This window comes from Melopsittacus undulatus, chromosome 12 (genome assembly GCF_012275295.1).
Source record: "Melopsittacus undulatus isolate bMelUnd1 chromosome 12, bMelUnd1.mat.Z, whole genome shotgun sequence".
In the NCBI taxonomy this organism is placed as follows: Eukaryota; Metazoa; Chordata; class Aves; order Psittaciformes; family Psittaculidae; genus Melopsittacus; species Melopsittacus undulatus.
Genome location: NC_047538.1, coordinates 20,255,200 through 20,393,858, shown reverse-complemented (window position 1 = coordinate 20,393,858; position 138,659 = coordinate 20,255,200). Strand labels below are relative to the sequence as shown.

The 138,659-nt window shown below is 48.1% G+C and overlaps 7 protein-coding genes across 8 annotated transcripts in view; 4 read left to right on the top strand and 3 right to left on the bottom strand.

Moving 5' to 3' along the window:
* Positions 1-6,520, bottom strand: part of MORN3 (MORN repeat containing 3) — an 8,446-nt gene extending 1,926 nt beyond the window's left edge. The window contains exons 1-4 of the mRNA XM_005145144.3: positions 6,376-6,520; positions 5,546-5,703; positions 3,789-3,948; positions 579-763 (exon numbers count right to left, since the gene is read on the bottom strand). Of these exons, the coding sequence (XP_005145201.1) occupies positions 579-763; positions 3,789-3,948; positions 5,546-5,703; positions 6,376-6,520 (648 nt within the window). The remainder of the gene's footprint in view (positions 1-578; positions 764-3,788; positions 3,949-5,545; positions 5,704-6,375) is intronic.
* Positions 6,521-15,610: 9,090 nt separating this feature from the next.
* Positions 15,611-27,878, top strand: TMEM120B (transmembrane protein 120B). Its single transcript, XM_034068118.1, has 12 exons — positions 15,611-15,772; positions 19,458-19,576; positions 20,554-20,670; positions 21,578-21,637; positions 22,208-22,303; positions 23,386-23,475; positions 24,134-24,199; positions 25,127-25,188; positions 25,438-25,530; positions 25,831-25,895; positions 26,070-26,138; positions 27,070-27,878. Exons 1-12 carry the CDS (start codon positions 15,614-15,616, stop codon positions 27,181-27,183), a joined length of 1,110 nt encoding a protein of 369 aa, XP_033924009.1. The 5' UTR covers positions 15,611-15,613; the 3' UTR covers positions 27,184-27,878.
* A 1,536-nt stretch (positions 27,879-29,414) lies between these two features.
* Positions 29,415-40,254, bottom strand: RHOF (ras homolog family member F, filopodia associated). Its single transcript, XM_005145191.4, has 5 exons — positions 40,096-40,254; positions 39,899-39,986; positions 33,343-33,452; positions 32,491-32,625; positions 29,415-30,395 (listed from the first exon to the last, which is right to left on the bottom strand). The coding sequence occupies exons 1-5, from the start codon at positions 40,252-40,254 to the stop codon at positions 30,231-30,233; spliced, it is 657 nt and encodes a 218-aa protein (XP_005145248.4). The 3' UTR covers positions 29,415-30,230.
* A 16,872-nt stretch (positions 40,255-57,126) lies between these two features.
* SETD1B (SET domain containing 1B, histone lysine methyltransferase) lies at positions 57,127-104,260 on the top strand. The gene is made up of 18 exons (XM_034068319.1): positions 57,127-57,325; positions 57,628-57,782; positions 58,207-58,305; positions 58,788-59,058; positions 62,246-62,358; positions 65,042-66,220; positions 87,976-88,752; positions 92,753-92,923; positions 93,489-93,576; positions 94,432-94,649; positions 94,880-95,018; positions 95,729-96,184; positions 97,996-99,552; positions 101,478-101,644; positions 101,939-102,070; positions 102,689-102,808; positions 103,156-103,293; positions 104,009-104,260. Exons 1-18 carry the CDS (start codon positions 57,253-57,255, stop codon positions 104,180-104,182), a joined length of 6,027 nt encoding a protein of 2,008 aa, XP_033924210.1. The 5' UTR covers positions 57,127-57,252; the 3' UTR covers positions 104,183-104,260.
* A 6,190-nt stretch (positions 104,261-110,450) lies between these two features.
* On the bottom strand, positions 110,451-115,290 carry HPD (4-hydroxyphenylpyruvate dioxygenase). The gene is made up of 14 exons (XM_034068400.1): positions 115,276-115,290; positions 115,032-115,058; positions 114,070-114,132; positions 113,450-113,554; positions 113,231-113,273; positions 113,066-113,148; positions 112,850-112,939; positions 112,657-112,760; positions 112,436-112,513; positions 112,140-112,302; positions 111,764-111,835; positions 111,219-111,341; positions 110,982-111,098; positions 110,451-110,823 (listed from the first exon to the last, which is right to left on the bottom strand). Exons 1-14 carry the CDS (start codon positions 115,276-115,278, stop codon positions 110,713-110,715), a joined length of 1,182 nt encoding a protein of 393 aa, XP_033924291.1. The 5' UTR covers positions 115,279-115,290; the 3' UTR covers positions 110,451-110,712.
* Positions 115,291-116,431: 1,141 nt separating this feature from the next.
* On the top strand, positions 116,432-119,902 carry PSMD9 (proteasome 26S subunit, non-ATPase 9). Of its 2 annotated transcripts, none has more exons than XM_034068334.1 (6): positions 116,432-116,581; positions 116,720-116,819; positions 117,462-117,655; positions 118,300-118,401; positions 118,909-118,997; positions 119,112-119,902. In XM_034068334.1, exons 1-6 carry the CDS (start codon positions 116,468-116,470, stop codon positions 119,137-119,139), a joined length of 627 nt encoding a protein of 208 aa, XP_033924225.1. In that variant the 5' UTR covers positions 116,432-116,467; the 3' UTR covers positions 119,140-119,902. The 2 variants fall into 2 exon arrangements, with proteins under 2 accessions (XP_033924225.1, XP_033924224.1); XM_034068333.1 differs by having other exon boundaries at positions 116,717-116,819.
* Positions 119,903-122,549: 2,647 nt separating this feature from the next.
* On the top strand, positions 122,550-137,970 carry CFAP251 (cilia and flagella associated protein 251). The gene is made up of 20 exons (XM_034068445.1): positions 122,550-122,735; positions 122,864-123,004; positions 123,189-123,298; positions 123,442-123,550; positions 123,966-124,046; positions 124,194-124,271; positions 124,410-124,454; positions 124,724-124,941; positions 125,426-125,605; positions 127,286-127,533; positions 127,618-127,766; positions 128,507-128,680; positions 128,958-129,142; positions 129,645-129,759; positions 129,882-130,045; positions 132,347-132,437; positions 132,643-132,786; positions 135,416-135,644; positions 136,830-136,922; positions 137,819-137,970. The coding sequence occupies exons 1-20, from the start codon at positions 122,550-122,552 to the stop codon at positions 137,968-137,970; spliced, it is 2,892 nt and encodes a 963-aa protein (XP_033924336.1).
* Positions 137,971-138,659: the final 689 nt, after the last annotated feature.

Genomic DNA, 138,659 nt, shown 5'->3' with positions numbered 1-138,659 from the left:
CCCTGTCAGCCTTAAGGGATACGGGGAGTGGAGGCTGTTGGTGCTCAGACACCCAGCTGAGATGTCACCTTGGGGTAAGGTGGGCAGCTACATGCACCCCTCTAGCCATGGGGCTGCTGGATGTGGGTGAGCCCCTGACTGGGTGCCCAGGTAAAGGAAATGTCTGACATTGGCATGGCTGACATTGGCATTGCAGCCACACAGGTTTCAGCTCGGTCTCTCGTTGGCTTTAGCACTTTGGCTTGCTGAAACCATCTGGTTTTGACGTAAATCCCACTATTGTCTCTGCCTCTATTGTCCTTATTTCCTTTGTGCTGCTCCAAGTCTCTAAGCAGTTCTGGTGCATGAGAGCTGCATTTTCTCAGATGTAGGTGAGTGGGAGGCTCCAGCAGTGGCTGGATGAGTTGTTGTCCCTACAGGGCAATTTAGGACATTGCTGGCCAAAAGGCAGCACACGCCCTGTGAGCTGGGAATCCCATGGGAGCGCTCACTTGAAGAGTGAAATGCTACCTGGAGAGCTGACCCAGGCACTCAGGAATGCAACATCACCAGCAAAACCATGATTTCCAAACAATTACCTTTGGGATTGGATATTGAGTAGGGGCAGGAGCTTCATCTCTGTTGAAGTCAATCACTAGTCCACATTTTGGTATATCTGATTTCCAGATACCTTCCAAGAGCTGCCCCTTATCCAAGTAGAAATACATCCCTGGGCCATGCTTTTTCCCATTTTTCCAGCCTCCTTCATATCGATTTTTATTGGCTGCAATTAAATACATGAACAGCCCATGAAATATGCACCATTTCATTAAAAGGCTACAAGCAAAATCAACCAACCCAGGCAATGGACAGAAGAGGAAATGTGCTTGGCTCCTCTTAGGAATATTAAGGGGGCTCTATTTGCTGGGCCACCAAGGGAGGAAAGGCTGTGGAAGGAGCCCACACTTGCCTGCTTGGCACACAAACTGTGTTCACTTGCTTTGTTCTTCTCACAGTGATATGATTTTTTTGCTGATATATGGAGCTCAGGGTAAGGGAGTAGTCACTGAGTCACTCTTTACACATGGGAAATTATAGGATGGAAGTTTTAGGTCTGTCACCGCAACAAATCACGCAGGATTTGTGGCTTGAAGAGGTTTGCTTGTCTGGGCATGGAACAGCAGCACTGTCTGACTGTTGCCCAGTCAAAATAATCTTGATTTCAAAGAACACTTGTAGCTATGTTTTTCCTCAATGAATTACAGGGCAAGCACTGCTGAGTGTCTGAATGGTTCAGGCCATCAGTTACAGGCTGTTTTTCCAGCTTTACTGTATTTCTTGGTGTTTTTCTGCAAGTTGAGAGAGGATTTTTTATGGCTCTGTGCTGCTCTCCAGGAATCCATCCATCACAAACAGGGAAAGCAGAACTGCAAGGGGAAGAGGGCAGCCTCATCCAGGGATGCTGGTTGAGAAGGGGCACCACAGCCATGGTAATGTTTCATTCAGCTGGGATACATCCAGGCCACCTTGTTGTCACTATAAGAGCCCTCTCCTTCTACATGCAGTGTTTCTAAGCCAAAATCCATGGGGATTTCTGACCGAGTTATTTAGTGGAAAGATCTTTGGGTCTCAGCTGAACTTGGCTGTTCTTTGTAGCAAGAGCTGACCAAAACACCAGGGCACCCCACACAGTGCCACAGAGTTAGCTGGGGACTGCCAGGCTCCTCAGGCAGGGGCTGGTTTACAGGCTGGAGCCATGGCAGTGGTTATCTTCAGTTTGGATCTGGTGGTGTGCTTATGTGCAACACCAACCTGCTCTGCCCACTGATGGGAACAACTTCTGCTCCCCACCCACTGAGCTCAAACACCACCAAAATCACAGACCTGGCTATAATGGAGGGACCACTGAATGCCCTGGCTGCACCATGGTACCTACCTACCCCCTCCACTCTCCTCCTAGAGCATCCAAGAGCTGTTGCTCGCTACTGAGATCCCTGCTGATGTGCAATGTTCTGGTTTAAAAGCCATTTGGCACTGGGCTGTAGCAGAGCAGTGCTCCCAGCCAAGCTCACCCTCGCCAGGCACACTGCCACTGTCAGCAATTCAATCTTGAGCTGCAGCTCATCGTGACCTCCACTGAAGGAACTCGGTTCCTTTCAGCATCTCAAAGCTGCCGGCACGTGGGCACACTTCCAGCAGCTGAGCTGAATACACTGAGGTTGTGGGTATGAAATAATTGCTCTGGCTAATTTTAACCAAAAGGAATCTAGCTTGTAAGTGGCTCCAGGCTATGCTGGAGGCAACCAGGCTCTGAAATGGTTCATCAGCTGCAGCTCAGCCTGCAGGGGTTTTAAGTTTATAGCAATGACTTTGATGGGAACAAAGCAGATCAGTGGAAGGAGTGACCCCTGGAAGTGGGTGCTGATTTCATTTGGATGAGCCATCAGTCCAAAGTGACTTTACAGTCAGCAGAGAACACAGTCATGCCTGTGATGTGCAGTCAAGGTCGTGCTCATTCCTCCCAGCTGCTTTGCTTAGATAATTACCAGCCTTGAGATCACTTTCAAGCAAAAAATAGTATAGATGAATAATAATACAAAGAGAATATTTATCCAAATGTCTCTGGAATGCTGAGCTTGGTATTATAGAGGATTGGGATTCTTGGCTTTCTTTGCAAGAAAAACGTGTTAAATTCCATGCAAAATAAGGGGAGGGGAAAAAATCCAAATTCCTAATTTTATGCTGAGATGGCCCCAACATTCCCAGTCTGTAATGTGCTCGGTGTTATTTCTGGGAAGGGATTGTGTACTCCTTGAGACAAGGAGGCACAAAAGCACAAAATCTAAGCAGTTCTAAGTCATCTTAAGTTTGATGGCTTTGTAATGGAAAATAACTGCAGTGCTTGAAGGTAGTTGACATAGTTTCAGGTCCTTAGGACCTTAGTACAAAAGGTGTAAGAAAAGCAGACTAGAAAAACAGGAGCTGGGGATGGGGAGTATCTGGGACTAGCAGATGTCCAGGATGGGAGCAGTTAAACTAACTGATAAGTAGGACAGGATGATTGCTATGTCTGTAATGTGAATTGAGCTGGTTATGAAGATTGTTGGAAGAAGTAAACGACCATTAAAGACCACCATCACATTTCTGTATGCATTCTGGAAGCTTTCTGGAAAATGATGCAATTCATGTGTAGCCTCACAAATATACGTCCAGTGACCATATAAGGATGGCCTGTATAGCAATACAGGGACACATGTTAGGAGGAGCTATCCCCCATGTCTCCCGGCTGCACAAGAAAGGATACCTGCTTGTCAGCTTGAACCTGTTGGCGAGTTTGTTCCTGGAGTTTTCTCCAAATCATCCTGAACCCTCTGAGACCACTCAACATGAGCCAGTGTTGGAAGTAAGAGAGGGGATGGAGTGAATTCAGAAAGAAAACCTCTTGTTTCTGTGCTGGAAACTGGACTCTTTGGTATGCGGCAGTTAGAAAGCATGTCTGGCAAAGTGCCTGGCTTGAAAAGAGAGATTTGCTCTTCTCTGCCCTAACAGTACATTATCTCTAACCCTAAGCATCCCAGTCATTTAAATGTAAATCACAGCAAAAACAAGCTTTCAGGCATGTAGGCTTGGGCCGTCCCTCAACCCAGGAGGGGAATACAACATGGAACAGCCACAACCCTGGTGTGAAGCTGCAGCAGGAAATGTGATGTAGCATACAGAAATCCAGATGGCAGAGATATCCAGAGAACTGCACCCAACACCTTGAAGGGAGCAGGCAGATACCTGGGGTGAGGACAATTGGTACTTACGCAGATGCAGTGTTCCCTGCCCGTGGGGCTTGTCCAACAGCCATTGTCCTTCATAGATGGATCCATTCAGGTAGTTCATCCGTCCCCAGCCGCTGCGCAGCTCAGCGCTCCACTCACCCTCATAGCGCTCCCCATTGGGGTAGATCATCAGCCCATAGCCCTGGAAATCAGCACAGATATAGCTATTAGGAGCCTCTGTACTGACAGTGGTTGGTGTTCAATTTTGGGATATCACTGTCTTGATACGCTGCTCCTGTGCTTATTGCTCTGTCACACGGCTGCTGGCAACCCAGCTGGGTGGCTGGTCTTGTGTTGAAGGAAACAAGAGGTGGTGGTATGGGGTTTTTGGGGCAAGTGATTCTATTCCCATGACAAAACCACAAGTTTATAGCTCATAGTGTTATTATTGGCACAATTGCCAATAATATTTAGCTACAAGCAGGTTTTGCTAGCATGTAAACTGGCCTGGGACAGGCAGCATTAAAAAGAATCTCAACATGGGCATTTCATGCCTTTCAACCCTGATTTCCTCCTGGGACTCACCAGACTTGCTACTGCCTGGTGTGTCCCAGGCCAGGCAACTCCTTCCCTTGGCGCTGGGCACACCAAAGGTCTCTTACCTTCTCCTCCATCTGTACCCCCCAAAGCAGTAATGTCCTAAAGAGCCCCTCAGTTTGCTTCCTTCCTCCTTCCCAAGGAACCAAGCCAGGCCTGAAGGCTGCCTGTGGTGTGATCAGCCAGCTCAGGCAGCACTGCCATGTGTGGCTCCCCCAAGCCAGGCCAGGCACCACCCCAGCAATGAATATACCCTGTGATATTAGAAGAGACCGGAGCCATAAAGCTGCATGCCAGTTTAGAAGTGTAAGAGGCCACGGATTTAAGAGCAGACACAAAGGTGAACACAAGAATTGTTCCCACAAGGATTTTGCACATGAGATTGCAGTCATTTTACCAGATGACTTCCTCGTTACTTTCCCTTTAGAAAAAACAGTGATTTATGTGACAAGCTTATTTTCCAAAAGAACTCATGTTATTTGTCTAATGTGCTGTAAAAAAATACATTTTCCTGCAGCACTTACAACACAGGTTCCTCCAACTGCTTCGAGGATGAGAGGAATTAAACGGATGGGTGGGGAGGGTTAAGATATGGAATATGAAACCTCTTACCCTGCTTGGCCAGGCTTCAGGAGAGCCTGAGCAGTGATCACTGCTCTTTGGCAGCTGCAGGGAGACTGGGGCTGTAGCCTGATCATCAAGGATGGGTGGGATGAGTCCCCCTCCAGTGAGGACACAGTGGATGGTGGTGTCCTGCCAGCTGCACTTGTCTGTTTATGAATGATGGATATTTACTCCTGAAGCTTCCTGAGCTTTCTGTAGGTTCAGACTAAGATTTAAAGACAACCCAAGCCTGGAGGAAAGGCTGTTCCCATAGCTTCTACCTGGAGACACGCTGCTGCTTCCCTATTGCCAGACATGGGACACAGTGCATCTCTGGCAGCAGCTGACATGGAGAAGTGAGTAACAGCAGGAGCAGTGAGTTGGGGAGAGCAGGGAGAGAAGGTTTACAGACCAGAGCTTTTACTTGTGCTTTCATTTCCATTTTTCCACCCATTTGTTCAGTCAAACCCCCTCAATTCAGCCTCAGTATTGACAAAAATAGTATTTTAAGTGATCTTTTTGAGCATGTGCACCTGCCTCTTCCCCATGTTTTGGAGGACGCTGCTTCAGCACTGGCTTACACAGGAAATATCACTTACACATTTTTGGTCGTTTTCCCACCAGCCTGTGTACACCCTCTTGTATTGCTTGGTTACAGGGTCAGGAATGCTGTATGAGCCATAACCATTGCGCTTCCCAAACTTCCAGTCACCACTGTAAATAGCTCCAGTGCTTTTCCATTTCTGGATGCCTTTGCCTGTTTAGCAAACAAGCAGAACGATGGGATTGTTAGGAGAAGGGATTACAGGGCTGCCTTCCTACAGCTCCATTCCAGGCGAAGCAGCACTCCCTGCACCCAGGCAGGTTTATGTCTGGGATTCAGTTTAGCTTCCCAAGTCGGAACCATCATTAATCTTGATCAGGAGCTTCCTGTGTGTCCTTTGCTGAATGCACTTCAATCTTTCCAAACCTGACTTTACTGCTTGTAAACAAGCCTGTCCTGCTCTGGTGCTCAGGGCTCAGTCAGGGTCTCCTTCCCCTTCTCTGTCTCCCGCAGAACCTGCCACAGTTTGAGGATAAATGAATATTCCTGAAGCCAAGTCAGGAGCCAGGAGAGCTCCAGGGACTGTGCAGCCAATGCACATCCCAGTGTGTGGAGCTGACTGCAGCTTGCTGTGTTTACAGAGGATTTTTAGACATTCTAACCTAGATATTTTGGGTGATTGCCCCTGAGTGCATGTAAAAGTTCTTCAAGTTACCATTTAGAGGTATTTCTGAGTACACTTTTGCCTGACATATATCAAAGACATATAGAGATACATGAATGAATGCCCTTCCAGAAGCATATACAACCCCTGATCACTCCCTGCCCCTAGGAACACCCTAGGACACCTAAATTGGTACTTTTCCTCAAAATGATCCATCTTACCATGTTTCAAGTTGTCCTGCCATTCTCCAGTGTACTTATCCCCGTTTACATCATAAACTGTGTGTCTTAATCCATGTTTCTGTGCTTTCCGGTCCCATTCATGCCAGAGAGGCTCTCTAGTTCTTGGTTTTTTTACAACAGGCATATTGCTCCTGCCTGGAGAGGAAAAGAAACTATTGTCAGAAATAAATTAGAGAGAAATTACTAAGACAGGTACGGGCAGAACAATCTATTTGTGAGCTCTGTTTCAATATTCACCCAAGACTGTAACTCATGTCTGGTTTTGGAGGGGTAAAACAGAGATAGAACAAACAGAAGGTATCTAAAGATACCGAAGTACAAACCAGCAGTGTCTGAAAATAGGCTCACAGCACAGCCTGGCCTGCTAGGAGATCTTAAATAAGTCTCAGCAGGTCTAGTCTGTGGTGGGTATCGATCTCTGTGCCTGCCAGACACCTTGGGAAGCACAGGGAAGGGCAGCCTCTTTTCTGTAGACCTGAAACCTTGCTGGGCTCCTTCCCATAGCTGCTCCTCCAATGGCTCTGAGTGAAGCAGAAGCAATCATTTAATCAAATTGGAAAATGATTCGTTTGCTAGGAAATATCTCAGGCCATTGGAAGGCATTAACGAGATGGAGCAGGTCAGAGAGTTGGTCAGTGTCCCTGGGGCCACCAGGAGCTGGGACACTCCAGATGTCCAGCAGCAATGTAGCTAAAGCTCTTTTACTGCTACAAATATCCTGCAGGTAGGTATCTGGTTAAGAGGGGTCAAAACCACAACGTTTCTATGTACCACGAGCTTGCCCAGGGCAGGATAAGCAAGCTGCCAGAGGTGGTCTCCTACAGACCATACATAAAACGCCAAAAAGTGGCTGTAGATACAAGTTTCTATGAAGGCAGACAACACTCAACAGCTTGGCCGGAGCTGCTGGGGTGGGATGCTCTCTGATTTCGTCTCCCGGGCTCCCCCTTCTGTCCTGAGCTTCTGGACTGAGCCACTGTCGTGGTTTAAGCCCAGCCGGTAACAGAACCACGCGGTCGCTTGCTCACTCCCCCCCAAACTTCTGCCTCCCCCTGCTCCCAGAGGGATGGGGAGGAGAATGGAAAGAGCGTAAGTCCCGCGGGTCGAGATAAGAACAGCCCGGTAACTCAGGTGTAATACAAAACTACTACTACCACCACCAATGATAACAATGGTAAGGGAAAATAACAAGGGGGGGAGAAGGCAAACTGCTCACCACGGATCAACACCCAACCGTACCCTAACGGCGATCTGGCACTTCCGGGTATCCCCCCCAGGTTATATAAGGGGCATGACGAACAGTGAGATGGACCCACTTTGGCTAGTTTGTGTCAGGTGGTCTCTGCTTCTTCCTGGCTTTCCCTCCTCCCCGGCAGAGCAGGAGACTGAGAAGGTGCTGGATTGGAGTAAACATTGCTTAGCAACAACTGAAAACATCGGTGTTGCCAGTGTTGTTCCAGACTAAAGTCGAAAACAGAGCATTGCACCAGCTACTAAGGAGAGAAATTACTGCTACTGCTGAACCCAGGACAGATCTATACAGTGATTTTGTGGTTTCTCTCCTTTCTCAGAGCAGAGCTCACACTCTTGCTGTGCTGTGGGTGCTGTGGAAAGCATGGGAGCTTAGGAGGAGAGGGGAAAGGAGGGTGTTTTGGGTCCTTGCTAGGCAATAAAAGCTAGAAGTTATAACTAAGAAAATATAGTTTGTGTTCATCCTCAGTTCTCTACATGGCTGTGGAAATGGTCATTCGACAGCTACTTGGAAGGAAATCATTGTTAAAAATGTACTTCTGTGTCCACAATGAGCCTTCCCCAGCTAAAACACAGCTGAGTTGGGTACTGTGTGTCCTACATGGCTCCTTCCTGTGGGGCTGGGGGAGTGCAGGCAGGGATGGGGGAGCACAGTCAGGGCTGGGGGACCTGTCCGAGTGATGCCTTGTCAGCTTGGACCCAGGGAGGTGTAAGGGTTCCTGTGGTCATTCCTCTTTCAGCTGTCCAACACAGGTATGTCCTCCACCAAGCTCTAGGAGAGGGGGGAAATTGAAGACCACCGTGTTGCCAGCCCTTGAAGCAGATGGTTTGAGGATGGCGTTGTCTGTGAGGGCAGAGGAGGATTTGGCAACTGAAGTCCTCTGGCCATGCCACCCATCTGATTATGATGGTTTGAGGACACTGAGGTCAGGATCTGTCCCTTGTAATGATGGAGTTGCAGCCTGCTGCAGAGGATGGTCTTTCTGCAGTGCAAACACAGGATACACCACAGCTGCTAAGTTCCTCCTTCACCTCTGTGTGCTGCAAGCCCTCGAGAAGGGGGCTCTTGCCAATATTTGTCAAGGGCCGGGGGTTTGCAGGACATAGAGCTGCATGTTTCCATCTCATTTCTGCCTTCCTCTTGCTGAGGGAGCAGAAGAGCCAAGCTACAGCTGCATGCACCCACCCCAACATGGGCTATTATACCCAAGCATCTCATAGTTGTGAAGAGAGACATCCTCACCACACCCGGATGGGAGCATCACCACCCCACCACTGCATCTGACCACTTCTTTAGCTCAAAGCTTAGGATTTAAAAACCCCAGGGATGATTCCCAGCTGCAGGGGCAGCCACAGCACCCCACTATGCCCTCCAAGGCACAGCCCACACTGAGCACCCAGGGTTTTGCAGGCTGGTGGGAGTCAACTTTGTTTGCTGAATCCCTTTCCAAGTTTATGACAGTGATACCAGGTTTGTGTAAGTGATAACATAACTGGTATTTGTCACCCTGGATGCTTTTAGCCACCCACTGCAAGGGTGTGGGGAAGCTGGCAGCTCGAACTGGCAGTGCAAGGTCGCTCCAACCTCCCAGCAGTGGCTGCAGCTCTCGATGCTGACGGCTAGAGGCTGCTGCTCCCATATGTCTCTGCAGCTGATGCTGCAGTGATCTTACAGAGCCCCGTGTCCTCCTCCAGACAATGCTCTGAGTTTTATCAGAGCTCTGTTAAATGCAGCTTCAGTTGGCACAGCCAGCAGGAAGCCTATTTTTCCCCTGTCTTTTCACAGAACGCCAGAGCAATGTGATTTATCTACAACTATACTTTTTTTCCATCATATCTTAAGAAGAGCAAGATGGACAATACACCTGGCTGCACCCTGCCTGCCACCGCACCACATCCCCTCCTGCAACCTCTGCACCAGCTCTGCCTGACCATTACCCAGGCCTGGGTGAGTTCACCCCATGCACTGACCCCCACACCACAGCATTGGCCTGTGCCAGAGTCCCTTTGCTGGCAGCCTCCGGCACAGCCGAGCCACCCCCAGCCACTCCTCGGCCTCATGGTGGTGCCTCTGTGTGGAAAGCTCAGGCTGCCGGAGCAGCAATGGGAGCAGACAATGGGGGAAGCCTTTGTGCTCAGTTTGCAAAGCACCTTCAAGTCTGGCCCACCCCAAAAGCCACCCTATGGACACCGACCTGCGCTGGGTTCAGGCTGGGCGCTGAGGCTGCATCGTCAGGGTCGTCATAGCAACTCTGCCAGGCTCCTGCGCGAAGGGTCATGGGAGCGGCTGGATTGCGGCTGCGGATGGAGACGGATGTGGTGGTACACGGGGAGCACGAGGGATGGAGCTGGAGACGGATGTGGTGGTACACGGGGAGCACGAGGGATGGAGCTGGAGACGGATGTGGTGGTACACGGGGAGCACGAGGGATGGAGCTGGAGACGGATGTGGTGGTACACGGGGAGCACGAGGGATGGAGCTGGAGACGGATGTGGTGGTACTCGGGGAGCTGGAGCCGTCAAGCACATGCCACTCCGTGGAACTGTGTGTTTGCGAGTTAAGGATTATCCAGCAGGATATGAAAAGCTGATAAGCACCAAGTGTTTCACGTCTGCTTGTTCTCTTTAGTAGGTGCAGCAGGAGAAGGCTGGAAATGAAAGCACTGATTACAGTACTGATGAGTAACAAAGGAATCAGCCTTGCAAATGTCGGAAGACAAAGGAGAACCCACCTGAAAATGCACATCAGAGTGCTTGAAAGAGAAATCTGAATAAATCTGACACTAATTCCCACATCCATTACATTTCTTCCACAGCCCCAGCCAGCAGGGATTGCTATTATGGTCTTGTGGGTGTCTGTAATAACCTTCCCTAACAGGTAATTAACAGTGCATATTTCAAATATAAACCAAAGTTCTTGTGTCACTCCCATGAGCCAAAGGTACTTGTTTATTCCCATCCTTTTACACATTTTTGGTACACAACATGGTGTACCAGGATGGATGGTTAGAAGCAGGCTGGATGGTAGACATTTTAAGATAGGTGGGGATATTGGAGCCTCTGCAGAGGTGGGATACAGCTTGGTATTCTCTGATGGGTACTCATTTGCCATCTTCAGTGTTTATAGCATTAAAAGTGGCTTAAACACTGTATCCACACTTGGGAAGTTGCACAGGAGGGGATGGTGAGTGCTGGGGTAATGTGCCATTTCAACTGGAAGCAGGGAAAGATCTTTCAGATTTGATGGAGTAACAGGGAATATGGGAAATAGTGAAGCTGTAAGGCTGTTTCATTCAGGACTGTCTCTGCTGCAGTCAGGATGGGCAGAGGATGTGCTGGTGCAGCTGTGTGACTGCATCTCCCTAATCCAGGGATGCAGATAGAAGTCAAAGACTTAAGCAGGAAAACCAGACAGAAAACTATGGAAGTTAGTGAAGTTTGGAAATACTTATACAAGAGAAAATATTTCCTGTTATTAAAAATGAAATGAAGATGCTCAGAAAGGATTTATTCCCACTCATCCACTTAAACACGCTCTGGTTTTGGGCAGAGCCTAAGAATTACCGAGGACAATCATTCCTGTGTTTTCCTGTGGCCAGTTGTATGGGGGAGAGTGGGGACAGGGGTTTGTGAAGGAAATGAGAGAAACCCATGTGGGAGGAGAAAAAATGCTTACTGCAGCCCAAAAACTACAGCCTTAAATTGCAACCAGAAATAGCCCCTTCAGGAAAAGTATGATTTTGAATATTTCAGCCCTATATTGCACTGCAGTAAACTCAGGGTTTGTCAGTTGAAATAATCAGCTCATTCAGCCCATTTCACTTGTTTATTTTTAAACAGCACGGGCTGCCCAAGGTTTTTGAACTGCAAGTCCAAGCTATGTGTCACCCAGGCACAGCTTTTGCTGACCAGAAGTTACAGACATGTTTGAAACTCAATATATATTTACTTGATCCATGACTTACAGAAATATGGACTGATAGTGGCAGAGAAAAAGGTTCAAACAAAACCACCTTGGCATTATTTAGGGTGGAAGTTATATGAATACCTGTGGACTTACGGTATGGTTATCAGAAACTGTTGTTCTGACTCAGCTGCATTGAACTCATATACTGGATCTGCCAAGTTTCCATCCTCTTTCCTGGTGGGATCCATCACCACCACTCAGCAATAATGATACTGATTGGATCAGGGAGTCTGGCTGGTGTTGGATGGTACCCAGTGAAATGACTCACATGAAATTAATACCTCATTTTATGTAACTGATTTGTTTCCCCTATGCCTAACAATTAGTAATGACACTGAGAACAGTTGTGTTCAAATGCAACCTCAAGAACACTTGGTTGCTCGAGAAGATCAGATTCATTGTTCGTATACACTTGTCACTATTCCAGGAATAAAAGGGGATGAATATCAATTTAATACAATATCCTGGGCCAGGCAAATTCCTGATCTCCTTCACTGTAGACTTCACAGATTAACATTTACCTCATTTATGACATGGAATGCGTGCCTGGGAAGGCATCCTAGAAATCAAACAGCAATGGGTGCAATGATCCATTGGGACCATTATGGACAATTATGGGATAGAGAACTAAATACCACAGTACCCTTTGGTAAACATACCCACAGTTTGGCATAGCCTAACGGGGGATCAGCAGGAGCTGTGTTGCAACTTTTTGAGTCTTTAAATGACACAGCATCAGCTTTGCAAACAAATATTTGGAGGTTGGGTTTTGCCTTTATGGAAAGGCAATTGGAAAACTTTTAGATAATGTCATAGCCAATGTAACAAAAGCAGCTAAGGACAGTGTTATTTGTACTACACATCCATATGTTTTTGCTTTGGCTAAAGATTTAATGATTGTTATGAAAAATCGCTCATATCATATGAATCTAACTCATGTAAGTTATCACATGTGTCTCTAACCATATGAGAAGTCAATCTTTTAAAAATCTGATTGTATTATGAAGATGATCTGAAATGTGGTTTCCTGTGAATTTAATGTGTCATTGGGAAGAAAGTGATGGGTTAAGTCATTTTACTAGGATATTGCAGGAAGAATTAGGTTCCCCTAGAAAAAGAGTAAAGTGTTTTCTAGAATGGTTAATATTTGTCATTGTATCTGCCATCATTGTTTTAACTGCCACAGTGGCAATAGGAGCCTTAACTGAGTCCGTTCAAATAGCAGAAAAGGTAAGAGAGGTATTGACTGATATCATATCAGAATTACAAACACAGGAAAATACTGATGAAGAGATATTGGCTCGATTACAAGCGTTAGAAACAGCTGTTGTGTGGACAGGAGATCGGCAGTCAGCCATGCAAACACAATTGGCTTTGCAATGTGATTGGAAACGTAGAGCAGGAGAAATGTGTGTTACATCCTTACCACGGAATGAATCAGAACATGACTGGGAAGTAGCTGAACAACACTTACATGGAACCTTTGACTTTTCCTTGCAAACAAATGTTCAATCGTTGCATGATTTTGAGGCCACTGTGAAAAGTCAGGTCAAAATCCAGGTTATGATGGGCTGGGAGGAGAACTTGGTTTTGCTTTGGTGCAATTTCCCTTGTTCCTGCTATTTCAGCCAGAACTACATCCCAGATCTCCTTCTTGCCTGGTTTTTACTTAGTATTTCTCAAAATGCTTTCTTGTTTCACTCTTATAGACCTTGACCACTGAGGAGCACCAGCACAGCTTCCTCCACCAGGGACTGATGTAGCTTCAGTTCTGTTGCTGTTCACACCATTGTCGCTTCAGTTGTCTGGCATTTGATTACACTCTACACATATTAAGACCAAAAAGAAGCTCTTAAAACTGTGTAAATCATACTTTAGCTTAGCCCATGAATCTGCCAATACAATTCATTGCAATAGACTTTCAGCTCTCAACTTTCTTCCAAGTTGGACACACTGAAAAGCAAACTGAGCAATGGGAGGATGTGTGGGGAAACTTGCCCAGAAGCACTTCATTTGTGGAGCAAGGTCCCACATGTGATGTTTAAAGAGGAAGGGCTTTTTTCAGTTAAATAAACCCAAAGGACCTCAGTATTCTGAAACCAATCATTTCTGCAGTGAAAGGAGGCAGCTGCTCCAAGCTAAGTTTGGTCTCACAAAGCTTGGGGAATCACCCAAGTGAAATGCCCAAACCAACTGAAAACTGTCAGAATCAATAACTGAAGTTTATTTGGGGAACTTTGTAGAATAAATAGAAGGAAAACGTTTAGAGGAACATATGTTGGAATTCTTTAAAGGTGAGAAATGTGACAACAACATACTGTGGAAGTAGGATGCTCAGATGTGTGTTTAATTGCTGCTATATTCCAAAGAAAAGCCAGAGGAAGAGGTGGGAGGGTCTTGGACACCACCCAAGTGTATGTCAGGTTTAGCTGGATCAGCACCGAGTGGGTGCAGCACTGAAGGCGTTACCCCACCACTCTGAGACTTATAATTAGCAGGATCGAGGAGGACTAGAAAGAAGTGGAAGGTTTGAGATGTAAATGTCTCTGGTTGACTTTGGCTTAAGAGGCAGCCTTGTGGGAAAGGGTTTCCTTCCAGCTCTTGCCTCCTTTCTGCTGGGAGCAGCAGGGTACAGACCACATTGGGCTGCAGTTTTCCACAGGCATCACTCAGAAAGCTTTCTGGATCAGTGATACCCTCTTCCCTTTTGCAGGCTCTGTGTTAAGGAGAGCCCTGATCTGAGAACTCGGTGCAAAGTTAAAGAATGAACGTTTCTTCAGGTTTTTGGGGTCTTTTTCTCCAAGAAATGTGGTTTTGGAGCATGTGTGAGTTGTAGGATGAAAAACTGCAAAAAGCCTCAAAACTGCAGAAGTTGGTAGTTAAATAAAACAAATGCTGAGAATGTGGATATGGGAATGTCACTCAGGACTATAGCCAGTGATTTATATATATATGATGTGATATTTTATTTAATAACTCCTAGCTCAGAAATTAGAGTCCTTTTAAAATTGATAAACCTAATTAAAATATGCAGTTTCTATTCCTGGCAAATCAAATGACATTCACCATAATAAACAAATTCTCTAGATCCAGATAAAAGAACTCACTGTTATTTTACCTTGTTTTGGTTTTATTCCCGAAGATGTGATTGAAATAATGAGATTATACAAACAGCTGTGATCTCTCAGGAGGTGGAAAGAGATTACGGGCTCAGCTGAGTGGGGTGATGGCTGAGGGGAACATGGCTGAGGGGAGCCATGGCTGAGGTGAGCGTTGCTTGAGGGGAGCCATGGCTGAGGTGAGTGTGGCTGAGGGGAGCAGTGGCTGAGGGGAGCAATGGCTGAGGGGAGCAATGGCTGAGGGGAGTGTGGCTGAGGGAAGCAATGGCTGAGGGGAGCGTGGCTGAGGTGAGTGTGGCTGAGGGGAGTGTGGCTGAGGGGAGCAATGGCTGAGGTGAGCGGTGGCTGAGGGGAACATGACTGAGGGGAACATGGCTGAGGGGAGCGATGGCTGAGGGGAGCACTCACTGAGGAGACCATGGCTGAGGGAATCGATGGCTGAGGTGAGTGTGGCTGAGGTGAGCGGTGGCTGAGGGGAGCAATGGCTGAGGGGAGCAATGGCTGAGGTGAGTGTGGCTGAGGGGAGCCATGGTTGAGGGGAGCAATGGCTGAGGTGAGTGTGGCTGAGGGGAGCCATGGCTGATGGGAGCGGTGGCTGAGGTGAGTGTGGCTGAGGGGAGCCATGGCTGATGGGAGCGGTGGCTGAGGTGAGTATGGCTGAGGGGAGCGTGGCTGAAGGGAACGTGACTGAATGGAACGTGCTCCCCGGTAACCGCTCGCTGCCGGCAGCCATGGCTGAGGGGGTCTGTGGCTGAGGGCAGCCATGGCTGCCAGGAGCCATCACCGCCGAGCCCGGTGCCCGCGGGTGGGCGGGGGACGGGGCGGGGCGGGTAGGGCGGGTCGGCGCGCGCCCCCGCGGCGCCGCGCCCAGCCCCGCGCCATGACGTCATGGGCGCACGTGGCCCTCCCCGCGGCCCCGGTGCGGGCTCACGCCGCTGCCGTCGCCGGGTGCGCGGCTCCGGGCAGCGCCATGAGGGTGCAGCTGGAGCGGTGCTGCCGGGAGTGGCGAGAGCTGGGCCAGGAGTTCCAGCAGCTGCAGGTGAGCTGGGACGGGCTCCGGGGCTCTGGGGCTCTGGGGCTCCGGGGCTCCAGGGACGGGCTCCGGGGCTCTGGGGCTCTGGGGCTCCGGGGCTCCGGGGCCGTGCGGCGATCGCGGTGTCTCCCCCGGCTCCGCGTCTGCGGCATCTTCTGCGCCGCCGTGTCCCGCGTCTGCCTCCTTGGCTTTGCTTTCGCATCGTTTTAGCGTGTGAGGTTCTTCCCTGCTGCAGGCTGGGAGGGAGCCTCGGTAGAGCGGGGTCCCGATGCCTCGGGAAGGCTCAGCCCCCGGCCCGGGTGGGCTGCACTCCGTAGGGGCACGCGTGTACGGAGCCTTCTCCCAGGCCCGAGTGCCTGCACTAAGCTGTGCATGGGATGAGCATCCTTGTGCGGCACCTCAAAGCCACGCTGTGCCCTGGTACCCCCAGCTGGGTGCTGCGTGTGCATGGGACATCCAGGACCAAACCATGGCCGGCCCCGGGTTCCTCTGATGAGGCATTGAGGGGACACGGTGCTACGGTTCCTTCAGCTGGAGCAAGGATGGAAAAGGGGGATCTGGTGGTTCTGTGCACCCATAGCACTGCACAATAGCAGCGCAAGTAGCTCCAATGCTGTGAACATCTGACCGGACTTTAATTTCCTGTGGTGGGATATAAAGGATTCAAATGATGTTTTCCATCTTGTAAAGTGCATTGAGGGACAGAAAGACTTCAGAGCAGGGGCTGAGAGCTGTTCTTGCAGAATGCTTTTACCTCCAGAAGCCTTCCCATCCACGTATGTCATCAATGCTGCACCTACACATGTGCTTTACATCTTCAAGGCAGTTTTAAAGCACCGGCTGTTGAGGCTCCCCGGGGCTGTTGTTGCCTCTTTTAGGCTGTTAAATAGAACGTGCACCACAGGAAAAAAAGAAGTGTGATTCCCAGATTTAGCTCCTTGTCTTCATTACAGTCAGTTCAGGTTGTAGGCTTGTTAGCAGAAGGAAAGGTGGTGGTTGGGTGTTGGGGGGAGCACCAGCTGGTGTGGGTTTGTTGATCACTTGTTTGCTGTGTATGCTCACTGGCCTTCTGGCCGAGCAGTTTGCTAAGGTCTGACCTAAACCACAGCAAAACGTTGATGACTTTTGCCTGCCTCAGTTTCCCCATCAGTAAGAGGTAAATAGAAGTGCTTTCTATGTGGTGGCAGCTGCTGGAGGTGTCACTGACGAGCAGTTAGTGCTGTAGAGGTGAAGAGCTGGAATAACATCCATTATCTGAGAGCTTCAGGGTGCACAAGTGGGTTTTGTGTCTGAACGCAGTGTTGTCACCTCCAGCTCTGTGAGATGCTGGTGGTGCTTAAATGTGCTTTTGGAGGACAGCTCTGTGCTTCTGAGCTGGATTCAAGTCAAACCATGATGTGTTGGCATAGAAAACCCAACTCTTAAGTAAGAAAGAACTTGTATGTGGGTGTCTGCTCATGCTTGCCCTTGCTGTGAGTGCATCCGAAAAGCCACGTGCATCTCTTGCTCTTGAGGATCCTGGTTTTCCTAGCAGCAGCTTTACCCCCTCCGTGCCTGCATCACCCCCCTTCAGCACTGTATTTGGCTGACCTGGTTTTCATCTTCAGCTGGAAATGCTGGTCTGGGTCTGTGCAGGAGCTGCCCAAAGAGCTCCATGGTGTTTTCCAAGGTACTTTGGTCACTCCCATTAAAAGGATCCCTTGTTCAATGCCAGAAGGGAAACAAACTGATGGTGGGCAGACTTTTGTGTTGAGAGCAGCCCTGACCCCATGGGGCAAAACAGTCTCAGTTTCATTGCACTCATACCTGGTTTCATTTTATAGTTGCAGTGTAAGTTCTGGGTCAGGGGCTGTGTTCTCCTTCTGCAGAGGAGCACCTTGGACTCTGGTCCTAGCTTCTGCCCCAGATGTGCTGGGTGGCTGGTAAGGAGAACTGGGATACACTTGTATATGGGGAGCTTTGACTTGAAGGGCTTCAAAGGTGCTGCTGCACTGAGCATCCCCTTGGGGCAGTCACGGTCCTGGTGTTGTAAATGTTGTCATTCAGGTATGGAGACAACCCCCACATCTTTGCTGGGAGCAATAGAACTCAGGGCAGAGATACTGCCCCCCTTGGTGCAATGGGTCTTTTGGCTTTCCATGCATATTGTTTCCTGTGTGGAGAGGGAGCTGGAGCAGAACCTGACCCCTGGGGCAAGTGTTTGGCCTGTGGGTTATAAGTGTTAGTGTAAAGGCAGTGCTGAGCTCCCTGTGCTGCCAGTAAGTCCCCTTTCTAAGTAGTTGCCTCTCTTGATGAACAAATAAGTGCACTACTAGCGAACGTTATGTCCTAAATACCAGTGTCATTTTGAAGTTATTATCCTGATGTTTTTGGCTAGCAGTGGAATTTACCAGCTCTCAACTTGCCTGTTTGTGCTTCCAGTAAATACTTGCCCACTCTTAGGGAAAGGAGCTTCTCACACCCTTTACACCAGTCTTCTAAAAGACTGTTGCGTGACATCTAGAGAAGCAGAACAAGTTACTGTGCAATCCATGGGGCCCTGAAGTCCTGCCTGTGCTAAGCAAAGCCAAGCCAGTCCTGAACTGATTGGAGCTGCAGTGTCTGGATGTGGTTAGTTTGGTTATTAGGGTTTTTAATTGGATACTAGAGCTGGTTTTGCATTGCTCTTGTAAATAATGAGCAGTTACCAACCTGGTTCTAATGAGGAGGAGAGCAAAGATTTGGTTTTTATGGTTTTACCACCATGTTTATGCATTGAGAAAACTAGTGGTAATTTTCTGTGGTCCTTGATGTGCTGGTAGATAGAGCAGCAAGTGCAAATATCTATTTAACCCACACCTTCTCTTGGCACTAACGCTGTAATCTCTTGTTTTCCAAGTTATTTTAGATCTTAACATTTGCCCAGAGGCCATTCCTTGGTGCCTGGTCAGCCTTTCCTGAGGTTTCCCTGTGCTTGGGAAAGTGCTGCCATCATTGTAAAGGGTGGAAAAGCAGAGGGGAGGGGTATGAGACCACAGGCACCTTTGGGTGGGCTTGCAGTTTTCCAGCACATCCTTGTTTTGCCCAGTCAAACACTGATTAGGGCTTCAGAGGATCAGAGAGCTGAGATCAAGTTCTTTTCAAGGAGCATCTAATGCCACCAGGAGCGGATGGGTTAAGCTCTTAAACCAGAAGATGGGATGGTTGGTTGCTTGAACATGCCTTGGGTGGAGATGGCAGTGGTGGCCAGAGGATACCTGAACCCCCAGGTGTGGATTTGTGTGGTTTTCTTTTCTGCTCTGGGTCCTCATCTTTCTTTTTTTCCCCCATAGATTTAATTTGGATGTGAAATCAGTTCTGCACTGTGACTTAGGCACTCATTTGATGGGGACAGATTGGGATTAAATGGAAGATGAGGGATTTTGTTACAGGGTGGGATGGGAATGAGGAGCTCCCAAGTGGAATGGTTCATTGAGAAGAGAAAATTAGTGTACAGAGGATGCTCTTCCTTTTGCAAGACTTTCATTAGTGTCCATTTCAGTTGTGTTGGATCTGGGCTGGTTTGGCATCGCCCCCTCCCTGCTTCTTTGCAGGGGTGTGTATTGACTGCCAGAAACAAAGGGTTTTACTTGCTTCCTTCAGAGGCAAGGACCAACTGCAGTGTGTAACCTAGGAGGGTTCTTCCTACTGATTGTCTCCTCTTCTCTTGCAGGAAACACACAAAGTTTACAGACAGAAACTGGAAGAAGTCACTGGCTTGCAGACAGCCTGCAGCAGCTCCATACACCGGCAGAAGAAGACACTAAGGGATCTGAAGCACAGCCTGCAACGGTAACGGGAGACCTGGAGGGTGGAGGAGGCAGGGATGGGATGTTTCCCCTTCCCAAAAGGCTGAAATGTTTGGATTTTTAGTGTTTTAATACACAATATGTGTTGCAGTGCTGATTTTGCTCCATATTATTCTTGATTCACCTCCATCTATCACAGCCAGGTCAATGTTCATAACCCCATGAGGGATGGAATCCTGTAAATAAAGATGATCTTTAAGGATCAAAGGACCAAAACCTGTGTGGATTTGCATCCTTGGGGTATGTGCTGTACACTGCAGGACTGTACAGGTTTTTGGTCCACTTGTCTTGCTAGTGAACAAAGCTTTGCTCTGTAAGCTATGATGGAAGGGCAGCATCAATCCCTGAATGTGAAGGTGTAACTTGCTGCTGGTGGATTTACAGGAGGGACCTTGTCTCTGGCTGCTGGCAGCCTGAACCCAGGCTAAATTCCTCGTGTGCAGCTCAGAAGCCACCACCTCCAACACCAGGGATTGCCAACACTGCTGTGCACTGCTCTCTGTTTCCATTAATTGATAAAACCCCAGTTTGTCAGTAAATCATCAGCTGTGTTTGCTACATCCTGAAATGTTTCATGCCTGAAGAGCTGCAGCCTCTGCAATGGCAGTGCCTGAAACCACACACAAAGTTCCCAAAGTGGAAGGAGTCCCTGCAACAAAGCACGATATTCCCTAAATGTTCTGCTAGGGAAGAAGTACAGGATTCTTTCACTGAGCTGAGATGAAGAGAGAAGCTGATCTGTAAACCAGCTGGTTAAAATAACCTACAACAACACAAACCAGGCAGTGAAATAAAGCCGCTAAGACAAATGGTGCTGCAGAAACACAGCAGCAAAGTGCACAATGGCATCAACTCACATGGTTTGTTTTTTAACAGCATGGGGTTTAAGACAATGTCATTTTCCTCTAAACAAGGAGGTAAAAACATGAGCAGGAATATCCTGTTTCTGTGTTCTTGCAGGTGCAAGGCCAGAGCGAGTCCTGAAGAGTTTGCTCTCATTCAGGAGATCAGCAGCCAGATCAAGGAGAGGCAAAATGCCTTCTTTGACATGGAAGCCTACTTGCCAAAGAAGAATGGGTACGTACTTTGCTGGAGAGGCACACGTGCTGCTTATCACAGCAGTGGTGTTCCCAAAGGATAATGTGCGTGTTGAAGAAATACATGTAAAACTGGATTAGTCATAAATCTCTTGCTGAGCTGCTGTGTCACTTGTGCACAGCTCATGAGCTGCAAGTGTATGTAAATGTACAGTGTGTAGGCAGTGCAGGTTTTCTTGTTCAGATAAAAGTGACCCTGCATTTAGGGGAGATGCTGCAATTCACTGTTCCACAATAATGTTGTCCTGTGCTCGTTTTATTTAAAAGACCAAATCAGCACAAGGATTATTCTCTCTGTGATGTTTAAAGTGTTTTCAGCCACTCTAGTATCTAGACTTTGCTTCAGGTGGGGTTGCCAGGACAGTTTTTTTTCTGTTATTAAGGGCTGTGTGATGCTGCAGCCTTTTGGGTCTGAGAGCAAGTCTAGACTAAGGCATGGGGTGATTTAGTGCAGTGATGAAAGAAAGGAAGGAAAGGAAGGAAAGAAAGGAAAGGAAAAGGAAAGAAAGGAAAGGAAAAGGAAAGAAAGGAAAGAAAGGAAGAAAGGAAGGAAGAAAGGAAGAAAGAAAGAAAGATTTGCAGCCTTTTGGAAGAAGTCTTTTCTTCCTATTTCTCTCTGTTATTACTTGTTTTGGACAGTGCACACTACAAACCTTGCCCTTAGGCTGTAGCACAGAAAAGGGACCAGGAAAATAAACCTTTTCTGTATTTTCTTGGAGACGCTGACCAATCTTTCCTGCTTAAATCCTGCTCTATAGGGTATTTTTCCAGTTTGCCTTAATTAAAACCCTACAGAGACACTGGTCTCATCTGCTTCAATCTAGGTCATCCTCTGGTGTTGAAATAAAAGGAATGACTTGGGTCTACTTTTGTTTTCTGTCTTCCAGCTTGTACTTAAATCTGGTCCTGGGAAATGTGAATGTAACTCTCCTGAGTAACCAAGCAAAGTGAGTGTTTCTGCACGTGTGCATTTGGGTTTCTCTGGGGCCAGCTGTGGATGTGGACTCCAGTCCAGAGATAGGAATAGATTTTTCTTGGGTCTGATAGATCAAATGTTGAAGGTGGGCAAGTTGGACTGTGACATGGGCCAAGCTAATGCTTCATATGACTCCGATGGACAATCACTTGCTTTTAAGCCCAGCTCAGCCTGTTGCCTTACTTGTATAAGGCAGGGGTTGCAATGAAAATGGCATTGTGACTTCTGGGCATATGGTGCTCCAGAAATTGGGATTTATGGGTTTAAATATTGTATTGTTTAAAAAAAATCTTAAATTTCAAAGTCTTCTTTTAAAATCTAAACCCCAGAAACCAGCTCTGATGGACTTTGCAGCATAATAAACCATGCAGCATAGTGGACCCTGCAGGCAGAGCATTGCCTTTCACTGCTGTCTGCTGGTTTTCTAAGTGTTTCAAGCACTGCCTTTCTCTGGGCTTGGCGTGGGGATTTGTATTTGGTTTGAAAGCAGTGAAGCCATGTTCGATAAAACACCCTTTTGAGTCCTTCTCTTCCCTTCCAGGTTTGCCTACAAAGATGAGTATGAGAAGTTCAAACTTTATCTGACAATAATCTTGTTACTCGGGGCCGTCACCTGCAGGTTTATTCTTCACTACAGGTAAGCTGCAAACTATTTCTAGTCAAGTATTTTGAATAGAAGTGTGCTGGGTTTGAACTAACTTATCTTCTGTTAAGGCAAGGTGGCGAGACAGGCTCTGGCAGTGATAAGGCTTTGAGCATTTGGACATCCTAACAGCTTCTGCACCTCTCCAGCAGTGGCAGGAGCTGTATTTTACCTACTTGCTTTCCCTTGATTAACTTTCCTTGGTCTGTCGTAGCTAAGAGAAGCCCAACATCAAGGTCCCTTCTGACCCAAACTGTTCTATGTTCATGTGTCCTGATCTGTTGTTTTTCTAGCATCACACTGTGCTTGGGAATGAGCAGTTGCTTTGCTCATGCATTGCCTAAGGCAGGGGCTGGCACCTTGCTGCAGCTCTGGGGTTGCAAAGGCAACAAGACAAGATTTGCATGGAATGATAACACCTGAAATGTTATCTCTAGGTTGTGATAAAATGAGCACAAACAAGCTTCCACTATTCAGTTTGGCTTAAAAAAACAGAAGGTGTTGGAGCTGGGCTCTCCCACTGAGGTCTCTGTGGGTCTGGGTGAATGGAAGATTGTACCAGGGAATGATGCTGCCCTATACAGCTGCTGCCCCGAACCCCATTGGCTGGAAGGGTTTGCAAATGGCAAAATCAAGTTGATTTGTTGAGGTTTTCCCCTCCCTAGAGTGTAGTGCACTTCTGCTCTTTTAGTTGATTGGATTTATATAGATCTCATGGAATCTCCTCATTAGTCTGGAAATGCCTCTCTAAATTGGATCATCTGCTGCTTTCATGGTGCTTTCTCTCCTTCAGAAGGAATTAATGTCATCTCTGCATACCTGCTTATCAGCTGAAGATCCGCAGTGCTGTATCACGAGGCACTTCCCAGAGGAAAGGGCTCAGAGCCTGGGGTGCTGCTGATGTGTGCAGTTCTGCATGTGGGTTGGGGACATTCAGGACTGGGGTTTTGTGTCTGTGGCCTCACTTGGGCAGGTTTCATTTGCCCAAGGGGAGGGAGGAAAAATAGGGGTTTTATTTGAATGTGTCCTTATAATTAACAGCATTTCTTTTACTGTGTGTGTTTTCTGCTTAACAGGGTGACAGATGAAGTGTTTAACTTTCTGCTAGTGTGGTATTACTGCACGCTGACGATACGGGAAAGCATCCTCATTAGCAATGGATCAAGGTACTGTGCCACCTGCAGACACTATTTAAAGCATGAAGTGTCCTCTAAAAGAAAACAAGCAACAAAAGAGGATTCAGCTTAGCACTGAAGCCCAGCAAAACCAAGATGCTGATGCCTCTCTGCATGGTCTCTTTTCTCCATCCCCCTTCCTGGTTGCTTCCCAACGCAGATGGGACCACCTGAGGTTTGGGGAGGGAGGAGAAGGTTCCTCCTCACTAGCACCCTGTACTTCACTATAATTTTCTGGCCTTTCTGCAGCATTCATGTCTGAAAGAAGCAGCCACCTCATAGGAAGGACTTGAAAATGTCACTTACTGGCTTGGAAAGAAAAAAGGCTGTGTGGGTTGCACATCATTAGTCACTGTGGTACCTCATGCTGCAGGGGCTGCTGCTTGCTGTGCTGGAGAGCTTGTGGGAGCATGCAGGATGTGTTCTGGTCCTGAGTCTCCCTCCAGCAGTTCTGGCTTCATGCCCCAAATGAAGCCATACTGCCAGGATGATGTTCCACAGCCCTTTTGCTTGAGTCGTGACATCGATTTTGTTTCCTGACATTCCCCCTCTCAAGTCAGAATCACTTTTTTGTCTGTAAATGTAAAGCCAGAGTTAACAGTGCCCAAATCCATGTTTCTGGTCTAACTGCCACGTTTTGTCTGTTCAGGATCAAAGGCTGGTGGGTCTCCCATCACTATGTTTCCACCTTCCTGTCTGGAGTAATGTTGACATGGTGAGTGTGCTCTCAACAGCTCGAGGTGCTTCAAGCCTGCTTCATGGTGTTTGCATTTAAATCCAAAGCTGTGGCCATAGGAGCACATGGTGAAGCTTCTGACTTAGTATTTGTCTGATGTTACATATGTTTTCAGTGATAAATACAGCACTTCAACTTTGTATTTACATTGCTGAGCTAAAAAAGACAGAAGCCAACACAAACCCTCAGCCTTAGTTACTCTGATGGTGGCAAAATCTCTACAAGTGTCTTGATTTCTGTCTCTGTGTAACTGAGCAAACAATCATCACTTTGCTTTAGAGGGAGGACACCACAAAATGAATCTGTTTGGTGCCTTCACTGAACCCAGATGACAAACAGAATATAAAGCCAAACATGCAAGTTACCTTCCAAGGGGTGGTGGTGTTGGTCAAACAGCGCAGTAGTACAGCAGGACAGGCCCCTGTATAACCTGTCTCGACTTTGGCATGAACTGATTAGTTAATAATTAAAGGTTGTTTTGAAACAACAAATGTTTCTAGTCCTGAACGTGTGAGGGGATGACGTAGTGGCAGGAGCAGAAGGTCCTTCGTCCTCTGACTGCCCTGACCTGCCCTTGGGATAAGGAGCACAACCATGCAGGTGCTGCTTAACAGCTTTGCTGCCTAGAGAAAGCTGTGATAGGCAAATGAATAAGAGGTAGCAGCATTTGGAGAGAGGAAACCTGATCAATGAGAGCATTTCCTACACACCAGAGTTGGGGTATGAGGTTGTAGCATCCTCTCAGGGCTGGGTGGAGCCAGCCACCCCATCCCAATGGGGTGGAGCGGGCTGGGTACCAGCTGCTTGCTTCATTTGCTAATGGGATCTGGCTTGGTGGTGAAGGGGAAGGGCACTGCATCATCTGCTTCTGATCAAACAAATAGACCCTTTGTATTTTGCTTTCAGGCCAGATGGACTCATGTATCAGATGTTTCGCAGTCAATTTTTAGCATTTTCAATATTTCAGAGTGAGTACCTCTTCCCTTGCTAATTCATGGGCTAAAAGAGCTTTGTGTCTTATGTGCTTAGAAGAAAACACTTCTGCTTGCTAAATACTGGAGTATTAAACTGTGAGAATATACAGATAACAAATATGCAGCGTGCAGAGAGAAACACTAATTTATATGCTCTTGGATTAAACATTATTAAAATGATTTGATACCTTCATTGTGCTTCTGAATAGCCAATGCAGTGATGTTTTCTCTCTCCTTCTCCAGGTTGTGTTCAGTTCTTACAGTATTATTACCAAAGGGGCTGCCTTTATCGTCTCCGTGCTTTGGGGGAGCGAAACCACTTGGACCTCACAGTAGGTGAGGTTTTCTGCAGTACTTTCTTTGTGATGATTTGCACAGGTTTTGGATGCAGTGATAGGGAGAGTGGCTGTGTGGCTTCCTGAGAGAGCTGCCACCCCCCTGCCCTGCCAAGTGTCCTAAGGCAGGAAGGGGAGTGAGGCATCCTCCCATTACCACATCTTTATATGTTTTAAATTGCTAGGTTATTGCAGAGCAGGACAGGAATAGCCCTTATGGGGTGTTCTGGGTGGGAGGGCTGCAGCTCTGGTCCTGGCTGTTACATGCTCACTCTCTGCCTTTTCTGTCAACCTCTTCCAGAAGGATTTCAGTCCTGGATGTGGCGGGGGCTGACGTTTCTCCTTCCCTTCTTGTTCTTTGGCCATGTAAGTTGGGCAATCCCATTTCTCCCTTTGCTATGCAGGGCCTGGGTGGCTGCAGCGCACCATAAAAAGGTGCTCTGGATCACATGCACCCTTAAGAAATGTTTCTAAGGGTTTGGTTGGTTGGTTTGGTTTTCCTAGTAATGAAATTGCTTTTCCTCTTTCTCTCCTTTGTAGTTCTGGCAGCTGTATAATGCAATCACACTTTTTGGATTGTCGAGGCATAAGGAGTGCAAAGAATGGCAGGTGCGTGTTGGTTCTGCTCAGAAATAGCCCAGAGCAAGGGGAGAGGGGGTGTATAACCACATCCTTAAGGATATTTGGGCATCTGACTCCATTGAAACATCTCAGGATGATGTGGCACAGAGCCTACACGAGGGAACCCAAATGTGTGTTACTGTAAGGAAGCTTGCCACCCATGGGTGACTGCACAGACTGAAAAGCAGAGCATGTACGGGCAGAAAACACATGTGGGTCAATATCACATTGTTGATGTATATGGGCATCTCATAGCAATGGCTGCTGAGTTGCTGGTGGTTCTTCATGGCTGAACCATGAGTCATATATACAGAAATATGATGACAAAAAAATGATGGCAATGAATCACTTAAAAACATATTGTCCCCATCACTGCCCCACTTTTAAGGATCCTTCCACTTGTTATCAGTTGCTGTCACCTATCAAACATGTCTTTCCAGCTGTACTATTGCTCCTGTAGATCTGGATTGGACTGCATCACATGTGCACATAATCTCATGGTCTTTACTTTGTTTGGATCTTGCAGTAACTTGTGTGCTCACCTGTATCAGGAGGAACACACCTTCCCACAGAAACATATTGTTCCTCATGCCTGTGTCACTGCTGTTGCATGGACATAATGTTAATCCATTAAATTTAACTTAATGATTTGGTTTTACTGTCTGATAGAGTCTGGCAGTGTTAAATATAATCCATTTTATAATATTGAAAGTAGTAAATGCTACTTAAATGATCATACTGTTAACCCACACAGCTGAATGTGTGGATATATATTGGACTATGATCTTTACTCCTTAGATCTCCATGCTAATGGATGCCTGGACTTGCCAACCAAAGCCCCATCAGAACTCATTTTATGTGGCCAAAGCAGTACCCTCAGCTCTCACCTTGGTTGGTTTTCCTCTCCTTTCTCTCCCAGGTTTCTGTGTTGGCTTTCACGTTTCTGCTGCTCTTCCTCGGGAACTTCCTCACTACCCTCAAAGTCGTGCACACTAAACTCCAGAAGAACAAAGACAAAATGAAGAAGCTGTGACCCCCCTCCCTGGGTGCTGGCTGCCATCCCACTGCCTGTGGCAGGCGCTGGGTTTGGGATGGATCCTACTAAACCCCAGCTACACGATGGACAGGCTCAGAAGGACTCATCGTCCCCATGTTTGGTGAAGGATGTGGACTCTGCCAGCACAGACTCAGTATTACCGCAAGCATGGCTCTCCAGTCTGCAGTCCTGCTATTTATGTCTATTTAATACAAACTATGTTTGCTTTTGGGGTTTTATTTCTGTATATAGAGCAGCATGCACCTGCCCAGCGAAGTGCCAGCATTGGGAGAATGTGGGATCTACTGTAATTCCAGTTCTGGAATGCTATTTAACACTTTTTCCTGATTTATTATTTAAATTCTGGGTACTGGATTTGCAAAGGCTTATGAATGCTCCAGGTTGGTCAGTAACACAGATCAAATGCTGTTTTAAAGGCATTTGTTGAAGGTGTATTCTCAGTGGCAATACCAACCTGTGTGTACTGTGAAAAAGAAGCCCATCTTTGTACCATATTGCTGCTATATATACACTTTTCAGAAGCTATTTAAAGAAGAGAAATCCTCTTTTGGAAACAAAACCAAGCAAGCAGAAGCAGTTTTTAATGGCAGGGAAGTCTGCTAGCCTTCTTCCAGGGAGACCAGGTCAGCTGGCCAGGCCTGGAACAGACCTAAAATAAACCATTCAATATACAGCTGCTTCAGCCCCTTTTTAATAATGCACTTTGCCCTTTGGGTTGGTTTTTCAGACACTGTTCTGGAAAGGTGGGGGACAGGCTCAGCAGAAATACTGAATACTGCCTTTAGATGCTGCACTTGTACCAGTAATTAAGAGAATGTGAAGACTCACTCAGGAGGATGGCATTAAGTACTGCCAGTACATTAAGTACTGGCATCCTGCTGAGCTCCTTGTGCTGCTTGAATTTACTCATCCAAATCAGCTCATTTTGGGGGCTGCAACATCTGTACCTCCTAAGGCCAGCTCAGTATTGCGAGTTGCTTTAGGCAGTGTTTTTCCCAACAGTAAATCCTGCCTCTGAGCTAGCACAAAGGCCAAACTGGGCACGTACTTTGGCAGAGTGTGATCCCAGAATGATGTCCTCCCAGCAAGTGTGCTCCTGAAGAAACATGTCCACACCACAGGTTTGAACTGGTTTCATCAGTTCTGTTGCTGCAGGGCAGCAAAATTACAGTGTCGCTGTCCTGTGGGCATGAACAATATTGAAATGAAATCATGAAATGCAATTTGCATACTTTGAACAACTGTCACCCTAGCTGGGTTGTATCTTGCTATGTTATCTTCTGACTTCTGCATACCCTGTGAGTCTGGGGTTTGTTTCATCCTTTGAACTCTCCATTTATGAACTGTAAATTGTTTTACTTTGCGAGTGATGCTGGAACCTGCTGGATTGGAGCAGTGGAGCTGCAGGGATGGGCAGCTCTGCTCGTGGTGAGTAATGAGTTCTGTAGCATGAGAAACTCAGATTAAAAGAGCAAGAAAGCTTCTCACCATGGAGCTGAGGGTAAACACGTTCACTTCCTGCATGTTCATGTTTCAGCTTCGAACTGGGTAAGGTGAGGAGTGGTTGTCTTTTACTGACAGATCTCTTCTAGTGGCTGTACTGCACAACTGTTCACGAGTTTTCTATAATCAAAGATGTCTGCAAACTTCTTAGTTTTTAATTTTCCATTTTAAGCTAATAGGGATTCATTAATTCAATGAATTAAGTGATCAAAAAGAAGCTGGAAAAGGAGAAGGAAGAAAAAAGAGAGTAAGATTTCACGGATCAAGATCTCTTTATCCTGCATGTAAAATACTAATGATGCCTCACTCCAAACCACTTTTTCACCAGCTGGTCCTGTACCCAGCAAAGGGTAAAGCAGCATGAGCTCTGATAGACAGTTACCAGGCTCTATGTGTAATGTTTAATAGTAGACTACTGGCATGCACCACTTGGAACCTTCTGCCAAAAGTTTTATCACCTTTCCATGAATCCTATGCATTTTCCCTTAGGATGGGATGTAGTTTACCTTATCTTTCAGCAACACCTGTACTGCAGAAACCCCCTTCCCCCTCACAGATGTGGTTTGTGGTGGTTACAAAATGATTGCTCCTGAAATCCTGAGATCAAACCACATGGGATGTGCAAAAGAACCAGGAGGTTTGAGGTACATACACGAGGTTGTGCAGTGGGAGCATCCCTCTTCCTTAACCAGAGAGCTGCCACCTTCATCAGAAAAGGGAAAAGCTTCATTTACAGCAGGAGAGAAGATTTAACCAGGTAACAAACATGAGTTAAGTATTTCCCCTAGAATGCACCAGTACTTCCATCTGTGATGTATTAAATCAGCTATGTCAATTTACTGTAAAGTTAACTTTACATTATAAAATAGCTGCTTGGACCAATACTAACTATAAATTAAGTATTTTCCATGATATTCCCATTTCTGAACTGGAGCAACCTATGTATCTCCACTGGTAAATGCCACTTTCCATTGCAGCAGCAGGCCTTGCAAGGAGACCTCTAAGGGTGCAGCTCTGCAAAGCTGGCCCAGCAGCACAGGTGAGCAGTGGATGCTCCATCAACAAGTTAAGACAGAACTTCATCTCTTTATCATCAGAGCTGCTCTAGCATCGCTTCTTCTAAAAGATGTGGCTTTTCTGCTTGGAAAAGGCAGTAAATTGTAGTTATAACATGGCACAATTATTCTGCAGAGTTAAAACCACCCCAATTAGCTCACACACTAGCAGTTGCTTTTCATTGCAATTTAAATAGTGAGTCCGAGACCTGACTGGTGGTTGGCTGCAGTCAGGAGCAAAAGCCAGGTGGACGAAGGCACGCTGCATCAGTAAAACCAGAGCTTCAAAAAGCTGGGGAGAGCAGTGCCACAAAAGTGCAGAAATAGTAAAAATAATGAAAATTGAATATAAAAATTGTTCTAGAAACAGAAACGTGCGATGAAAACCCCAGCCTTTAACGTCAGGCTGTTCCTAACCCTGACTGGCTCAGCTGTGGTGCAGTCAGTGCTCTCTTATGGTCCGGATCATAACACCGAGCACACTCGCTGGTTCTTTTGCCTCTTGGCTTTCTTCAGGGCGTTCAGGGCAATGGTGGTGGCTTCTTTAAAAACATTTTCAATGTTTTCCCGACACTTTGCTGAGCACTCCAGGTAAATTTCCGCATGGATCTGCTGACAGGCGGCTTCCCCCTGCAGAGGACAGAAGGTAAGAGAAGATGTAAAGCCAATGTATGAGAGAAGGAATATGTGGTGGGAAAAAAGGAAGTTATTTTGTACATCATACCATGAGCTTGGGAAGAAAGAAGCTGCCTCTAAGTATATTAGAGTGTAAGTGGCATTGTTGATAAACACTGTTAAATGAACCCTTTTTTTCCCTCTGTGTTGATCCAGAGCCTGGCCTAACAGTTCAGTGCATTAGAGACTAAGATATAGACTGCTGATAGTGTAAAAACCTTGTCAGTGTTAAATCTGTTTAACAGAAATGCTGAGGTAGATACTCGTGAGGATAAGGTGTCTACACAGCAATGTTTCTTCAGGCCTGACCTTAACTGTTACATGATGTCACCTTTGGTAATGAGTGTCACATGCAAGAGCTGAATCTATACCAATGTCTTGCCTTCTTTGCTGGTGCACATGCAAGAACCCCAACTTTGGCTTTGGAGCATCACAAGGGCTCAGCCAAAATCCTCATATACGTAAATGGGTGTCTTTAGAACATTTCTCAACCTCACCCCAGTGCATGCAATGGGAACAGGCCAGAATCTGAAACACTTGCATGCAATCCTGGAGTGTGAAATCACCACAGACGTAAGACAACGGCTTCTTACTTTGATTGTGATCCTTTTGTCATTGCAGTCGGCCCCCACTTTTGAATGCTTATGAACCTTAGAGTGGGAATTTCAGGTCTGTAAACCACAGCTCACAAACTCTGTTTAATTATAAGCCCTGGGAGCTGGGGTCACTTGAGCACTCAGGGTTCCATAGGGGAGTTTTTCTTCATCATATTTAAGTGAAGTTTGTCTCCTTCCAGTGATTTGCAAGCTGCAATGCTGGCAGATACTGTTCATCTCCTCTGGGCCTGGCACTGGAAGCATCACTTTGCATGACTCAAGATGCCACCAGCTGTAAAAGACTGAGGTGTAGTGTATATTTTAGGGGAGAAAAAACAAGTGGGAGGGTTCGCATAGGAGATAAAGTTTGCACATTGTGTGGGCCCTGGGATTTAACCGCATGAGGCCCCAGCAGACTTGCCTAAAGTGTCTGTTGCTTGTCCTCAACCTCACATGCGAGGGTGATGTGAGTTCATAATGCAGATGAGGGAGCAGCTGTTCACAAAGCAACAAGATGGGCATCTCATCTTGAGAGCAAGGAAGACAAGCTGAACATCCCCATGTGCTTTAGTGGTGATGCAATTGCAGTTTCTTTTCATGCTGCTTAGAAAAAGCAGTGATTCATTCAAGGTCCTGTTGCACTTAACCTTATTCCTTGGACTTGCGTCTCAAGCAGTTTGGAAGCTGCTGTTCTTGCTGAGATGAGAGGAGAAGATAGCTTTGTTGTTTAAACAAGGTAGGAGATGAGCTGAAAGGGCCCATGTGGCATGGAACAAGCTGTTCCATCACTGTTTCTCCTGTACCTAGGACAGCCATGTCAGTGATGTAACAGTGCTTCAGAATACTTAAATTGAAAACATTTGATAATATGTAGATATTTTTAGGATCACTTTAAAGAAAAGCCTCTTACATTAGAGAAGCCTTGCAGATGTTGTTGCTATTGTCCTTGAAATTACTTATTTTTAAATAGGGTTTGCAAAACTGTTTTTTCCAGAAGTTTTTTAATTCTGTAGCCTGTATCCTCACATCTTCAGCCTTTCTCACGATCCTGATCAAAGTACGAGCCATAGGAGCAATGTATGCTCATAAAAATCATGAAGGGAGTCCAACAAACTCATCAAGGCTTAAAAATCTGTAGCAGTAATAACCCAGCTGTGAAAGGAAACAAGGAGATGTGAAGAGCATAGAAGGAGTAGCCAGTAGTGTCCTTTCAGACACCCCAAGACATGCAAAACACTCTTCATCTTCTCTTAACTTTGGTACTAAAAATGAGTGGTGATTTGGCCACTTCCAGAAACCCTTCTTAGTGCTGTCAATGATTCCTTTATCTGGATGCTGTGAACACCTAATTCTGGAGTACCTGTGATTGTACTTGCGAGGAGCAATGCTATTGAAGTGTAAGTGTGCTTTATCTCTCGCAAAGAGGACACCATTTTAAGCATACTTGTACTTACCTGGTTGTAAGTAACGGGTTCCTGCTTGGAAGCCCTGAGCTTGCGCAGCAGTTCCTTGTCTTTGCGGAGGTCTGTCTTGCAGCCGATCAGCACGAGTGGGACACCGCGGCAGAAGTGATTCACTTCAGGGTACCACTGATGGTAGAAAGACAAAAGCTTTACATCTGTCTTCTTTCTTGTTTCAAATGAAAATAATAAAGCCAATGGGCATTTATTATAGGTTGCAATTTCAGCGTTTTGGAAGCTGTTCAGCTAGTGGTAGGGGCCCAACACATGCTATTTACATTATACGAACACATAAAAGTCCTACCCAAAATCAGTTGCTTTATGCAATATAGGTGGCATCTATCACTATATCGAAGTGCTTATTTAACACCTGTTTAAGTTTAGAAGAGCTCCTATTAGTTGTATTTAAGAGCAGAATTTGGGCCAAGTCTTGCTTTGTTTTGCTGGTGTGATGTACAGGGGCACTAACTTCTACATTACAGAAATCCTAGTACAGACAAGGGGTTTTTTTACATCTCTGTTCTGTAGCTAAGCATGCATGGGATGGAATCTAAACTGCTTGTGTGCAATGCTGGTTGTGTGGCATCAATACAGATAGAACAGATAAAGCTGTGATTTCACCACTGGTGTTTGATCTTGTTGGTGTACTGCAGAATCCCAGTTGTGAGCTCTTGGGAGCTGTGGAGAGGTGAGCTCTGTGACCTGCAGCTCAGTGTGTGGTGAGTGCATCCACACACCCAGGGTCCAGGATACTAAAAGCACTGTCTGTTTTAATCTGACATCTTGTCCTGTATCAGGCCTATACAATTCATTTAAAAGGTTGAAGCAATTACAAAAGCCTCTTGCCTTGGCTGCCACGTTATCATAGCTAGTGGGGTTCATGACATCGTAGCAAATCAACACGACGTTGGTGTTCTGGTAGGAAAGTGGTCGTAACCGATCGTAGTCCTCCTGCCCTGGAACACAGAGAATGTTTTGGATAGAAGGAATCTCTGTCCTTAACCAGCCATATGGGAACAGGTAAAGATACATACTTGAGATGAAGAACAATGGGACTGTAATTGCAGAGACTGCAGGTTTTCCATTCTTGTAAAACACCTTCCCTCAGCACGGGGTTGGACTACCTGATGTCCAGAGGTCCCTTCCAACCCTATTGATTCTGTGACATGCAGGAGATTCCTCTTTCCTGACAAAAGTGATGCTTTAGGAAATAAAGCATGTCCTTGGCAAGTTAGAATAAAAAGCCTGCTAAGTACTTCAAAGCAGGTCCAACACCTGAGTGCCAAGTGGCTGCTCACAAGCAGGATCAGCAAGAGGAATTTGACAGTTATCGACTAAAACATTTGCGATTTGGCAGTGGCTTTGTCCTCCCTAATATATCATTTGCACACATGATGCTGTGAGGAGAAGAAACACTGTGTTTGCTAGACACAAATGCTGAAGTAAAACCCTCAGTGGCAAACTTGCTTTACCCAGCCCAGTGAGCTGAGGGGAAGCAGCCCTCAGCATGCTCTGCCTTCAGCAGCACTGCTGCTCAACATGATGCCACAGGAGCCAGGCTTAACTGGTCTCTGAAGCCAGGATTACACAGCAGAGCTTAGGGATGCTCTGAATTCTGGAAAAGGAGAGGATTTGTCTGACTAGGGCTATTCTAGCACATGATCCATTGAGGAAGCTAATTTGCTTCAGACCCATACTCTTCCCCTTGCTGCACAGATGACTTAGCAGTAATCACCACACTGAGATCTGAAGGTATCTTGCTCTGAGGGATTAAGAAGGAAATAATTGCCAGATAAAGTTGCCAGCTCAGGAAAAAAAACCCAGTCTTTTACATCTGAATTTTGTTCAGAGACTTCAGGAAGACACCATGACTTAAGCAGTCTGTAGATATATTTGCCGTCTAAATGCTACCCTTGTAATCAGGTATGTCTCTGATGCACCAGATCTCCAAAACAAGAACTGGGAATGCTATTCCATCCCTCAACCACCACAGTGAACAGGCAGCCTAGAAACTGCCCTACAGGGAAGTTACACATCTCAAACCTTTGTATTGGTATTTCAAATGAAGGGATGCTGAAAATTTCAGCGTGCCCCCAACTTTATATCAGTTATTCCTGCCCTTGGCACCTCAGTCCCCAGTCACATACCTGTTACTTTGGCCAACATGCTTGTCCCCAGCTGCAAACTGAAGAACTGCAGATATCAGAAAGCCAGTAATTCTACAATACTTTGATCCCCTCCTTCATTTAAACGATGGATTGAGGTACAGGTTATTACAAGACAATCCCTACTGACCAAGCCATTACTCAGTCTGCCTGAAGGAATCTTAGGTTTGAACTACTTCATATTTGAGCCTCTGCAAGCGCAACATGTTCTGTGGGCAAGGTGCAGAACAAAGAAGGATTGATCCCTCGAGGTAATAATAGACAATTGACAATATTATCCATGTTGTAGAAACATTCAGAGCCAAGACTGTACTGCTCAGCCCTTCTTATTCTCAATCCACCTACTTGTTTGCAGCTGATTTACCATTTTGTTGCTGATAATCCTTTAAATGTATTAAACACAGTGGGTGCCACCAACTTCTTCTAGGGCTATGTGGTCTGTATGATTTTCCCTGTTCAAGTTCATGCCCCTCAGCTTCTACCAATGTACCTTGTAAAATCACAAGGACCTCCAAGTTATTGCTGGCCATTTGTGAGGCAGACAGGACTGTCCCCTTGGAAGAAACATGTTTGCTTGGAATCAGAACACACAGCTATGTTAATACTCTGGATAGGATTAACAGAAGAGGTGTCTTCAATGATGTGACACAAACATTCTGTATTGCAAGCCAAAACCTCTTAGCTATGCCCCAGTGAACAGCACCTTCATGTTCAAACCAGCTGTGCAGTTATCTTCTTCTTAAGCAAACTGAGAAGATACATGCATCAGGAAATGCTGGTGTGCAAAATGCAGCTCCATGTACATTTGGAATTTCAAATACAGAGCACAGAATAAGGTAGAGCACAGAGACTACAGGGGGAAGGTTAGGTGGTAATTGCTTAACTTGTATTATGGACAGATGATTGCAGTGCTCACTTGGAAGGAGAGGAAGCTATTTAAGCGCTCAGATGCAGTTCTTCAGCTGCTGAGGATGTAACAGGACCCAGATCAAGCTGTGTCTAAACATCGACATCCCTCTCACTGAAAACAATCCCTTTCACCCCCTGCCCTTAAGTGCTGCTGATGAAATGCAAAAATGGGCCCAGGAGACTTTTCCTCTGTAAAGCTGCTCAGTCTGTGGTCAGAACTAATTTGGCACAGATTTAGGTCTGCTGCTGGAACAGTTACAATGAAGGAACAGGGCTGAATCTAAGCAGTAACTGTGTGTGCAAAGCCCCCAAGTGTGCTTCCTCAAGCACAGGTAGCTGCTTTCTTTCCCCAATTAACAAAAAGCATGCTGTGGAAGAACTGGTTAAATGTATCCCTATGTGTGAGCATAGCTGTGACTCTGCTTTGCTTTCCTCAATTTACTGTAGCATCAGAGACCCTGTTTGGTGTTTTCTTTTAAAGAAAAAACGCCATCCAGCTGAATTAATCTACAATTGGTTAATTCTTTGCAGAGATCACACTCCTGCATGGCTCTGTGCATGCTGCACAACCCACATAAATGCAGTCACGCCGTGTGGTGAGGTGTGAGCTAAGGTGGTTGAAGTTGAATGGGAGAAGTGAAACCACAAGTCTCTATCTCATGTGCATCTCATGTTCACCTCCATCTGCTCTTCCTCACCTCTTCAGCAGTTTTATACCAAAGAAGTGCCAGGCTGTGTGTTGCTCAATCCATAAAGGAGCTCAGCACCTACTGACAGGAGAGGGTAAATGGTAGAGTCAAGACTTGCAAGCTTAGGAACCTACCAGTACATGCAAGAGTGCTGCACTTTGCCACCAACTGCCAGGGGGTAAGGAAGAATGTAATATCCTGCCACTCTGTCCCATACAGCTGACCACTTCCTACGTATGGCTGTGTGTTGTCTGTGACACTCCACACTCATGGTACAGGACTGACATGAAACTGTGCAATGTTGAGCTCTCAGAGGCACACAGAAATGCAATGCACCCAGTTCTCTTTGGATTGTTATTCTGCAGGCTCCATGGGAATACCATGGTTATAAGCTTGCCAGTTATGTATTTTTCACTACTCAGTTCAAAAAAGAAACAGGAAACTGTCAGTTCTGGCAAGAATAAAACCAGCAGAAGAGTGTATTTGGGGTGTGGAGCAAACACTTCAGTTAAGAAGTTGGGGTTATCTTCTTCAGGTACACTCTCAAAGTTAAGGAAAGTTATTCTTGCATATACTGGCTTCTAGAATGTCTTGTAAGGCCCCAGAGTGCTGTGCATCTGTCATTAGAGACCTGAAAAACCCCACTGGAGTGTGCTTCCTGGCTGTTGGAGTGAGCACCCACAATGATGAGGCATTGCTTCCTCCCCAGCTGAGCTCTTTTCTTTGGTCTGAGTAAGTCCTGTGCTGAACACCATCAGAAACTGAACCTTGTGACTGAACTGCAGCTAAAGCATCTCCCTTAGTAGTTAATTTGCCTTTCAATGCCTTTGCATCTATTGAGCACAGCAAGAAATTGAAACTTTTAACTGAATAAGCAGCTGCAAAGCCTGCCTGCAGATGAGACAAGTGATGTTACAAAGCCTTTACGCATTGCATATGTATGCCACCAACTTCCTGCAATAGCAAGAGGTGTCTGATGAGGAAGATAGAGCAGCATGGTACGAAAGTCTCACCAAAAAATGTTATTCCTGTATATTTTAGACTAACTTAACTTCATTTGTTGGTACTCTAGTGTATTTTAGACTAACCTATTAACTGCACCTGACCTTTACTTTCTCCTGATGCTGAAGTGCATGCAACTCTATTTGGTGTTGCTCCTAGCAAGATCCTAAAAATATCAGAGTCCTTTCTGCAGTGGGTGCTTCAAGAAGATGCAGTGACTTTATAGAAGAACAGCTTTGCCCTCTCCTCTGCACTGCTACATGGCACTTTGCTGAAGCCCTTCCCCTCAGAAAGGATTGTACATCCTTTTGATCCCATTTCAGTGGTTTTATAGTTGAATGATTTGGAACCCTTCAGACTGAGAAGCAAAACACAAGCATGTTTTAAAGAGCAAGACCAACTCAAACAGCTCAGTAAGTCAGAAGATGATTCACAAAATATGGGTGATATGCTGCAGTTAAACCACAGTACTTCCTGTAGTAAGTCGTATGTTTAGACTCCTCTTTAACCTGCAATTTGTGCTTTGCACCCACCCCAGAGCATCATCCCCCAGCTGAAAGAGGAATTTAATGAGCTGCTGGTGCATGATACAAAAGAAGCAAGACAACGTAGTGGAACACTGACTGCAAAACTGCATCTCCCATGCTGAATCCATGTGGCAGAGAGATAGGAGCTCTTGTCTCCTGAACTGGAAGCTCTCCTTGCTCTTCTCTTACTGCACTATTTAAAGTTGGAGGCCAGGACACAACTCTTGATCCTAGTCTAATCCCTAAGGAAATCAGCATCAGTTTTGTGTTATTAAAAACAGGATGGGATTAAAATGTGTGCTCAAGTGAGTTCTTCCTCTAGTCTGACAGCTTCAGAAAGAGGATGAAAAGCTGCTTGGATTAGAGTATGACAGATCTGTAACATAAAGCTATGTCACTTCATTTGCCTTTCAATGCCTTTGCCTTTATCAAGCACAGCAAGAAGTGGAAACTCTTAACTTTGAAACAGAAACAAAATCCAAGTCTCTTGGATCCCCAAGCAAATGCCTCGACCAAGGTGGCAACGTCCTCCCTTTCTTTGTACCCGATAATCTTGATGTGTCTCATGCAAAGCAAAAGGGACTTGACAGGAAGGGAGGAGACAAGTGTCAGCAGCCTCTAGCAACTTGTCACCTGGTGGCGATGACACTCTTGGGTGGTGAAACATGCTGGTTTCGGGGTTTCCACATGAGGGATGGGAAGCAGTTAAGTCTTGCAAAGGGCTAAACTCTGCCTGACACAGGAAGCTGGGCTCTTACCTCAGGCTTGCGAGAGGTCAGTGCAACAACACTGAACCTGCCCGAGCTACCACCACTTCTAGAGCCAGCCCCTGTTCCTTGGAGCCTGGAAGAGACTCCAAAGGCAAATGTCAAGCGGAAGCACAATGATTTTAAATGAGAGGCAGCCAAGTGTCAAGAACAGCGTGACAGGGAAAATTCCACACTGACAGAGAGTAAACATAAGAACTCAACAACGTCACTGTGGCAAGTCCTTTGTGCCAACATGCTGCATTAAGGAAATCCCTCTCTGGTTGCTCACAGTAGATTTCAGCCCTTCTCTTTTCCAACACAAAAGCCTTGCCATTCAGTAGAAGCTACATTATCCAAATCACTGGACACGAGAACAGCAACATTCACACAAGAAGATGCACTGGCAAAATGGGTGCTTAGGATCTTACTCTATTGCAATAAAGATCAGCAATAAAATTCCCTTTCAGATTCAAAACTGTTCTATTGAGATATATACAACATGCAAGAAGGTAAGTGTGCTTTACTGCTGTTAGAAATGGACTGCACTCAGTTTGTATTTGTCTTGGTGTAAATCTGTAACAACTCCACAGTGCTAACTGAGACAGATGACTTACACTCCACCCAAAGGGATGTCAGTTTTAGGGTTCATATAGGAGGGCAGCTGGATAGGAGCTTTGAATGAAGTTGAACACAAACCATTTCACAACTTTCTGACATGAACCCAACTGAATTAACCACCAGTTTCAAACGGCTTTTCCTGCTGCAGCCTTTTGAACACAAACCAGCCTTTTTCCTCCATCCCTGTTGGGTCACATGTGGCAGAAGATTAAAATACTTTCCTGGTTGATTGTATTATGCTTTGCAGCTGGGAGCTGGGGTTTAATGCCTTCAGATATGGTTGCTATTTGATTTTTCTTCATAAACAGGGTTGTTATGTTAATGAATGAGTCCCTGGCTAGAGCTGCCGTTAGACGAGCAACCCCTTCTTTCCTGGGAGGCACATTTATGCATGCAACAGGTAACGGTTGTTGTTTGGTTTGTACTTTACTCTCCAGCAGGTTTAACTGTGATATTATGCTAAAAGTATGCCCGTAGAAAAGCAAGCTGGAAACAGGTTCAGCTTTACAGCCTTCGCCTTCCAGCCTGGCTTAACAGACACCACAAGAACTGCTGGAACACAAACAGGAGCGCGTTCACAGGAACCAGGCTTTACACCGGTAAAAGCAGTTTCTGCTTATTTACCTGAAGGGCTGGGTTTGGGCTCGGTCCCAGGCCAATGCCCCAGCACTGCCCCTTCCCAGACACTGCCTCCCGATCCTGCTGGGATGGGGGAAAAGGGAAGCGCCATGTGAACCCCTTACCTGCGGTGTCGTACAAGTTCAGGGTGACCTCCTTCTTGCCCACCCTAACACTGGTAGTGTACTTCTCGAAGACGGACGGCGCGTACTGCTGCAAAGGGAGGAGAGGCTGTACCCAGGGACCAGCACTCGCCCCGGCCGGTCCCCATCCCCTCACCCCCCGTCCAGCCCAGGCCCGGCGGCGGGGCCTGCCCGCTCACCTCAGGGAAGGCGCCCTTGGCGTACACCATCAGCAGCGAAGTCTTCCCGCAGCCTCCGTCCCCCACGACCACAACCTTCACCTCCTTCCTGCCCGACGGGACGGCCGCGCTGCCCAGGGAGCCCCCGGCCGAGGGCAGGGCCCCGTTGGCCGCCTCCATGGAGAGGAGCGGGGCCGGGGCCGGGACGCGGCTCCCCCCCCTCAGCGCCCCGGGGCGGGCAGGCACCGCCCGCGGCCCGCTGGGGATTGGCCCTGCCCCGGGCGCCGGCGCCTCAGGGCCCCGCCTCAGCACCACAGGAGCCCTCAGCACCCTTCAGACCTGCTCCCTTCAGAGCTGCTCCCTTCAGACCTGCTCCCTTCAGAGCCTCGGGGCTGCTCACCCCATCCGCCTCTGAGGCCTCCACACACAGCTGGGCCATGGCCTCTCTGCGCTCCCCACCACCCGCCATGTTGCCCACACTTGGGTGCTCGTCCCCATGTATATAGCAACTGTGGCACCAGATCTCTGTCCTCATTTATTCCTCCATGGAGCCCTTTCGGACCTCAAGGACCACGTTGTTATGTCTCCAGTCCAGCCTCATCCTCTGCAGCGGTAGATCCCAGTCCTGACGCTGAGGGGTGCAGTGCCAGCTATGTTGGGAGCAGGTAAAGACTCCCTGAGGTGCCCCCTGAAACCCATCGTGTTGCTGGCACTGGAGGTGACCTGCTGCTTGTTTCTACAGCCTTTATGGCTCCAGTGGGAGCCAACAGCTCTGCTCATTGCTTCTCCACCCAGACCAAGGTGAGCGGGGATGAAAACAAACATTTTGCATTGTAATTGCAGACGTGGTGGCCCCTAACCCTAACGGTGTTCTGCACTGCGGGAGGCCAGGGACCACAACAGCCGGGGTCGGGACAGAGGTGGGGAGCGATGCTGTGTTTGTGCCACCCTGCTACCCCTCTGCACAAAACAGGGTGTTTCTGGCCTGTAGGGTTTACCGGTGGCTCCATCCCAAATACACGTTAAGAAATCCAAATTGGCACTTAAACGTTTTCAAACGCCACTTGTGGGAACGCTTCGAGTGGAGCAAGGTCACTGCATGCAGCTAAGGGGAAAGAGATGCCAACCCCAGCCGGTTTGCGTTGCCTGCTGCACGGTTGTGTCACTAGATGGCCTTCCAGGCCCAGTGCAAACGCTGCCGCATCTCTTCAAGGCAAGGCTGCTTTGTGCAGAGGGCAAACAAAAAGGGTATTTCCACGATGAGAAGTTGGAGGGACGTGGAAATAACCGACAAATAATCCGAATAACGACAGTAAAAAGCAGTCAGGTTCACCCCTATTCACAGTAATCCTTTTACTAAGGAAGACGTTGATTCAACCAGATAGAATACACACGCTGTCAAAAAGATGCTTCATGAACCACAGTCTTGTATCTGTTATCTAGAACACAGCAAAAGCTGCCAGCTGCCATAGACTGCAGTGGCTGAGGGCATTCAGGATCAGCCAGGAAGGAATACTTTTACCCTGAAACAACTTATTTGGAGCTGGCTCAAACCCAGCATCACGCTGTGTATGATAGGATCAGCAGATAGGTGTCATCCTGTAGCTGAGTGCTGTGATTCAGGTGGTTTCTTTCAAGTCAATTATTGCCATAAAAGCGTTGGGGGGGAGCTAAAAGTACTTTGTGGGCGTTGTTAGGTTGGTGGTGTTGCTTTTTGGGGTTTGATTTTCCTTTGCAAGTCCCACAAAACAATATTTACATCTCTCATAGTTTTGTCTCCTTTTACATTTTATAGTTCAGGAAACGTTTTAGATTCATACACCTTTAGGTTTGGGACACAACAATCGAAAATGAGTAGATTGTAAAATCAACACAAAACACTCCAAAGAGTGTTGTAAAGTAATGGATGGTTTATTTGTGGTGAGTCAATGTAGTAGTGAAGAAACACAGTGCTTCAGTGTCTCAGTTAATTAATGGGTAAGCAGAGCTTCAGGCATACAAAGTCCCATGCAAGAGCAAAGTGTATGTTGCTGACTGTGGAAAAGTAAAACCTGATCTGGAATTCTGCCACTGATTAAATGGAGGAAGATTCAACCTTCAATTAGTAAAATTCAAATCTAATCATTATTAATTACAAGTGTCCTTCTCCTGCTTCTGTTTTGGCCTCTGTATTGATTTTAGCACAAGTTGTTTCACTGAAAGCTTACACATCTGCAGGGCAAGAGTCTGTGCACGTAGAGATTTACAGTGAGCGTTACCAAAGTCAAGACTTTAATGGAGTATGGTAAATATCTGTGTTCCCACCCTGTTACCAATTGGTTGGTTCTCTATTGCCAAGGAAAATAATAGGAAAGAGTGAAAGGTTAGGAAAACTGCTGCAAGTGTATGCTTTTAAAAGATGCTTCAACACCTTTTAGGGACTGTAGTGACAGGACAAGGGGTAATGGGTTAAAACTTAAGCAGGGGGGGTTTAGATTGGATATAAGGAGGCAGTTCTTTACTGTTAGGGTGCTGAGGTACTGGAATGGGTTGTCCAAGGAGGCTGTGAATGCTCCATCCCTGGTGGTGTTCAAGGCCAGGTTGGACAAAGCCTTGGGTGATATGGTTTAGTGTGAGGTGTCCCTGCCCATGGCAGGGGGGTTGGAACTGAATGATCTTAAGGTCCTTTCCAACCCTAACTGTTCTATGATTCTATTAGATTTCATATTGGAGCTCTGACTTCTTTACAATACAGGGTGATGAAGTAAGTTGATGCTCTTATTTCTCAAAAACACAAAGAGTAAATATACAACAATTTTAGCTAACCAGCAAGTTCTCAGACTACTGATACGGATACAATTGTGTAGCCACAATGGCAAATGAGGAGTAACAGTACACGCCATCTGCTGTATACTCATATTATTAGTTCATATAGTAATATAAGCTAGACAAGAATGGGGACCTGTTCTTCCTAAATGTCTTGAGGACTATGCTTTTTAAATACCCTTCAGAATTTTCTTGTGATAATACAGACCCAGCTTTACAAAGACTTAAACTTAACAATAGTTTAGCCCTGTTTATGTAAAGGGAAATAGTCATAAACTTAGTTAAAAACACACATAACAAGGCAGAGCCTTAAATATTTATTTTTAACATTACCATGATATTATTTGTGTTTTCAGCCATGAATTCCCACTGCAGCATGTACATACAGAGCAAGAGATGATGCCCCGAAGAGTTCACAATAGGAAAGACAGACCCTCAAGAATGGGATTTATCAAGTAAGTAGTGATTTTCTGATAAATTTAAGATGTTACACAAGGGCAAAATTGTTTGTGATGTGCACAGACCCCACTGAAGAACAGCAGCTGCCCCACAGCATTTAGTGTGAACAGGCAGGGCAGATAAAGGGAAGCTGTCATGCAGGAGAGCTGAACTGACCTTGCACACACGTAGAAGTTGTGAGTGATGGTGTAAGAGGAGAAGCCTATGACAAACTCAAAGGTATATTTTCAAGGTAATTCAGTTTGTTTACAGAACAACTGTATAAAACTGTCCTTTCAGCTGTGTTTTGCTCATGGTGCCAATGCTCCTCTGGTCTTCCCTCAACACTAGGAATAGCTTTTGTCCAAAATCAAAGCTCTCGGTCTCCTTGACTTTCAGCTGCTTCTCAGTATCCATTGCTGTAGCGTTTCTTGCTGTTCCTCTTGCACATGCAGAGCTCTACCATCTGGTCCTCATAGTCTGGTATTTTACACACACGCCCCCACCCTGAAAAATCCCCTGGGCCACATGATTCACCATCTATTCAAACCTTGCCATGTGCCTGCTTTTTGTGTAGTAGCCCTGACTGATGTAAATCCCTTGTTTCATAAGGGCTCTCTCAATTGCCTTTTTCACTGAAGGCAAGGTGGCTGTGACACCTGCCAGTTTCTGAGACGTTTAACCCAACCTAAAACATGATGACATTGTTGTTTGGCAGAGTAGGAACCATATATTTTAGTCCCAGTGGGAAGTGCTGCCAGAAAGGTATTAACTTTCTAGACTATTAAGTAATGTGGAAAAAACTGTATTTCAAGAACATTTTCTTTCTGCCTTTTCATGCCTTAGGAACATAGTTCCTGTTTCACTTGGCTCAAGTGGCCCATGCACTAAATAAGTGCAAAAATCTTTCAATAAACTCTACATAAAACCTGTCCCAGTGCTAACACTGGGTTCAGAAGGCTATGAAAGAAACCAGGACAACGGTCTGCAGCAAAGGTGTTAGCCAAATTAGACACACAACTCAGCAAAATCAGGCACTTTGATGCAGTTTGGGCAGATTTGTTCATAAACCACACACCGACTACCAAGAGAGCAGCTATTTACAGGGAACACATACCACTTCTTGGGTTGTTTTCTCTGGTATGCTTTAAATCAGGGTGCCAACTATGTGGGCCAAACATGGCCTACCTGGTACATGTGTGGCCAGCATGCTGTATTTTGAACCTCACCTTTCATTAGAAACTGAGTTGTTTCTAATGAAACAACAGTTGTGGGGAGAAAAATAACCCCTTTATAAATGTGAAGAGTATGTATATCAATGTGGTAGCATCTCAGCCTGATACAGTAGGGGCTTAGGGGCAGTTTCAAGTTGCTGTTCGTCACTGAAGTGTAAATTCACAAGCCAAATTCTGTTGTAAAATATAGGTAGCACAAGGTTAAGATAAGCCAAGGATCCTGTGTTCTTCTGGAATATCAAACACAATGACTGATCTCTGGAAAGCATGAAATGAACAAGCAAGTGTCTGCCAACGGCACCATAACTCTGCCCCCACGGATCTGGGCGATGTGTGTGTCTCCCAGATGTGCTGGCACAGCTACACTGACTGATGGGGAAGAATTTGTCAACACAGGCTGGCAGAGCTATCACAGAGATGCTGGATCTCATCCTCCACCTCTGTGCTGAGAAATGAGGGGGATTCAAACTGCCTTGTTTCAGAAGAGCTCTGCAGGCTGTGTTGGCGTTGGGAGCTGCGCTTGGTTTTACCATGGGAACAGTCAGAAGAAGCAGGTTCGGGAGTGATGCATGGGCTTGCTCGTGGCTGAGTGTGAGCACAGGGCTCTGCTGCAGATCTGTGTGAAACTAAGCAGCACCAGATGCTCTCCTGCATCCAGATCTGCAGCAGAGAATAAATCCCATCAGGAAGTCATTTTGGGAAACGTAGGGAAAGGGGCTGTAAACAGCTTTCCTTGCAGTAGAATGTATTTTTACCCATTGCTTTAGTATACACCCCTAAAATCCCCCTGGCTTGTGCCTTCCTGTGCTTTCATTACCCAACGCTCCACCTGACCCAGCAAGCAGAGATGTTAGGTTTTCTCCAAAATCAGAGCATACTTTGCAGTATCTGCTTTCTTTAGATTACTTTTCCCTTCTTCTCCCATTCCTAAAGAAGGTAATTCCTGATAGAGAGATTTTGTGTTCGTGTACATGTGGTTTAGAGTCAAGGGAGGACTGAAACCAGTAGGAGTGCATGTTAATGAAGATGACTACAGCAGCAGAGCAGGAGCTACATTCAGCTACTTTAGTTTATGCAGCAGGGGTAACTGTGGAGTAGGTGATTCCACTGTGGATGGCCAAATCTGGGTTATGCTCCATGAAAATTGGTTGGTAGATTCCACTAAACCTGAAACGTATGGAGCTGTATGTTTTGGGGAGGCTTTTGAGAACCTCAGGCTTATATGATCCCAGATTTGGCTTCCTAAATGTGCTTTTCACTGTGTAAGCTACAATGCAACCTGAACATAAGTGTTTCAAAGCCATTTAGAGAGTCAGGCTTTGATCAGCATTTCCCTGCTGCATTGGCTATGCAATAGCCATCAGTCTTGCAACTGGGCCAGGAAGCTCTCGAACGTTTTGGACAAGAACATGGGGAAACTGGGAATATTCACAGGAGGAAAAAAATAGGAAGCAAACCAGCCCCTAAGAAAAAGGGCTGTGGATGGAGTAGGGGCAGGCTTTTGCTGAGTAGTGTATGGCACCAACATTAAAGAGCAGTTACTGTGTGAAGTTGGTGTCCTCCCATCTGGTATTTGTGCAAACTCCCTACAGACTGAAGAGAAGGTAAAACCCACTGTTTATATGCCTATAGGATACATTGTAATTTATGCTTGTTTCTTGTAGAGTGCTAGTTGTATGGGGAGAGCTAAATGGGAAGTTCTGTCATTGTCTGTCTGGAAGTCATAGATAGGGATGGAGGTTTGGCAGGAGCCAGAGAGGTCTGTAGCTTCTCAGAGCATCGCTAGGCAAATGACAGGCCCAGAGAGAGCCTATCTCAGACCTGAGAGTAACCATTAACCCATCCAGAGCAAACCCTGCAAAGAACCAGCGATGCTCAGAGCAGGCTAATTAATAACTGGCAATAAACCCAGCTGTAGTTGTGTGATGTTTGCTTTAGAGCTGTGATTTTTGGCCTGTGCTGCACTTAGGGCCCTGTTGTGAGCTGTGAGAGCAGGTTGGGGAGGTGTTTGAGCAATTGTGGTGGTGTGATCTGGTGTGCATAGGCACGTAGAGGGCAGCAACCTCTCAGCCCACAGGCCATCACCGAACACGGGCTGGCACGCTGCCTGCGGAGCTGACACCGCTGTCCTTGATGGCATGTTTCCTGTGCGTTTCTGCCTTCCTACACTCTCATTGTAACAACGTGTATCTCTTCCTGACTCTCATTGTAACAACAGGAACGGTGTCAAGTTCCCGGTTGCTTACCGGGATTAACACAGTAGCTCTGATTTCTTAAGGCGGGGAGATTTCCTGGTGAAAACCATTCTAATTAAACTTACATCTCTCATAAAGTTAAAAATGTCCCCATGTAAAAGGCAGCTGAATCTACTTGTTAAATGTCAGTGCCCCTATATCTTTAACAGCCTTAGGAGTCTATAGACAGTGCCTGCTCAAAGATACAGGATTGCAGACAAATGAGACAAATATAGCACCTTAGACAAAAATCTTCCACATATGTGTCTGTGTATTTGTCAGTTTTTCATTGGCTTGAATACACACAGAGAGCCCATAGCAAACCCTTTCCACTGCAGATCTGGGTGGGCACCTCCGTTTTCCTTTTAGGACTCAATCTTGGACCTTAGGAAACGAGTTCTCAGTTACAGGCCTCCAGGCAAGACAGGGCTGGCTGCAGAGCAGGGCAACAGCTGCACCAGCTTCCATTCCTCTCCCCACCCTCCTGCCCAAATGTGCCCCTCAATCCTGTGTCTGGATGAGCCAGGAAGAGGAACGTGCTGGCATTTCCTATTATGCAGCCAATTGCACGTTAGGCACTGTGACCATCAAGTGTTTTTTCATGTGGGCAGCTGAGCAGGGGGGGAATCAGAATCTCTTTTGGTCACAAAACCCGCAGACGTTTGTGACATTTCTACCCTTATGCAACATGTCAGGCGTCTGTGATAATTTGCTGCCACAGGGACCACTTCCTGCACGCTGTTAGCAGCGTCTTCCTGGCCTGCTGACAGGCATTGTGCAAGGAACAGGGAAGATAATGTGCAGAGGAAGGTGTCAGGAAGCAAAGGGAACCCTGTTCTCCATCAGCGGCTCCTGGAAGAGAGAGGAGGGGAGAAAAGCAGCGACAGCTTTGAGGATGTAGTGGGAATAACTTCAGTTAGGAATTAGCAGTGGCCTGCCCTCTGGAAGGTTAAACACTTAGATAAAAGGTATTTGAAGACTTACCTTGGAAAAAAGAAACACCCAAAAAAAGCTAAAGCAAGTGTGAAAATAAATTAGAAGCTAGCAAAGGTAAGAACAGAGCCTGCAGGAACCGAGTGTGAACAAAAGGCAGGGGCTGTGCAGTGAGAACACCACGAACGGCAAGGGTTGAAATGTAAAACCTACAGTTTACTGCCAAACATGAAAGATGCTGTTGTATTCCACACCTCCTCTTCCCGGGTGTAGCTGTCTCCACAAGGTGAAGGGCACTAATGAATCAAGTTCCTTCCCTCTCTTCCTGTACTTTCTATTCAATTATTTGCAGGCTGTGCAGGTTCTGCTTTCCTTCCCCTCTCCATATGCTGCACTCTCCTCCTGGGGTTTTTCTATTCCAAACTGTACATTTGGCCTCTCTCCCATTCTTTTCTCCCCGGTTTGTGCCCCCTGCTCTGCTCAGAGCTGCTGTCTTTGTAGCCTCTGCTGTGCACATATGCTGGCTCTGCCTCCCCTCGCTGCCACCCCCTGCTCCTGGGCCATCCAGTGTCCCTTTGCTTTGTGCCGGCATCTCTGCCGAGAGGCCCATCAGAAAAGAAAGGATTTTGCCATGGCTCCTGCTCCCGTTTCATGCTGCCGGCTCCTCTCCACCGCTCAAGGGGAACCCATGTTGCTCCCATAGCACAGCTGATTGGTAACGAAGGCAAGGTCGCCTCTGCAGCTGCTTAGCAACTGGGAGCTGCTGTTATGCAGCAATGGATGGCACAGCACTCACTAATCCGGCACATTCTGGCCCATCACTGAAACCCATGGCTTAGTGGAGCAGCTGGGGCACTCCCAGCCGTGCTGTCAGCAAATAAATCAAGATCAGGATCTTTAACTGCAGGTTTGAGAGCAATGGTGACAATGTCAAGGGCAAAACTGGCTTGGCCTTGTGTTGTACAATGTCTGCACCACACCAGTTAGAAGAAACTGTTCTAATTTGTAAGCTAAACTCATTCCAGTTATCTCTGTCATCGCTTTTCTGGCTCCAACATTTTATACCCCATCACTTAGAATGTTGCCTGAATGTGCTGTTAAAAAGGCTCCCTAGTCTCCAGCTACCATCACATCGAGACAGTTTAACAATAGGTGTCCAGATAGACAAGCATTTTAATGCATGAATATCCTTTTAGAATACTTACCTCTATCTTCATCTCCTTTTGACAGAAGCTCTGCGAATACCCAGATTTGTTAAATGGAACATTCTTTTCATTCCTTTTGCTAAAACTGTACTGGTTAGGCCAGGAGGCACTGAACTGAAGTGTTTAGTAATTGGATGGCTATAGAACGTTGATTACAATTGCCAACCTTCTTGATTTATGTCATTATTTTTATGAGCATTATGCTACAAAATAACCCGTTGTACATTCCGAGGGGATCATCGTGTTTCAGTAGCAGCTGCATAGCAATAGGAAAGAGGCACCACAAAACATTCTGCAAGTCAGGTGTTGAAACAGCTTCTTTATTCCTTTATAGCTCCCGAATGATTAGATCTCTGAAAGCTCTCACTACCTATCTTACAGAGGTGGCTTTGTCATAGCACTAAAATAACACAAACAGATACAGTCTAAAAAGAAGCCTAAAATAGCCACAGCCCTGGCAAATATCCAACATGTCCCATCAACATTCGTATGGATCTTAAACAGAATAAATGACTGTTCCAGTATTGGGTATCACCACACATCTCTGCACTGAGGCAGCCAAACAACACAGCAGACTTGTGACTCCCTGTCACTGTTCAATGCTTACTTACATCCCAAGCATCCTCAGAGCATGGTGGGAAACAGGTGAAACCTGTCAGGAGGTTGCTTATTTTGGCTGAGCAATTCTCCAGACAGATCATCTGCTGTTCTTAGGAAGAACTGAACAATTTAATGGCAAAAAAAGAACCCTGAACAAGCAAATACCCTGTCCATATTCCTACTCAATATTCCTCTGATATTCTTAGCCTGGTTTCCTAAAAATAAACCAGTCTAATGTGACTGTGTTGTTCTATGTGATTTTTCTGCTCCTTCCTCCAATCTCAGTCAAATCTGGCAGTGAGGAAGAAGTCCCAAATGTATTTAGGTATTGAATGAACAGCTGAGTAGAGTAGGAGTAGAGCCCCCACCTTGGTTTTGGGAAAAGGCTCATACCCAGGCGCCTGGCTGGGCCCTGTGGAGCTCCCAGCTGGAACATTACCCCCTGCTCTGCCAGGCAGGCCAAGCAGGGATGGGAAAGGGTTGGCAAATTTGTCAGAGGGTATTTATGGACACATGGGAGACAAAGCTTTGTGACTTTAGCTGCTGAGAGAGAAACTGGTTTATATTGCAAGGTTTGGTGGTAAATCGTAATAGCATTAAAAGGAGATTTCTGCAAGAGGGCTGATGTGCTGTGCTTCAACCTCTGTGAAGCATTTACGTGAGTAGGAGAATGAAAGACTAGGGTGGCATTATTCAATGGCTTAAAATCCTGTGAACAGGCAGGTCTCAAAACACAGCTGGCACCTTTTTTTCTGGGCCCTGTAACTACCTGGTTTAGGCCCTGCATTATTTAATGGCTATGTTATAGACACAGGGGAAGGCAAACCCTGCAGTGTGCTTCCTGGCGCCCTTCCAGCTCCTTAAACTGGGCTTTCTTCCATGAAACTGGGGTGTGGCAAGAGCATGGTGTACATCCCAACCTTCTCCTGACACAACATTGACTCAGCTGAGGTGTGCACACACCCAGAACCAGGAACTCCTAGCAGAGTCTGAAGCAGTTGTTTATCTGCAAGAAAATACAAAACTAGGTCTGTAGGGGACACTCAACGGCAGCAGGAGAGGATTCTACAAAACAAAAAGGGTGCTGCAAGCAACAGTTCCATATGAAGACTTGTCCTTTTCAAGATGGCCAAGTGTAAAGCCACAGAGGTAGGACAAAGAGCACAAAGCAACGGTATGGGGATGCCATCCCAAGAAGATCCGAGAGTATTTTAGCAGCCGTGCTGGGAACCAGCTGACCATGGGCTGGTGTAATCCCTGCATGCCTAACAGAGCCCTTCCAGCCACGGGGGTGGTGGTGCTGGTATCATTACCATTGATCGCTCGGGCCCTTTCTGCCCAGCTCAGAACAGTAAAGAACTGGAGTGTTCAAAGGGAACGGCGATAGGACGGATTATAGGATTAGTGAAGAAGGACCCAAGGGGGAGCTCTGCAAGTCTGCAAGGGGAGTGTTAAATGCTCAGTTGATCCGCCCGTACACAGCTACAACAGCCGCGGAAATCTGGCAAGGGAGCATTCCTCCGTCAAGCAGACTGAGATACAGCAACATCCAGAAACTGAAAGCAGAAACTAGACAAGTTTAAAAAGGTATTTTGATTTCCAGTCTGTCAGGCAGCTTTTGATGGAAACAATTTACTCTTATTTGACTCTCTCGCAGCCCATTTTAAAATGGAAGCCTGATGGTTTCCTAAGACACTGGTATGCTGTAGTTAAATCCTTTCAACTGAGAAAAAGCAACAAATTCACAAAGATCTTATGACCTGCATAATGCAGGAAGTCAGACCAGATGAACCTGGGTCTCTTTTGTCCTTTATAATCTAGAAATCTAGTTTCCCTGCACAAGCAGTGGATTGTGACATGAAAACCTTCGCTATAAAGGATTCTGTGTACAAGCCACTCTAAAAAGGCTATAAACAGTCAGGATCATTGTTTGGCAGAACAGCTGCATATTTCTGATTTCCCTTTGCCTCTCAATCTAATTTGTTCTCGTTGCAACACTTTGCCAAAGAAATTAAATCACTTCTTATTGATAACAGACAATGAAATCATTACCATAAAGTTTTCCACTCGACAATGCAGGGGAGGGCAAGAACAAACCCCTTTGCTTCAGGAATGTGCATAGAGTCACCGCAAGCTGTTCAGAGAGAAAAAAACCCTCGCTTTTTTCCCTTTGCTCCTGAAAGATCTCTTTCTTTCTCTGCAGAGTCTCATGCAGTAAACCAGGGTCAATCTAACCCAAGTATGAAAGTCTGGTTTGACCTTTCTGGGATCTAAACACGCTGTACCAGAACATTCAGCTTTTCAGATACAAGGTTCAGCCATGAAACCACCCACTCCAAGAGTGCAACCGGTCTCGACTGCCTCGGTGACTTTTAAACTACGCTGAACGTTACAGTCATTTAGAAACTGAAAAACGGAAAGAAATTGTTGTCTCAGACTCACAAACCCCATTTCCAGACGTGCTGAGGACCCACACAACTCACTGGGTCTGCACTCACTGCACGACGCCTGCTGCCCCGGCCATTGCTGGCCCTGGTCTGCACATACGCAGGCATCAGGACCTCTCCCAGCTGGAATTCATGGATTCTACCATCGGGAACGGCCGTCCCGAACAATGATTAACTGCAGACAAAGATCATAGTCCTGGAAAAATGCGCAGAGAGGTGCAAGTACAGACAAAGCTATCTGAGCTCCCACAGTATTATGGGCTGGCTGAATCGGTTCAAAGCCTGCGTCAGGCAAAGCTAGCTTGCTTCAGGGTTAACCCGACCAACATTAAGGTTTAAAAGAAGCATATTACTAATATTCAAGTATCTAGTTAAACACCAGTTTTAAATCCCAGGCAAGTTAATAGCCGATGACGCTGTTTAAATCTGCTTTTTAATGACTTCACGTGCTGGCTTAACTCACTGCGATGCAAGCTGCAGAGACCAGGTTTTGCTCCAGTTCAAAAACCCCCTGCAAAACCAAGAACAGATCCACGCTGTACTTTGATCCACACGTCGCCTGTTTCGGCCATTTCCAGGAAGCTAAACTGCTTTTCACCTCTATTGAGAAACAGCAGAGGAGCATTTTAATGGTGTTTAGCTAAGAGAAACGTCACCGCTTCGTCCCAGTTTACCAGCAGATTATTGTTTGGAGCCATTGTAAACCAGGCAGGCGGTTGCAGCCGTGGCAGGAGCGAGGGCCAGCGATCCCAGCCCGTCTGGCTGGTCACCGCACGCCTCGCAGGGACGGAGCAAAGGGTCCGCCATGGCTCCCAGCACCGCACAGCCCAGAGGCAGCGTTTTAAAGCCAACCTGACAGTGCGGAAACACATAGATCTCTATTTTCCCTTCCATGGAAAAGTGTTCTGTTTGTGCGGACGGTTTGTCGCTTGTTCTCGACACAGCCTGACCCGGTGAGGAACGAGAAGGGGGGGGGGGGGGGAAACAAGAGATGGAGAGATGAACATAAGCCCTCGCGTCGTTGCGAAACGGTGCCTACATCGCCGCAGCACCCTGCTCCATCCAGGAGAACAGCACACACCGCAGCACGGGTGTCACAGAGCCACGGGTCTGAGCCGCAGGAACAGGCGGGCAGGGCGCACCCTGCCCCGCACATGCCGCTCCCGCAGGCAGCCTCTGCCAAGCAGCCACTTACCTTCTCCCTCCCACAGGGTCCGCAGGACGGTCCTGCTCTAGCCTGACCGGGGAGGCCACCTCTCTCTAAGTGTTTGCTTTTCCTCCCTGTCCTGCCCTCTGCAGTGGTTGCTCAAGCCAGGCTTTTCCTAGCTCATCTAATTTGGGTTTGCAGTGGAGCACGAGGTGCGGCTCCTCACATAGAGCATAGCCAGGCTTGTGAAGCTCCGAAATAACCCCCACGCCTCCACCCAAAGCGAGCTGCAGGAAAATCTGCTCCAAGAAAAAAGAAAAAACACAAAAAAGGGGAAAAAAAACGAAGAAAAAAAGAGAAAGGGGAAAAAAAAAGATAGGCAAAGAGGCACATTGACACCTCGGGCGGCCATGGCGGCTCGCACTGCAGCCGGCTCCGCGCCAGCCCAGCCCGGCTGCGGGCCCGGGGAGCGCGGCGCTGCAGGCCGGGCCGGGCCACCCCACCCCGGCTGCGGGTGGAGGCAGGGCTGCCCCGACGGAGCGATGGCGAAGGAGGAGGGAGAGGGGGGGGAAAGCCCAAGAGGGGCACGGAGCTGGAAAACAACAAGGCAGCGTGTGAGGAGCGGCGGGGAGCGGGGCGCAGCCCGCTCCGGGCGGGGAGGATGGCGACGCCGCCCTGCTCCTCCCGTGGCCAGCGCGGCCGCCTCATTTGCCTGGAGCCCCCCCCGCCGTCCCCCGGCTTCATTTGGAGGGGGAGCCGTTTGTTCCTTCTGTTCTATTCTTCTTCTCGCTCCCCCCCACTCTGCATTAGGCTACTTGAATCCTTTGGTATTCACAAAAGCGAGCGGGAGGCTGCGGCTGGGGGAAGGGAGGAAAGCGAGGGGCGGGCGGCGTTATTTATAGGCACCCAGGGCTTCGCCTCCATTATGCGAGCTGCCTTTGTCCTCCCCGCTCAGCCTTACCCCCCCCGGCCGGGCTGGAGCGCCGCCAGCCCCGCCGCCTCTCGCTGCTGCAGGGCGCTTCCCGGCGCGGCCATGTTGTGCGCGGCCGCCGAGGGGGGAAAAAGCAGCCAAGCGCCCTGCTCCCTCCTCGGCTTCGCCTTCCACATCCCTCACAAAGCCATAGGGGAAGGGGGAGGGAAAGGGGAGAAAAGAGAGTGGAGGGGGGGGGGAAAAGAGACCATTTCCCTGCAGGGATCGGGACGCGAAGCGCCGCCAGGCAGTGGGGGAGAGCCCGCCTCGCCGCCGCCCCAGCGCTGAGGAGAACGCGGCGCTGAAGGAGAAGCCATGATGGCGGCTACTCTCAGCCAACATGGAGCGCACCCCGGAGCGCCCTGCCCGCCGCCAGCCGCCTCTCCCGGCGCCCGGGACACGGTCCTTCCGCAGGCTTTCACATAATAAACCCACCAGACTTCGGCGGGGAGGCCATGGCATGGGCTGGGTGGCTGCACTAAAGCACAACTGCTGTGAATATCAACTGCGTCACGGCTCTCCAACTGTAAAACTCAGGCTGCAAAGGGTCCCTCACTTGGAAGGAAACTCCCTCATTTCGGATTTACTTCCAGATCTCCTTCTTTTCCCCCCTCTCTCCAAGTCACTGCCTCTCGGTATGAAGGATTTTCACCGTGCTTTTTAGTGAGACAGCCGCCATTAAGACTCAACCGTCATGAAAAAGCACCCCCCAAACCCATTTTGTTGCCTTTTTTCTTGGTCAAGCTTCTGTAATGACACGGATAAAACACGTTAAGGGATCCCTACCACCACCACCGCCGTTCCGCCGGCTCAAAAACCAACTTCAGTAACACCTTCCTGTTCGCAGGCAGACTTTGACTGGGGTTTTGTGTGTTCAGTTCAACAGCCACATGAACGCCTGCAATGGATTCACCACAACAAACACCCCAGGGCTGCGGACGACCAGAAAAAGAAATCCCTCCCTGAAAATAGCCCTTTCAGAGACGCTTTTAGATGTATCTGAGGAGAAGGAGATCGCCAGCGCTCAGACAGACGACCATTAGGATCGTTCCGCTCAGGACAATAACGTTAGCTGCGCAGGCCTGGGCTCTATGTTCCTCTGCAAGGGCAAAAGGGTTTACTTACCCGCGCACCATAGTTGAAAGCAGCTCTGAAGGTGAAGTTGTTATGCTTTTTTAAAATAACGGCTATAAATATATATGATCTGTAGCACCACTTGTCCCGTACGTTTGCAAGTCAAAGCGGATCCTGTTCGGATAGTTACGGATCTTTGTGTGGCAGTGGGCTAGCATCAAAAACAGGAGAAAAAGGCAATAGAAAGAGTTGTCCAGCTCTGTTGACTGACCATACGCAGCGAGGACTCTTACTCGAGGCTTAAATCTACCTTCCTGTGGCAGATTGTACATAAAAAGGACGTTCAGTGTTTTTCCACAGAGCACGCAGACACTAAAAATATTCCCCTTCGTAGTTTTCAGCTGGACATGTTAAGTGTGAAAACACCTGGTTAAGGTTTGCTGCCTGTAAAGGACTTGTTAAGCAGCTCTTAGCTAGGTATTTTGCTTAAAATAGTTCAAAAAGCATAAATTGGTTTTAGATGAACAAACGGAGAACATAAGACATGCAAATGAAGGCTTAGCAATCAGGACCACTTCGGTAACATTAACATGAAAACTACACTTAGCAAGGACAGAATGGATTGGGTACTTACAACGTAAGAGGAAACAAAGAAAAAAAGCTTATCATAGCAAAATTGCCCCTTTTTTTTGCCAGAATTCACTATTCCTATGCCTGAATTTAAAACATTACCTTATAAGCACCAAAGGAGTTAATAAAAATGGCCAGGAACCGAGTGTTTAACATAGGAAATACTCTCTAGAATTGATTGCTCAGGCATTAGAGAGCTGTATAAAGCTTAACCCCCCTCCCAAAAACCAACAACAGAAAAAAACAAGAATGTATTTACTCTCATTTTGGCATTCGCAATTGCTAACTGCTGACATAGGGTGTGCCGTGACCTAGTTACACAAGACAAAGATGGATCCCGAACCATAAGGGAAAGAGGAAAGAAAAAAAATCCGCATTTGTTTTTTAAAGGGTTTTTGATTTGTGGTGTTTGTTTAAATCTTCCTTCTTCAGTGAGTCCTCTAGCATGGTGCCAGACATTACCACCGCTCGGTGTGCATTCACATGGCGGATCCCCCGTTTAGGAACAAAGGAAAAGCCCAGTTGGCCATTTCGCTCCACTGCAGAAAAATGGCTGCCGGGTGTCGCGGCCTCTCCTCAGCCGTCTGCTGAAGGATGGCGTTAACACCGCCGTCTAATAACTCAAGCCCCATGGAAGCTGCGAGCCCATTGGCTGCGGCCGCCCCGCTGCCTTTACACCAACCAATTACCCGGCTCCCGGCCCGGGCTGCTCGGCGCGGACCCCGCAGGACCGAGCGTGCATCCGCGCACCGCCCGTGCTCCGCGCCCCGGTGAGCGGCGGGGGGACCGCGCCGCCCGGCCTTTAATACCGAAAACAAAATGGAAGCTCCCCGCTGATTGGCTGCCGCCGGGCACGGACCTTTAATAAGCAAAACTGCTCCCCCTCCGTTCCCCCGTCCCCAGCCGTAGTGCGGCCGCACGGCAGCGCTCCCCCGCTCCGCCGCCACCCCCTCCTCCTCCCCGCCGCAGCGGGGCGGCCGCTCCGCTCGGCCCGGGGCTCGGTGAAGTCGTCCCCCTCCATAAAAAATCACTTGTCCCACCTATAGGTCCATCTTGTTTAGAAACAGTTTGCGCTAAGGTAAATGCAGCGGGCAGATTCCACTCGCCCCCCCGCACGTCCTTAACCCCGGGGCGGGGAGAGGGAAAAAATCAGCCCATCCCGTTGGCGGCCCATGCGGCGGTGCGCGGCGGCGGCGGGGCGGCGGGGAACGGCCGCGGGCCGGGGGCTGCGCGCCGCGGCCGCCGTGAATGTGCAGGCGGCGGAGGGCGGTTAGGCGTTCGCGGCGCTCGCAGCGGTGGATTGTGGGAGGCCGCCGCCGCCAGCAGCGAGCACACACAATATGTGGTGGCTCGCGAAAACGGGAGGCAGGAGCCTGGCGGCCAGCCCGCGCCGGTAACCGGCCCCATGTGAGACGGGAGCTCGCCTTTCGCCGCCCGGAGACGATCGGCCGCCGAGCGCGATGTCTTTCCGAGAGATCAAGGCGGGGGAAAAAGCCAAGCACCCTGAAGATCATGGCAAAAAGCAGAGTTCAAGTGAGATTGGGTCTTTTTTTTTTTCCTCCCCTCTCCTCCTCCTCTCTCCTCCTCCCTCTCTGCCTCTTGTCTGGCTGGGGTGGAGGGGGGACCCGGCTGGCAATTCCCCCATTTTAGGGCTCTCTTCGCGGTGGATTTCCTCCCTGCCTGGGTGTGTAGAGCGGGCGGCTCGTTTAAAAAAAACCCGACAACGAAGAGGTCTTTGTTGAATGTATATTTTTTTAACTTTATGTTTTTCCGTATGTTTTTTCTTCTCTCTTCCCCCTTCTTCCCCCCCCCCCCCCCCCCCCCCCCGCGGCCAGGTTGGATCAACGGAATGGAGAACAGCACGCAAGCCAGCACTTCTGTCGAGAAAAGAAATCACCATTGGAGAAGTTACAAGTTGATTATTGACCCGGCTCTGAAAAAAGGACAGCACAAACTCTACCGTTACGATGGGCAACATTTCAGCATGCCTGTGAGTGGGGGGGTCTTGGGTTTCCCCCATTGTGTTGTGCTCCCCCTCACCCTTCCTTTTCCTCTGTCTTACCGGTGTTTTGGGGGGCTGGGGGGGGGGTCCCTCCGGGTCGTGGTAACCCCCACTGTAGCTCTTGTGTATGGGAGGGGGGGTTTTGGGGGGACAGACGCAGCCACCGAAGTTACTGCCACCTGACACTGTGTATTCAACTGTCAGGAGCCCAAACCTGCGGCTTTATTGCCGTGTTTCCAATCTGTGTGCATTTCCCAGCAGTATTGCAATTTGACACGTGCGTGTATGTGTGTGAGTGTGCTTTCCCCTTCCCCCGAGACAGCCCGGGCTTCCTTGGGGTTTATTTTCTTCCTTGTATCTTCAGTTTCAAGCCCTGCTATTGCTGGTTTTGTGCTTTCTCTCCTCCTCCTAGAACTCGGGAATCGCTCCTGTGGATTGTGTCAGGGATCCCAGAATAGGGCGAATATGGACCAAAACTAAGGAGCTGGAGCTGTCTGTCCCCAAATTCAAGGTACAGCCCTGACTTTTGGGTTTAGCACTGTATTCCTGTTTTATCTGGGAGTGAAGCCTGGGTTCCAAATAGTTTAATGGACCATTTAAATGACAGTCATGCTCTTACTGACATTGTTATTTGGCAAACTGTTAAACAATAATCCTTTTCTATAAAGATAAGGAGGGATCAATGCAGCTGTCTGACGAGATCACTTCAAGGTGTTGGAGCTGTGTCTTGGGGGGCTCCTCGGGCTGGGGGCAGCGGAGGACGGCTCTCTGCTGACAGCACTGCTCAAAACACACATTTGTAGCCCCAAAAGGCACCGGTTTGAATGAATGGCTGCAGCAGCAGAGGCTCTGCTCAGCTCCTGCTTCATCCTAGACCCTTGGAGGCAGTTTTCTTTCCCTAAAGTTTGCAGGATACTTTAACCCTCTCCTTCCCATTAACTTCCCTCACGCCCATTGACGATATCACCCCCCCAACCTTGTGCCTGTTTCCAGATTGATGAGTTTTACGTGGGGCCAGTGCCCCCCAAGCAGGTCACCTTTGCCAAGCTGAACGACAACATCCGTGAAAACTTCCTGACTGACATGTGTAAGAAATACGGTGAAGTGGAGGAGGTGGAGATTCTCTACAACCCCAAAAACAAGAAGCACTTGGGCATTGCCAAAGTGATCTTTGCCACTGTCAAGGGAGCCCGGGAGGCTGTCCAGCACCTTCACAACACCTCTGTCATGGGCAACATCATCCACGTGGAGCTGGATACAAAAGGTAATTGCCCTCGTGTGTTTGTGGTTTGGGGTGTTGCTGCCTGTCCCCCTCCTAAAACGAGAGGTGATGAGGGTCTTGTGGTTACCAGTCCGAAGGGAGTGCTGCTGTCCCCCTGAGTGGGTCTGGTTTCTGGGGCCTTTGCAAGTCACGTGGAGCCAAATGTGTTGTCTGTTGCTAGGAGACAGCCCTGTAATTTGCAAAATGCTGCCAACCTGCCCGTCCCCTGCCCATCCCCTGCCTGTCCCCTGCCCATCCCCTGCCTGTCCCCTGCCCATCCCCTGCCTGTCCCTTGCCCTCGGAGGTCTCTCATGTGCCCCATCTCCATGTCCCAGCCTTACCCTGCTCAGCCACCTCCCAGGGCTGCTGGACTCCTTGGCACCTGCTTTTTGCAAACTTGGGATTTTTGGCCAAACCTTAGAGGTTCCTTGGACCTACATGTCTGGATTCTCTTGGCAGCAGCAGGGCTGGGTGCTGTCCTCTGCGTGCCTGGCATTTCATTGATACTTAGCAGCAAACTGGAGGCTGGCAGCAAAAGAGTGCACACGCAGCACTTGTCAGTGTGTTCGAGTGTGTAAGTGTGAGACTGTCTCTTAAAGCGACAGGAGCTCCCAGTCCCGGAGGTACCCAGCCCTCAGCCCCAGGGAGCCCAATAAAGTTTCTGGAAGCATTGCATTTCACTGCTTTGTCTTTTTCTCTCTTCTCCAAGCTTGTCAGTGAAAGGTTTAGCTAAAATGTGCCTAAATTTTAGTAAAATCCTGTATAAAAAGAGGTGTAAGGCAGTAACTGCTTATAATTCTTCATGCCAAACGCAGCATTTCTAGTCCAGAACTGACTAGTTGTACTTGTCCTTGCAAGGAGGAGGTTGTTAACACCGTTTTCTTAAAAATGCTGGTATTTTTGTTCTGACATTAAAAGGTTTCAGTGATTTAGTGCACAACCTACACAGCACTTGGTGTGCCACATGTAGTAAGAGGGTATAGTAGGATGTTTACTGACGTGACTGATCACCGTTAGAGAAGAACCACGGTAGTAGTACAATGTTTTCTGTTGTGAGTTAAGTTTGACCCTTGCATACATGTACTTTGAAATTCTAGTATCGTTAGTTTTTACAGACTGGCTCCTTCCCCTGCTTACTTTGAAGGTAAAAATTACCCTTAAGAACAAATTAACCATTTGTAGGTTTAATAACATAAGCTAAAGCAGGCTCATAAGTGGTGCACATCTTAGTGAGGGGCATTTTAAACAAGCTGATTGTACAACATTCCTACTTCTCCGTTGATAAACCCCTTTGCAAGCCTTGAGCAGGCAGCTGTTAAGGAAAGTTAGCTGCACGTCAGGCAAATGAGGGGCTTTTATGCTTCTGTTCCTTGGGAGAAGACACTGGAGTCTTAGTTTTGAATTGCATTTTTGCTTGCCAGCTCTATGCTTCTGATGTATGTTTTTTCCACTTGCATCTCTTTCATTCCAAAAGAGTAAGACTATCAGTGTGCTGTAATCTGTCAGAATAAGGTAAAAATGTTATTCCTAAAATAGCATTAGCAGGTTAGGACGTTCTTAAAATAGATAATGGGGAGTTTTCAATGTATCTTTCTAGGATTCAGCTTTCCAGGAGAACAAAAGGTTGGTTAAAAACTTGATTTTCATAGTCTAGCAAATAGATATTTGGAGTCAATGTTGTGTTTTATCTGTCTGGCCAGAACACAGGGCTGGGAATTCAGAAGCAGTAAATCCAGCCTCTTCATACGAGACAGGCTAGTTTAAAGCAACTTCTCTGCCTCAGTTTATTCATCTGTAAAATGGACACACTGAATAATTACCTGTCCTTAGAGAAACTGGTAGGAATCCTTTCACATTCATAATGAATTTGTAACTTCTGAAATGAAATTGTAACTTCTGTTGCATTATGTCCAGGATCCAGGAAGAAACTTTCTATCTATCTTTCTAACAATTACTTTGTGTTTATTTAGAAACAGGTTTTAGAGGAAGCTTAACACCTCCATATCCTTGCCATTGTAGTCGTACGTTGGGCTTGTGAGTGTTAATATTTAAAGCACAGTATTTCAAGCATCTCTTCAAGATATTGCAGTGAATACATTTGTTTTGTCATGACTAAAGTTTGCAGTTGAACTAAACAGTTTACATAATTGAGCATGTGGTTCAAGGCTTTGTGAAACGAGATTTGATACCCAAATAACCTCATCTGCAGCATTTAGTCCATAGAAATGATAAATGAGCCTCTTCCAGTCGGGAGAATCGTGCTAAAGGGTGCTGTGCTTTGAAACTGTACAGAGCGATTCACAGGCAGTTTGAGGTTTGATCCTGCAGGAATTCCTCATGAAAGTAGTCCTGTTTAAGGGCAGATCTTGCCTGAATTAATTTTCTGGGCTCAGGTGCTGGATCTGTCCATTTTTCTATGTATTCTCTAAGAGGTAAAATTCATACAGTTCCAGGGTCTGATTCTGTTGCTTTTGAAGCTGATGACAGATTTCTTGCAGAACTGCAAAATCAGTAAGATTGGGGTTTTGTAGGAATAAAAAATATCCAATATTAAGAAACTGGGTCTTCATAGAATTTAAAAATGAAAGGCTAATGCTCAGTAACAGTATGTGGGACAGTTTGCTTCTCTGGCTCTTACCCTTTGAATTATGCTGCCAAGCACACCTTGGGGGAAAAAAAGTATTAGTTGGTGTCTTTTTGGGAAAGCAGCATTAACGGTTTTGTCCTTGGCATTCTGAGGCATTGTGTTTGCATTAGTAACAGCCAGTTTCTACCAGCAAGGTGTGTTGGAAGAGCTTTCTGAAGTGGCTCTGGGTGTTGGCAGAGGCTTGTCCCTTGAGTGAGAGTTTCACTTCTCAAATCTGCAAGCTATTTCCATGGCACTTTGGAGAAGAGGGAAACTGCCGCTCTCCAGAAAGCATGGTAAAGAGCAGGGCTGCCAAGCAGGCTGAGAAGAGGAAAAGGGATTTAGAAACCTCCTTGCCTTGGCTGGGAAAGGAGTGTCTAACTTCACTTGCCCAGCAGACCATTTCAAACTGATCCCCATGAGCCTCAGAGGTGATACCTGCTCCTCTGTTGCATGGATGCAGCAGGCTGGGAGCAGTAGCAGAGTCTTAGGGGTGTCAAGAATCTTTTCGCTTGGGCTGTGTTATTTCTGATTGTAACCAACTCTTCATTGTGGTCTGTGCAGGTGAAACCCGCATGAGGTTCTATGAACTGCTTGTTAATGGGCTTTACACTCCTCAGACCCTCCCTGTGGGCACCGAACAGGATGTGTCGCCAACTGTGAATGAGACTCTCCAGGTATGTCTGCTTGTTTGGTTTTTAAGAATAAATGTCTAGAAAATTCCAAACATGCATCATTAATGTGGACATTTTGACACTTTTAATTTAGCTTCTCTTTGGGTTTTTTTGTCTTGCCATAGTTTCAATGGATGTTACTAATTAACTTTAAATATAACTTGCTTCTAATTGCCATAGCAAATGTAACTCTGTGAATATAGTGCATGTGGCTAATCTGTATGCTGGTGTCTGGATAGCATGGTAAGTGCTTTTTGTCTTTGAGTGAAAAATGCTTATAGAGCTGACAGTATGTGCCCTATTAACATTAGAAATTCCTGCAGTTATGACTGGATCGGGTCTGTCCCTGAGATGAGGTTATTCCCTTGAAGTCAGGGGGAATGATTTACAGTGGTACATTTGGCCAAGTATCTGCAGTGTGTAATCCTTAGCGTGTACATTCTTCAGCCTTGCTTAAAGGCTGAATGATAGAATGTGTCTGCTCTTGAACAGTGGCATCAATTTTCCAGAATCTTAATTAGTCACTGGAATCAGTTGCTAATAAAAGCGGTGGATGGAATTCCTGAGGGCTTCCAGGGGTCCCTTGGTATCTAGGGTACAATTCTCTAAATGGCATTTACAGTTACCTGCTCCCTGGCAAAATCCATTGGGATGAGAGGGCGAAGGGAAGCCTGTTTGTGTGAAGTCATTAGCGTTCTTGGCTTGTCTGAGTGTACCTTGGCTCCTGATTGTGGCTTAGGAATTCACTTTAAGGCATCAAATTTGAAAGAGATTTGGCAGAGGTTTCTCTTCCTCCCCCCCCCCTTCTTTCTAATTCTCTGCATTCTTAGGAGTTTTTAAAATGCCAGAATTTCATTAATTCCCTGATCAGATGTTTTCAGGACAGGGGAGAGCTGCACATTGAATGTGAAAATCCCATTGATCTGAAAACCAATAAAATTCTCTTCTCCCACCAACTACCCCACCAGCAACAAGGCAAAACACCAGTATCCTTTTAAGAGAATCATAAAGAGGCTGATCCTTCCTTACCTCCTAGCAAGGTGTTTTTAAAGGCAGGAGGGAGGCAAGTAATGATTTTCCTGGGAGCCCTGCTATGAGTAGAGCCTGGCTTTTCATTTCTGCTGGTTGCACATCTCAAATGAAAATGCACAGGTTTGTTCTTGCTCCTTTTTCAGGGTTAACAGCAAAAGATGATGGTATCCCTGAAAGCAGTCCCTGCTGTAATTGTCTTTAAGATTGTTTCTGTAGGTTTTGTGTTCATGTATTATATCATTATCCTCAATTGATCTTTTTTTTTCCCAATTACCATCAAAATTTATTGCTTTGTGGGGAACTTTAACTGTTTGCATCATGTTCTTGTCACTAGAATCTGCCAACAAACTTGTTTGCTATTGTAGTTTAGTTAAAATACTCCTGACATTTGCTTTCTCCCTCACGCAGAGCAACAAAGACCTGACAGTTCTATGAGCCCAAATCCCTGCCTGCAGACTATATCCAAACCCCACTGAAAACCATATCTACACCACAGGTGCAGAGATGTGGATTTTGGCAGGAAGCACGTGGCTGGTTCTTGACCCTTTCTGTGGGTTTTAGAACAGCTGAGGAAGAAACTAAGAAACTTCCCTGATGTCCATGTGGTCATGGTCTTGAGGGGGTCACACCAAGAGCAAGTCCACACTACTGAGTGGGTGAAATGTGGTGAGGGAAGCAGGCAGGGGAGAGAGCTCAGCTTTGGAGGTGCTGATGCATTAGAAGCAGATAGTTTTAAGGGTGTCTCCACCCACCTGTGTTCTGGGAGAGGAGCAGCCAGCCTGTAGTCTCTCCACTGTCCTTTTGGGGATTTGGAGCTCAGTCCTGCCTTTTGCTACCCGGTGGATTCTCAGTGATCTCTTGTTTTGCATTGTAGGACATTGATTGTGGTGCTGATCATTACAGTGGCACCGTTATGACTCAGCAGAGTCTTGAGTTGGAGCAGGGCTCCTCTTAGAAACCCCCTGAATGTGCCTACAAAGTGAGTTGCAGAGCTTGACTGCTCTGTAGCCTTGTAGGGTTTCAGTTTCAAATGCCATGGTCAGTAGGGCTCTACTTCTGCATTTGTCTTTGGGAGGGGGTTTAAAAAGGTATTTCTGGCTGTAGAGAACTTTCTGTGCCTTTTATACCTGTAACCTTCTCCCTTTGTAGAGATGAATGTTTGGTAGAGAGGTCTGTGGCTCAGCTCCCTCAGCTGGACCAGCACAAAGCCCTGCAGCATAGATTTGGTTGCAGTTTGCTGATTTTTAGGTTTTGATTTGTTAACATTAGAAAAGATAAATTGATAATTTGATAGTTCAGAATTTTCTGCTAATCTTTCCTATTTGCAATTTAGACAAGCCTTACAGTGCTGAAAATGGAACGTTTAGCTGAAAGCATTGTGCAAGTCCCCTGTTCACCCGATGCTCTTGGGTATAGCTCATAGGGAATACTATTGTATCTGCTTTCTTCTTCCTCTTACAGACAAGTTCCTCTTTGCTTGCCTTTCAGATCCAAGGGAGCTGTCAATAATGGGTAATGGTTTGTGTTTCCAGGGATGCTGTAACTTACTTTGTTTTGCCGTGGAAATCAGTGCAGAGGTGCTCAACCCCTTTGAAAACCAAATGGATTTTTCAAAGTGTGTGTTTAGGTGCTTTTCTCTCTTCTGCTTTTGTAGTTGACGGATTCCCTGAAGCGCCTGAAAGACAGTAACCTGTCCTCTGCGGGATCCTCTGTCACCCCCAACAGCAGCACCCCGTTTTCCCATGACACAGCCTATTCCAGCTGTCGGCAAGACACCCCGAACTCCTACAGCCAGTTTACCCCCCAATCCCAAGGAACACCTCACACCCCACGGTTAGGGACACCGTTTTCCCAGGACTCCACCTATTCTAGTCGTCAGACAACACCCGTGTACCACTTTGGGCAGGACAGTGGGTACAAACCCAGGAGACATGAAACTAAATTTACAGATGCCTACAACCGTCGGCCGGGACATCACTATGTCCATAACTCAGTGGGTGTTTTCCGAGGGACGGAGCATCAGTTTAGTACTTACAAATCCCATCAGCCGGAGCCAGTTCAGTTCTCTCACACTCCTCCCCTGAGCCACTCTAGTTCTTCGAGCTACAAATCTGCCTTCTCTCCCTACCAAGCACCAGCTGTATTTCCCCAAGCCGATGAGCAGCCATTTCCCCAAACTTCCAGGGAAGCAGAGTATCGAAGACCTGCACCACCTCCCACTGAGATGGTTGTGGAAAGCAGCACTGCCCCTAACATCGATTTTGTCCCAGTGAAGGAGAAACAGGAGGAGCCTCCTCCACCCTTGCCCGAATCGAACTCTGCTCCTGAACCGAGCACAGCATCCTTCTCTCAGACCCCAGAGAGAAGCGAGACCCCTGGCACCCCCACCATGGAGTCTGAAATGCAGCATAACAGTTTAGACTCAAGGATTGAGATGCTCTTAAAAGAGCAGAGAACAAAGTTACCCTTTCTGAATGAGCACGACTCGGATAATGAGATCCGAATGGAAGGCAGCCCCATTTCCTCCTCTTCTTCCCAGCTCTCTCCCATCCCGATGTACGGTTCAAACTCCCAGCCCGGTTACAGAGCTCAGACACCTTCCTCGCGCCCTTCCAGCACAGGCCTGGAGGACATCAGCCCCACACCGTTACCTGACTCCGATGATGATGAGCCTATCCCTGGGACAGCTTCGTTGAGTCAGAATTCCCGGGGTACATCGGAGGCCAGCATGACTCCCATTGATCAGCTGAGCAGGACCTCCAAACTCGAGACTTCAGAGGCTAAAGAAATGGTGCCTGGTGACCAGACTCCAACGTCAGAAAAAATGGACGAGGTAAGTGAGCTGGAGCCGAGTTCTGAAGCTCCATCTGTATCCCTAGAGCTGGACAGGGCTGGGAATTGCACTCTAGGTGTTAGAGCATAAGGTTTCTGGAGCCTTTTTCTTAAAGGCAGCTGGAAACAAGCGACACAAAGTGATGGTCTTAACTTGCCAGTCTCCAGCTTCCCTTGTTCCTGATAGCAGCCTGCTGCAATTTATAGCTCCGGGAGAGTTCAAGGACTGCCCAAGCCACAGAACTTTGGCCAGTGCTTGTGCTGTGTGAATGTCCTGAGTGTCGACAGACACTTAAGCCACTAGAGGAGTTAATGGAGCACTTTCTGCCATTGCTTTGGTCCCTGAGCACGGGTGTGTGAGTGTGCACACACTTGCTAAACGGGGCTTTCATGTCACAGCGAAGTATTGAATGTGTACTTCGTTTGATAGCTCTCCAGCTATTTATGCCGTCTGGTTTGAATGGGAGACAGTTGCTGGGTTTTAATACTCACTTTGCTCAGTTGAAAGGGGGAGGTAGTTGCCTTGTGGGGGATGTGCTCCATGAAGTCTTCCAATAATAGAGCAGAACTTGCTGCCTCTGCTGGGGCATTTGTGGCTGAAGGGACAGCTAGAGCTTAACAGTGTGGAAAGCTGCCAGCAGACAGAGAAATTACCTTGCAGGGCCTGTCTGTTCGGGAGGTCTGTTGCAACAAATGTGAGTATCACTGCAGTAGATGTGTCAGTGCTATTCTGCTGTGTCAAAGACCAGTCAAAATACAGATCTTTGCAACTGCCAGACTGTTTCTCCTCAGTGTTTGTAATAGCCATGCAGGGAAACAGAACTGCTGTACCTGGTGTGCAGGAACTCTGCAGTAAGGGGACCTCAACCATCCGAGCGGGCTGGTCTTATGTAAATGACCCGAGTGGGGCAGATCAATTGAACTTACTCGTGCAAGTTTGCTGGGGTTAAGCTGGCAGAATGGGTTTCCCTCCAGTGGTCTGCAGTGGTGAGGTTTTCACTGGAGAAGTGGCTGCATTTCAGGAGAGGAGGAGCTGCTCCTGTAGCTATGGGCTTTGCAGAGTGAACTGAAGGGAAAGCGCTGCAGCAGTAACAGAGTGCAGGGCTCGGAGCTAAAGACAACAAAACCCAGTAACTGTAGTGCTTATTTTGTTGTTTTTACATGCCTTTCCAAGCCTGCTTGTCCTTGCAGTTGCCAGTTTAGCCTTTGAAACAATTCAGCTGCTTGAGGTCTCATTCATCATCTAGGCTGGCCCAGGATCTCCTCCTGGGAGGCAAGTCCCTGGCTGATGGGACCTGATGATGTGTTAATTAGGAATGGAGTTTTGATTCCTTGAGCTTGGGCTGGCAGGCTTCAGAGGAATACTCGGAGTTTGCCTAAAACAAGTGAGGAAGGCATCTCCCATCTCCTTGCCACTCTGGGTTTGTCTCTGCTGTCCTTTACTCTCATGCAAGACAATGCTAAGCATGTTTAGGATGGTGTGTGGGGTCAGGCACTTTCCATCAGCACTGGGGGACTGGCTGGGCTGTTACATTTGTAGGTTGTGATGTGGGGCAGCAGCAAGATCACATTGAAGCCCATGTGCAGTCTTTGTATCCCCTTAATGAGATGCTGGTGTCGGAAGCTCACAGTGATGGTTCTGTGATACAAAATGATGCAAATGCCTCGATTCTCTGCAGAAGTCAGCAAGGTGGTAGCAGGGTCTCCAGGCAGGTGACTGTTGCCTTAATTGTCTTCTCCCCACAGAAAGTTGGATGTTTGTTGTTGGAGCTGTTTATTCAACCTTCTCTTGGTTACAAGTCACATTGAGCTATTCTGGCATGTTTGAAAAGTTGCCTGTGCCTTTCATTGCTCCTTCTAATGCACAAAAAACCATCTCCATGTGTTTTGCTTCCTTCCTCCACCCTTCTCCCCCCACTCCCTGTTTTTTGCTTTAGAAAAAGGCTCTCCTGGCTTCCTTCTCTTTTGCTGGAGGAGCAGAGCTGAACAGTGACTTAACATAGGCTGAAATTTGAGCTGCAGCTTTCCAACTGAGTTAGAGAGAGGCATTGAGTCTGTCTAAGGGCTGGAAAGCTGAACCTCTGCCTTCAGCCTATTGTGGTACCACTATTCAACTTTCAGTCCTTCAGAGAATCCTCCAGTAAAAGAGGGAAGGCAGACCTGAATATTTCTAGTGACTGTGTGGTGTGGGGAGTGGAGCAGAGATGATGTATTAGTGCAGGGAGGGCTCACTTAGTATCATAAGGAAGCAATAAGGGGCAGAGAGATCGAACTTCTTACTTACTTCATGTTTGGCTGTTCAAGGCTTGGAGCAGCCTCAGGCCAGCTCTCTTTGGGCAGGTGATCCAGCTGGGACAATCTCAGGATGCAGAAGGATGCCAGCAAAGTTGCAGGGAGGTTTTTCCATGAGACAGTAGGTGCTTTTCAAGGACTTGCTTCAGTTTCCCATCAAAACAAGCACAATTTTTGTCAATTGTTATTAATATGGTAACATTTGTACTATAGGTGAAGTGCTGCCAAACCATCAATTTGCCATAGGTAAAGGAGGTACAGCCAAGCCCCAGCAATTGCTCTGATTTATCATGCAAGACCCTGAGTTTGATTTCAAGATCCGGCCTGATACTCCTAAGCCAGAGTTTGGCAGAGATTTTGGGTGTGGGAGAGGAAGGGCTGTGTGTCTGCCTGCAACACCTAACACCCATAATCGGAGCAGTGATTATGGTCTGCAGAGAAAGTCCTGCTAAGCTTAGCTGAGGGATGAGTGCTGAGAGGAGGAACAGATAGGGATGTGGGCAGTAGGATGTAAAAGGAGAAAAGGGATCCCTGACAAACAGCACAACCTGCCAGCAAGAGGGAAGGGCAGAGAGGGCTCTTTCAAGAAGCCAAAAGATGGCAAGGAAAGAAAGAAGCTGCATTATTATTGTTGAGGGTAACAATGTGCAACCTTACCTTCCTGCATTCCTGAAAGGTAACTAGGAAGGAACTTTATTTTTCACAGGATCTTTGCTGTTTCAGCAGTGCAAAGGTTAAGTAAGTACAGTTTGACTTTCTGGCATCCCATTTGAGCCAGGTCTTGTTTTTGCTTGGTTTGTTACAGGAAGAGGCCCTGCCTGTGTGTGTGCTGGGAAGTGTGAAAGGATTGTAACAAGTCACGTTGTTGTATATTGATGATGCCTTTCATGTTTCAGCTTATGGATGTGTTAGTTTGTGTGTGTAACAAGTAGTTTGGGGAGCAAATGAAGTCTCACGGTGCACAGCAGCCCTAGAGCCTCCAAAAGCCACTGCTATCAACCAGCACATTGTCACCTCAGTGTCTCACTTGGCTGTTGTGAATGTTTTTAATGCTGTGCTGGATGCTGAGGTGCCTCTTACAGGACAGCATCAGCATGCCTGTGACAAGCTGTGTGTGTGCAGCAGATACCCTGTGGGGGAGTTTCTGAGCTGTGCTTACACATAGATGAGGTGGGTCAGGCTCAGCCCCACAGTGGGCTCTGCTGAAGTCCCTGAGGATACATCTGGGCTGAATTTGCCCTTTGCATTGAAGTATGTTTGGGTTCTTGTGTGGTCATGGCCAGAACTGGAAGAAATTCATGTGCAAGTGTCCTTATGTTGTCCCTCTGGAGCCTGAGCAGGATGTGATGACATTCTCTTCAAGGCACTGCATCGTGTCTTGTGCCACTCCACACTGCTGCATCCCTGTCCAGACTGGGCTGTGTTTCAGTAGCTGGTAAATGATTCGCCTTTCCTCCAGAGCCAAGTTCAACCTTTAGCTGTCATGAGAGAAAGCAGTGCCCTGATGCTGTCCAGGCAGTGAGAGGAGCTGCAAGGGAGTTTCTCTGCCAGCAGTACCTGCAGTGGTCACCCCAGGAGTGGTTGATGCCCCTTGGAGCCGTGCTGTGCAGGAGCAAATCAGTCTCTGTCTACAGAAGGATGCTTTCCTCCTGTACCCTCGCTTGTGTGGGGTTGGAGGCAGTCCCATGTTCTTGGTTGATAGTGGGTCAGGTGGAGCCTCCTGAAGATGAACCCAAACACACTGTCCTAAGGGATGTTTCTAGGCTGGAGAGTGCAGAAGTGATTTACTCAAGGTACATTCATGCTGAGATTGAGAAGGTAGAGTCTTAAGAGCAAGGAAATGTGATACCTTCGTTTCCACAGTAACTGTGCATGAGCCTTTATGCCCATAAGTAGCTGTTATGTACGTATAGTATACATGGGTACACCTGGGATCCAATTTACAGCTAGAGTGGGATTCATCATGTCTGAAGGGAGGTGGGGGGAGTAGATGTGGGGAATGGCTGCTCTGTGTTTTTTTAATGAAAGAGGGGAGAAAACCCTGCAAGTTGTGATTTATGCCCAGTCTCATAAACACTTCTTCACATTTTCCTGCCTCCTGAGCTCCTGTGAATGCCATCATGCCTGACAGAACCTGTTCCTAATGGAAACTCAAAAAATAGGTGTATGTTATGACCATGACTTTCCAGAAATGCAGCCAGCCAATGCCCAGGCAGCAAAGATTGGGATGACTGCTGTGGTTTGACATGTGAGTTCCACCAGCCACACTAAACCTGTGAAATGAAAATGAGAGCAAGCTGCTTAAACTGGGGCTTCAGTTCTGCTCTCCCTGACCCATGCACAGCAGCAGTGAGAAGCCACAGGGACTTGAGGGGATCTTGCAGAGTTTAAGTATTGAAGTTGAGAAAAAGGCAGCACACAAATCCCTCAAAGGTGATTTAAATATGACATGACACTGGACCCTTCTGAGAGCTCATAGGTCGGTTCAGCCTCTGTGACCAGAGGAGGGAGCATGATGGGGCAGGACTACGTTCTCCCAGAGGTTCTCAGGGCTGAGAGTCAGTTCCAGTATAGCCTGGCCAAGATAAGGATGTCCTGGTTCCTGAAGCAGTGCAAGTACACAGTATTTTACCTTTATTTCAGAGCTAACACTAGAAGACCACAGGCAGGGACTGCTTTCTTGACCATCTAATTCATTTTCCACATGACAACCTCCTGCCTCTACATGAATTTATATGAAGCAGAGAAGTCTCTGTTTCCTAAGTTGTGTTTCACTTTTGACTTGCTGTATTTGGCTCTAGTTTGATTCTTAGAGTGCTTGCCGAGCTGGTAATCAGCAGAGCAGAGGGCTTGGGCCAGCCAAATGTGTTCAATAGAGGAGGCAGTGAGGGGTAACAAGCCCAGAATCGGTTTTTAAAGTGACTTTTTCAGAGCAGAATTGCATAGGATTCACCTTATGTTCGTGGTGATGCCCTGTATGTGTATACTCATGGGAATGGGGGGAAAAGTAAATGGAGGAATATTTGGCTGTTTATGGTTTGGGTTTTTTGGATACCCAACAGCTTTTGTAGAATGGGAGAACATGTCTGTAGTTGATAACAGAGTTAGAAATGGTGAAATGCTGTGGAGTGTAACTGAAAAAAATAGAAAGCAGGCTGTGGTTGGGAGGCTGAGTGGTTCTTTCACTCTTTCATAGCAGGCCAAGACTTTGAGGCTTTTACATTTTGCATACCTAATACAGATGACATTGCCATTCCATTTTATAAGTCACTGTTGCCTATTATACCCTTGCCACTGGCTCGGTTCGTTCTCTGTTTTGCCACCACTGACTTTCTGTACATTTTCTGTTCCTGGTGGAGGGGCTATGTATCATTGCATTGCTTGCTAATAGGTAGAGCACTGCTTATTTTGTGCTTATGTAATCTATAGATGCTCTGCTGCACTGGAAACTTAGCTCCAAATTACAGTGTTTAACCATAGCATATAGCTTATGGCAGAATAATATTTGCAAGTCTGAGCTCTGCACCATTTGCAGTTAAAGAGCCCTGGGCATCTTCCCTTTGCTGCTTACAGAGTTCTTCCTATTCTTTTCACCACTCAGGTTTTAGCAGTGATGCTATTGAATGTTCAGATGTCCTAAATACAGCCTGTGAAGCCTCGCATTGAAGTGACACATTTCCCTCACAGTTTCTCCAACCCATTATCATTCTGGTTGCATTTCACATCTGATGGTTGTGAAAAGTGACCAAGGGGATACAGACAAGTTACTGGGTGGCAGCGTGTGTTGCAACGTGCAGTGACACTGAGAAAATGTGCCAGTGTGTTAGGTAATCAGTAGAAATATTGAGAAAATAATTGCTGTTAACATATTGTGCTGGCAGGCACCAGCACAGCATTAATTTCTGGGGCTGATTTTGAAGGAGATGGAGCAGCCGCTGTGTTCTATATGTGTCTGTGTCTGACACAGAGCAGTGAACAGACGAGCGCTTATTCAAATTTCTGCTGGCTGTTGCCTTTCCTGGAGTCCTCTAAATAGCTCCAGTTCATCAGTAGAATGGGGTTTTCTTTCCATATGCACCATGACTTTGACACCCATTTTCTATTAATTGTAATTTTCAGTTTGTGTGCTTGTTCCTAGTGAAGATGGGGCAAAACTCAAAATGAAACCTGTGAGTTCGTTAACTCGGCGCATCACGTACCTGCCACGAGGGCTCCTTTGACGCAGTGTTACTGCTGCCTCAGGATTTAGTGTGAAAGTGCAGTGCTTGCTTTTGGAAATGCCCATTCATCAGGTCAAAAGATTGCTCAGAATTTTTCAGGTCCTAGAAACAAAGTGTTAAGAAAATCATAGAATTCCAGACTGGTTTGGGTTGGAAGGGACCTTAAAGTTCATCCAGTTCCAACTCCTTCCACTGGAGCAGCTGCTCCAAGCCCCTGTGTCCAACCTGGCCTTGAGCACTGCCAGGGATGGGGCAGCCACAGCTGCTCTGGGCACCCTGTGCCAGCGCCTCAGCACCCTCGTAGGGAAGAGCTTCTTCCTATTGTCTAATCTGAATCTCCCCTCTCTCAGGCTAAAGCCATTCCCCCTTGGCCTGTCCCTACAGGCCCTTGTCCCAAGCCCCTCTCTAGATTTCCCCTTTAGGTGCTGGGAGCTGCTCTAAGGTCTCCCCTTCAGGAGCCTTCTCTTCTCCAGGCTGAACAAACCCAGCTCTTTCAATGGTAACAAACCCCAATAGTGTTTTATTTGGTTAGTGCTAAAATAAAGCCAGTGGCTGCTTTCCCAAGTTCCCAGCTGTACAGACAGGCCCGATGAGGTCAAGATGTGTATAAACTAGTAAGAGAGCAAATTGGGGTTTCTCATTTCTCCCCAGGCTGGAATAGGTTCACTCCTCTGGGTGTTCCAGAAGTGTTGCTTCAGGAGCTGTTTGAGTAAAGGAAGTTGTTCGTGGCTTGGGCTTCAGCAGTCACTCTTTGCATAGAGGGCACTGTGGGCACTGCTCAGGCACACGAGGTGAGGAAATGAAACTGCTGCTTCAACTCCAAGCTGGCAGCAGCTCCTATGGTTTGGAGGTTTGGTTTGCAAAAGGGTCAGGCAGCTGTAGCAGAGCTTCTAATTTTCACTCATTGGGAATTCGGTGTTTTGACTTCAGCACTTTTTAGTGGTGTTGGGATTCGCTGGCTGCTCTGAACCTGTGTGTTTTGTGGAGTATGTATTGATGTGGAGTTGATAACTGTGTACTAAGTGGAATTTATTGCACACCTTTGACCAGCCCACCTGTGTTCTGACCAGTCTCTCTCTGTATATATTGGGCAATGGGTCTGGGAGATCATTAGGGAAAGCAGCTCTGAGGATGGTGAGGAAAGGAGGAAGAGGAGAAGAAGAAATGTCTTACCAGGGTCCAGCCTTGCCTGTGCCTTCAGGGTGGGATGTCCTCAGACTCACCACTGCCAAATTCCGTGTGTCAATGAGTGCAGTGGCACAGAGCCTAAGGAAGAAGAGGGCTGAGAATGTTGCAGGTTGGGTGACATGGAGGAAGGCCTGGGTTTTGCTTTTCCTGGGATTGAAACTGCCCTTTGCTGGTCTGATTGAGGCATCAGTTGTCTGCTGCTTTGGTGGATGGTATGGAGCGAGAGCTTCTTTCTTATATCCATTTTTTACCCCCAGAGAGCTGTGTTTCACAATAAGCAGTATAGTTTTGTGCTAGTGTCCAAGTGGTGTGTCCTCCTCCCACTGTGCGGGATTAACATGTGTTGCACGTGTCAGGGAGACGTTCCCTCTGGAGCCTGGGGAGGGATTGATGAAGTTGGTGGCTTCTTTCCAGGTTTCGCTTCTCCCAAAGGAGCTTGTTATTTCTGGTGCCTTCAGTGGCCCAGGCAAAACAAAACAGATACATTTCAGGTGGAAGCAGGGGCTGGTTTAATGTTGGAGCACAGCTCTGGGAACAGTTGCCCAATCCAGTCCTTGTTGCTAAGGGGTCACCAAATGTGGCATTTTGGTCGGCAGATAATTGAGATACTGGCTTTGAAAAGGATGCAGGTAAATGTGAGCAACTGTTATCACAGTGCTCTGAGCATTTTGGTATTGTCCAGGAAAAGAATTACTTGGAAAATATGAAAATCCTTAGAACTGCATAAAATTATTCAAATGACAGTAAAATATAAAGGGCAATCTACTATTTGAATATGTGCCATGGAGATGTGTGTGAAAGGATGCCTTTTGACAAGGGAATCTCAATGAATTGATTTGCTTGTTAATACAGTGTCAGGTGGGATGTAGCTCCCAAATTACACTAAAAAAGTGTTAGCAGCAGTTACTGAGGTGAATTCCAGGTCAGTGAGAAGCAGGAAGGCAGTGTGGATTTGGTGGGGAAGGCAGCCTGGTCCTAGCAGAGCCCTAGAGGAGGATGGAGACCTCATGCTGGGGTTGCTTTGAAATTCTCTGGAAGCTGGGATCATGAAGGGATCACCAGCTGTGAGACATCAGAAGTAAGCTGTGATCCTTGCTGGGATGGATGCTCAGGCTTCAACTTGAGAAAATCTTGTTGCATGACTTTATCTTGGCTTCTTGCTGGGACACATGGGCTACAAAAGGGCTGTGGCACAAGGTTGCAGAGAGGGGAAGTGCCTTTTGTGCACAGTGCTTGGAGGGGACCCTGATTGTCTTTTTCAGCCCAGCTGTGTATTGCTTTGGGGTTGTGGAAAGGGGGAAACAGACAAGGGAGACATACCTAACTGTGGAGGTGGGTTTGCACTGGTTTTTGGGGTCAGCCACTGTGTGGTGGTTGCACCTTCCCCATGGTCTCTGCCTGCTCTGAAGGGGGGTGTGTGTATCTGCCTTCAGTGTCCAAACTAAAGAAAACCTGAGCTTTGGACAGTACCATGCCTTTGAAACAAATCAGAAGGGCAGCTCCTAGCAGTTCCTGGAGTTCTGAGTTGGGATGCAGATTGTGTGAGGACCAGATGCTGGGGTTGAACAGAGAGAGTTGTAAGAAGGATGGATGTTGGACCCTTGTTATGACTCAGGTTTTGTGGTATTTTTACTGTTTCAGCTGAACTCTGGTATTTAGAGTATTGCTGAGTGTAACTGTTCTAGTGAGGTACAAACATCGTATCCAGTGAGATGTATTCATTGTGGTATATGGACTAAGAAGTACCATGCAGCTCTGGTGCTTCAAAAGGTGCTGAGGCTAAACTGTAAGTAGAAAACTAAGACTTGCAAACCACCAAGCCAGCTGCTCCTGCACAACTACTGAAAACCAAAAGATGTCCATTGCCTTCCAGCTTGTCACCTGCATGTGTGAGCACATAGCCACATTCTGCTGTTCCTGTGCCTTTCTCACAGCTGTTTCACAAAGCTCTTTACACGAGTAACCTGCCTTTTTGTGAGTTCAATGTGTAACTTCAAACTAATGAGCCAATCTGATGGAAAAGCTGCTTTACAAGATTAAAGTATGAGCTGTGTGACTGAGAGTGGTTTAGGTATGTCTGGTCAGGTATGGGCAGTAAGGATGCTGTACTGCTGTGTGCTTCTGCAGGGCTTTGCACTCACCTTGGTCATTTTAGCAAAGCTTTTTAAAGCAAGTGTTAAGTGAGTAAAGTAGGTGTCACTAACATGGGGAGGCCTGAAAGAGTCTGAAAGATGAGGTGGTTTGTGTGGGGAGTAGAATGGAGCACCCAGCACTGGCTGTGGCTGGATGGCTCTGCCCATGTGCAGGCAGCCCTTCCACTTGAGAGTCCATCTGTGGGAGAGCTTGATTATAGCTTTGCTGCAAGAGAGAACAGAGACTTTGGACTAACTCTTGAGTAAGCAGGGAAAAGGCAAGTCTTTACCTTAGTTGTGTGTGGTGCAGGGTTATTTCCTCTAGGTTTCCAAAAGACCTTGAGTAGGAGGCCAGAGCAGTTTGTGCCATGCAAAAATCCCCATCAGCAGCAGGGCTGCTCCCCTGGGGTCCCTTTGATGCTCATGACCAGCAGATTAGGACATGATCTTGTTTCAGTAGTTGCTGGTGAACGTGTCTTCCACAAATACCTAATCCATTTCTAAACCCATCTGCACTTCTGAGTCTTTGCAGTATCCTGTGGCAATGAGGCGCACAGTTGAAGTTTGCTTTAGGTGAGAAGAGTTGCCATGTGTTTGTTTTAAACCTCCTGCTTGCTAATGAGGAGACAGGTGGGAAATCAGCACGATTTACCTCTTGTCTCTGTTCTGAATATTCTATGCTTGCACAAATGGCAGTGGGAGTGCAGCCCAGCTGTGGGTATTTCCACTCTGGTATTTTAGAACAGTTGTGGTTATTTTGCATATCATGGGGATAGTTTAATAGCAGAAGTTTCGTGTCTTAGCTAAAAGGCCATGAGAGATGTCATGTCCTGCACAGAGACTGGTTTTTGTTAAGGGATCAGTCAACAGTTGACGGGCACACGGGTTATGTTTCCGTCACCTGAGAGCAGAGGTATGGGGGAAAAGCTGCCTTTCCCTCACTGTGCAGGTTTTGGAGAGGGTTAACTTGAAGGTATTACTGGCTGGATATTGCTTCAGGCTTTGTCATAGAATGAGGAAGACTTTTAATGTTTTAATGAGTACATTACATACTTCAGCCAATGTGGTTGATTCTCTCCTCTCTGACTGCACTTAGTTAAATCAGAGTACAGCAAGAGAAGGAAAATCTAAGCAGGAAATAAAGCAGTGAAAAATACAAATTGCCTCCAGAGAGATCTGTTAAGAGAAGTGTTACCAAAGGGGAACTGTTTCTTGCTGGCCTCACCCTTACTTTTGAGGAAGAACATCTCTACTGAGCCTCTTTAGTTGCTTGAAGTAGGTTCCTTGGAGTGAAGCGTCTCCTGTGGTCTGGTTGGGTTTTAATGCATCCTTTACTGGGAAGGACTTGTCAGCTCGTGTTGTAATTCTCAGAAAATAAGTGGAGCTTGCTAAGCTCATTAGGGTGCCCATCATCATTTGTGGTCACTGCTGCAAAGGGCTCCTGCTCCAGCCACAGCCAGTTACAGAGCATTTTTTGTCTCATGAGCATCTCATTTCTCAGGGTCATTTTCTGCTGCTGCCTCCCAGCACCTCCCTTGCACCACCTGCAGCAGGGGCTTTATGCAAAGTGGTTCAATGCTTTTTGTCAGGATCAGGTGGACTGACTGAGCAGGCTTCTCTGCAGCAGTTTTGCTGGGAATTCCAGAAACACAGCAGATGTCTGTTGTCCTGTCTTGGGATGATGGCAGTGGCTCTCTCCAGAACAGAAGGCCGTAAGTTCTCTTGATTTGAAACCATACTGTGTTGCCACTGTGACTGCAGGCAAAAGATGATAATGAGATCCTAAAGACTTTATTAACAGCATGTTCCCTTTTATGTGCTTCCTTAGTTCTTAAATAATTGGTACTGGGATAGGAGAGAGCTGCCGGGAGGAGAGTAGTGCTAAGTCTGTGTGACCCCCTAGGCCAGCAGTGGAGGTCTCATGAAGTGTCAGCAAAAGACTTTAGGAAAGGGAAAGGGTCACATGAAAATCAGGACTTCAACCCTTTCCCCTTGCTTGTTCTACACTTTTTGGGGAAGTAAAGCTTGTATTTGTTTGGAAAGGGCTTTTCTGGGCTACCTCCATCAGCTGTGGGTTTTCTTGCAGGTGCCAAAACCAGTTGGGCCTCTTTGCTCCCTGGTTGTGTGAATGGATCAGGACTAGATCCTAAATCTGCATCCTAGAAATTCAGGGCAAGAACAGCTCAAGCTGTTGGAGAGGGAAGGGAGAAGCCAGGTTCATCATTTGCAATGCCTTTTGAGAAGGAAAGCAAGTGTCTGAACTGCTGCCTCAGGATATACTAATGGTACCTGGGTCAGAGCAGACGGCAGCAGGCAGAAGAGCATTAAAAGATGATACTGATGAATCATCTGACAAAAGCTCATTTTTTTCCTTGTGCCCATTGTCCTTCAAGACCTCAGCTCCTTTATTTCCACTCTCCCTTCTAAGGGAGGCTCAATGTTGCCCAGGTTGCACTGTGGCCATCCAGGTCTTGCAAATGAAACTGCTGTTGCTACTAACACTGGAAATGCAGAGAACACTGAACAGAGCACCGAAAATGCTGCCATAACTGTCAGCCATGTGATTTCAGATACCCGAGGGTGTAGTAGTAGTATGTAAAAGGAGAAGAATATTAAACTGGCCTAGTTCTGCTGATTAGAACTTGTTTAAATACAGCATGTGTACAGCCTGTTCTTCAGTAGGCTGATATCAGTTGGGACGCTAGACTATTTTCTAGGTTTATCTGCTTTCTTATCACCCTATTGGTAGCAAGATCTGAATTCATGGCTCCATTTGACCTAAAGTTTAAGGGTAAGCTCAGGGGATGGTATGTGAGCTCCTGCTTGGCACTGAGCTATAGGGTGTCTGAACTCTGCACAGACAGTTATTGTACCTTTATGTTTTACTTATAGGTGGACTCTGATCTAATGTTGCTAATTCCCTTTATCTCTGATTGTAAAATACCTTCTTTCTAGAAATGTGGGTGCACACCAGCGTAAAGAGCAAAACAGAGTCATTGGGAAATGAAATCTCCATATACAGTGTGATTTCTCCTAAATTCCCTGCTTTTCCATCTTTAGGGAGGGAGAAACTGCTTCAAGCTCTGCATTTGTGTGTGGACAGACCTTAGAATAAAGCCTGCTGATAGTAGCTGAGATGGCAGAACATGACAGAAGCCCATTGCATGCTTATTGCTGCCTTTCTCTTTTTTTCAGAGAGACTGTTCAGTTCCTCTGTTGGCTTTGGCTGGTTTGTTCCCAGGACTCTGCATCACTGAACCTGGTGTCTGAAAAGGGCTTTACCTGGGTAAAGCTGGTCTGGTTATATGAAAGTCTTTGGGAGAAGGAGAGAACATTCCCTGACTAATTTATCTGTAGGGGGTATTTTCTTGCCACTCTACCATCCTTTTATGCATGACTTAGCTTCCCAGCCCACTGAAGTCTTTGAAGTTCGATTGCAAATAGCTCTTCAGCTATCCCTTCCCCCCATCTAATATAGGGAAACCAGAACAACCATTCCTGTGGAAAGATCCTGTCTTGTTACATGTCTCTCCACTGTTAAAACCCCTCTCTTTTCCTCCTTCCTTTTCCCTACCTCCTTCTCCCCCCCCCCCCATAAGAAAAACCTTCTTTTCTCCCTTAATAAGATCTACTTAAGACTTGAGGAAAAGGCCATGGTTCCATGAGATGGTAAATCCAATTTTAGGGTGTTTCATATGTAATGAAAACCACTGTGGCCGCATGAGGCAGCCCCTGAATTGGCACACATTCATCCTGCCAGTTCAGATTTGTTCACGTAATGCAGAAGGGGTGACTGTCCAGGCCAGCTTCACATCAGGGCACACACAGGCTGCCCAGGCAACCCTGAACTCGGGATGGGGGCCAGAGTCCCCATCTCTTACTCTCACTGTATGTTATGATCTGCCCAGTTGTATATTCATGTTTATCTCTGCTCAAACCTGTGCAGTTGAGGGGGTCTGGAAGTTTCCAGTCTCAGCAATGATGTGCATGGACCCAAAGGATGTTATGTGAGCCTGCGTTCTTCCTAGAGCTGTTCCTGCTGTCTGTTGTGCACGCAGGTAGCCCAAGGGCCATGTCTGGCTTCTCCAGGTGTCTCTTTTTCAGTGCTCTTGCCAGGAAGCTTGCAGTTCAGAGCCTCTTTTCTCTTTTGGAAAGGAGAAAGATCTGAATGAAACCACCCCTTTTGTGGTAACAAACAGAGCAAACCCCTCAGCATGTTATTGCCCTCTTTGCTACTTCATCTCGTCAGGCTTTGTGCTGAGGCAAGTCTGGCAGTTGTTTTCCCACTGGCTTGATTTAGGGCTCTGAGGCTTGTTGTCCTAGGAAGCTCATGCAGTGGGCTCTTGAAAATCATGTTGAAAACTGAAGTATGGTGAGTTTTTGCCAAGAGAATGGATTTTTGAAAGTGCTAAATACTGGATGAGTCTTTTCCCCCTGTGATCCCATTTCTCAGGTTGTCTTGTGTCTGGATCAGTGAAGATCTGGTTACTTTGGACCACTATTGCACTGCATTTGCTTCCCATCTCTGTCCTGTTTGCTTTACTTAGTTGTTCTTCCCTGAGTTGCTTGCTAAATAAGTTTTTGACTCTATGAGGCCTGCAGGAGCCTGGGATGCTGTCTTTAGTACTTCTGCCCATTGTGAAGGAGTGATTTTAGCTCATTTTGTCATCTTGATTCACTAGATTTTCTAATGATGGCTTGGACCATTGGGCAGCCTTCCAGCTCTCCCGCTGTCCTTAAAACACAGTGTTTCTAGTGCCAGGAAGCACTGCAAGTGAGTGAAGAGACCTTTTCCCTTTGTAAACTTCCCTCTCTCAAGAACCCATCCTGCTGTGCACTGAAAGCCCAGGTGAGCTCCTCCTCACATCCTTCTAGATCCCAACTTGTGGCATCTCCCCATGTGCAGGACCATCTTAATTAGGCAGCACATTGTGAGACACAAGCACAGTGGTGGGATTTCCTCACCCCTGTCCTGAGACTGATGGAGAATTCTTCCTCTCTCCTCCTATGGTTTGAGGTATGGACTTAAAAGTTGGCATTAGAAGAAAAGAAGAAAGTGGCATGAGTTAGGCTGGTGTTTGCAGGGCTGTATGTTTACAGTGAGCACTTGAATATTATTTGCACTTGTTCTACTTGTTGTGCAGCCCTGTAGGTGTGGAGAGAATTGTTTGTGCCAAAGAAGTGCTGCAAATAAGTACCAGACCAAAACACAAGCTGGGCTGACAGTGTATGTGTCAGGTAGGGTACTGTCATCTTACAGAGCTGGAGTTCTCTTTTTCAAGCACTGAGAGATATTTTAACAGTTGATAATAAAGAAATCAAAACACCCAAGTAATGCCTCTCTTGTGAGAAATCCCTGCTCCATTGCAGCCTTTTTGGTGTCCCTTTTTGAGGGACACAGGGGTGAATCTGTTGCCCTGTTATATCTGTGTTCTGCTCTGCTTTGTTTGCAACCTTTGCCTGCAAGTTAGATTTGCAAAGTGCTGTATAAATACAGAGCTATATTAAACAATCTTGCAGTTTTCTGTTCTTGAGATAGAAATACATGTTGCTGAAGATATTTATAATCACTGATCTGTAATATGTTAATCTTTCCATTTGCTTGTTACTGGCAATGAGTTGGGCATTTTATTACAGTGCAGATACACCTGAAAGCTGTCTTTATCCCAGTTAAAAGCTGCTGTGATTGCAGTTGTGTGCTCTGGCAGTGGCAGGATGATGGGATGCTCTCTTGCTGCCCAGAGGATTTGGAAAGGTGTGACTAACCTCAGGGGTGTCCGGGGAGGAGGCAATAAACAAACTTCAGCATAGATCCAGGCAGCAGTGGTGTTCTGGCCACCATGGGCAGTGGTGATGGCACAGTTACCTGAACAGGCTTGAGAGCTCACCTGGGGAGGTGCAGGCAGTGGTTTGTTCTCTGGTTTCTCTGCTGCTGTAGTTAAACTGCTGGCAAACCACCTATGCTCTGCCCTCTCATACTCCACCTCTGCCACACCAGCGAAGTCCCACCCTTGTGTGTGTGTTCTTTCAGAGGGAAAGCTATAATTATAGCAAAATGAAAATATTTGTATGTATTGTAAATACGGTGCTGAGTCTGCTTTGTTCATGCCTGACACCAGGAGGATGTTTAGCACAGGCCCTCTGCCATGTCATCCTGCCTGAGTGCTGCCCTCCCAGCAAACAGAGGCAGTTTGGACACATGGCTCCTCTTTACATGCTTTGCCACGGAACCTGGAAGCTCTTCTCTAGCTAAAAGCAGATTTAAAATGAACAAAACAATACTCTCTGAAGCCCTTGCTGTAGATTTTGGGGATAGCAAGAGGTATTCGCTCTTAGTGAAGTGAATGGTGGGATTTTCTGGCCCTAATTTGAATGGGTTTGTGGTTTTTTAAAGGAGTTTTTAGTTGAAATTGTGTCATTGAGGAAGAATTGCAGGTGGCTGGTTGGCATCCTCAGGAACCCTGTCTGTTCTGCAAGGTGTAAGGAATGTGGCAGGGTTAAAACGTCTCATTCTTTTTAATGTGCTCTGTAGAAGAGGTCTGTGTAGAGAGAGGTGTGTGTTAGAGAGCTTGGGCTCTTTTCACCCTGGGATCACAGCACATCGTTCTGGGGCTGTTTCCCATGTCAAACACAGGGCATGGTGAGGAGAGGCAATCAGAGCCAGGGAAGTTGAAGGGACCTCGAGTCTGTTCTCGACCCTTTGCAACATGGTGTGCAACTGTTGGGTCAGTTGTCCTCTTCTCCTTGCCTGTGAAGGCTTTTCTTCCCCTACCTCATTGTAAGGATAAAAGGTGGAACCTGTACACTTGTGAAATATTTAGACCTGGGTGGACTTAATCCAAAACCAAGGGATGGCTCTTTGACCAGGTTTTGTCTGACAGTCACTTCTGATTTTAGTTCCGGCTTTATGGAAAAGCTGCTTCTTAACATTTTAAATGGCAAAAGCTTTTCCATGTTTAAATATGGAGTTTTTTAAGGTTTAGGGTTTAAAGAGTGAATTCTTTTGTTGTTGCCTTTCTGTGAGTGCAAGTTGCAGCAGGCTGAAAGGTTTGCTACTTCTTGCAAGCATGGGATGCTTCACTTCATTACAGCTAATGACCTTGCATTGTGCTGAATGCCATTGATCCTGCATGTCATTATTTTGATGCACCAGAGTTCAGCCAGGCTATGTCAGAGCAGTTGCTATGTTCAGCGATAGAAGTTCCCAACCTCAAATATAAGTAACGTGGTACCCAGCAGAATATTGAAGTGAAATGAGCTGTAAGCTGATGATATTCAAAATGCATTCTGAAATTCTGAGTAAATTCTTTCTCAGATGGCCTTTTTAAAAGGAAACGAAAGCATGTGAAGTTCCTCTGCACGTAGGAAAGGTACTGAACAGCACCTACGATGAAGCTCCCAACTGCTGCTGCAGTGTCACTGCTCCTCTGGGAACAGCCTCTTCACATCTGGAAACTGCCAGTTCTGCATGCAAATATTAGGATGTAGTTGCTTTTTTCTGCAGGTATGAACATTTGCTTGCTAAATGCTGGGTATTGCTCTGAGATTAGACCGATACCCTGCATTCAGTGGCTCTCTACCCTGTCATTATTCAGGCTGATGCAGGAGTGAGATCTTGGGATGTTCCCTTCACTTAAGAGGATCTGCCTGTGCTAAAATGCACTGTTCCGGTATTGAAGGTGGCATTTAGCATTTTGGGTGAACAATGAATGAGGCCATTTATAACCAGTTACACTGATGTGAATCTCTCCCAACAAATCTGCATCATTAAAACACCTTTGGAAAAATGTGTCATGCATATAATTAAATACCTGTTTTGCTAACTCTTGATTTAATTAATGCAAACTAAAGATGGCAACACAGATTAATTCAGTTGGAAATGGCTTTTCTCTCAGTGGGCTGAAGGGAGGTTTTCTGGAAGCATTGTACCAGCTGCCCTCAGAAGCAGGCGAGTGAACTCCAGGTCTGATTGACAGAGGTTTTTTGATAGTGATGGCAATGACATCCTCATAACAGTGCATATGCCTTACATCAGCTCACTTTTTTCCCCTTGCATGAGCAAAGAGGGAGGCCGGCTAGAAGGCAGTTTCTTTGGTAGGACAGTGTAGCTACTTTTCAGTTTCACCCTGAGAGGTATTTGGTAGCAACCACAGTAAATCCAGGTTCAGAAAGGTGAATGAAAAGAAATCCATATAACAGAAGATCTTTCAATGTCTCCCCATGGTTTTTCCTTCTGTACCTTGATCCCTTTCACTCAGTTGGTGCCCATGTTTCCCCTTGCCTTAGATATGGCTTTCCTGTAACTGCTCATCCTCTTTAAATATTCATTCCTCTTAACTTTGTTTAAAGACTCCCTTTTAGACCATCTTCTTTTAGTTTGACCTCTTTCCTAACCTTGGCTATTCTTTACTCAACCCCCTTGCGTTTTTGATCTGTTTCTCCCTGTCGCTTCATCTTTCCCTTTCCATCTTGCTCGGGATAAAACTGGAGCACAGACTGTTCACTGTAAAAGTACAGGTGAGTTGTCAGCCCGATGTTATAGGAAGCAGAGAATCTGCTGTTGCTTCCTGGAGACACATTTGAGCATCAAAAGAAATGAAAATAATCTTTCCTATGTGAATGATGCTCCTTATTGCTTTAGCAGTTCTTATTTCATCTTAAGTAAAAATAAATCATAAATCACAGGCTGGTTTGGGTTGGAAGGGACCTTAAAGCTCATCCATTTCCAACCCCCTGCCATTGGCAGGGACACCTTCCACTAGAGCAGCTTGCTCCAAGCCCTGTCCAGCCTGGCCTTGAGCACTGTCAGGGATGGGCAGTATATATGCAACTATATGTGCAAATATATGCAGCTATAAATACATGTATGTAGGAAAAAGCATGCTGTACACTACAGCATGGACTCCAGCTTGTCCTGCCACCTCTCTGCAATTCCAGGATTGGCTTTTTCCAGCTGATCTTTCCTTCAGGAGGGAAAACCAACATCATTTGTCAGGCAGGATTCTTTGGTATTGAGACTGAGCAAAGGGCTGATGTGGATGGGAGTGGACTCTGGGTGATAGGGAGGAGCACGCAGGTCTCCTGTGGCAGCCCTGTCTGAGATGGGCTGCTCTGGGCTGGTGGTGCTGCAGGAGGGGAGAATCCTGCAGGGAGAACTGGGGATTGGGAAGGATTCGTGGCTTGGAGCTCCCCATCACGCTGCCTAGTATTGGTGCTCCAATGAGGCTTCATGGGTTGACTTTCCTCTATACCCCATAAGGTGAGGTGAATGTGAGTGTGAAGCTGATTTTGTCTGTCTTTGGTAGCCTAAATAGTTGTGGCTTCCTACCTAATGCTGACCTTTAGTATCATCCAGCTTTTGCAATGGGAACCAGTGCATTTAACAATGCCTTTTGTGTTCACTGACTGAAAACCGGCGTCTGTTCCACAGGAAACTTGTTTACACCTCCACACTCCTCATCTTTGCTCTTCCTTTGCTCCTTTCCCCGGAGCTGCAGCAGTTGAAACTGCAGAATGTCCTTTCATTCCCCAGCATCCTCGGTGTGGGACGTGACTGCAATAGAGCAGCTGGGGAGAGGATGCAGGGGGTGAGATCCGCTTAGAAACCTCAGCCAGATGTGTACAGCTCAAGGGGGAGATGATACAATTGAGCTTTGGGAGGAGTCAAGTGCAGTGGGTTATTATTTTTGCTTCTGTTTTTTTAGCTGTTCATTTGGGGGTTTACAGAACAGCTCTTGGAATACCTCCCTGCACGTACAGATGCAAGTCCTCTCCCCATTACTCTTAGCCCTTGCTGTAGGGTTTGCCAGTCTTGTGCTTTCAGCCCTTCTGCAGATGGTTAAACAGTGGTCTCCTGAGGAGTTGGACGTTTTCAGACCCCTAAAACCATGGGTGGCTTTTTGGAGGTGACCCATGCAGTGCATGAGCCCGTGGGTTCATGCTGCAGCAGAAGAATGCGGGGAAGCCAGGGCGAGGGGAGGTGCTAGGACAGGAGGATTTGCAAAGCTGCTGTTCCAAGTGTTGTGCTCAGCCTGCTCTCTGGTGGTAGCTGCTGTAGCAGAGATGACCTTTGATAAAACGTGAAGCATTTGGTTTGATTTGGATACTCAGCTTTGTACAGCTACAATTTAGAGTTGTCATCTGTTCTTGCTTTTGTTCCCTTATCCCATGCAAGATTCACCGGTTACAAATAATATCACAGCAGCTTCAAAGCCAACAAAGCTTGCTTCTTCCCAACAGCTCTCTCCAGTGCAGGTTCTCCAGTGTGATCTCCAATGATAAAGGCTGAGCTCTATCGCTCTTCTCTTTCAGACTGGGGAGACTAGTAGGAGGGCAGACAGAAGAGGCACCTGCTGGCATGAAACGTGGAAGAAATAAACAGCTTTGGGATCTTGAGTCAAATTTGGCTGAAAACAGCCAGCGGGATCCAGAACTCTTGCTAGGGTTGAGATACAGAGAAGCACTTAAAAGACCATTTGATTGTGATCTCTTCTTACTGCCTCAGCTGGGCTGGAGCCTGCAGCATGCAGGGCAGGCAGAAGAGCTCCGGTGGAGGTAGAGCATCAATGCTGTGCTCTGGTCTGCACTGGTGAACATGGGGATTCTCCTTCTTTAGATCAGCTGATGGCAACATCCAAACTGTTTGTCTGGCTTTGTTGTGCGAAGCTGTTGTGAGGAAGGAGGTGCTTGGTAAATCCTTCAAAGGAGGCAAGCCAGCCATGCTTATAGAGAGCCTGGGAGAGATTGTTGTGATGAATGCTTCTCTTCAGTCCTGAAAACAGGTGAGGGGTGTTTGCTGTCACAAGAGTGATGGGGTTTGAAAGTTCTAGCTGGGAACAAAAGGAAGAATGGGAGAAATAGTTTTGGAGGCAGTTGTTGGGACTCTGTCCTGTGTTTGCTGACATCCCACTAGTAAAGGGTCAGTCCCATTCATGTTTCCTAGATAAACTGTCAGTGTGATGGATGTGTCTTCCAGCAGTGTTTGGTTGCTGTATTTCTTAATCAGGATTTGTTTTCACAATACCTGAGGGATGTGACAGTCATGTGTGGTTTTGTTGTGCTGGAGACACCTTCAGGACTGAAGTGCCTGTAGGACACAGCATGCAGGTGTGACCATTTGCTGTTGAGGATGGGGCTTTTCTGTTGGATGAGACCTAGTCAGGCAGCTTTGAGGCTTCAGAACAAGCAGACACCATCTGATGTAATCCATTTTCCATCCCTTTGATAGTGGAGGTAGGAGTTTGTTCCAGCATTGCATTAACTCTTGTTTCTTGTTGCTAGTAAAGTATTCATTTTGCCCAAAACCCTGGTATGTGCTGTGTCTTTGAATCCAGGTATTTATGGCTGATGCTTAAAGGCAATTTAAGGAGATGTAGGGTTCTTTTTTCCCATGTGAATTGCTGTGGTCTAGTCAAGACAACTTGTAGCAGCAGCCACGTGGAAGTGTTGTTTTCCCACAATTAGAGGTTAAGAGTTGACAGCAAATGAGCCAGGAATTATAACTAAAAAAAACAGGGTAATTTGAGTATGGGGAATAACAACTCCTGGTGGAATTCACCTTGTCAGTATTGGGTGCAAATAAGAGATAATGTATCTTGCAGTGAAAGATGTTTGGATTGTGTGTATTTTGCTGAGCATGGGAGCAATTCCTCCTATACCATTGGAGCTCAGGGTTTTGTTCAGTTGGTATTGATGCTCTTTTGGAAAGCTTTTACCTCTCTGCTTTCTGAGGTCTGACATGGAAGAGAAAGGCTTCAATAGGCACCAGCTGCTCAGTGGGCCCTTTCTTTTCAGAGCATCGCTTGCTTTTCTCCATTCCCAATTAAAGTGTGTGTTAAACTTAGCTTTTGTTTGAAGCAGCCGGCGCTGTGGTATTCCATGTAAAAGGAATGTGCTCCTCACCTTTTCTCTCCCTTTTGCCACAGGGTCAGCATTCTTCAGGGGAGGACATGGAAATCTCTGATGATGAGACCAACCCTGCACCCATCACCAGTGCAGAATGTGCCAAAACCATTGTGGTGAACTCCTCCATCAGCAACACAGCCGTGATGGCCCCATCGATTCCTCCCATGCCACCACCAGGATTCCCTCCTCTTCCTCCTCCTCCTCCACCACCTCCACAGCCAGGCTTCCCTATGCCTCCACCACTGCCTCCGCCACCCCCACCTACTCACCCTGCTGTCACTGTCCCCCCCCCACCGCTCCCTGCCCCTCCTGGGGTCCCTCCACCTCATATCCTGCCTCCGCTTCCTCCGTTCCATCCTGGCATGTTCCCTGTCATGCAAGTGGATATGATAAGTGTCTTGGGTAACCAGTGGGGTGGCATGCCAATGTCCTTCCAGATGCAAACTCAGATGCTGAGCCGCATGATGCAGGCACAGAACACATACCAGTATCCGCCTTTCATGACGGGTCGGATGCAGTTTGTGAACCTCCCACCCTACCGCCCTTTCTCTATGGGAGCAGCTCTTGGTCGTGGTCAGCAGTGGCCACCACTGCCCAAGTTTGACCCTTCAGTTCCACCACCGGGTTATGAGCCGAAGAAGGAAGATCCCCACAAAGCCACTGTGGATGGAGTCCTCTTGGTCATAGTGAAGGAACTAAAGGCTATCATGAAGAGGGACCTGAACCGGAAGATGGTTGAAGTGGTAGCGTTTCGGGCATTTGATGACTGGTGGGACAAGAAAGAACGTCTGGCAAAGGTAGGCTTGCAAATACTCTCTGCTGGATCCCGAGGGGTACTGTTCTTAATGCTTGTGGCATTTGCCTTGGGACAGTGTAACGCTCTGGTATTAAAGATGGCATATTTCCATGGTGTCACTCCATATATGCAGGCATTTCATGCTGTTTTGCCATCAGAATGAATGCAAGTGGGAATTATAGTCCTTTCCAGTCATAGATGGAGTTACACCATTGCAGAGTTATCTCTGAACACATGTGGAGTCACAACTGCTCACCTAGGAGTAAGCTGTTGCTGCTCTGTCTCACACCATCCCGCTGATTGAATGTGGTCCCAAGGAAGAAATGTTTAGTTCTTGTTGTCATCCCTCTGCTTTGGAGAGATCTTCTCATTCCCTCCAGCTCTGGGGCCACTTTAGGGAAGCTCTTTATCTTCAAGGAGCTAAGCACAGGGTCTTGGACACCATGTTCATCTTTGGTGGCATGCTGCCCAAGCCGGCCTGCATGGCTGCTCAGTTCATCTTGTCCAGATACCTCCAGAAAGGGGTTTGCAGGAAGAAATTACCTCCAGATCAGGAGAAAAATGTGCAAGGGCTTCTCACATCTAAGATGAAACTGTACTTAGGCTCCAAAAACCCTAAAGTCAGATGCAACAGGAGTGTTTGAAACCACCAAGGTGCTGTTTTGTGTTCTCTGTGTGTTGAGATCTGTGGGTATTTCCAGTTCTCTGCACTCCTCCCACCTCCCCAGTCCATGTATACAGCAGCAGTTAACTACAAAGCTGAATACTGGCCAAATCCATGAGGAGTTCCAGGGATTAGTTAAGAAAACAGTTCTGTGTGAGTTGCCTCATCCTTTCTCAGCCAATTTAAAGTGTACCTCAGCCAGGAAACAGCTCTGTGACCTAATATGTGATGAATTTGTCACTATCAAGAAACTAACGCTATAGAAAGGTTCATGCAAACCTGTGAATAACTATTGGAATGAATTATTGTAAATAAAACCCCAACAAACCAAACCTGCAGATGCATTTTCTGTTTCAGATGCCAGTTTTCAGAGCAGTGTCTCCATCACCTGCCAGTAGCATGTTAACTGCACCTCCTGGGAGAGCTCCTTAGCTTTCCATTACCATTCCATGGGTAATGCTGCTGCTTAACAGCTGGTTTATGGCAGTGTAATTTGTTCTGGCTTGGAGCTGGCTGGGGTGACATGTGACAGGAAACCAGGTCTCTCTCCTCCTGACTCATGTTTGGAGCTTCTGTCTCCCACCAGCAAGTGTTTGCTGACCATTTTGCAGGAGGCCCCTCAATTTCCAGAGCAGTGAGGGAAACAGATCCAGCAAACAGTTGCAAAAGCAGTAACTGAAGTACCCCAGGTATCTGCAGTGGAGAAGCAGAAGCAAGCCTAGGCAAATCTGCAGCAGCTGCTCGGGCTCTTTATGGCTGGATTTAGCATGTTCCTCCCTTCACCTGGAATCTGTAATCCACTTTGGGACAGGAAATTGACTGTACCACAGCAGCTTGCCACAGTCCTTGCCACCGGTTATGTCGGACATGAGTAGTCTAATTGAACATACAAAATTGCTGCATGGAAAAACCACTTGTGCTTTCTGTCCAGGAACAGAAATGCCAGAGCCATTGCTGCTTTAGAGCACTGCCTGGAGAGCCTCTGCCAGGCCATGTGCTGCTGGTACATGCAGAAAAATGTCACATATTTCAGAGCCTGCTTTCTGCTAGGGCTGGGTATCCCCTGACACTGGTGTGGGACAGGATTCATCTCAGTGACAAGCCTGACCCCTTGAACTTATCTTCCTATTGTTGGTGTCTTTATGCACGTGTGAGGATGAGCCAGCTGGGCTCCGTGATGGCAGCTGTGGGTCAGTTCCCCATGTATTTTGCCACCAAATTATTTTGCTGGAATAGACCAATACCTCCAGGTACTGTTTGAGCTGAAATGACCTCTAAAACAGGCCCTGCATCCCCATTTCTTCCTTCCTGATAGTTTTAATTGGAGCTCCTCATGCTTTTCCTTACGGATTGATGGTAGTGAAAGAAATTATGTTACTTTCAGAGGTTTGCAGTGTAAGTAAGACAACATATCTGTTTGTTTACATCTTTTTTATTTTCTTTAGAAATAAATGAAGCCCATTTATAGGGAGAGATTATATCCTTGGACCATCTAGCTGCAGTAGTCCTCTTATTTCATAGGAGAAATCAAACCTCGTCTTGAAAGCACTTGAGCTTGCCAGTTTCTACCCTAGATTCCTACAGGGACACAGTAGTTCTCCCTGACCTTCCCAGGCATGACAGCAGGAAGCCTTGTAGGTGTCTTTTTATCCCCTGACTGCCCAACAATGTTCAAGTTTAGTAGGATGGCATATATTGTCTACTCAGTGCTGCTGGCAGCCCTTGAACCACACAAGAAGGCAACACACTTGCCTCAGTTTCTCTCTTTGCTCCTTGTGTTTTGGCTGCTGTATTCCATCAAAGGAATCTTGGGCAGCTGATTGACTGCCAAGAAGTATCATGCCATAGGTAAAAGATGGGAAAGCTCAAGGATAAAGCTGGTGTCCTAGGTCAGGCATTGTGGAGAACATATGTGGTGAAAGCTGCTAAGGAGCATGTTGCTGGTGAAGGCAGCATGTACCACAGACTGTCTGTCTGAGGAAAGCTTTTCTTTGTTCCTAAATCTAGTGATGGGTTTAAGTTTGAAAGCCTGGATAAGATGCATTAAGCAGAGTGCCAGGAATAACCTGCCATCTCTGGCATGGAGTGTTGCTGTTTGGATTCTTGATATTCCCACTAGTCTTGTTCCTTATTAGCAGGAGAGCTGAGCTCATGCTTCTCTGGTGATTACAGCCAACTTTGGCAGATGAGCTCTGTTAATGTCTGTTAAACTGACTTTTAGATGTTATTATGCCACTGGTTCATGGGAGTGAACGTTACCTCCGGTATCCTTTGCTCAAGAAGAGCATGGAATGCCACCGGGCATCATGCTCTCCCCACCTCATCTGCCTCATCACAGCTGCAGAGGTTTGAATTCCTGCTCTTCCTTCACACCTCAGGTCAGGGGAAAAGGGGTTGGATGCAGTTGAGCAGAGATGATTTTCCTGTTTCTCAGGACTGGAACCTTCTGACAATCTTTGTGGACCTGTGCTGTGGTTGCCAAGCGAACACAGTGATGGGTGTGATTTCTGACTCGCTATATTGTGTCTTGCACTGAAAAGAAGAAAGGTTTTCCCAGCTAGAAGGTCTGAAGTTGCTTTCAGCTATGTAGGTTAGCAAGTGGAGGTAGATAATACAGTGTTAAGCTGACTTGCCTAAAGTTGGTTGAGTTATTTGCAAGAGGTATATGTATAGCTCTATTTCTCACATAGCTGTGACCAGACCAGATGGGCTCCTGCAGCATTTGGGATTACTGGTGTATCCCAGCTCCTAAGCTTCCCTTCAGAGTTTAGGATCTTTGTACAGTAGCTACTTTTTGGTACATGGTAGTTCGTGCCTGGGGGGACGAATGTGTTCCCTTGGGCTGAGTTCTGGGTTTATGTTTGCACCTTTTCTTCCCCTTTCATCTCTTCTTTTTATGGCCTTTGCTTCCAGCATTGGATTCTGGCTGTTCAGAAAGTGGTCACTGTGGTGTGCAAGCAAGAGTGTCTGCTCCTTGCCAGTGTGGTGGCTCCAAGTGCAAGATCACTTGGTGTCCTATGCTAAGCCACTGTTCTGGGAACCCCAGAAATTTTGCCTTAATCAATTTTAGTACTTCATGCAGAGCAAATAACTTCTTAAAATGCAAAGGGGAGAAGGCTTCTCAGAAATGGAAAGGTCTTGTTATCAAGAAGAACTCTTGCACCTTCTCCCTTTCAAGTGCATGTGGCCACGTAGTGCATGTTCAGCTGCCCTTGCCTTCAGGGAAACTGATGGCAGGGCAAGGCAGAGACATTTCAGAGTCCTCAACACAGATGGTTTCCAGGGTTTGTGTGCTTCCCAGGGCATTTTCTACTTGAGTGTGCTTTCTCTGTTGCAGGCGTCTCTCACTCCAGTGAAGTCTGGAGGAGAACTGGAGGAAAAACCAAAGCCGAAGGATCGAATTGCATCTTGTCTTTTGGAGAACTGGAACAAAGGAGAAGGCCTGGGATATGAGGGAATTGGCTTGGGCATTGGGCTACGAGGGGCCATCCGGCTGCCATCCTTCAAGGTAAAAGCAAAGATCTGTCTTCATTATGCTAGTATTCCCTTCCAGCCTTATCTTTGCATCTACCACTTGTGTGCATTGTCTGTAAAGGATCTCCCTGCTCCCCAAGGTAAATGAGGCATTTGGCTGTGTTTAGGACACAGCATTTCAGGATGAAAATGCACAGAAAGTGCAAGTGAGGGTTTGAGCTGAGGGATTCTACAGCCTTCATTTAAAATAAAACTTGCTTTGAGCTTTTTCAAGATGCCATAGGCTTAGGTTCTCTTCCTGTTCTGCTACATCTCAGACAAATGGATTTGTCGAGAGTTTTCTCTGTCATCCTCAAAGTGTGTGGTGATGACATGCACCGTGCTGGTACCCAGAGTGTTTTGATGCAAATCGAGGGGGTAGAATTTCATTCACAGTGAAATTCTGTTTGGAAGCAAATAAAGGGATCAAGAGCTAGGGAAGTGTCCCTTGGTTTCTGGTGTAAGTCTCCATTGCAAAGTAAAGCAGTAGCAATTTGCTTAAGAAGTTGATTTCTACTGTTCCTAAACTTCTAGACATGCTAAGTGTGTCTTTTATTCAGGTGAAAAGAAAGGAGCCACCTGAAGCTGCCTCAGCAGGAGACCAGAAGAGAATCCGGCCTTCTACTTCTGTGGATGATGAAGACGAAGGTTTGCAAAGCACATTTGTTTAAAACTCGAGAGCAGATGCAAACCACATGCAAGCTGAATTCTTTTAAACTTCACAGCAGTGTGCTCACTTACAGTTAGACCCAGAGTCAAGGATCTGAGCCAAACCCCTGCTTCTCAGAAGCCTCTCCTCAGCTGGGCGCTGTCTCCTCTGGATTCAGTTATCTTAAGTGCACTGGCAGGAAATTTAAGCCCTGCATTGTATGAATAACTCATAACCTAGTTTAGTTCTGGTGATGCAGAACTGGTCACCCAGTAGAGGGAGCTCAGGTGAGTTCATGGAGAAAGCACATGCGATAGTTTGCCCTGTGTTTGATTCTAGGAACAAATCAAAGTTATTTGCCAGAAAAATCTATTTGAGAATATTTGAACATGTTTTGCAGATTACAGTAGATCTAAAACAGCTTTTGAATACCATTTGGTCTGCATTAAATAGTAGATTCAAGTTACTTGTGCCATAAAGTTAATTCAGACTACCAACTGGTTTTGAAGCTGAAGTACAGAAACAGGGTTTTGTAAAGCATTTAACACAAAAAAGCATTAGGTTTGGCTTACTTGTCTGACCTCAGTCATGCCATGTCTCCTCACTGCTCTACCTGTTGCTTGGCAGCTTTGGCCACCTGCATTTTGCCATCCTTGACATTTCAACATCCTGTACCCAGTCTTGCCCTCACACTGAAATCAATAAGCCTCTGTACGCCTGAGGACTCACACAGCACATGGGAACATTGCTCCTAGCTTTGATCTTCCCAAATAACAGATTTCCATTATGTAGTCAACACTTTTCCTACCTTACAAGGTATTCCATGGCAATTTCCTCTTGTTTTTGCTCGTCAGAGTCGGAGAGGGACAGGGATGCTTCTGATACAACATCTGACCTGTCCAAGAAGGATGCAGAAGCAGTGGGGCTGAGGCGGCGACCAGCAAGGCCACTGGAGCTTGACAGTGAGGGAGAAGAGGGAGATGAGACATCAGAGAAAGAGGAAGAGTTCTCTTCAGAGAAGGAGGAGGAGCAGGAAGAAGAGGGGAGCTTGGTGAAAGCAGCACCTGGCAAGGTGTGTTCATTTGTGGTTGCAGTTCTGAGTGCTGTTTGTTATCTGGTAGTTCCAGATGCCAAAGTTACCTTCCTACCCACTAGGGTTTGTGCTGAGAGAGCCTCTGTGAGGTTATTCACTCTTCAGGTTCTCTGATCAGCCTCCATGAGAGTCACTGGTGGTTATTACAGTGACAGCCAGGTCTCAGTCAGACACTGTTCATTTTTTGGCAATGCTTTCTTGCACAGGAGGAAGAGGAGGATGACGAGGAGGAGGAAGACGATGATGAGGATGAAGATGATGATGGAGATGATGATGAAGATGAAGATGAGGAAGAGGAGACAGGCATAGACACAAGTGACAAGGAGGAGGAGCAGGACTCCGAGGAGGGTAAGTGATTCCGGTGGGAGCAGCAGGCATAGCCTTTGGGTCGTGTGTGGTTTCCCTTTGCATTTGTGAGCTGATTGTTTTAATTTGTGCACCTTCTTTCACTGAAGGGTGATTTTGCACAAGATAATGTATACAGGTCCTTTTAGTTGCTGCCTGCGAGGCTTTCATGATCCCTGTCTGTGGGTCCCTTTGCAATAGCTTTCCACCCTCAGCCCAACTTGACAGAGGGGCAGAGACCTTAAAGCCAGCTGAGTTCATGCTTCATGAACCATGTGTGTCTGGGAGGAGAAGGGACCAGACTTCAAACAGGGTAATTTAGCTGCTAATAACTTTCTGTCCTCTGAGTTCCTGCTCTGGGAGGTGGTAGGTTTCATATTTTAAAGCTGTATGTGAGGGCAGCAGAAATGTTTAGTACAACTCCAGTAAAGATGCAACCCACCAAGAGACAAATGTGAACAAGGTGCCAGGCAGCACTGCCTTTGCAGCTTGTGGAACTGCCTGTTGTATAGTGATTGCTGTGGGCATCCAAATACACAGTTCATAAGTCTCTGCAAAACTAAATGAACTGGGAGGTGAGTCCTTCAAACCCACACACAGTTACTGATGCTGTTTCCACACTGTTACAGTGTGGAAGTGGTATTTGCTCCTGTAGTAGAGCCTGATTAATGAAGTTGGAAAGCAGAACTAATGGTGATTTGTTCTTGTTGTAGATGTAGCAAGTCCCTCATCTTCCAAGGCTGAAGTTGAATCATCCGATGAAAGCGAGGACTCCTCTGAATTTGAGTCAAGTTCAGACTCAGATGATGAAGATGAGGATGATGAAGATGAAGAGGAGGAGGAAGAGGAAGAAGAGGTGGCTGAAGATCAAGACAGAGAAGCCATGGTTGCTGAGACGGAGCATGAACCTGCTAGTCATGAGCTTCCTGATGATGAGAGGGAGACTATTTTGGAGCTGTATCCTGTGGATGACTACATGGATGCAACAGGCTTGGGACTCGCAGAGCCAGCTTTGGCAGTGAAAGATGAAGGCATGGAAGAAATCAAAGCTGGGGAAGGTGAATGTGGTGAAGTCCCAGAGGCATCTATTGCTGCTGAAACACTGAAACACTTGGTTATGGAAAGAGACCAAGAGACAAAACTTCCTCTGTCTCCCATCTGTAGGCCAGGTATGTATTTTCATGTAGTTCAGTGTTTGTTGTGCACATTTCCAAGTACAGTATTCTCACAGCATCCAATATGTATGGGTTTTTATTTCCCTTCTCTTTCTTCCTCCAGTCTTAGCTCTAGGCTAGGGGTTATCTGTACAGGGAAAGAAGGTCTGTGCTGAACTTTCCTTCCTAGTAAGGAGCACTACATGAGTCATCAGCTACTAAAATTACTGTGGTTATTGTATCCAGAATATTATCCATAATTGTATCCAGTAACTGTAGGACAGTTACTGTACTACAGGAACTGAACAGTTGTCATCACTTGAGGGTGACTGATTGGATGGTGTGGTGGCTGAAGCTCAAGACAGAAAAGCCATGGCTGCTAAAACAGAACAGGAATCTGGGCTTAATGAGTGACCACTGGGTCTTTTTGTGTTTAATACTGAAGCAGGGTGTGACTGAGGAGTGATATGGGGCAGGTTAGTGGGGTCACAGTGTTGTACCTGGTTCCTAATACCATTATTTATGGGTTGGGTTTTTTTTACTTAGTTCTTTCAAGTGATACTCCCTGGTTTTCTGGGAGAAGGAAGTTGTCTTCATTCAGTGCAAAGTTGTATTTAACCTATGGAAATTAAAACAGGAGTGAGGTGCATAAAGTTAGTCAAACTCTGCAACTATGGGGGAATGAAAAGTGAGAAAGTGGGGCTGACAGGAAGAGCCTTCCACACATGGAGTGTGGCCTTCAGTGTGAGCCTTGGCAGGACTGGTGGCTAAGGACTGCTGGGGCAGTATTTTGCCTCTTGGAGAGCTGGAAACCCAGTCCCTGCACAGGCTGTCACTCCTTGGCTGCCCTAAAATCTGAAAGCTCTGAAGAGGCAAAATGTCAAACTGGGGAGGGCAGAGAACCTTCTTGCACAGATCCTTTCTGGAACAGATCTGTGTGCAGAGAGGACATAGATTTGGGGAGACCTGCATTTGAGCACCAGCTCTTGTAGAATGAGTTTTACAGGGATGCTGTGGGAACAAGCTCTAACTACAGCATTCTTCTGGTGCAGCCCAGCATGATTGTACAGGCATTACAGGAACTGGAGCCTTCTCCAGTTTGTTCAGCACAGATTGGGAGCACTTCTCTTCCAACTATCCAGGCATTTTTCACCTCCTTTTGCTCTCCCACTTGAAAGTGTTATTTTGAGCTGCCTAACAAGATTCACTGTTGATTCCTTTTGGACCTGGCCCTAAGTGGGTAAATAAACTCCAGACAAATGAGCCTGCTGCAGAGAGAGCAGCATATAAATTGCCTCATTGATACCATCTGAGTGTCTCCTCATTCATTACAAGGGCTTCCCATTCCCTTCATGTGTTGTTCAAGAGTGTTATGCTCCTCCCTTCACTGCTCCCTCCTTGGAGAGCTCAGGGTTCTTCATGGCCTTGCAATTAGTTTTCCTTCCCACATTACAAAAGCTGATAGCTTGGGGCTCTGACAGCTCTTCTCCAAAGTCCTCACCCCACAATCCACTAAATCTTTTTATGTCCGCACAAAAGGTGGGCAGGGGTTTTGAAAGCAGAAAACCTTCGTTCTGGCCTGTGTTGTAGTTAATCCTCAAATTAATAGTGTGGGTTTTTTATGGTCCATTAGGAATGTCTGTGGTAGCGTCTAATTACTCCACACTCTGTGCCTCCAAAAGGTAAAGCAATGGGAGTTTTTAAAGCCTCCCAGTGGAATTGAGCTGTTCTGTAATTGTGGCATCTTAAACATGCCTTTACTGGCAAGTGGTGAGCAACTGAATAGAAGCAAAGCTCCTAATTCTCTTTTCTTTTCCCCCTTTTAGAGGAAGAGTCTGAAACTGCCACCATGCTGGAGCCAGAGGTACAGGAAGGTCCAAAGCCTGACTCTCAAGATGAGGAGGCGGTGCTCTGTCTCTCAGCTCCAGTGGGAGTCTTTGGAGAACCTCTGCCCAACAAAAGCAGCTTCTTTAGCAAGTCTGAGGACAGCAGCTTAGAAGCTCGTGCTAAAACAAAACTGCCCTCTGCAACGGAGGAGGACGACCGGCTGCCTCGCACGCCTGGACTGGAGGTGATGATCCATTCAGAGACTGATGCTCTTTTGCTTCCAGCCCACAAAGTGCCATCCTCCATGCTTCCCTTACCATCCACTCCTGGTAAGGAAGAACCTTTAGTCCCTCCAGAAAAGTTCCCTGAACACTTAATGGTGACCAAAACGTCCATGGAAGAAGAGATTCCAAGGACTCCTGGGCGGGACATTTTGGTCAAGTCTTCACACCCCTTTGCGAAGTCGCAGAGCACGGACACTGTTCCAGCCACGCCAGGAAGCGATGCTCCCCTTACAGGAAGCAGTTTGACCCTCAGTTCCCCTCAAGTCCCAGGGAGCCCCTTTTCCTACCCATCCCAATCTCCTGGCATCAACAGTGGCATTCCTCGGACTCCTGGGAGAGATTTCAGTTTCACGCCTACTTTCCCAGAGGCTGGTGCTACCATTTCTTGCCTTCTTTCTGGCAAGAAACCGTCAGAGGATGATGGAGATGAGAAACCCTTTAAAGAGCCTCTTGGTGCTTCCCTTACCATCAGCATGAACAGTGTTCCTTCCCCTATCCCCTTCGCCAGCCCCCCCCAGGCAGATTTCCACATGGACATGGGTTTGCCACCTGCTGAGCCAATACCTGTAGCAGTCCTGCCATGCATGCATGGAGATGGAAGAATGCCCATTGAGGAATGCAAGGCAGAAGTAAAATCTGTTTTGCTCTCGTCAGAAGTACCCCCTGGTGCTTCTGTTCTTCCTCCCCCACCACCTCCTTCTGTCCTTCCCAAAAGGAGGCCAGGCCGACCAAAACGGTCACCACCTTCTGTCCTCTCATTGGATATGTACCCGGGCAAAACCATAGAACCTCCTCCTATGCCAGTGGCCTTGGTGGAAAGTGCTGTGGGCAAAGAGCTGCTGAGTGGACATCCTGATGCTTTCTATGGACTAAAAGACCCTGAAGCCGTCACCCTGGACTTCAGGAATGACGGTTTCCATGAGAAAATAGCAGCTGAGACAGTTGCAGAGAAACTGCCATTTAAGGAACTGGAGAACCAGTGGAATGAAGACTTCAAGGAGGAAGAAGCTCACGCAAAACCTAAAAGGCAGTGGCGAAGGCAGAAGAAGTCACCTGAGCACCTCCCAGCGATTCCTTCCCCTGAGTATTCCCCACCCCAGCCTCAGTTCAGGCCACGCTCCGAGTTTGAGGAGATGACCATTTTGTATGATATTTGGAACGGAGGCATAGATGAGGAAGATATCAAATTCATGTGTATCACATATGACCGCTTGTTACAGCAGGACAATGGTATGGACTGGCTCAATGACACCCTGTGGGTATTCCATCCTTATATCCTTTCTCGCTGGCTCTCTGCATTGCACAGCACGTGTGACATGCACTGGAGGGTCACTGTGTAAGGCCTTACAATGCAAAAAACTTAAGTCTGGTGGAAAAGAGCATTTGCTTACTCAAATAGGGTTTGCTTGCATCAGCAGGGAATTTTAGACTGCTTTATTCCCTGAAGCTGCAATACAAAAATACTGCAGAAATGGCTGTTCCTGCTGCATTTCAGTCTAGGACTGCAAGGAAAATCTGTATGCCCCTCTTCTGGGGAGGCTTCCTTGCTGGTTTGAGAAGCTTCTGTCTGCATTTAAACCAGACTTTGTTTTTCAGCTTGCCTGTGGAATTTTGAGTCTGCACATACAGGGCTTTAACCTGGGGCTAAAACTTGCTGTAAAAATAATCTCACCATCTGTGCCCAAAATGATGAGCTGCGGTACTATCAGCTTTAACTCTTTGAGTTAGAAATACTAATAACAGCACTGGTTTCTCAGCAGCACATCAGGGACAGACACAGCCCTGGGCTAGGTGGGGAACGTACTAGGGCTGCTGCAGCAAGTATGTGGGGCCCTGGTTGGTGCTAATGAGGCAGGATCTGGCCCCATCCTGTCTCTCCCTGCCCATTTTCTGGTGATCAGCCTCATAGGCTGTAGCTTTGAATCTGTGGGAGCATTTTTGGGATGCAAAAGCTGTCTCAGAAGAAGGTTCTCACATGTAGAGCCACCAGGAGAGACATCCGGTGCCTAAAAGGCTGTTCCTATAATCTAGGGACTAGTAATGTTTATAATCTAGGAATCCAGTAATGTTTTTAGGAAGGATATACAGGTTTATATGTTAAAGAAGACAAATGCACCACCTTGTGTGTGGCTGGAGATTGTGTGGATTTAAGATATCACATCCCTTACCTCCTGCAAGGCACAAGAGTTGATCTTAAAGGTCTTTTACAGACCACTTGACTCTGATTTTATGGAAAGCCCAAACCACTCAGAAGAGTCAATGATACGATGCTAGCACTAAAAAGCCTCTCAAAAGGGCAACATGAAAGATTAAATTTATAGTTTCCTGGCTTTGTACCAGTGCAATAGCTTCAAACCAGATTTATTGAATTGTTTAAAGGAAATACTTTTAAAGAATGATGAAAAATGTCATCCCTGGTAATTCTCTGTGTCTGCCCCCAGCTCCAGTTTTCTGGTATTCAGGGTATGTTACGACTCACAGGGAGCATTTTTTGTCTAGAATGCAGTTGTCACAGTGTTCATGGCTGTGTTTTGGGGTTAGCTGCCACTGTCCTTCCAGAAGCCAGAGACCTTCTGCCTGCTCAGGGCAGTGGCTCTTTGCCAGGCCAGCTGCAGGTTTCCTTGGGGTTTGAAACATCTGCTCAGGGGCTTACCCTTCCCAACAGGTCTGAAGGAGCTGATGCACTGAGGCCGTGAGAGCAGCATCTCTCTGCCTGCCCTTTGGGCTCAGGAGCATCTGGTCTTAGCGGGGGTGATTGCTGCTGTAAGATCAGTGAAGTGTCTTCAGGGCTTGGGGTGGCTACAGGGAGTTTGTGGAGGTAGAACAAGAGCATGCCACTCTGAACAGAGAAGATGGTACATCCAGATGGCTGGGCAGCTGCTGTCTGTGTACATAACGGGTGCTGTGGGGAAATCCTTTCTCAAACAGGTTTCTCTTGACAGCTTAACCTTTTTGAGTTTAAGTTTTCATTATCTCTTTACTTTAATTCCCCAATTCACACAGCTAAGAAGGAAAGACTGTTCTTGGTTAGCCTGTGGGCTTCAGTGATGATTGTGACTTCAATAGGGTTGGGGTTGTTTTGCAACCCTCCCAAAACCTTCCTAGTTTCTCAGGCTCCTGGCGTTAGCTCCATGTACCTGTAGCAAGTTTTGCCTGATACCCACTGCTGGCTGTGTTTCTCCTTAACTTCTCCCCACCAACTAGCTTTTCTACCCCCAAGAAAAAGAAGCGGGATGATGGGATGCGGGAGCATGTCACGGGCTGTGCACGAAGTGAAGGCTATTACAAAATTGATAAGAAGGACAAACTCAAATACCTCAACAATAGCCGAGCTTTTGCAGAGGAGCCTCCAGCTGACACGCAGGTGAGAACATGTCCTGTGCTGACTGCCAAGGTGCAAATGGGATCTGGTTTTATACGGTGTCACTCACAGTGGATGCTTCCTGCCTTTTGGCAAGGAGGGAGGTGAAGCTCTTCCTATGCCTGTGTCAAGTCGGTCATCCAGGAGCTGCTGGGGAGGTGTTAGTGTTTGATGTGGGATGTTTTAGGAGGCCACACATTCTGCAGTGGTGTGTTGCAGCACAAAGGATTGCTCGCAGGGAGGCTGCAGGGTGTTGGGTCCATTGGAGCAGCTTTGATCACCCATTTGTCCTCTCAGGGTATGAGCATCCCTGCCCAACCTCATGCTTCTACCCGGGCTGGCTCCGAGAGGCGGTCAGAGCAACGCAGGCTCCTCTCCTCCTTCACTGGTAGCTGTGACAGTGACCTGCTCAAGTTCAACCAGCTCAAGGTAGGTCACCCATGGATGCTTTGGGAAGGGTCTGGTTGGGAGCAGGCTGAGGCCAGGGCAGGGGCCTCCTGTCAGTTTGATATCACCTCAGTGATGCCCATCTCAGCATAGGGCACTGCTCTGTGTGACGGAGGATTGACTGGTATCTGGCATTCCTGTATTTGATGTAATACAACTTGATGCAACAATACAACTTAATATAATGTGCAACACAAATAGTTTACCTAAAGAAATAGGGACGGAGCAGTTACAGGGAAAACATGACACTTACTACAGTATGCTTACTTACGAGAAGCAGAGATTGTGGCTATAAATGAGTATATGGTGATTACAGAGCTTGAGCCATCAGGGTTATGCAAAACTGAGACCGATGGCCTTGAAGGGTCTGCTCTCCCCATAGTGTGGTCGGTGGTAAAAGAACCTCAAGTAGTGCAACTTTGTGGGGTCTCCCATGGCATCTATCCTGCCTTCTTGTCACCATGAGATAGAAGGAAACTAAAATCAGGTTGAATTACCCCAGTGCTGTTTGCGCTGTAGATGCTGGACCTTGGGACAGCCTTTTCCTTTCTGTGCTGTGACTGATTCAGGGCTTGGGTTTTGGGTGTTTTCCTCATGCAGTTCCGGAAGAAGAAGCTAAAATTCTGTAAGAGCCACATCCATGACTGGGGCCTTTTTGCTATGGAGCCCATTGCAGCTGATGAGATGGTGATTGAATACGTGGGTCAGAACATCAGGCAGGTAAGCTGGACTGTGGGTGAAACCTGAGCAGAAACCAGCCCTGAGAGAAGTGCTCAAGTATGACAGCAGGGGTTGGAGTCCCTGCTGTAAGGTGTTAGCTACATCACCTAGGCAGAGGTTGGCATGGCTCGGAGGTACAAAGGTGGGATTTTCAGCAACCCATAAAAACTAAGCACTCAAATCCTGAGGAGCTAAACCCATCCTGAGCTTCTGTTTTCAGTTAAGTTTGTGTTCTCTTGGGGCATTTGGAGTCATGTATATGTTGAGTGACACAAACACAGCATTGTATTGGTCTCTGCTCATGAATCGCTTCTGCAACATGTCCTGACCCATGGGGTTTTCTGTAGGTCATTGCTGACATGCGTGAAAAGCGATACGAGGATGAAGGCATCGGGAGCAGTTACATGTTCCGAGTGGATCATGACACCATCATCGATGCCACGAAGTGCGGAAACTTCGCCAGGTTCATTAATCACAGCTGCAATGTAAGTACCAGGGGTTTGCATAGGATTGTGCTCTGCCATCCTGAGAAACCCATCGAGTCCTTGCTGACTTTGGGGCCATGTTCAGAAGTAGCAGGGCACAGGGTTGTGATTAAATGTCAATGAGCTGCAGCAAATCAAAGCAGTCTAAACCAGCGTAAAGAGATTTATGAGACCCAAGAAATAAAACACGCAGCAAGACAAAGAGCACTCAGGATCCTCCTGACTGTGTTGGGAGACCCTGATGGACACCGTTCAAACCTCTCTAACAAATACTTCCTTAAACTGAATTTTAGCATTGTTATTCAGTGGGAGCAGTCTCCTTCTAGTGTCCACACTGGAAAAATGTTTTCTGCCCTGGCAGTTAGAGAAGCTGCTTTCTTGTCTGCTCTGTATTGCAGTCTACACTCAAAGGCTTGGCTGCCTGAGCTAATTACTAAGCGTTAGTAACAGACTAAGCCCGTGACAGACTTGGTGGAGCATCATCCAGGCTCTTCTGCACCACAGATGACCAGAACATGGCATCTGGGGGGAGCTCTGTTTTCTGGCTTCATGCCTCCCTCTCTCACCTTTCCCCTGGGTCTGCACTCTGAAAGCATGACTGAGGCTATATAAGGAAAGGACTGCCCTGTTTTATTTTAGCTTGGAATAATTGTGGAGGCTGGGAAGCTATGGCCATCAGGAACCTAAATCATTACCTGTTCTGTCACCCTTGCAGCCAAATTGCTATGCTAAAGTGATCACGGTGGAGTCTCAAAAGAAGATTGTCATCTACTCCAAACAGCACATCAATGTGAATGAGGAAATTACCTATGACTACAAGTTTCCAATTGAGGATGTAAAAATCCCATGTCTCTGTGGCTCTGAGAACTGCAGGGGAACCCTGAACTGAACTCAAGGTTTCTCGTCACACTTGCACCTTCGGCCATGTCAAAACTGTGGTAACCAGGTGTGGTTGCACTTTGCCAAATAAAAGAGGAAAAAAAAAACAAAAAAACAGGAAAAAAAGGAACAAAAAATTAAAAAGGAAAAAAAAATTAAAAAAAGAGAGGAAAAAAGAGAAGAAAACCCCCAAGTTTCGCACTTCTGCCAGGATCATGAATGACAGCAAAAGCGCACACGCTTACGAGGACTGTTCATGTTTCAGGTGCTCTTTCCTTTTCAGATCCTACGCGCACACAAAAGGTGATAACCATTTTGTGGCATGGTCTATCCAAACACTAGCTTCTCTGTTCAGTCCCTACAGTAATGCTCCAGAATGGAATAATGGTACCTTTTTCTTTTTTTTTTCAATTGTTGTTCTAAACCTTCATCTTTTCATCAATGCTGCTACCTTTTTCTCATCAGTTCTGTTGGTTGAAAAAGACATTCAACGTTTAAATGTGAAGCAGAGACTGAAAATGCCATATAGGGTTTGTTGGGAGCTTGATTGGCTGAAATTGCACAGATTTCTCAGAGTAAGCTGTAAATAAATGTAAGGTTGATGTTACAGAGCAAGCCAGAGGCTTGAGGGGGTGTGAATGGGGCTCTGTGTGTGTGTGATCGGGTGTGTGTATGTATGGAGATGTGTCTGCAACCAGACTCCAGGTGAACTGTCCTGCCTTTTTGTTAGGGATGAGCCTGAGCAAGTCCCCCTAAACCAGACACCCGGGGAAGAGCCAGGTCAGCTGCAGATCCCAACGCTTTGGGCTTGTCTCTAATTTTCATATGCCATGCTGGTATATTGGGGGATCAAAACCTCTGCACCTGTACGTGAAAAAATACGTGGATACCACAATGACTAGTAAGGAGTCGAGTCAGTTGTGTTGCTGTAGCATTGTGGCACGGTGTGTGGCCTTTGGGGATGCCTGTTTCTTGGAGACCAGTTTGTCTTGCATGCAAAAAAGGCTGAAGCTGAGATTAAGTGGACAATTCAGCCCATGTTTGCACTGTAGGGATCTTACCCTCCTTGGAAGCGTACACTATGGCCCACATTCTTGATAGGATTTCCTTCCTGTAGATGGGAAACAGGCTGATGTGTGTCTTGTATTAATTTTCTCTCATTTTTGTCTGCATTTCCCTGCCCTTTCAGCTTGTACGTGGAGTATTTGCTCTGTCCTTGAATATGGGAAATGCTTCCTGTGATAGGAGCAAGCTGCACGGCACTGCTCTCCTCCCTCTGTTACTCAGTAACTTGGCCTGGGGTGGTCCTATCTCTCCAATAAGAACACAGTAAAAGTGTCCCTGGGATCAATCCTGTCCTCCCCCATCTACAGCATGAAAATTAATGCTTCTTTAATTTTGGAAGGCATGTTTTGAAATGTTTTTTTGATCTATTTTGTCCTTGTAGATGTGCTGAGTTGAAGGCTGCAGCTCTTGGAGAGGTTCCATTTAAAAATGGGGCAAAGCACCAAAGAAATGCTTCTTTGGATGTGATCTGGAAATGTTAAATGACCGTTCAGGTATAGACAGGATCACTTTTTCAACTTGCATTGAACTTCTCCTGCTTTAAAAGTAGAGATTAGTTGTACTAAAACCTTTTCAATTGGCTTCTAAGGGGAAGCTGCAATGTCATTATGAAATGGGAAGATGATCTGCGTAACGAAACATCTTCTCCCCAACAGAACAAATTGCACAGCTGTGTTCTTGTAGCCTTTCAAAATCAGGGATAATTGTTCTGTCACCACAGCTCCACCATCAGAGGTTATCACCTTGCAAAAGAGTTTCCTGGGAGGTTTTCCAGCTGTTACATGGAGCTGCCAGGCCCACACTGCACTTCTTCAGACAAAAAGCCGGAAAGAATAGGAACACACAGACTGCTACGAGCTGCCTTAATACTGCCTGTATTTCTGTCTGAGGTGAGGAGGTTGTTGTTGAGACTGGAGAACCCATAGTCTCATCTCTTGGTTTTGGTTTGGTTTGTTGTTTCCCCCCCTCCCTGCCCCAGCTTTGTAAACCTCCCCAGCAGTTGGGTAACAGTGACCCAGAACCTAAAATGATGAGAAGCACAACTAGTTTCTGTCACTGAACGTTGTAACTGCAGCGATGGCAGGAGCATTTGGGAGCTAAACCTGCTGCTCAGTTTTGTTGTATTCTTTGGTTAAGTCAGGTTCATGTTGTGTTGATGCTCCAGCTGGCAGCTCTGCAGCTTGGCCTTTTACTTTCAAAGCTTTGGAAATGCACAGAAGTTTCCTGTTTCTCAGAACTGAAGCCCCTGCGTATGGCAGTTCTGCTGAGGTCCCTGGCCTTCTTCCTCTCTGGTCCATCAGACCAGTGCATTAACAGTGGTTTTGTGGGGGCAAAGACACCCCAGATGGCTCAGCCCATTGACAGTGTTGCATTTCACGGCATATGAGTGTGCTCTGGATGGGATTAGCCCCTGTGGTTTGCCTTAATCTTTGTTGCAGAGAGGTGGGAAGGAGGCAGGTCATGGTCTTCTGAAACAAGACCTGCAGGTTGGGGTTCTTCACTGCATTTTTAGGAGTGCCAAAGGGATTTGGATACCTAAATCACTTGGGTACTTCTAAAATTGCCTGTAACCCATCTGGTTTTAGAATCCCAGGCAAACAACATGTATTTTTGGAGGAGCCAAGCTCCCAGTAGTTCCCCAGTAGGAAACAGAGCTGTTGGACTTCTGAAAAATCACGTTAGTCTGGTCTCAAAGCCAAACCTGAGGCTTTTCTCCCCCATAAATCTTGGCTTGCAGAGTCCTACCTGTGCAGCTCTTGTCTCAAAAACTGCCCCATTCCCAAACCAAATCATCTTAACAGTGAGGATTCTATGTGTGGTTTAGTGATTTCCATGAGCTGCCGCAGCTGCCTGTGGCTGCTCTGTCCTGGCACGCTGGTGGGGTCTCATCAGGACAGGGGAGCCCTGCAGCCACGGACGTGATTTTGGAAGGCAGCCCCATAGAGATACCTCTCTTAATCCCTCCTGGGCCCTTTGGCTTGTACTTAGAAAGGGGTGAGATGAGGGAAAGGCAGTAGGTGTGCGATTCACACCCCAGCCTGGATCAGACCCAGCATTTGCCTCCGTAGTCAGCACAGGCACCCCATGGAAATAGTGGCAAGGACTAAAAAGAAACCTCACCAGCATGTGCTGCTTTACAGAGAGATTTACTGAAGTTGTTTTGGTTGCTCGAGAGCCTGTCCCCAGTTTATTTTCACCTAAATTGAAACCTAAGGCCTAAAAGAGAGACCTTATGCTCCCTGCAGAATTCTATCTCCCCAGGTGAGATGACCCAACAGAACAGTGCAAAAGCTTTGGAATTAGAGCTTAAACCTTTAGTTTCCCAGCATGAAGCTGGCTGGGGTTCAGGGTGCAGATGCCTCCACGGTTGGAGTTCCTAGGAAGTGAGCTCTGTGCTTGCAGGTCCCACCTGCTGCTGCCCAACACCTTTATTTATCCATTCGGTTCTCCCCTTTTGCAGTTCCAGGTTGGTCCCAATAAGAGGTCTGTGACTGTTGGGGAACGGGCTCATCTTGCAGGTATTTATATTGTATAGAGCAGCTTATTTCTACAAGGAAAAACAAAACCATTTTTAAACTCCAACAGACAGTACTTTCAGTTCTGGTTTTTGTGACCTTTTTCAGGGATCATTTCAGTGCATTTCTGTATAAAATGAAAAATTTAAGGAAAAAAGAATTTTGAAGTATCAAAAAGAAAAAAAAGCATCTTCTGTACATAGGCAAAGTCAAGAATCTTCTCTTCAGACACTGTTTCTTGTAGAAACATGTTGAAAATTTTTTTGCTGATTTCTTTGTACTTCAAGAGCATGTAAATAATTTATTAAAAGTGACTATTGTAATTTGGAGTTCTTTTTAAACAGATCCCAGCTCTAAATCATGTTGAGGAGACGGGGAGGAAGAAGGACTTCAGTATAGCAAAGGAGCTGGTGGCATTTACAGCTTGTGTCAAGCTTTGTATAATGTAAATTCTGTATAAAGATGGGGTTTTTTTGTCAAATAAATAGATGGAATTAGAAGCATTAAGAAACTGAAGACAAAAAAATTGCCAAGTCAAGGCTTCTTCTTTCCCCTCCCCTCCGTCTGAAACCTAATGTGCAAAATCTATTTATTTCAAGCGAGGAAATGTGTACAGTCTAATAGACAACCTAAAGCGTATTTAAGCGAGTTTGCAACTGGATTGTTTTCAAGTTAATATTTGTGTTTTGTTTCCATGAGTTTCCTCCTTAATTGCCACTGTAGTATTTGTCCAAGCGAAACGAAACACAGCGGAACGGGCACTCACAACCCAATGGGCAGTTGTCAAAGCGAAGTGGAAAGAACAACCCCCGCTCCCAATCGTTGCAGTTTTCCGGTTGGTTCAATTCACAGTGTGAAAATAAGGGCCCTCCTTTAAAAGGAGGTAAGTCAAATGGTCTGCAATAAATGAAAAGCAAATCCTTTTTGTTCTTTTTAAGTTCCTTTAACACACGAAAAGAAAAGAAACCCCAACTCTGCTTTGAAGATTTCTGCTTTCTCTTTTCGTTAAGCCAGTTTATAAATTTAGGAATGTTTTGTGCATATAGAATCTGTCACCAGTATGTATCTTGTTTTGAAGAAAGTGTTTTTGTTGTGGATGTGTCATGCTGTATATATTTGTTCATATTTTTGTGAATTGAATACTATGTACCATTGTATTATAGTAACTTTTATAAAGGAAACCATAAATATACTGACTTTTCTTACAGAAAAATTATGTTGTGCTTAATGTACAGCCAGGGCAGCTCTTTGCTCTCAGACCCATGCTGGAACCAAGTGAGGGCAAGGAACCAGATCCAGAAAGAGAACAGTCCAAAGAGCTGAGCATCAGCAGAGTTAACTGAAGGTATCAATTCTGGTGAGCAGGAAATGGCAGATTACTTTCAGCACCATTCTATTGCATGAAGGAAGTACGTGAGTGATTTAAGTTTACAAACTTAAAACTGTCTTAGTGTTAAAGGTTCTTACAACCCTTACGAGCTGGAGCCCCTGCCACGCTGCTGGATGTCCCTGTCCCATCCACTCTCAGTGGTGCAGCCCAGGCCTGTGAGGGGTCTCTGCTCCTGCAGCCTCTGCCCTGGATTTCTCTGAATTCACCTTTTCTTAATCACTGTTTTAACTTCATGGAGGAGAAAGCTCTTAACCTGCCAAGTGGGTGTTGGTGTAGCTGGTTTGGGTCAGAGGCCCTTTGGTTTCTTTGGTTTAAATCAGTTTATTCACACCTGAAGTGAATCCTGTTACCTGTGGTTTGCAGGAAGGGGGAACCACTGGGGTTTGATGTGGATGGAAGCACAGCCTGGAGCTGCCACGTGACCCCCTCCCTCACTGGGGGTTGCTGTGAGCATGGCAGTGGCCAAAGTGGCTTCTCTGAGCTTTAGAAAAGACACACAGAGTAGAGGTGAATGGTGTGGCTCATGGAGGAGGGAGTGAAAGAGATAGAACTTGGGCTGTAGGTGACTGGTTTCTGTCACTGGCCACTGTGTTGGAAGGGATGCAGATACAGGACAGCCTGTGTGGGGCAGGAGGTAGCAGGGCTCAGCCTTGAGGGTGGCTGTTTGAAACTGGTCTAAGGAGCCTGACCTGAGCCAAGGGCTTGGCAGGGCCTTTGGCTCGTCAGGGTTTGAGCAGCTTCAATACTGGGTAACAGGAGCAGGGAGGCTGTGGAGGGAGATGTGCAGAGTTAGGAGACCCTGAGATGTTCTTCAGCAGCTGTGGGCTGAGGTCTGTGGGGTCCTCAGGGAGCACTTGACCTGCAGCCACATGAGCATGAGGTAGAGGCTCCAGCCTGCCATGTGTGAAGTATGAGGGACTCAAGCGGTGACAGAAAAGGGTTTAATCGTGTGACTGGGGAAGGTCCCCTTTCAAAGGACAGTGACAACACCAGAGCGACGCACAGAGGGAGCTTTGCGTGTGCAACTGGGATATGAGCCAAGGAATCTGTGCCAATGCCAGCAATTCCTTCTTGGAACATGGGAGAAAACCCAACCCTTCATTAATGCAGGAATTTACAGGTATTAGAGCAAGACTGTTTCTTTGTGAAGGCTGAAATAGGTAAATCAGATAAAGTCTCGTTCCAGAATGTTGTAGCCATCCTAAACCCATGTGTTTAATCTCAGCTAATTCAAGATCGAGTCTAAAAGCAATTAAAACCTCACAAAATGAGATACACAGAGGCCAAGGCCTCCAAGCTTTCCTCTCCCGGCTTCCCGCAGTCCTAAACCTAACAGAAAACCTTGGCTACACTAAATTTAAACACTCCCAGTTGTTTCTTCTCTCTTCCTCCATAGCTGCAGGTCTTCAGCTGGGCTGGGGTAGGTGTTGAGTCCTTCTGCACTTCCAACTTGGCAGCAGCTTCCCTGGGTTCATGGCACTTGGGTCTGGGTATTTACCAAAACAGGGGCTGTTCCCCAGTTCATTTGTGACTCAGCCCAGGAGGGGTGAGGCTGTTTTCTGCCCCCTCTTAGATGCGCCTGGTCTCCCCGTTGGGCTCCAGCACAGTCAGGTTTCCTCTTGCATCTTGATCCATTTCGATGGCTTCAAACAGAGACTTGAAGTTCCCGGCACCGAAGCCCTGTGGAGATGACAGCAACATGAGAGACCATGGGGATGGGGAGCAGGTCCTTCATCTCCAATGTGGCCAGCAAGGAGCAGCACCAAGAGCTGCCTGGGTGATGGTATGTGATGGCCATGAGCTCTTAAAGCCAAGATCCTTGTGAAATCCCCACCAACCTGGTGGTTGTGCCGCTGGATGACCTCCAGGAAGACCGTGGGTCTGTCTTGAACTGGTTTGGTGAAGATCTGGAGCAAGTAGCCTTTCTCATCAAAATCCACCAGGATTTTCAGTTCCTGGAGGAAAGAAACAGGAGCAAGGGGATCGCTTTGTGACACCCTCATTGTTGCAAAACACTTCATGGAGCTGGCCTAGCTCCAGACAAACCTTTTCCCTCTCAGGCTGGATTCACTCACCGCCAGCTTGTCAATGTTCTCCTTCACTTTGATTTTGGCAGTTTTCAGCCTCTCCCGCAGCATCTGGTAGTAGCTGGACGGGACATCCATGAACTGCAACCCTCGTTGCTTCAGGTTGGTGATCTGCAAGGCAGGGGAGACCCTGGCGTTGGTGAGGCATGGGGCTGGTTTGTGTCAAGGGCATTGCCTGCGACAGGCAGTGTCAGGAGGCAGTGACACTTTCCCATGGCTTTGGCCAGCCCGGTGTGGGGACCTCTCCTACCATCTCACTTTGGGCACCAGGAACAGGAGGACCCAAGATGCCCTCTCCAGGCAATGCAGAGAGTTTGCCACTGTGCAAGGATGCTTCATTGCACCCTGACCCACCAGCACCTCTGGAGGCCCCTTGGTCTGGAGGGGAGCCCAAAACCAAGCACTCAGCAGCAGCTGGGCTCAGTCGAGCAGCATCTGCCCCAGGCAGAGGTGGGTGATGTGCAGTGGTGGCTCAGCCCAGCAGCCCTGTGACAGGGCTGTGCCCAGCAGGATGGGACAGGGGCTGCACTCACTGCTGAGATGATGTCAGAGGTGTTCAGCGCGATGTGCTGCACTCCAGCCCCTCCATAGTAGTCAATGTATTCCTACAGGGAGAAAATGCCACCATGTTAGTGCCAGCACAGCTACAGTGTGCAAAAGGCTGAGTGGGGGCTGAAGTCATGACAGCAAAATCAGCTCAGGACACCATGAAATGAAGACACTGTTGGTGAGATCAGGGGCAAAACAGCTCTGGCCTGGTGGTTCTCCCAGGGACCTGAGCAGAGCCAGGGTTGCTTTCCAGTCTGCACCAGCTCCAAATCACTGACCCCCCTTGCTCCCTTTGCCTTCATCAAAGCCCCACTCCAGGCAGTAGCAGCCTTGATGAATCAACCACCAGCATCCACTCACCTGAATCTGGGATTTCTTCTTGCCAAACGCTGGCTCATTGATGGGCATCTTAATGGTCTCTTCGTAGTTGGTGACCACGATGGAGCGCAGGGCACTGAACTCCGTGTGCAGCTGCTTGTCATCCACTGACCAGAAGCGGTGGAAGAGCAGGTTCTTCTGGTACCTGCCCAGGCCACAAAGGGCACGATCAAGTCCCTTGCTCCATCCCCACACTAATGAAGCTCTGCTCTGGTTTAATTGGCACTTAATCAGCATGAGCCCAGCAGAGTGGTGCTGCTGCTCCACCCCACTCTTACCAGTCTGCCACTGGGACCATCTGGAGGTCGGGCTGGTTCCCCACAACGTGGTCAATGAAGTTGAGCTTGCCACTAGGTCTGCAGGGGGAAGCCAAGGGTGACCCTCAGCTGGGCTCAGGGGCACACCACAGCACAGTGGGGTCCTATCCAGCTCCTTGGTGGCACATCCCATGGGCACACAGTGACAAAGAGCTGGGCAGAACCTTCTGGGAAGCACTCACAGCTTTGGCAGCAGGGGGTCCCTGAAGAGGGGCGGGTGGTACCCGGGCAGGAAGAGGCCTTTGTAGTTGAGCTTTTCTATCAGGGTGTGGGTGGTGTCACCATACTGCAAGAGGGGAAAGCGGTTCTGTTGTGGCCTTTTGGGGACCCCCCAGGTCCAGGCCGCTCCCCAGCCCCACAGCTCCCTGCTCTCACCGTCTGGATCACTGCGAACTTCACCTTCCCGAATTTGTCCTCCTCCACCCAGGGCTCCTTCAGCACCGCAGCACCGCGCTCCTTGGCTTTCTGTGCAGGAGGAGACAGGCTCCTTGTGCTGCAGCTCTAATGGGCTGGGGGGGACACGTCCCCAGGCCCTTCCCTGCCTCTCCTCACTGGCTCAGGGTGCGGGATGGAGCAGTGGGGCTGCCTTACCTGCACAATGAAGTCGCAGTCCTCCACCTCGAAGGCAATGTCCTTCACCCCATCACCGTGCTTCACCAGGTGCTCACCCATCTCTGCGCAGAGCAAGAGCAGCCACGGCCGTGAGCAGAGCTGCTTTGCTCCACCATGGCCATTTCCCCTCCACAAGACACCTACCCTCATTGCCTGGGTTGAGAGCAGATGAGAGAACAAACACGATCTGGCAAGAAAGAGATGAGCAATGGAGACTTTGCAGCATGGCTGCAGCCCCAGCCTTGGGCAGAGGCACCTCAGGTGCAGGTTTAATGGCACAGATGGGTTTTGGCAGCACCTACATGCCCAACAGCAGCTCATCCACCCGTGACTTCCACCGTGGCAGTGGCATCAGCCCCTTACCTTGTCCTGCTTGATGACATGTGACACCACCTCCCTGCTGCCAGTCTCCAGCCCCCGGTATGCCAGCTCCTCAAACCCCAGCTTGTTGCAGTAATAGGATGCAGCCTGCGGACAGGTGAGAGCCCCCCCTTGGTTGAAGCCACATCAGTGCTGGTGACCCCCCACTTCCACAGGGCTCCCCCAAACCGGAGCATCACCAACAGCCCACGGGTAACAGCCACTATGGTGTGTGCATGGCCATTGGCAGGTGGGGAGCTGTCACCAAGGGCAAAATGTTCCTGCCTGTGTCATGTTCACGTGTGAGGCTGGATGAAAAGCAGCTCAGGTTTGAAGCAGAAAGGTTTTAAACTCAATGATGGCTTTTAGCAGCAAGTGCCACAGAGCTGCTGCCACGAGGCCTCATTGCTCTGCAGCCTGGTGCCCATGGCCCTGCGCACGTCCCAGTGTGTGTTTCCCTGCACACACCCCCGGCAGCGCCCCTTGCCTTGCGCAAGGTGCTCAAGGCCACTGCCCGAGGCCCTGCCGGTGGGACAGGGACAGCTTTGGGATGGAACGCCCCCCCAGCAGCCAATAACCAGTGTCTGTGTCTGCCCCATGCCCAGCTGCAGGCAGCCTCTCACCTGCTTGGCGTTGCCGACCCAGAAGGTGATGGAGTGGAAATGGACGAAGCGGCCTCGCAGGGGCTAAAGGGAAAGGGAAAACGGGGCTGAGAGATGTCACCATGGCTCTTCCCACAGCACTGCTCATCTGTGGGCCAGGGAGAAGCAGCAGCTGTGACTGTTGATCATCTCCTGTGAATACACCTCAATCATAGAGCCCCAGCCTGGTTTGGGTTGGAAGGGACCTTAAAGCTCATCCAGCTCCAACCCCTGCCACGGGCAGGGACCCCTTCCACTGGAGCAGCTGCTCCAAGCCCCTGTGTCCAACCTGGCCTTGAGCACTGCCAGGGATGGGGCAGCCACAGCTTCTCTGAGCACCCTGTGCCTCAGCACCCTCACAGCAAACCAGGTGAATTCCCTTCTCCTGCCCTGAAGCAGCAGCTTCCAAAGTGCCTCACAGCTGGTCCTGCAGGACACTGCTCTGCGGGTGGATGCTGCAATGCCCCAGCTCTGGCGCTGCAGCCACCCCAGTGCTCCCCATGAGCTGCCAGCACAGCTGTTAAACATTAATTACCCCAAAGCCACCTTTACACAACCCCAGCACTGGGACAGCTTCCCCTGAGCTCTGCTCCCCATCACCCCCTGACCCACTGCCGGACGCAGACATGGGCTGGAAAGCATTTGGTAGGGGGAAAAGGTGGTGAATGGAAATAGATGTTGTAAGCAGTGAAGGTCCTGCTTCGGCTCAGGCTGGACCCATCACCCATTTGTCACCCGCCTCCCGAACCAGAGAGGAAAAGGAAATGAAAAGGTTCCAATTATTAACGCTGGTTTACGATGAGGAACCACGTCCTGTGCGTTGCAGCCAGAGAGGAGTTTTAGTTCTGATTGTACCAGATAATCAAGGAGTAAGGAAGGAGTATTATTTGCATGAACACAGCTGATGTTTCTCAGCAGGACCATGGACACGAAATGGCTCTTACCTTTTCTCCCTTGTCCGTGTAAGATGTCTGAAAGAGAAGCAGAAAGAGAGATGTTAGTGGTCCAGGAGGGTACCTCAGCCCCCATGGAGCTTGGATCCAAAGGTCAGTGTGGGAGGCACAGCTCTTTTACATGAAGAACAGCCACTAAACCAGCTGAATTCAAGCAGGATTAACCCCAGTAAAGCTCCTAGATGTCCCGTGCCATTAAACCCCAAATGCTTGATTCCCATCTGCTGCCCCTCACCATCTTTGTGCCCTGGTGATGTGACAGCGGCAGAGAGAGTGCGAGTCCAGGACATTTAATATAGTGGTGGGATGGGGAAGCTCCTCCTCAGCTCCACCTTCTCCCACCCCCAACTGAAGCCTTTGTGACTTGGGGGTGTGTGTTTGGTTTGGGCTGGGATCCACCAGCTTCATCCCATGGGTGGCTTGCAGGTGTCACGGGGTCCTTGGCAGTCCTGGCTGTGGCTCAGCAAGGTGGAATGCGGATGGTGAGCGTGCATGGACATGGACATGGACATTTCCAACTGGGACATTTAAGCTCATCCAGTCCAACTGTTCCCATCACTAACCCACGTCACTGAGGCCTTGTCTCCACAGTGTGTGAGCACCTGCAGGGCCAGTGCCTGCAGCCCTGCCCTGGGCAGCCTGTTCCAATGCCTGAGCACCCTGTGGGGCAGGAATTGTTCCTCAGCTCCATCTAAACCTGCCCTGGTGCAGCTTGAGGCTGTTTCCTCTTGTTCTATCCCTTGTTCCTTGGGAGCAGAGCCCAGCCCCTCCTGGCTCCATCCTCCTGCAGGCACTTGGAGGGAGCCATCAGGTCCCCCCTGAGCCTTCTCCATCTGAACCCCCCAGCTCCCTCAGCCGTTCCCCATCTCTTGTGCTCCAGGCCCTGCACCAGCTCCGTTCCCTTCTCTGGCCCCATTCAGCACCTCAAGGTCTCTCTTGCAGTGAGGGGCCCAGAGCTGAGCACAGGATTCCAGGTGCAGCCTCCCCAGTGCCCAATGCAGGGCACAACCCCTGCCCTGGCCCTGCTGCTGCACTGGTGCTGATCCAGGCTAGGATGCTGGTGGCTGCCTGGGCAGGAGCTGCTCATGTTCAGCTCCATCAACCACCACCCCCATGGGGCTCCTCTCCCATGAGCAGTTTCCAGCCGCTCTTCCCTACCCCTGGAACGCTCCATGAGGTTGTGGCCCAAGCTCAGGTCCCGGCACTTCCTTGTTGATCCCAGCGGCCCCAGCCCATTGCTGCCCCATGGTCCTGCCACCACGTGCGGCTGCCAACGCTACGTCAGTGCCAACGCTGCGTCACTGCTAACGCTACGTCACACCACACCCCCGATGCTCTGGCCACGCCCCCTGGTGGGCGGGGCCTGCCCCCGCCCCGCCCCCCGGCTGTGACGCGCTTTGCCTGCTGCCGGCGCGGTCGGTGCGGCCATGGAGGCTCCCGGCGGCAGCCGCCCGGTCACCGTCAGTGACGTGCAGGAGCTGGTGCGGCGCAAGGACGAGCTGGAGGCGCAGATCAAGGCCTGCTACGAGCTGCTGGAGAGCGTTAGTGCGGAGGGGGGGCGGGAGGGGCTCGGGGCCGGCCTATAGTACCGGTCTGTAGCACCGGCCTGTAGTACCGGTCTGTACCACCGGCCTATAGCACCGGCCTCGGCCCCACGGATGCTTCTTCCCTCGCAGCAGAAGGGCGTGGGGATGAACGAGCCGCTGGTGGACGCAGAGGGTTTCCCCCGCGATGACATCGACCTGTACCAAGTGCGCACCGCCCGGCACAACATCGCCTGTGAGTGACGGATGGAGCCCCAGCCCTGCTGCGGGGCTGCTCTGGGCTGGGGTGGGTCTGCAGCGGGAGGGGAGACCTGAGAGCAGCTCCAGTGCCTAAAGGGGCTGCAGGAAACCTGGAGAGGGGCTTGGGACAAGGGCCTGTAGGGACAGGCCAAAGGGGAATGGCTTGAACCTGCCCGAGGGGAGACTGAGCTGAGCTCTTAGGCAGAAGCTGTTCCCTGTGAGGGTGCTGAGGCGCTGGCACAGGGTGCCCAGAGAAGCTGTGGCTGCCCCATCCCTGGCAGTGCTCAAGGCCAGGTTGGACACAGGGGCTTGGAGCAGCTGCTCCAGTGGAACGTGTCCCTGCCTGTGGAAGGGGTTGGAGCTGGATGAGCTTTGAGGTCCCTTCAACCCAAGTCATTCCGGGGTCTGTGATTTGTGAAGTGATTTTGTGGTTGTAGAATCAACTTGGGGTAAGGAATAACTGGGGTGGTTTTGGGGGTACTTTTGTGTGGTTTTCTATGTCTTAACTTCTACCAATAGCCAAACATGTGCTGGGCTGTGTGAGCAGGGCTGGCACCAGAACCCTCACACACCAGCAGAGGTTATTGGTATCCCCGGTTGTGACTCCCTCTGCTCCCGTGTGCCCGGCCGAGCGCAGGTCTGCAGAACGATCACAAGGCCCTCATGAAGCAGGTGGAGGAAGCTCTGCACCAGCTGCACGCCCGCGAGAAGGAGAAGCATGCCCGGGACGAGGCAGAGGCGCTGGCCGAGGCACAGAGCCAGAGCCAGAGCCTGCCGCAGGCCTTCGCCAGGGTGAATGCTGTCAGCCCAGGCTCTCCTGCCAGCATCTCGGTGAGCTGGGGTCTGATGGCTCTGGGGGAGCACAGCACACGGCTTCCACTGCCTCCTGTCATAGGGGGGGGTAAGCTGGGGGGTGGTTAGGGGGTAAGGGCTCTGTTCCCACCTCTGTCCTTGCACCACACAGCTCATTCCAGGCCTCGCTGACCATTCCAGGCTGGGGATTTCTGGAGGGGGCTCTTCGTTAGGGACTGCAGTGATAGAACAAGGGGTAATGGGTTCAAACTTAAACAGGGGAAGTTTAGATTGGATGTAAGGAAGAAATTCTTTACTGTGAGGGTGGTGAGGCACTGGAATGGGTTGTCCAGGGAGGTTGTGAATGCTCCATCCCTGGTGGTTTTCAAGGCCAGGTTGGACAGAGCCTTGGGTGACATAGTTTAGTGTGAGGTGTCCCTGCCCATGGCAGGGGGGTTGGAACTGGATGATCTTAAGGTCCTTCCCAACCTTAACTGCTCTATGATTCTATAATAAAACAGGACAGAGGGGTGAGTACTTGCAGCTTTCTAAGGGCATGGAGAGTTACCTGAATAGGGAGAAGAGTAGCATCATAGCACATCTGTCTGCATGTGGCTGGGTGAAAGGGGATGCTCTTGTCTTTGGAGAAGTCAGGCGCTCATCTCTCTTCTGTCTGTGTGCAGGGACTCCAGGTGGATGATGAGATTGTGGAGTTTGGCTCTGTCAACGTGAACAACTTCCAGAACCTGCAGAACTTCGCCACAGTGGTGCAGCACAGCGAAGGGGTGAGCTCCTCCTGCTCTGCCTGCACTCTCTTGCCTGTCTCTGTTAGCCACAGCTGCTTCTATTCACTTAGCTCTCCAGCATCATCGGTTTTATGTCAGAAACAATGTCATGTTCAGTGGGTGCTGGTTCAGCCTTGTCCTCACAGCACTGAGCAAATCCCTGCTGGTTATAAGAGAGCTAAGAGGTGTGTGCTCTTTGCTGCAAGCATCATCATTGCCTGTTCTCCCCTGGAGGCTCCCTGCAGCAGCAAGCTGTGTTGCTCTGCCACCCTCATGGTGGGCTCACCAAAGATGCTGCCACAGCCATCAAGTGATTTAAAGTGAGAGATCTGGAGATGTCTGTACACAAAATGCTCTCTTCTTTCAGATGGAGCTGCAGGGACGGGAGTGGGTGCTGCTAAAGAACATCTCTGTGCCTAAACCCTTCTGGTGCTTTGGCAGAAGGAAGAAGAGCTTTGCCTTGGTGCTGGGAAGTTATTCTTTGTCTTGTTATCTTGTGTGTTTCAGAGTCCCCTGAGTGTGACTGTGATCCGTGGTGGCAGGAAAGTGCACGTGGGGCTGATCCCAAAGCGCTGGGCTGGGAAGGGCCTCCTGGGGTGAGCTGCTCTTTCACTTAGAACAGATGAAGCCTCCACGCAGCTGTGGTGGCTGATTCATCCCATGTCACATCTGTGCCTTTCAATGTTTCCTTCTCCCCTCTTCTTTTTCAGCTGCAATATCATTCCCTTGCAGAGATAACCATTGCCTGGAAAACAATAAAGCCGAAGCTTGTGCCTGCTTTCTGGACTCTGATCTGCTTGAGAACTCTGTGGTTTTGGTGACAGAAGTGATTTGGAGGCTGTGAGCTCTGGGTGCCAGGCTCCAGAGTCTGGAGAGGTTCTGATGGAGCAGGGCCTGCTGCAGTTCAGGATGGCGCTGGCTCATCGGGAATAACCTGCAGCACTGCAGGACTTGGCTTCTCCTCTTATGCCTTGTATTAGAGTGGAATGAGGTTATAGAGAGACCCAAACCTCACCTGATAAAGGCTCTAAAGAGCGTGAGATGCTCTTGGTGATAATGGACCATTCCTTTTCACCTCACTTACACAATTCCTCACTGAACATCTTGGAATACACATTAAAGAGTCCTGGAGCACTTTGTGGTGTTGTTAACAGTAGGTGATAGTCAAGAAATGTGCAGATTTTACTTTCTCTCCCCCATGTTACAACTTCTGAGGTCACCAAAGTTTTGGAATGCCTCATTAAGTTAATGAGATAAGCAACAGGGGCTATAATTCTGCTTTGATTCACTTTTAGCAGCTCCCAAAGTCATGGTTAAAGTACCTGTGATCCAGTTTCACCATTCCTTTGAATTGTTCTTTTTTATCTTTCTATTTGCAGTGGTTGGGTTTGGGGTGCTTAAACTCTTTGAGGGGATTTTGGGGGTGGTTGGGATTAAGCTTGTTTCCAGTTGACCTTCAGAATACTCTCCCAAAGCAATAAAACTGAGGAACTTCTCTGCACTCCTGTGTTACTCTTTTGGGTAATGTAAGCTGTTATTTGGGACAAGAACTGGGGGGCAGTTTAAGTGGGTTAAACCCAGATGTGTGCAGACACAAAGTCCTGCCCCCCTCACCTTCCTTTTGAAGCCCACAGAAGTCTTTCCTCAGCGCTTCATAAGCAGGCTGTGGACTCTTAATGAGCAGTTTGGTTCTAATTGATATTAACCAGACCTGAAACAGGCTCAGAAAGTAGAACCTCAGCCCCTGCAATTGCTTGCCCAGGGCTCTGTGTTAAATGGAGCAGGTTTGCTCTGAATACATCAAGTGTTTGTGCTTGAATGCACAGAGCAGATGCAGTGAAGCCTCAGTGCACAGCTCCTTGCTTGGGGATTCCTGCAGCCTTCGTGGTGCTGCAGTGGAAGTGTTCCTGCAGCGGCCCATGGTGATGGTCCTTGGATGGGATCCCCATCAAACCCCATCTCACTCTGATCTTTCAAGTGATGTTCAGAGGGGTAAACGTGGTGGTGTCTGCTCCATCTCCTGGAGGACAACAACAGGACTTGTTCTGGGGCCCTCTCACCCTGCCTTGTTTTAGCAGAGCAGCTCTGAGGCTAGGCCTGCACTGCTGAGCTCCACCAGGTTCTATGACCCACAACGGCCATTGCAGCTGGAATCCCACTGGAAATGAGGTTGGGTTTCAGTCCAGTCCCATCAGCCAGGTCAGTTCCTGCTCTTAGGGAGCTCCTTTCCCTTGCAGGGTGCAGGGTGCCTGCAGGCTGTGCAGGGCCCTCAGCTCTGGGAGGCTTCTGTACAAGTCTGCTCCAAGCACCGAGTCCCCAGCCCCTGGTGTTGTGTGTCCTGATGAGAATGGGTTCAACAATCCCAGCCAGGCTCATAAACACAGAACCTGCTGTGGGGAGGTGAGGTTTGGGTTTCCTTACACCCCACTCAGACCCCTGCTATGGGGCCAGAGCAGGAGAGGAGCTGCTCTCAGCTGGAATAATCACGATTTTCATGCTGGAGAGCAGAGCTCACTCCCATTTCCTGCATGATCGAGGAGCTGGATGCTACCGGGTGGGGGGAAAAGCACCATCCCTGAACAAGCTGCATGTGCAGGTGCTGATGACCAAAGCTGCCTCCCTGCACCCAGCAGAGATGTGGCTCAATCCCTGCTCCTGAAGCCATACACCTCCCCTGACTGGAAGCAGAGGGATGTGCCACACTGGAACCCAGAGCAGCTGCCTCTTCAGGTGCAGGCAATGATGTGAGCTGGTAACAAAACTCCTCTCCCAGCAGGGCAGGAGGAGAAGCAGATTCGAGTCAGAAACTGTTCTTATTTGAGCTCAGCGAGGCCGAGGTCGGGACGAGGGGTCCCCCCGCACATCCCTGCCCTGCCCCGGCGGCCTCGGGCGCGGCGGAAGGAGCCGTTGTGCAGCCGTTGCCTGGGAACAGCCGCTGGCTGCAGGCAGAGGCTGCGGCCGAGCTCCGGGTGAGCTGTGGGTCACGGGAGGCACCGAGGCCTGGAGCGGGTCTGGAGACGGCTCTGAGGGGGCTCCGGTGAGGCCCGTGCGGCTGCAGAGGGCCCGGGGGGTGACCGGGGGGGGGGTCATGGGGCCCCTTCCGCCGCCTGTGCACGAGGTTTTGGTGCTGGCTCAGACCAGAGCCGTGAGGCTGGGGATGAACCAAGTGCTGCCTATGGGGACTGTGACAGCCCCGTCGGAGCGGCAGGGGCCGCAGCCGGCACGGGTGCAGGCAGCTGGGACGGAGCCTGAGCTCCCTTGGAGTAACCAGGCAGCGCTGGGCTTGTTTGAGCACAGCGGGAGCGTTCCTGGAGCTGAAAAGGGGATCCGGGACCCTTTTCCCAGGCTCCCTTTCCTCCTGTTGTGCCAAATTCGAGGTCGTTGTGCAGCCAAACCTGGGGGGGGGGGGGGGGATGTGAAGGAATATTCAGAGCATCTCCAAGCCCCCAAGGGCAGGAAGGTGCAGATCAATGGCTCATGGGATGTTGCACAACCGAGGGATGAGCAGGAATAAGCAGTGAACCCAAGGAGACTTCCCGGGAGGCACAGAGAGCTCAGGCTACGGCCCTGCTGCTGGAGAAGGTGAGGGCAGCACCATGGCAAACCCTGCCTGGCACAGGGCCCATGGTGGAAGCAGAGCCCCCCGCTCCCCAGCATCACCCAGAGTGGGGAGCTCAGCAGCAGCTCTGTAGTCTGGGTCCAGAGGAGGTTTGTGTCCGCATGAGAGATTGATGTGGGAAAACAAACACCTGTAGGGAGAGGCAAAGGGTGGTGTGGATCCCAAGAAGAAGATGAAGTGGGAAAACCTGTGCAGGGGCTGCTGTGAGCTCTGACACCCCAGGGCTGTTTGATACAGGAGGCTGTGGAGGTGCAAAGAGAGCAACATCGGATGTGCAGGAAGGGAAGCAGCGACAGTGGGAATCTTCCCATGGCATTTTCCTTTATGGTACAAACCCATAGGCAGTTTCAATAGGAGCAGGGGAGCACCTGGATACTGGAGCCTGCCCTGAGAGTGATGCAGGTTGGGTGGGAGATGTGCCAGGTGTGTTCCCATTAGGTGCAGGGCAGCCCCTGGCTGGACCAGCCCAGAGCCAGCATCCACTGAAACCTCTCTCCCTTCCCAAGGACCCCTTGCTGCTGACAAGGAGATGGAAGGAGCACAGGAGGATGCCAAGGGGGAAGATGCTGAAGGGACATCATGCCTGGAGGGTGCTGGCTCCCCAGCACCACCTGAGCCCCAGGACAACAGGCAAGATGGCTTTGCCAGCTTGGTGTGGGAAGCTGTGCCAGGGATGCTCTTCCAGGAGGACAGGCAGAGCAGCCTTCACCCCCTTGTGAGTACCAATGGGCTCAGCACCACTGTGATGGTCCAAAGAGCACCCAGCTCTCTGCCATCACCACAGAGACTTCAATGGCTTTTATGTCCCTGCTGCTAAGAGGCAGGAGCTGTCTCTTCCCTCAGAGCCTGTCCTGGGTGCTGGGCTACAACAGCAGCCTGGCTGTGCACAGCCTGATGGACGGGGAGGACCGGGTGCTCCTGTACATCTCCTCTCACACATTGGTTATCCACGATGTCCTGCGGAACAGGCAGTACCACCTGCAGGTCTGGACACAGCCTTCACATCCCCCTTCTCCTTCCTCCTCCTCCCAAACCCTCTCCAGCTGGGCTGGGAGGATGAGAGTGGAGGACCCTTAGGAGGGAAGAGAAGGGATCTCATGAGCAGAGGGGTGTGATGAATGCCCTCAGAGCCGGGTCAGGAGCCACTTTGCTGCTTCTCTTTCCCCAGGGCCACATAAATACCATTTCCTGCCTGTGTGTGAGTGAAGACAGGCGCTGGGTTGCAAGTGCTGATCGAGGGCCTGATGCTCTGATCATCGTGTGGGATTCCTTCTCCGGGTAAGCTCCCGGGAACCTCCTCTTTGGAAACCCCTTATGTCCAGTAAATCACTGGGGACTGACTCCAGCCTCAGCTGAGGGCAAAGAGCAATCGCCTTGGATCCCTGTGCTGCCTGAGCACCCATGAGGACTGTGCTCCATAGGATACCAGTGCACACCATCTTTGGGAGCCATCCGGAGGAGGGGGTCAGTGCTATTGCCATTTCCCAGGATGCGAAGCATTTGGCAACCATTAGCACCGGAGCAGTGCAGGTGAAAACCTCTCCTCTTCCATTGCTTTGCAGGATAGATCCTGGGAAGCTTTCCCCAGTGCAGCCCAGGGGAGGGAGGGAGTTTGGATGGGGAGAGCAGGAGAGAGGTAGAGCAGGTTTGCAGTGATGGTTGTTTCCACTGAGCTATTGGAAGACAGACATGGAATTCATTAAGGTGAATGCTGCTGAGCTGGGAAAAGGCATCTAAAGTTGGGATAAAAGCTTCTGACTCCAATGTACTTCAATTGAAGCAACTTCTAGTGTTGTTTCCTGAAATTGAGCTCCTGGGTTTATCCTGCTCCAGCTTCTTGTGCCCCACCATTACCTGCAGCTGGAGGGAATGGGGCTCACCCAGCTCCCCCCAGCTCCCAGAACACCACAAATACCCCTTGGGTTTTCTTTCCTTTGTCTTCCAGAGGGTTTGTGTTTGGAAGTGGACTTTGCCCACAGAGAAGCCCCTGTGCAGTACAGAGCTGAGGCCTGACTTTGGGTATCAGGTGAGTGACTGTGGCCAAGGGGTGACTGGGCTGGACTGGGCAGCCCCATCCTCACCTGCACCCCTGTGCCCCATCAAGCCGGAGCTGCTGGGAGCCGCTGGCTGGATGCAGGAGGCATTGGTGTGAATTCTCACCTTTTTCTTTCAGGATTATGTCCTTTTTAACCCTCAGAACCCCCATGAGTTCATCAGCAACAGCAAAACCCAGGTGATATTTTACCTGTGGGTAAGTAGGGACATGGGAAGTCGCACTTTGCTGTGTGGATCTGCCCCTTCCCTGTCACTGCCAGGTGATGGGGAGGGATGCGCTGGCACTGCAGGGTTCCAATGCACTTGTCCCGGATGTTCTCTTTGCTTGTCCCAGGGCAGTGATGGTCTGCAGTATGGAGCTCCAGTCCTGAGCACACAGGTGGGCACATGGGGACCACAGCAGGTGGGCACATGGGGACCACAGCAGGGTCACCCTCCTGGCAGCAGCACTCTCCCTTCTCACCCCCTTAAGAAAAGCAGTGCCCGTGTCTGCAGCCTGAGGGGCTCCCTCCCCACTGCTGGGGCTGTGGCCTGAGCCCTGTCATGGGACAGAGAGGGGATGGCACACAAGGGACCAAGCAGAAACACTTCTGCTTGAGGAGGGAAGAGCCATTCCCAAGGATGCAGGGGACACTCCTCCCTCTGCAGACCTTCAAGGCCGTAGTCGGACGCTTCAGCCAGTCCGTTTTCCATTTCAACACCACACAAGCTCTGACGGGCACCTCGGCCGGGAAGCTGGTGGTGTGGGACCACACGGACCCCTATGCCTGCCCGCAGGAACAGCGGGACAAGCCACACAGCATGAGGGCCACCAAAGTGGTATCTCTGCAGGAGGAGAGCATCACTGTGCTCACGGTGCTTGAGAGGTAAGGGGGGGGCAGCTTCCTGCAGCTGCAGGGCAGCTCGGGCAGCTCAGCCGCAGGCAGTTAACGCTGATGGGAGCTGTTGATGCAAGTGTTGGGTTTGAAGTCACCTGGAGTGTGAGGAGCAGGGACGTTCACGGGGCTGATCCATGAGCCCTTGTCCCGGCTTTTTCCAGCAGGGAATTTGGATGGGGGGTAAAACCAAGGCTGAAAACCGCTGTTAATGTGACCGCAGCTCTGCTGGAGCCGCTGACACGGAGGGCGAATGAGCCTTGCTCAGCCTCCTGGCCTTTACCGGCAGAGGGAGCAGGCAGACACGGAACGCTTGGACAGGGCACTGCGGGGCACGGCACAGCCGTGGGCTTTCCCCCTGCACACCAGGCACTTGTGCATCCCTCTGCCCAAGGATGCTGTCCAAGAAATAGGTGGGAGCTCTCAGTGTGTTCTCAGTTATCGGCTGTGGATTAAAGCTTTCCCTTCCGCGCAGCTTCATAGTAACGGGGGATGTGAAAGGTCAGATTAAGTTCTACAACGGGAGGCTGCAGTTCCTCACCTGCTACAGCCACAGCAAAGCGGGGTCCATTCGGTCCATCTCCTTCTGCAAACCCCATCCTGGTCCTGTCGGTGCCGCCTCCTGCACCGCCTGCACCCAGCCCTTCACCCCCAGGTGAGTGCCCCTTCACAAACCCAGATCTCCTCCTGCATTTGCCCTGCAGCAGAAAGCTCAAAGCTGCCCGTGCTGACCAAGCACGGCTTGGATGGAGCAGGTTTTAACCCCGTACCCAGGCTTCTGGGCAAGGCAGGCAGAGGCAGACGGGACAGGCACGTCCCCCTCTATTCCCCTTCTCCGCAGGTATTGGGGTTGGTATTTGTCTCACTGCACAGAAGCAGGAGGGTGTCTCCTGGGCAGCCCCTCTCTGCCCGCAGCCCCAGTGGCCCCCAAAACCCAGGTGGGCTCCAGCACATCCGAAACTCCGACCTTGACGCCTTGATGCAGGCGAGAGAAGCGTTAAGGCAGCAGGAGGTGATGCGCTGGGTGCTCAGCTCCTCTGTCACGTACCCAGCACACCAGGCAGTGCTAATGCCGAGCCTGCCCTCCCGCTGGGCCCCTTAATCCCTCCCGTGGATGGCTATTTCCAGTTGGATTTTACCATGGCTATGCAAGCTAATCAGGGCAGTGTCAGCACAGAGACTGTCCCCGAGGCGATGGCACCGGTGCTGGGCTGCATTACATTGATTCAGGAGACTGGGGCAGCCCCAGCTTGGTCACTGGCCCCTCTCTGCCCTGTGTGTGGTGTAGATGTGCCTGAGGATTTGTGAGGAGTCTGCAGGCCAGATGAAGCTGTTCTGTGGCTCAATCCAGGCTGCACACCATATGTCTGTCACTCCTGTTCAGGCTCTCCTGGCAACGTCTGTTCTTAGCCACGCGTGTTTTCCAAAGAGCCATGTGGGACAGATTCCTCTCCAGTCTGGAGCAGTGCCCTGGGGAATGGTTTGGTTTTCCCTGTCTGTTGTCTCATCCCTCTCCCTGGTTGCTGCTGCAGCTCTTGCCACTTGCAGGAGCCTTTTACACTGCCCAGAGCAGCATAAAACCAAAGGGGAAGCCTCGAGCCTGTGCTGGTGGCCATGCAAGAGGCATCCAGTGCCCGGGCCAGATGTGCATAACCTGGTTGCTGTCACATGCCAGCTAGCAGATAGACTGCCCTTTCCCCACTGATGCTGCTGGTGGGATGCAGCCGTGCTCTGTGTGGTCCTCTCTTGACCCTGCAGCTGGGCCCAGCTCGCAGTGCTCAGGCAGGCTGGTGACTGCACGTGTTTACCTTGTCAAGTGCAGGATTACCCACCCGTCTGCTTTCCACATCAGCAGCCATGCAGAGGGTCCCTTGCACCGGCACGGCTGGGGGAGCAGGCAGGCAGCAGCTCTGTCTGCGGTGCAGGACTGAAGCTGTCCTCTGACCTTGTCATGGTCAACATGGAGCCATGGACAATGGTGGTGTGGAGGTGCATGGACCAGGCTGTTCAGGGGATCTGGAATTGCTCATTTGTCTGTCTCACACACCAGTGACTTGCACACGGCAAAAGCTACCCAGATGTCATTCATCTTCTGGCTTGTCTACCCAAGTAGAAAATGGAACCAGCTCCAGTGTCTTCCCGTGGAGATTTAGCAGGTCATGAATACAAAGTGCCACCTGCTTCCAGGGCAAGGACTGTTTGCATATTGCGTATCGCAAAAGATAACTGGTTGTCCAACTAAGTTGCCAAAAAGAGACCAATGTGTAATGTAGCTTGGAGGGATGTGAGCCAGCTCATCTGATTCATCCAATTCTCTTTCTCTCACTCTAAACAGGAACTTTATCCTTTCAACCTCTGATGCAACCGTGTTCCGTGTTGCAACAGATGGGATGAGCTTTGAGAAACTCATGGAAGAGGCAAAGCAAGCAGTGAATGCCATCGCCTGTCACCCCCGGCAGGCATGCCTGGCCCTGGGGAGTCACTGTGGGCTGCTGAAGGTGTGGGACTATGAGCAGAGAGAGTACCTGGTCAGCAGGATATTCCCTGAGGCCAGCATCCAGTGCTTGTCCTATGACCCTGAAGGTATCCTGGCCTCGTCCCTCCCGTGTGCCAAGCCCTGGGCTCCCCGGGAGGACACTGTTGTGAGTTCTCTGGTGTGCTTTCCAGGTTATTTTCTGGCCGCTGGTTTCACCAATGGAAGTGTTCACATCCTCGATGCCATTTCCCTTCAGTCCTGCTGCAAAGAGCTCAGGTTCTCGCAGGGTCCCGTGACTCACGTCAGCTTCTCTCATGACTCCGAGTACTTCGCAACCGCTGTAAGCTTGGGTTTCCCTCTGTGTGCTGCTCATGGTGTGGCTTTCAGTGGGAGTGGGGATTGCTGCCCATCCCGGAGGCACAGCAGAGCCAGCAGGGCTCAGGGCTGTCCTTCCCCTGCGGCTTCCTGACTCGGGAATGCTTTTCCTGGCTTGGAGAGTCACTGTGAGAGCATCACCAGTCACAGCTGCACCGCAGCCCTGCTGCTGGCAGATCCCATCCTGGCTTTAGAAATGAGTCTTAGCTCTGCATCCATCTGCAGCAAGGGCTGGAGCAGGGATTTCCTCCTGGCAGGTGCTCTGCAAGGGGGTCTGCTCCCTTATCCCATGTCCCGGTGCAGAAGTGTTGAGGCAGCATTGGAGCACTTTGGCAAAGAAGTTGTAGCAACTGGTGATGATCTGTACAAAGAGAAGGATTCCCCCTTTGTGCATGGATGCGAGGGCACGGCAGTGGGAAGCATCTTCCTTGGGATTTCTGGGGAGTCACTGAACTCAATGTACTGCTCCTGTGCTGTGAGAGCACAGCAGGGAATGCCCCAGCCAGGATGCTCCAGCCAGGATGGGGTCTGCTCCTGTGCTGCCAATAGACCCAAATCTGTCCAACCCAGTGTTTTATCCTGGCTGTGTCTCTAACCCTCCTGAAAGGGCCAAGCTAAGCCCGGAGAGGATGTGCAAAGCTGCCTGCTGCCAGCCAGGGATGTGCATGGGACTGTAACTCATTGACCTTTGTGCTGTTGTTCCAGGATGAGACATACACGGTGACTGTTTACAAGAGAGTCCTGCAAAACGGGAGCAGATGCTGGGAACACTTTGCAGAGCTGTGCTCCCACTACAAACCCATCCGCAGCATCCTCTTTGGGGTCCAGTTAGACAGCAATGAGCCCAGGCTCCTGAGCCTTGGGGAGGACCGGCACCTGGTAGGTCAATGTGAGAGTCTAAAGGGCAGGGAAGCTTTGTGGTTAAAGTAGGGGACTCAGCCTTCAATGCTGCAGCTCCCAACCCTCTTCCCACCAGCTCTGTCGCAAGGGGCTGCTTCTTAGATGGGTGTCAGGGCAGATCTGCCCAGGGTGCAAGCTGAGGCTCTGCTACTTCAGGCTGCTACAGGAGATGCTAGATCCAGTTAATCCACAAGGTCCAGGGTGCAGGTCCAGGGTGCTACACAGGGGAGTTGCTGTTTCCTTGTCTTCCCTCCAGGTTGAATATGACCTGAACACCAGCAGCAAGGGCCACTTGGAGGTCTTGCACAGGAACCGGATAGAGCAGATTGCTGTGCCCCTGTGCTTGGCCTGGTACCCACAGCTCAGCAACGAGTCCTTTATCCTCACAGCCAACAGCTGCTACAAAATGAAGCTCTACAACACGACCACCAAATTGTGCAGGTAGAGGAGGGATTCAGGCCTACACTGCCCGGCAGCTCCATCCTGACCTGGTGTTCTCCTGTAATGTCTGTTCTACTCCCACCCATGTGTTTGCTCATCTGAGATGCAGATCTTGGAATGACTTTAGGGCCCCCAGGTTGCTCCATCCTTGTGTCTGCTCCACTGCTCACTCGTGTGTCATCTAGTAAGATTGTGGCTGCAGGTGGGTCCCAGTGCACTGGACTTGAGAAGCAGCAGTTGGATATCAGCTGAAGAGACAGGAGCCCACACGAGCAAAGCACAGGGAGTGAATGATCCCTGAGTACTCAGTTCTCCTCTTAACCCAAATGTGGTCCCTTCTAGCCAGGGACCCTGTCCTATCCTGCCCTCTGGGCCAGTAGTACAAAACCTTTGCAGCCACCACACTTCCCCATATCTATCCATCCTTGTACAGAGCAGCCACACAGAGAGGGGAGAACGTTTTGTGAGCCCTTGAATGTGTGAAAATGTCATTTACCTTTAGGAAGACCCTTTTGGGACCAACCTACGGCTCCCCCCTGGAGAAGATCCAAATCCTCCCAACAACAAGCACTGCAGACCCCCAGAAACACTACCTGGCGTACATTACAAAGGACAAGGTACAGAGCCCCATCTGCCCCAGCTGTACAAGAGCCCTGCTTGTAGAGGTGGTGATCCTCAGTGGAATCCCAAGGGATTTCCATGGGACCCCATCCTTCCCAGGCTCCCTCTGTCCTTACAGGTGGGCTTGCAGATTCTGCCTGTTGATGGCAATCAGCACAAGTCCTCAGCTTTCATCTGCCACCCGGATGGTGCCTCTGACTTTGCTACCTCCTATGATGGACGCTACATCTTTACAGTGGGGGGAAATGACTGCACTCTTATGAAATGGGAGATCAACCTAAAGTGAGTACAGCAGGAAGGAGGAAGGAGCCTTGTTGCAGCTTCCCACTGCTGCTTGGCCAACACAGCTGAAGCAACTGTTCCTGCACTGACACCGAGAATGGGGCTTTGGTCCCAAAAGGTCTCTGTTTGTGTCCAGAGGAGTTAAAGCCAGGTCTCCCAGGCCCCACATAACTCCATGGGGTGGCAGTGGAAAAAGGAGGGACACACTTTCCAGGGGGGGTTTGCTCCCCTCTGTGTGCTGTAGCCACACAGTCAATAGAGGGGATTAAACCAGCAGACCTCATGGGGGTAGCCATAGCACCTATAAAATACTCCAGTCTGGGAAATGAGATCTAAAGGGTAAGAAGTTGAGCAGAGGGTTTTCTGGTCCTTATGAGGGCATGGCCAGTGTGATGGGAGGTTGCTGGGGTTAGGCAGGGATCAGAGGAGCAGCCCTGGCTGCAAGAGTAGCATACGAGGCGCCTGCTGATATAAAAGTGTCTGCTCTCCAAATGGGATAGGACAAAATCCCCCCTGCATTTGAAGACTGGATTTAGGACAAGCCACCTTAATCCTATGGAGCTTTGCCTACATGAGTAAATGGGGTGGCTGGGGGAGCGAAGGCTGCTTTTGCAAAGGAGGATTTCCAGGCTCTGGCCTGGAGCATCAGTGATAAACCCTGCCAGGTTTCTTCCACCTTCCTCTACAAGTGTGCAGCTTCCCCTGACAGCTCCCTTGGGCAGCGGTGCCTGATGCCTGCTCCCACATGGCTGGTGGGGAATGTGGCAAGGGCACAATATATTTTGGCTTCCTTGCATGTCAAGGACCAAATCTGCTCATTGCAATGTGTGTGCAAGGCCAGAGGGTTCTCACCTCATAAGCGTGGCTGCAGACAGTCAGTATATACACATATCCATTGACAGGGATCAGGCAGCTCTGAGTGAGCTGAAAACTGCCAGGCCAGTGCAGAGCAACTTCACCTTCACACTTCAAGGACTAGAAAGGGAGTTTAGACAGAAAAGCAGCATGGTCTCTGTGGGCTTGTGTGTTTGTTTTTGTCCTGCATGTCTCCCTGATAACACAGAGCACATCTCCTGGTTTCTGGCAAATCAACCTAATGGGAGCTGCCTTTTAGCCCTCACTGATACATTTGCCTTTCAGAGTGCCCCTCACCTTCCTAGGACAAAGGTTTAGTGGTTGAGACACGTGCTGGTCCTGCTTAAACCCTTTCTTGTGGGTACTGCTGGCTCAGAGGAAAGCCCAAAGGGTGCTGAGCCAGCTCACCTTCATGTGCCAGAACAAAGGAAACCTGGGTGGGAAAGCAAAGGGCTTATTTATTTTCTTTTCCACTTTGTGTGGCTTAAGCAGTCGGGGGTCAGGATAAGCAACATTTTAAGGAAGGCAATAGAATATAAATGATCCTTCTTTATAATGGTTGGCCAGGGTCCAGGCAACGTTGAATTTCTATGTAATTTGTTTTCGGAGCGAAGCCCTTGATGAGCTAATTATCATTTTATTGCTGCTTCTGGCATCTTGTGCATCTCCACTGTGTTTAATACCCAGATAACTTCATTATGAAGAAAGCATGGAGCTTGCAAAGAAAAACCCCAGTGGAAGCAGCGCTCCAGAGGTGTGTGTGGAAGCTGCAGCCTCGCTGCCAGGCATGGGGCATTATGTGGCAATGCTATTCCATGACTGCACTACCAGCTTGGTTTCCTTTTACATCTGCACAAGCCAAACAGATTCTTTTGGCTTCAACTGCCTATGAAATGGAAACAAAGAGGTGGCACTCAGATGCTTTCAGTTTAATGTAGGCTGCACCTGCGACACGGTCACGGGCCACAGCAGAGGAAGTGGAGTAATGGATTGTACTGAGTTATTGGGGAAGAGTGTGTTAGATCCAGGAGCAGGGAGCTTTAGGTTTGTGTGGGTTATTATGCACACCAAGGCCCAGCTCTCTCTGCATGTTCGAAATGCTGATCTAGCTAATTCATCTCCCTCAATGTCTCTATAAGGAAGCAGGAAAGCTAAATGCCAGACACCAAGCTCAAGTCCATGGAAAAGCTCCTGGCTCCCAGCCCTGTGCTCATTCCACTAAACAAGAGGACCATTCAGTAATAATTAATTCCCACACTGTGCTATTGTATGTAAAACCTGGGTATTAAAGATGCTGTAGAAGTGCAGGCTGATGATGAAGTAGCACACGGTTGAAGGCAATGCTTTCCTCTCCTGAAAGTGTCTGTGAACAATGACTAGAATGGGAAACGTGAAATCTCTCCTCACATGAACCCTTCCTGTATCTTCTTTTCTCTGCTTTTCCAGTGCCTTGGATGCTGCTGTTTCCCTTGGTGGGAAGGACATGATCCCATTCTACAGCCTACTGGAGGGTGGCAGAGAAGGCGAATTCTTCCAGGTAATGATGCCCACTGTGAAGGCTGTTTGGCAACACCTGGTCGGAGTTTAAGGTTCATTTATACAGGTCTGATCTTTCTTTGCTGTCCAGCTTGCCTTGAGCAGCAATCTCATTGATATGCCTGTTAGTAAATCCAGGAAGGAGCCTTACCTTCTGTGCCTGTTGCTAACTGAACTTTACAGTGTTCTGTTTGAATCCCTCACAGGAACTGGAAGACTATTTTTACTATGCACAGCTGCACAGCCAAGGTATTGATACACTGGAGACCAGGCGGGTGTCAACACATATTCCCTTGGAGGAAATTCCTTCTGTAATGAGAGCAATGGGGTTTTATCCATCAGAGAAAGAGGTTGGTCAGTGGTTTTTATTGTTGTTGAAAGGTAAAAGAGACTGGTTACATTCACCAAGTGTGCTGAGGGCCAGATTCTGACTATTGTTATGCTGGATGGCTCCAGAGTGTATTTGCTGTTGTCAATGCATTTAACCTGCTCTGCACCAGTATAGTAGTAGTGAGAATCTGTCAGTGTATTCCTCAAAGAGTGATGATTCCTCACTAGAGAGGAACTGCAGGAGCAGGTAAGCAAGGGGGGAACCTGATGGTTCAGAAGTGTTCAACCTCAGGTTCTTCTGGAGGTTTAATGCTTTCCCACCACTGCAGAGGGGGGTTCTTCAGAAGGTGAGCTGTTTTGGAATGAATGTTCCTTTGGCTCCCAAGGGCAGCAGCCTCCAGCTTTCCAAAGCCCATGGGCTAAAGCACCTTGTGTGCAGGCAGTGATGTGCTTCGCTCTCTGTGACTGCTGCTAGTGGCTGAGCTGCTTCACGTCCAGCCTGTGGTTGCTGAGCTGTGGGTTGAGTCACTCCAGGTCAGACAGACACTCAGCCAGAGCATCCTGTATGTGTTACCAGCACGGGTGGGAATGTCCAGCTCCATGCAGTCATTTGGACACTGACAGAGCCTCTTTTACTTGTTCTGCCTGGGACTGATGAAAGAATGATTTTTAGATGGAGACAGCAGCTTTTATTCCCACAGAACTTAAAGCTCTTTCATAACTGATAAACTCTGCAGAAGCTGCCTCTGAGCTTGCCTTTCAGGTTGCAGCAGCAGAGCTTCCTATCAAACATTTCTCAAGAGCTTTTTAGCTTCATATTTTACAGCAGACAAAGACAACTGATTTAATAAGGGTGCTGCTGCTTCCCCTTTTGTGGTTGTTTCTACAAGGCAGTTTGTATTGTATACAAACCTAATTTGCAATGTTGTAACCTGGCAAAAGGGTAATTAAAGCGCCTACAAAAAACCCCAAATTACTGAATCTGATGCAAGGAGGTTTAAATAACAACCTCTTTGCACCAGCTACAGCCCCTCAGCGCAGGAGGGGCTCTCCCAAGGGAAGCAGTACATCGCTGCGCTCCCTTCATCTCTCTGCGGAGGAGGCTGCGTTCATCTCTGCCATTGCACAGGAACCCCACAGGCTGCTGTGATGGTGCTGTGAGGCTGTGCCACCCCATCTGCCCAGGCACGCTCTGCCAGCAGAGCCAGCAGATGGGAGGCAGGATCTTTGCCACAGCCACCACCTAACAAACAGACTCGCTTTGGAGCCCCCACAACCAGCAATGTTTGACTGAGCCGGGACCGCTTTGCCCTTGTTTCAAGCTGTGGGGTTATCCCCTCATCAGTTGTTAGATCTTTTCCTTGGGTTATTGCATTGTCACCTGCTGGGGACAAAGAGGACATAATTCCCTGGGAAATGTCTCTGTTAACCTCCCCCTCCCTGCCCCAAATCAAAATGAAAACAGCATTTCAGGCATGGAACAGAGGTGCTCAGCTGTTGTGAAAGCAGGCAACCTACAATCTGCTTCTCGAAGCAGGCAGGACAGCATTAAAATAGAGAGAGAAAGTTCCTCTCTCTCTCTCGGGTTTTAATAAGGAAAAAGCAGGAGGGGAAAAGGCAGCTTGGGCTGACTAGGAAAGCGTTTGGGAATTGGTGCTTTTCTTTTGTAGTTCAGTGGCGCTGGGATAAAACCTAATCCCAGATCAGCCAGAGCTGAGTGAAAATGACTGTTCTTGCCTGGTGTGACATTGGCTACAGGGAAAATATAGGGCTGAGATTTCCCTCTTCCCCGGGCTTCATTCAGTGGAAAAACTTGTGATACAAGGACAAAGGCCCAAGGCTGAATGCAAAGTCCTCCCCCGGGGAGATCTTGCATCAGTTCCCCTTCCTGGGGAGCAGCAGGATTGGTATGTGTTGGCACAGGGAATTCTCCTGGCATTTCTCTGCTGCCTGTGTATCTCCTAAGGGGCTTCCTTTGGAGTGGGAGGACACTGAAGGCAAGCAGCAGATGCTGCCTTTTGGATACACATCTGTACAGCTGCCAAATGAACAGGCTCATAGCACCAGACTTCAGGAAAAGCACTAGTATCCAGCACAGCCACTGCTTGCCCATTTATCCAAGAGAACATCCAGCTGTGCAGGATGTCAGCCCCACCGAGCAAACTTCAGATTTGGCTTGAACCATACCAGACACATGTCAGTTTGGGGGCGAAAGGTTGTTTATGCCAGCCAGGATGTGTATATACTGTGTGCAGCCTGGGTATGGAGGGACTTTCATGCATGTACTTCCCTAGTGGGGTTGTGTATTTACTGGTTTGTGGTTTGCTTACCCACTGTCCCCAGAGCGGAGACACAGCTGTGGCCATGGTACCACTAACAGCTGAAGAGTCACCCAGTGCCTATCATAAGAAAATAGAGGAAACCCCAAATGACTATGCATCTGCTACCCCCATCTTTATCTAATGTCATCATAACAATGAGTGTGTAACTGTCCATGTCCATCCTCAGCTGCTGAGTGCTGGCTTATTGTTGACATACAGTCATGGCATCTGTGGTACCCACACATGCATGATGACAGTACATTGACATTGGAAACTGATGTTCTTCACAAAGAAAACGTGTCCCACTCTGTCTTGCCTTGATCTTTAGATTGAAGAAATGCTAAATGAAGTCAAATTCAGCAACTATGTGGATACTGGAGAACAAGTGACAAAAATCAACTTAGAGGATTTTATCAAACTTTATGTAAATCATCGACCTGCTTTTGGCTTGTCAATGAACAAAATACAACAAGCGTTTCGGGTTCTTGGTTATGATAATGAGAATGGGGACAAAGTTATTGACAGAGGAGACTTACTGTGGCTGCTTCAGTGCAGAGGTGAGTTATTTCTTGTCTAATATTAGTTTTATGCTGACTAGTTCTGCCTTCAATTTCAGAACGTATTCACTGCAGCAAAAAATGAATCTGGAGCTATAGCTTGGTAAGGAGGGCAGGCATGTGGAGCAACTGTCTTAAGATCTTACACTGAATAATCACATCCATTGTCTCAGCTGCACTTCTTTTCCTGGTCTGGAAATCTCTGCTGGCCTCAGGTATCTTGTCTGTCAAATGATGAGTAGGGATTCTGGCAAATTGCATCTTTCTTTCAGTGTGTCTTTATCTGAATCATTGTTCTCTTTTCTAGTCACACCATCTCTGGAAAGGGAGTATAAAACTGAAAAGGGGGGTGGGACGAGAAGAGAAAAGGGGTGGAATTGGTCGGTCCTGTGTGCAAGACTGAAAGGATGGGATGGTTTAGTTCAGCTGAATCAGGGAGAACACTGTAAAGGTGTTTATTATGTCCAGTGCCATAGAGAGGTAAATAACTAACTTGTATTGTCTTGCTCCTGTTGTAAAAACGCAGCTGAGCATTAAAACAGCTAAATGGAACTGATGTTTTACTCAGTACATCACATGGTAAAAGTCATTGCCACAAAGATCCTTGGAAACCAAGGATTCAGCCAGTGTGAGAAAGGTTAGTTATATGGATGGTGTGACCATTCATAGGTACATTAGCCAGAGCAGTTTCATAACAAATCTATAACTTTAGGCTTCATGGCACAAGCCAACCACTAACTGGGAACACACACTATGTCCGGGTTATTCAAAGATACTAGATCAAGACTTTCCTGCACCTTTCTCTTCCTCCTCTGTGTGGAAATGGCTACAGCCATTGACACAGGGCTATATGGGCTGTAGTCTGCCCCATGCCAGGAATTCTTCAGTGGGAATAGAAGCTCAAGCCCCTCAAAGGCACTGTATCCTAAAGAGCAGTCTGCAGCAGAATTTCTCTCCTTGATGAGCATTTTTGCCCAGAATACAATATGCAAGAACAATTTTCCTTAGGATCAATATTTTCCTGTGTTGGGATCACGTGTTTTGGTTGGTAACGTGTATCTCTCTAGCTCAGTGATACCACAACTGTCTTGTTCTCTTTGTAAATTGTTGTTATTCAAGCTGCCTTCTAGCTTTTGAGCTAGGACACCATAACCCAAGAGATGGGTGTTGCTCTGTTGTGAACAGGAGAGCGTATGACAGAGGATGAGCTGGCACTGTGTCTGACCACTCTGCTGGGCAAGCGTCCTGGGGGAAAAGGATCTGAACTGGACACCTCAGGTATGGCATTAACATTCCATGCAGCACAGAAGCAGGATCGCTTCGATTCCCAAATAGAACAATTTGAATTGCAAACCCATTACCCTGTTAGGCCACGAGCTGTCAGAAACACTCAGATGGGATTGCAAAAATAGGCATGGAGCTATAGATTGTCCTTCTCCTGTGCAGCAATTGCATGGGTGTATCTAAAAATAAATGGACAATGAAATATAACTGGGACCTGACAAGATTACATTGCTCTTTATCTGCTTGTTGGCTTGCAACTGGAATTAGAAACACACAGTGGAAGGTTTACACGCCAGAGTCCACAGGCAAAAAGGAATACTACAATATGCAAATGACAGCATTGATTTTATCCAGGCAGCAATGCCCATTGTAACAGAGCTGTTGATAACCACTGCATCTGTCTACAGTTTATGTCCCAGTCTACACCAGTCTAGAACAGCAAACTACAACACTGGTTTCAGCCAAGTGGTGGTGTCCGTTGTAATTGGAACTGCTGGGAAGTGCCCCATGTTTGTACAACTATGTCCCAGGCCACGGCAGTTCAGAACAACATCTAGTTAAGGCCATTGTGGAACTGTCTAGCTCTGCAAAGCAACTTTGAAATCCTAGAGTGCCCTGGGATCCTAAAATCACAGTAAATGGCTGGAATGTAAAAGCTGTCTCCTTGATGCTTCTGCAGCAGGGACCTAAGGCAAGATGTGACTCAGCCTCCAGATTCCATTCCTCATGCAAATACATGAAGTATTAAGCTAGTACACCAATACACCAAATGATTCCTTTGTACATCTTTACAAGCATTCCATCCACTTCCTGCACCTTATACATTTTACTGATCTGGAAAGCCATTTTTACATTGCTCTTGTGTGTTTTGTGTTGTTACTGCTCTTCAGGTGAAGCAGCTTTGACTGAAGAAGAAATTCCATCAGAAATCACAGCAGAGATGTTTGCTGCTGACATTCTTGGCTTACCTATTGCTGAACCAGAAAAAAGAACAGGAAAAACGAGAGATGAGTCTTTGATATATGAAGACTCAAAATCATAACAGCCACAAAGTTTTCTACTCATTCCTATTTCCCAGTCTCCTGTCCTAAAATATCTGCAGAAAATACATATTTTGTGTTTATTACAAAGTAAAGGTCACATGGTTTCATATTAATCAGACTCCAGAATAAGCCCCCAGTTTATCACATGCCATAAGCCTATGAGGTCAAACCTATGTAGGGAACACTGAGGTGGCTGTAAAGAACAAAGCAGAGGGGCCACCCCGTCCCTGGCTGGAACCTTCCTAGAATTCATTTGAGGTGGGTTTATGCCAGATGCAGTCCGTTTTCATTATGTTAAGCCAGTATTTATTTGTGAAACCTGACAGCAAAAGAGTGATGTGAAAGTATTGTATTGATTCAATACATTGAAAATGCTTGGATAAGTTAGAATGGATTTGTAAGGTAAAGAAAGGAATGTCGTGTTATACATAAAGGCCAAAATGGAAACCTGGCTTAAAAAAAGGAATGAGTTATTCTTTCTGAAAGTAATAGTTCCAATTAGCAGTGTAATACCAATGGGACAGCATCTTACTTGTGTTTGTGTAAACAGCATAATGAGGCTGATATAAGTTGCTGTAGAAAGATCAGTGAAGTGCTGTTGAACAGCTTCCTTCTTTACATCATCCTCAGCATCAATTTGAATAATAATGTAGGCCCTTAAGAAGCGTTCCTTTCAGCAGCAATGTTT

Excerpts from the sequence above, each read along its gene's own strand:
- TMEM120B (XM_034068118.1), top strand. The coding sequence starts at position 15,614 with ATGACGTCATGGGCGCACGTGGCCCTCCCCGCGGCCCCGGTGCGGGCT. Across the intron at positions 15,773-19,457 it reads AGGAGTTCCAGCAGCTGCAG|GAAACACACAAAGTTTACAG; the intron begins GTGAGCTGGGAC and ends CTTCTCTTGCAG. Across the intron at positions 26,139-27,069 it reads AGGAGTGCAAAGAATGGCAG|GTTTCTGTGTTGGCTTTCAC; the intron begins GTGCGTGTTGGT and ends TTTCTCTCCCAG.
- RHOF (XM_005145191.4), bottom strand. The coding sequence starts at position 40,254 with ATGGAGGCGGCCAACGGGGCCCTGCCCTCGGCCGGGGGCTCCCTGGGC. Across the intron at positions 33,453-39,898 it reads GAACTTGTACGACACCGCAG|GGCAGGAGGACTACGATCGG; the intron begins GTAAGGGGTTCA and ends TCTGTGTTCCAG. Across the intron at positions 30,396-32,490 it reads AACCCGTTACTTACAACCAG|GGGGAAGCCGCCTGTCAGCA; the intron begins GTAAGTACAAGT and ends TGTCCTCTGCAG.
- SETD1B (XM_034068319.1), top strand. The coding sequence starts at position 57,253 with ATGTCTTTCCGAGAGATCAAGGCGGGGGAAAAAGCCAAGCACCCTGAA. Across the intron at positions 99,553-101,477 it reads CCTGTGGGTATTCCATCCTT|CAACTAGCTTTTCTACCCCC; the intron begins ATATCCTTTCTC and ends ACTTCTCCCCAC. Across the intron at positions 102,071-102,688 it reads TCAAGTTCAACCAGCTCAAG|TTCCGGAAGAAGAAGCTAAA; the intron begins GTAGGTCACCCA and ends TTCCTCATGCAG.
- HPD (XM_034068400.1), bottom strand. Across the intron at positions 111,836-112,139 it reads AGAAGAAATCCCAGATTCAG|GAATACATTGACTACTATGG; the intron begins GTGAGTGGATGC and ends TTCTCCCTGTAG. Across the intron at positions 111,099-111,218 it reads AGAACATTGACAAGCTGGCG|GAACTGAAAATCCTGGTGGA; the intron begins GTGAGTGAATCC and ends TCTTTCCTCCAG.
- PSMD9 (XM_034068333.1), top strand. The coding sequence starts at position 116,468 with ATGGAGGCTCCCGGCGGCAGCCGCCCGGTCACCGTCAGTGACGTGCAG. Across the intron at positions 116,582-116,716 it reads GCTACGAGCTGCTGGAGAGC|CAGAAGGGCGTGGGGATGAA; the intron begins GTTAGTGCGGAG and ends CTTCCCTCGCAG. Across the intron at positions 117,656-118,299 it reads GCTCTCCTGCCAGCATCTCG|GGACTCCAGGTGGATGATGA; the intron begins GTGAGCTGGGGT and ends GTCTGTGTGCAG.
- CFAP251 (XM_034068445.1), top strand. The coding sequence starts at position 122,550 with ATGGAAGGAGCACAGGAGGATGCCAAGGGGGAAGATGCTGAAGGGACA. Across the intron at positions 129,760-129,881 it reads CGTACATTACAAAGGACAAG|GTGGGCTTGCAGATTCTGCC; the intron begins GTACAGAGCCCC and ends CTGTCCTTACAG. Across the intron at positions 132,787-135,415 it reads TTTATCCATCAGAGAAAGAG|ATTGAAGAAATGCTAAATGA; the intron begins GTTGGTCAGTGG and ends CTTGATCTTTAG.